Below are 144179 nucleotides of genomic sequence, written 5' to 3'. Positions count from 1 at the left end.
TTTTACAAAAACGTTCAGTCTACGTTTCCCCACTCCTCGAGAACCTCCAGTGGTTGTCCATCCACCTCCGCATTAAACGCTGGCTTTAGAGCACTCAATCACTTTGTTCCCTCCTATCTCATCTCGCTACTTTTCTATTACAACCCAGCCTGCACATTTTCTCTTCTACTACCCACCTTCTCACTGCTCCTCGATTACACCGCCGACCTCTCAGCCATGTTCTGCCTCTGGTCTGGAACGCCCTCCCTCTACATATCTGACAGATGATCACTCTCCCCACTTCAAAGCCTTATCGAAGGCACATCTCCTCCTAGAAGCCTTCACCTCTAAATCCTCATTTCTTCTTCTCCATGGCCCTGATTTACTCCTTTTATTCACCCCCCACAGCCCAGCCCCACAGCACCTATGTAGATATCTGTAATTTATCTATGGTTATTAATATCTGTCTGCAAGCTCAATGTGGGTAGAGAATGCGTCTGTTATATTGTTATAGTGCACTCTCCCAAACACTTAATTCAGTGCTCTGCACACTATAAGTGCTCAACAAACACAATTGATTGAGTAATTGATTGATCGATGTCTCTGCTGTGACTCTCCAGGGAGAAAGTGAAAATGAAGGAGCCATGCCTGAAGTGAGCTGTCCATCTGAGTTTTTTCTACACTATACCTCCCTGGGACTGGTAGCAAGAGATGGGGGACTTTTCAATTAATTAATCAATCAGTGGTATTTACTGAGCACAGAGATTGTACTAAGAGCTTGGGAGAATACAATGCGATAGCGTTAGTAGGACATGATCCCTTGCCTTGACTTGTTCCCTTTATATACCCCTCCCCCTCAACCCCAGAGCACTGTGGAAAGCAGTGTGGCCTAGTGGAAAGAGGACAATCCTAGAGTTGGAGGACCTGGGTTTTAATTCTGGCTCTGCCACGTGTCTGCCGAGTGACCTTAGGCAAGTCGCTTGGCTTCTCTGTGCCTCAGTTTCTTCGTCTGCAAAATGGGGATTAAATCTTACTCCTTCCTATTTAGACTACGAGCAGCATGTGGGACAGAAACTGTGTCCAACCTGATTTATTTTTTTATCTACCCCAGCTGTTAGTGCAGTGCTCGGCACATAGTGAGCGCTTAACAAATCCCATAACTAATAAGGAGCTTACGATTGTAAGTCTATCTATCAACAGTTATGTATCCAATGGGGGAGATAGATGATAAAATATAATTGCAGGGAGGGGGTAGCGACCAAGGATATGGCTATGTATGTAAGTGCTGTGGGGGTGGGGGTGAGGTGAGTATCAAAGTGTTTATTATTATCATTATTATTAATAATAATAAGGGTAGTTAAGCACTTACTATGTGCCAAGCACTCTACTAAGCACTGGGGTGGATACAAGCGAATTGGGTTGGACACAGTACCTGTCCCACGTGGGGCTCACAGTGTCAATCCCCATTTTACAGATGAGGTAACGGGGCCCAGAGAAGTGTCTTGCCCAAGGTCACACAACAGAGAAGTGGCGGAGCTGAGATTAGAATCCATGGCCTTCTGATTCCCAGGCCCTTGCTCTCTCCACTACAGAGACACAGAAGGCGAATAGTGTGGGGAATTGAGAGTTTAGTCAAGGAAGGCCTCTTAGAGGCGTAACGAGTTTAGTAGCTCCTGGAAGGTGGGGAGAGGGATGGTCTGCCGGATATGAGGCAGGAGGGAGTTCCAGGCCAGAGGAAAGATGTGGGCGAGGGGTCGGCAGCGAGACAGACGGTATCAAGGTACAGCGAGCAGGCTGGCATTGGAGGAGCCCAGCGTGTGGTCTGGGCTGTGATAAAAGATCAGAGAAGTCAAGCATGTCTGCGTATGCTGATTGTTATAGCGTACTGTCCCAAGCGCTTGGTACAATGCTCTGCACGCAGTAAGCGCTCGATACATACGACTGAATGAATGAATGACAAAAGCCATGTGCTGGCATCTTCTATGACCTTGGTGGCTCTTTGACAGATGACCACAGGCCCGGGCTCGCCACGCTTCATGCCACTATTGCTTTCTGAATGCGTGCAAGGAGCGCTTCGATCTGAAGCGTCAGCTCTGCCAGATTCTGTCACCCGCCAAAGACCAGAATTTCCTCTTCTTCTTCTCCCCAACCACAAGCAAAGGACCGCTTTTAGGGGAACAGTGAGGAGAGAGGATCTCTCCCTCCGACCTAAGACCGGATGGACGCAGGTGGATCTGCAGGAGGAAGGAGATTTCCTAAGTTCCTTGAAAACCCTCCAGAAGGCAGGGTTGGGCAGGATGAGTTAGCTACCCAAAGCCCCCTTTGTCATCTAAAGGAAACTCTGAACGACAACACCGAAACCCCACAAACCAAACCTATTAATAAAAACCAACAAGCATCAAGTCCTACTATCTAGCACCATCTCATTTTCTAAAACTTGTGAAAACTACGTAATCCTGATGATGCCTTAAAATATTCATCAGGCAGGTATAAATTCAGCCGCGCAGCAGATGAAAGTGCATCGAGCTGATCAGCCTCAGCCTCACAGCAAGCAGCTTTCGCTAAGATCAAGGTTTGCGCTCGGATCTGGACGCGCTATTTCCTATCACTGTCGAACTCCCCGGGAAACAATGAACTATCCAGCTGCCTTCTGCGTCCTTCAGTTTGGCATCGTTATCTGTCTTTCTGGATTTGCCCACGGCTTTAGCTTCTCTCTGCTGTCCAATGAAATAGACAACTTGAAGGAGTACTACGTAAGTATGAACTTTTAATTTCACATTCCTGCTGCTGCCGTGGAAGACGACCTGTTTGAAATAGGCTTGCCTGATCCGATCAGGACACACGCCAGAGTTGTCGTAGTTTACGGTCATTCGCCGAGCCAGACGGGACAGGTTTAGCTTGCGTTATCGACACAGCTGAGGGTCCCTAGAGCCTTAAATCAATCGATGGCATTTATCGAGTACTGTCTGCCTGCGAGGCAAGGTACTAAGTGCCTCGGACCCCCGGAATAAGGAGTTGGGTGGCCAGATTGACGGCAATTGTGATATTGTGGCGGATTTAGTAGCACATATATTCACTAGGAAATTACACGTCATTGAACAAACCATAGTGAGAAGCGGCTTCCGTGTCATCGTTTTTGGAGCTCTTGACTAATTATGAGGTCTAGAAACCCGTTAAGGGTTAAGAAAGGAAGAAGGAGGAAATGGAATGGAACGAATTCAGCTGTTGTCATTTGAGGTCCTTTGCTTTGGAAAATTTTTCAAGGCAAGTGGCTCAAAGACTCTCCGAGCCATTTCTTGGCATCTTTGCCTGACACCTTGAGCTGGTTTAACAGCTGACCGAGCAACTCTGATTTCTGGTGTTACTGTTTGGCTTTACCATCTTGGGCAGGTCACTGGACCCTGTTCTCTCTCCGTTTTCATCTCTGGGAAATATTTCAGCCTTTACCTCGGTGCAATAATAATGCTGGGGGGTGTAAGGGAGAATTTTAGGATTTGGTGAAAAGCTCATCCAACTAAGGATTGTCTAATATTCTACGAATCAGTATAGTGCAAAATCACCTGTGGTATTTATTATGAGCTTACTATGTGCCAAGCACTGTATCAACCATCGGTAGATAGACTATAAAAGGATCAGACATGGTCTCTGTCCTATATGGGGGCTCACATTCTAAGTAGGAAGGAGAACAGACAAGAATCCCCATTTTATAGATGAGGAAACTGAGGCCCAGAGAAGTTAAGCGACTTGCCCAAGATCACACAGCGGGCAAGTCGAGGAGCCAGGATTAGAGCCCAGGCCCCCTGAAGCCCATGCCCAATCTCTTTCCCCTAGGTTAAGCTGCTTCTAATCAGCCTTTTTTTTAGTAAAATAACTTTGAAAGGTAGCTCACACTGAAATAATTTAAGTACGCAGAGTAGGTGACTCTCCAAACTGCCTGGTGTGCTCTTGGTTTGGCCCTTATGCTGTCACTTTGCTGATCTGTCAAAAGACTGCCATGATCATTTTCAGGTAGTTAATAAGAAAACTTCATTTTATGGTTCTTAATATCCTTTATAGCAGCCTGGCTTAGTGGATAGAGCACTGGCCTGGGAGTCAGAAGGTCATGGGTTCTAATCTTGGCTCCACCACTTGTCTGCTGTGTGACCTTGGGCTAGTCACTTAACTTCTCTGGGGTTCAGTTACCTCATCTGTAAAAAATGGGGATTAAAAGGGTGAACCCAATGTGGGACAGGGACAGTGTCCAATTTGATTAACTTGTATCTACCCCAACAGAACTTGGCACACAATAAGCACTTTACAAATACCAAAATTATTAATTATTATTTACAAAGAGGATGGTCTTTTAACAGTTCAAAACTTGAATGTTAGGATGTGTAATGAAGATGCACTGGACAGTTTATTTAATCCTTCATAAGAAGTGCATTTTCTGGGGAAAGGAGCTAGGAAAGATAATTTTTGGTAAATAGCCCACCATTTTGGCCTGATAACATTCTATCATGTGGGGCTTTTCAGTCATCCAAGCATTGCTCCCTGGAGATGACTGGAACAATTGTGAGTCAATCAATCAGTCGATGATATTTATTGAGCACTTACTATGTGCAGAGCACTGTACTAAGCGCTTGTGAGGTACAGCTGAAAACCGTGAGAGGTTAAAACAAATCCTAGAGGTCAGGTCCCTGAGACATGGGAAATGAGACGTGAAGTCTCCTTTGTCGGTGACGTTGCAGCCTATCTGAAAACTGTTTCTTTTCTCTCATTTTTATAGAATGCAAGTGAACCTGATGTAGCTGAAGATGGGCCTCTTTTTGTAATGATGCTCAAAGATGCTCAACAGGTGAGCACAGATTTTTTTTTCTTTTTCCCTTTCGGGCTACTTTTGTGCACGCTGCCTCCTGCCTGGGACCTTTACAAGCCTGCTCTTGGTTGTCTTTCTTCCAGGATGAAAAGAAAGTCATTTTGAGCCAAATAATCTCGATGTATTTGGACATATTTTCCACCCTCGAGGATAACCACTTGGTCAAAGAGAGCATGGGGAAAATCAGGGAGAGTATGGTGCAGTGGAATCAGACTCATGGCTTCAAGAAATTAGGCGACCTGCAGAAACTGATCAAAACTTCGGTGAGAACATTGACATCCCCTCCTACTTCCCCTCAAATTTTTTTGGAGAGAATTGGGGCAAGGGCTTTCTCATTCAGAAAGGAGAAAGGAAGAACTCAAACAACAGCAAAATGATGGAATAGGGAGATCCAGCATCAATCACTATGATGGCAGTGTTCCCTGTGTAGGATGTTAGGGTTTTGGTACATTATGGAAACTCGATTTCGCTGTAGGAGGAACTTGTCCTTAGAAATGCAGGTAACTGTTGGAGCGGTAAAGGCTGAGACCATATGCATCTCTAGTTGAACTGGGTTTGGCAACACATTCTTTGAGGAATGAAGAAAGTTTCATTCAAGAAAGCTTGGCCTCCTTGACCGACTGATCGATTGATTAACTGAATGAGGGCCAGGGATTTTTTCTTCATGCTGGCCTTAAAGTGAGAATCTTGGAGGCAGAAATGTTGTTGCTTTGGGAATTAGAAGCACTGTGACCTAGTGGAAAGAGCACAGCCTGGGAGTCAAGTTCTAACCCTAGCCCTGCTAGCTGCCCCCCATGTGACCTAGGGCAAATCGCTTAGCTTCTCTGTGCCTCAGTTCCCTCATCTGTAAAACGGGGATTCAATACCTGTTCTTCCTCCTACTTAGACTTTGAGCCCCTTGAGGGTACCTGACCCAGTGCTTAGAATAGTGTTTGGCACACAGTATGTGCTCATCAATTATTATTATCATTATTATTATCATTACCGATTTGAAATTCCACATTTTGGGATGAAAAGAAAACTGAGGGGTAGGGAGAACAGCAGGACAACAGAGACAATTGGTGGGGCCTAATGGATAGAGCACAGTCCTGGGAGTCAGAAGAACCTGGGTTCTAATCCCGGCTCTCCGACTCATCTGCTCTGTGACCTTGGGCAACTTCTCTGTGCCTCAGATCCTTCATCTGTAAATTGGTGATTAAGACTGTGAGCCCCTGTGGGAGCTGCATTGGGTCCAAAACTGTTTAACTCGTATCTACTCCAGGGATTAGTACAGTGCCTGGCACATAATAAGTGCTTAACAGAGACCATTAAAAACCAAAACCAAACGGGGACTTGAATGGAGTCATGGTTCACAATAGCTGCTCACTGGCAAAGCCAAATAAAGATGAGTCCTTCAGCAGGAAATGCCTCTGACCGCTTAGTGTAATGCTGCTTAGAGAACTCTCATGGCTCCTTTTCTTCATTTGAGACTAGAATCCTCAATTTTGGGAATTCCAGAATTCTTGAACCTATTGTTTCCTCATCTGTAAAATGGGATTCAATACCTGTTCTGCCACCTACTTAGGCAGGAACTGTGCCCAACCTGATTATCTGGTATCTACCTCATTGCTTAGAACAGTGCCGGACACATAGTAAGAGATTAACAAATGCAAGAACAATAATGAAACAATAAAAATGGAATTCAAATGTAGGGTGACTTAAATCTTGGCTTTTGAGGGGTTTTTATTGTATTTGTTAAATGCTTACTATGTGCCAGGCACCGTTATCAAGAGCTAATAATAATAATAATAATCAGGTTGGACACACATGGGGCTTGCAGTCTTAATCCCCATTTTACAGATGGGGTAACTAAGGCCCAGAGAAGTGAAGAGACTTGCCCAAGGTCACACAGCAGAAAAGTGATGGAACCAGTATTAGAACCCAGGTCCTTCTGACTCCCAGGCCTGTGCTCTATCTACTAGGCCATTCTGCTTCTCATTGTTGATTCCCGTTGGATAGGATTTTAGGCTGCAAGGAAAATCAGTGTTTCCCTATAAGCTCCTTGGACTTCTCAGCGAAATTCTATAAATTCCAATGAATTTCAGTAGCATAAAAATCCCAGAAAAATTCACACTGAGGGGTGAAAGTTTGAAGAATCCTCATATCCATTCTGAAATCTAAGGACTAAAGTTCTGAGGTCTTAATCATTAGGTTTTGCCTCTCCAGATAACTAATAAGTAAACATGCCTCATAATTATCATCAAAATGATTGTGGTATTCATTAAGTTCTTATTATGTGTCACTTTACTAAGTACTGGGGTAGACATAAGATAATCAGGTTGGACACAATCCCTGTCCCACGTAGGGCTCACAGTCCAAGTAGGAGGGAGAGCAGACATTGAATCCCCATTTTACAGATGAGGAAACTGAAGCACAGAGGAGTTAAATGACCTGTCCAAGGTCACATGGCAGGCAAGTGGTGGATTCAGAATTAGAACCCTAGGTCCATGCTCTTTCCACTAGGCTACACTGCTTCCTAAAAAAAATCTAAAATAAAAGAATACTACCTGAGGTCTATTTAATGTTTTATAGCCAAACCCCTTATAATATTTATCTCGATTTACCCCTCAAGACACCTCTGTGAGGCAGGGAAATGAAGGGATAGGGCAGGCTTTATTTTCCTCATTTTACAGATGGGGAAACTGAGGCATGGGGTGATTAAGTGACTTGCCCAAGGTCACAGAACAGATAGGTGGCAGAGCCGGGTCTAGAGCCCAGGTCCTCAAATTTCAATGGTTAGCTTTTTCCCAATATGATACAGTGCTTGGCACATAGTAAGCGCTTAACAAATACCATATTATTATTATGGTATTATTATTATTATTATTAATAAAAGGGAATTACAAAATAATTTTAGGACTCTGGGGACAGGCTAATCTTCTGGGATCCACACACATTCCACTTTGGCCAAATCTCGAAGGGGTCCCCACTGAGCTGAAATTCTTTCTAAGAGATTTTAACTCTTACTCATTATGGGCTGCAGATAAATAGACTTAAAGGACACGTTTATCTGATGATGACATTTCTTTTTTCGGCAACAGGTAACAGATGCTAAAATTCAACGCAAGGCAGTTCACGAACTCTTCTGGGTCTTTCAAAACCTCCATAACATGACAGCCAATTCTAGTCAGAGGAAGAAAAGGAGAAGTCGCCAGAGGATATCCAAATATTAGGGGTTTCGCCCTCCTTCCTATTGTTCTTGACTATTTTAATTTAGACATATTTATTCATATTTAACTTATATTTTAGATAATTATTTATATGAAATATATTTTGTGGAGAAAGAAAAATATTTATAATATAGACTCTCAGGGAATAAAAAATAAGTTTCTAGTAATATGTGTATAGAATTTCTATTTATGACCTGTATCATTTGCCTAATATGGAGCTGTGACCAAAAACCACTTGAATCTTCCTGCGGACGGCAATTTAAAATGGCCGAAATGATCCGATACTGTAACTCAGGTGCCGTAAGGGCAGCTGAACTGACTGTAACACTGGCTAAAGTTGGATTTGTTTCCCAGGACAACAGTATTAACACTGACCAGCAGCTTGGCCTAGTGGTTATAAAGCACGGGACTGGGAATCACAAGGACCTGGGTTCTAATCCCAGCTCCGTCACACGCCTGCTGCATGACCTTGGGCAAGTCACTTCACTTTTCTGGGCCTCAGGGATCTCATCTGTAAAATGGGGATTAAGACTGTGAGCCCCTTGAGGGCCAGGGACTGGGTCCAACCCCATTAGCTTGGATCTACCCCAGCGCTGAGAACCGTGCTGACACACAGCAAGCACTGAACCAAAATACCATCATTATTATTATGAAAACTAATGAACCTTTATTTTTGTAACCCCCCGTCCTAATAGAATGTTCCCTTTCCAACCTCGACCTTGACATCTGTCTGTGTTTTCGACTCCACCATTATATTGGGAAATACTTGAATATGTCGGGCTGTAGTAGCCTATTTTAGTTCAGAAACTTGAAATCTTGGGTGAGCGTAGAAACTGTTGAAAAAGAAATAGGTTACTACTCCACACTGTGAATGTCCTCTTTTCTTTATATGGTCAATGATCAATACTTTTGATTAAAAGTATAATTTTGTAAATATTTATTCTGTGCCTTTTTTTTTCCTGAGGTGTTTGTCGTATTTGATTTAGCAGTGTCCTTAGCTCTAGAGTCTGCTCTTTCGTCTCCATTTTAACTATCACACTGGTACCAGCAGCGTGGCATAGTGGATAGAGCCCGGGTCTGGGAGTCACAAAGACCTGGGTTCTAATCCTGGCTCCGCCACATGTCTGCAGTGTGACCTTAGGCAAGTCACTTAACTTCTCTGTACCTCAGTTTCCTCATCTGTAAAATGGGGATGAAGACTGTGAGCCCTAAGCGGGACAGCGACTGTGTCCAATCCGATTATCTTGTATCTGCCCCAGCACTTAGAACAGTGCCTGGCAAATAGTAAGCGCTTAACAAATATCATCATTATTATTATGATCATATTCCTCTCCAAACTATTTCACCAGACTCCTCGCTGACCTCCCTGCCTCCTGTCTCTCCCCGCTCCGGTCCATTCTTCACTCTCCAGCCTGGATCATTTTCCTACAGAATTATTCTGCTCCTGTTTCCCCACTCCTCAAAAACCTCCAGGGGTTGCCCATCCACATCTGCATCAGTGAGAAACTTCTTACCAACGGCTTTAAGGCACTCCATCGATCAGCTCTCCATCTCCTGCCTTGCCTCACTTTTCTCCTACTACAACCCAACCCACAAACTTCACTCCTCCAGGACCAAGCTACTCCTGTACTCCTCGATCTTATCTATCTCACTACTGACCCCTTACTCATGGCCTCCTGGCCTGGAGCTCAGAAACAGCACGGCTTAGTGGGTAGAGCACGGGCTGGAAGTCAGAAGGACCTGGGTTCTAATCTCCACTCAGCCCCTTGTCTGCTGTTTGACCCTGAGTGAGTCCCTTAACTCCTCTATGCCTGAGTTACCCCAACTGTAAAATGGGGATTAAGACTGTGGGACCAGGACTGTGTATCTGATTAGCTTGCATCTACCTCAGAGTTTAGTGCAGTGAAAGTGCTTAACAAATACCATTAAAAAAAATTACCACCCTCGCCTTTCATATCCAGCAGTACATGACCCTATCCATTTTCATAGCCCTACTAAAATCCCGTGTCAGTCAGTGGTATTTGGGCCACCCCCTGCCTTCTCCTCTTTCTAGACTGTGAGCCCGCTGGGGGCAAGGATTGTCTCTATTTGTTGCTGAATTGTACCTCTTAAGTGCTTAGTACTCTGCACACAGTAAGTGCTCAATAAATACGATTGAATGAATGAATGAATGAATGAACGAACAGAGTTGTGTAGACACAGTCCCTGCCCACAATGAGTTTCCAGTCTCGAGGACTAAGAGGACACATCTAGGAAATCTTCCATGACTAATCTCTCTTTTCCCACCCTATTTTCCCTCCTACTGCCTCATCTATGCACCGTCCCCCTTCGTCCCCCCGGCCCCCGACAGCACTTATGCACATTTCTTTATTATTGATTGCTTCCTTTACCTGTAATTTATTCTAGTGTCTGTCTCCAGTGGTAGATTATAAACTCACTGAGGGCAGGGATTATGTCTACCAACTCTATTGTATTGTACTCTCCTAAGCGTACAGTATTACAGTATTGGGTATAGTATTCCCCCTAATAAACCACCCTGAACCTATAAGCGAATTAATCCCAATCCCTCTTAAACCTATTTCCATGGTCTAATTACAAAATATCTGTTTGCTACAAAGTCCAAATGCTTGCTTCCCGTTACTGTAAAAGAAAGTATGCACTTTTATTTGTTTTTAATTCACCTCTTTAAAACTAGACAGGCTTCCTGACCTTCAAGTGGCTTCCAAATCATTCATTCAATCTTATTTATTGAGTGCTTGTCTTGTGTAAAACACTGTACTAAGAGCTTTGGAGAGTACAATATACCGATAAACGGTCACATTTACTGCCCACCACAAGTTCTCAGTCTAGAGATCTGAGAAGAGGAGGCAAAGCAATTTGCTTGTGGTAGCACAAGGCCCAGACCTGCTTTGAGGTGATCATCAAAATGAGTTGGAAAAAGTGCAGAGAAAGGAAACCGAGGTGGACAACGGATGCTTCTCTTGGAAAGATCAAAGCTGAGACGGATGAGAACTGACATTTCAAAAGCTATGAAGGATCGTGGAGGCATGAATAAGAAAATGTTAGTCAGCGAAGTCTACAGCACTAAATATAGGAAACATCTACTGAGGCCCAGAGAAGTGAAGTGACTTGTCCAAGGTCACAGAGGAGATAGGGGGTGGAGCCAGGATTAGAACCCCTGTTCCATTCTATGGCCCCTGCCCTCTTTCACCTCTCCCTCCCTCAGTGATAAGCACCGTACTAAGCACTTGCAGAAGAACAACAGTGGCAAAGTACCCATTCCCTGCCTTCAAGGCCAAATTTTTTTTTATAGCAAGTGACAGTTGAACAAAGAATTGAATGTGTATCATTCATATGAAAACAATTGTACAAATAGATGAAAGTGCTGAGGATTGGATTACAGTAGCCAAGTGCTAAGGATGGGTATATCTGTTTGGGTAATTTCAAAGATAATACTACTGACAGGAGATGTTATCCGTGTGTCTCTCCTGAGCGCCTAGTACAGTGCTCCGCACACAATAGGCCCTCAATAAATATGTTGATTGATTATTCTACTGATGGGACTTGGGCGAGGCTGAAAAATATACTGTAGGATGGGAAGCAGTGTGGCTTAGTGGATGGGCCACTGGGAGTCAGAAGGACCTGGGTTCTAATCCTGACTCTGCCACTTGTCTGCCACGTGACCTTGGACAAGTCACTTCCCTTCTCTGGGCCTCAGTTCCCTCATCTGTAAAATGGGGATGAAGACTGTGAGTCCCATGTGGGAGAGGGACTGTGTCCAACCTGATTAGCCTTTATCTACCCCAGTGCTTAGTTCAGTTCCTGGCCCACGGTCAGCACTTAACAAATACCATTAAATAAAAAAAGAAGAAGAAAAAAAGGTGGACATTCCTTTACATGGCACATGTGTAAAGAGCATTCTTTACCGTGCTCGTACGTCTGCTCCCTGAGGGGCTTGTTGCTGTTTTGAAAACTGCCTCTGGATAACTTGAGATCGGCTACTTCCATTCGCTTGGATCTGTACCTTTAAAGCATTTGATATTCAACCCACCCTCAGTCCCATGACACTTTACATACATTTCTGTAATTTCTTCATTCATACTAATGACTATCCCCCCATCTAGATCGTAAGCTACTAAGGTGTCCAGCAACTCTGTTATACCGCGCTCTCCCAAGCACTTAGCACAGTGTTCTGCACACGGAAAGTGCTCAGTGAATACCATCGATTGAGCAAGAAGACCACCAGCTATCCTGACGGTGTGGATGCTCCACACAGCACACTGTTGTGTTCTCCTGCAACCCTCCATTCTTGTGTTGTGTGTACTAAGACCTTCTTTCTTTTAATGTTATCTGTTAAGCGCTTACTATGTGCCAGACACTGTAGTATTTACTGGAGGAGATACAAACTAATCAGGTTGGACACAGTCCCTGTCCCACCCGGGGCTCACTGTCTTAATCCCCATTTTACAGGCGAGGTAACTGGGGTACTGGGAAGCAGAGTGACTTGACCAAGGTCACACAACACACAAACGTGGGATTAGAACCCACGTCCTTCTGAGTCCCGCACCCGTGCTCTATCCACTAGGCCACGCTGCTTCGGTGATCCTGCTGTTGATGATCCTTTCCTACCATGTGCTACCTGGCCCCGGTGATGGGTGATATTGGTAAAACTACTAAACCAGTCCATCACCTTGCCCCTTCCTAACTCACTGTCCTTCTCTCCTTCTACAGCCCAGCCCCAACACTCTGCTCCTCAGCCGCTCACCTCCTCACTGGGCCTCGTTTCCACCTGTCCCGCCATCGACCCCTGGCCCATGTCCTACCTCTGACCTGGAGTCTCCCCGCCCACCCCCATCGCCAAACTAACTCTCCTCCCCTCTTCAAAGCCCTACTGAGAGCTCACCTCCTCCAGGAGGCCTTCCCAGGCTGAGCCCTCCCTTTCCCTCTGCCTCTCCTCCCCTCCCCATCACCCCTACTCTCTCCTTCTGCTCTATCCCCTTCCCCTCCCCACAGCACTTGTATATATTTGTACGTATTTACTGCTCTATTTATTTTATTAATGATGTGCATTTATCTATGGTTCTATTTATCTATTTTGATGGTAGTGATGCCTGTTTACTTGCTTTGTTTTGTTGTCCGTCTCCTCCTTCAAGACTGTGACCCCGCTGTTAGGTAGGAATTGTCTCTGTTGCCGAATTGTGCTTCCCAAGCGCTTAGTACAGTGTTCTGCACACAAAAAGTGCTCAATAAATATGATTGAATGAATGAATGAATGAATAAAGAAGCTCTACGTATCTTCCGTGGTGGGCCTCTCGTAGCCCATCGGAAGTTTCTATATCTGGTGGTAATGTGACATGATCAAGGATCAAAGATGAAAATCCTCCCACAAGACGCAGAGCTGATAGAAAGCCACATCAAAGAAATATTGCTATTCTGGGTACTTTCATCCCTCGGATACTTTATGAGAGTCTAGACGCTTAAGAAAGCCATTGTTTCTTGAGTGAGATAATAATGATGGTGGTATTTGGTAAGCGCTTACTATGTGCCAGGTACTGTACTAAGCGCTGGGGTGGATACAGGCAAATTGGGTTGGATCCACATGGGGCTCACAGTTTTAATCCCCATTTTACAGATGAGGTAAAGTGAAGTGAAGCGACTTGCTCAAGGTCGCACAGCAGACAGGTGGAGGAGCGGCATTAGAACCCAGGTCCTTCTGACTCCCAGGATTAGGACTGCGCCTGGCACAAAGTAAGTGTAATAGTCCGTAGTAGAAATCTGTGCTCTTTTCAAGGTAATTTACTCACAGCATATCCACGTCAATTACGTGCATTTGCTCCTTGCACTTAGATTTCCTTCCTTTTTTCACCCCTCCCTCATCCCCATAGAACTTATATGCATATCCGTAATTTATTTATTTTTTATTAATGTCTGTCTCTCCCTCTAGACTGTAAGCCTGTTGTGGGCAGGGAATGTGACTGCCATATTTTTATAGTGTCCTCTCTGAAGTCCTTAGTACAGCGCTCTGCACACATTAAGGGCTTAATAAATACAACTGAATGATTGCTTCTGACTTCTGTTACTTTATAGGAAGGTAAACAACAATGCACATATGTCCTTTTGGGAATCAAAATGGTGCATTTTTATTTACTCAAATGTCTACAAGACCTTCTAGACTGGGCACGAAGTGAGGCAAACGGACAGTCAGTCAGTGGTATTTATGGTACACATTCCCTGTACATTTGGGCCGTGGCGTTGCGGGGTAGTAAAGAACCTAAGTGCTCAGTCGGTACAAACTCAAGTGCATTGATGAGGGAGGATAGAAGGAAACGAGAGTGGGGAGAGGAAAGATTAATCAGGGAAGGCTTCCTAGAGGAGATGTGAGATTAGTAAAGCTTTGAAAATGGGGAGTGAGCCATAGTCTGTTGGATATACAATAAGCTTGTTGTGGACAGGGAATGTGTCTGTTTATGCATTCATTCATCCAATAGTATTTATTGAGCGCTTACTATGTGCAGAGCACTGTACTAACAGATAGAGACGATCCCTGCCCAGTGACGGGCTTCGGGCTTACAGTCTAATCGGGGGAGACAGACAAAAACAATAGCAATAAATAGAATCAAGGGGTTGTACATCTCATTAACAAAATAAATAGGGTAATAAAAATATATACAAACGAGCGGACGAGCACAGTACTGACGGGAGGGGAAGGGAGAGGGGGAGGAGCAGAGGGAAAGGGGGGGAAAGAGGGTTTAGCTGAGGGGAAGAGAAGGTGGGGACAGAGAGGGAGCAGAGGGAAGAGGGGAAGCTCAGTCTGGGAAGGCCTCTTGGAGGAGGTGAGCTCTCAGTAGGGTTTTGAAGAGGGGAAGAGAGTTAGTTTGGCAGAGGTGAGGAGGGAGGGCATTCCAGGTCAGCGGGAGGACGTGGCCCGGGGGTCTACGGCGGGATAGGCAAGAACAGGGGACGGTGAGGAGGTGGGCGGCAGAGGAGCAGAGCGTGCGGGGTGGGCGGTAGAAAGAGAGAGGGGAGGAGAGGTAGGAGGGGGAAAGGTGACGGACAGCCTCGAAGCCTAGAGTGAGAAGTTTTTGCTTTGTGCGGAGGTTGATAGGCAACCCCTGGGGGTTTTTAAGAAGGGGAGTGACATGCCCAGAGTGTTTCTGCAGGAAGATGAGCCGGGCAGCGGAATGAAGAATAGACTGGGGCAGGGAGAGACAGGAGGAAGGGAGATCAGAGAGAAGGTTGACAGAATAATCCAGCCGGGATATTATGAGAGCCCGTGTTTACTGTTGTACTGTACTCTCCCAAGCACTTAGTACAGTGATCTGCACGTGGTAAGCACTCAATAAATATGATTGAAAGAATATGAAGGGGGAGGGAGCTCCAAAAGGGAGGTCAGTTGGCATAGGGTCACCGGCGAGTCAGGTGAGATGGTGGTCAGGTGAATAGGTTGGTGTTGGAGGGGCAAAGTGGGCAGTCTGGGTGGTAGTGGGAGAGGAGCGAGGAGAGGGGGAGAAAGCGGCAGAGGGCTGCTGTTATTTGGGTGGGAGAGTCACCATGGAGGGATCCACTCAAGCTTCTCCCAGCTGTCTTGTTTCAGAGCGGGATCCTGGGCTAGTACCAGCCACCAGGGAGGCCACCTCACATCATACAGAAACCCCAAAGGCCCAAATCTGGCTAGGGCTTCAAGGGAGTCTGCCTCAGGCCGAATCCACCCATGTCTGATCCACTGCTGCTCTACACGGGCTGGGTAGCTTCGGTGCAGTGTGGCCTTGTGGATAGAGCATGGGCCTGGGAGTCAGAACGACCTCGGTTCTACTCCCGACTCAGATGCTTGTCCGCTGTGTGTCCTTGGGCAAGTCACTTCACTTCTCCGGGCTGCCGTGTACTCATCTGTAAAATGGGGATTAAGACTGTGAGTGCCACATGGAACGTAGACTGTGTCCAACCTGATGATCTTGTATCTTTCCCATGCTTAGTACAGTGCCTGGCACATAATAAGGGCTTAACAAATACCATTACGAAAAAGCGCTTTGGGACAGTGTCACAGTTTACTGCATCTCTCACAGTCCCACCCTCCAAATTAGCACCGATAAGTTTTGGTGGATAATTAATTAGAAATTTAGGAAGATGACATAACATCATAGCTGGGCTGTTGGTATACTCATTCATTCATTAAATTGTATTTATTGAGTGCTTACTGTGTGCAGAGCACCGTACCAAGCGCTTGGAAAGTACAGTTCAGCAACCGAGAACAACAACGGGCTCACAGTCTAGAAGAGGGGAGACAGACTTCCATTAGACAGCCTATTATCTTCTGCTCAATAAAAAATCCAATGACCGTGCTAATCATACTCTCTTCTGACATTCGGTAGGTTGTGCCTCTGCCATCAAGAAACTTATCTGAACCAGAAAGTTCAGATGTTTGGCGACTGGGACTTGCTTTCGGGTGAACGATCTCATTTTGAGATCCTGCTACTCTGAATTTCCACGGAGCCCTTGACTCTGTTTCATCATCAACATCATCATCATAATGGTATCTGTTAAGTGCTTACTATCCGCCAGGCACTGTACTAAATGCTGGGGTGGATGCAAGCAAACTGAGTTGGACCAGTCCCTGTACCGTGTAGGGCTTGCAGTCTTCATCCCATTTTACAGATGAGGGAACTGAGGCACAGAGAAGTTAAGGGGCTTGCCCAAGGTCACACAGCTGACGAGTCATGGAGGCAGGATTAGATCCCATGTCCTCTGACTCCCAAGCCTGCGCTCTTACCACTAAGCCATGCTACTTCTCCTGTGGGCAGGGGTCAAGTTGCATGGATTATTGGGCAACCATTGAAGAGTGGAGAGATTTAGACTGAATGTATTTTTAGAAAAAATGATCTGTCACCAGAACAAAGCATAGACTGAGGAGGGGAGAGAGCAGGGGCAAGAAGGTCAACAAGGAGGCTCTAATCATGTAGGGAATGTGATTATCGACTCGGTGGTATTGTACTCTCCCAAGCATTTAACACAGTGCTCTGCATATAGTAAACACTTGATTGATAATCAAGGAGGAATAAGACAAGTGTTTGGATCAGTATAGGAGCAGTTTGGATAGAGATGAAAGAGCAGATTTTGGTGGTGTTGTGAAGGTAGAATGGAGATGATTTGGTAGTAGGTTAAATATGCAGGTTGAATGAGAGAGATGAGTCAAGGAAAATGCTACAGAACCTAAGGCTTAAGACTTCCCCTCTTAAGGGCAGGAAAAGAGAAAAATGAGCTTCATTATGAGTAAGAAGAAGGGCGGGAAAGAGGGACAAATCACCCCAATTTCAGAACAAATGCAGAGTTCTGAGAGGGAAAGAATACTCTTCTAACCTTATAAATTCCCTAGTTTGTTTTACAAATTCAGTTGTCTGGGATTTTCACCATAGCACACACTTCTTTAAAGGGACATTTTCCCAACCATTGAGAGTAATTCTAATCTAGGTCTGATATGATTAATTTGCATCTATCCCAGCACTTAGAATAGTCCTTGATAATATAACTGCATAACAAATATCATAATTACTAAAGGGTCCGCAGCCAAATGCACACTAGGCAAAGAGAGGAAGGCAAATAGAAGTGAGGTCTTAGGGAAGGGCATTTAGAGGAGATGTGATGTTAGAAAGGTTTTAAAGATTGGAATGTTTAACTGATTTGAGGCTCATCTTTTTTTTAAAAAAAATGACATTTGTTAAGTGCTTACTATGTGCCAGGTACTGTATTAAGTGCTGGCGTAGATACAAGGTAATCAGGTTGGACAGAGTCCCTGTTCCCACATGGGGTTCATAGTCTTAATCCCCATTTTACAGATGTGATAACTGTGGCACAGAGAAGTTAAATGATTTAGCCAAGGTCCCACAGCAGACAGAGGGTGGAGTTGGGATTAGGGTGGAGTTGGCCAGGTCCTCTGACTCCCAGGCCATACTGCTTCTTGCTCAGGGTATCATCAGTCCAAAGGGCAGCAGAAGCCTGATGAGTTAACCAAATGATGAGCATCAGCAGAGGAGAAAAAGAAAATAAAAGGCAGAGTTTTGTCACTATATGGTATTTGTTACACATTTACTATGTGCCAGTCACTCTAAGTGCTGAAGTATTCATTCAATAGTATTTATTTTCAATAGTATTTATTGAGTGCTTACTATGTGCAGAGCACTGTACTAAGCACTTGGGATGAACAAGTCGGCAACAGATAGAGACAGTCCCTGCCATTTGACGGGCTTACAGTCTAATCGGGGGAGATGGACAGACAAGAACAATGGCAATAAAGGCAAATCTTATGTATTTATGGCAAAATCTTATGTATTAAGATAAGTAGATACAAGCTAATAATAATAATTATAATAATAATAATTGTGGTATTTGTTAAGCACTTACTATGTGCCAAACACTATACTAAGCACTGGGGTGGATACTAGCAAACTGGGTTGGACACAGTCTCTGTCCCACAGGGGCTCACAGTGTCAATGTTCATTTTACAGTTGAGGTAAATGAGCCCAGATAAATTAGGTGACTCGCCCAAGACCACATAGAAGTGGGGAAGAAGCCATTGGAGAGCAGACATTTGAAGATGGCAGTTAGGGAGGGGACAAGTGTTTTGATTCGGTGCAAAGGGATGGGGTCGGATGCACAGGTGGAAGTGGTGGATTTTGAGGGAAGGCAGGAGATCTCCTCTAAAGGTCAATTTTCTCAATAAAGAAAGTGGCCAGGTCTTTGGGGGCAAGGGATGGGGGAGGTGAGGAGATGGGAAGTTTGAGGAGAAAGTTTAATGTCTGGAAAACTGGCAAGGGCAATGGACATGGGTGCCAAAGGATGGAAAGAGCATAAATCTGGGAGTCAGGAGTTTTGGGTTCTAGTCCCTGCTCCTCCACTTTTCTGCTGTGTGAACATGGGCCACTATGTTAACTTTTCTGTACCTCACTTTCCTCATCTGTAAAATGGGGATAAGGTGCCGGTTCCCCCTCCCTCTTAGACTTAACAAATGCTACAATTATTATGATCATCATTACTAGCCACCCACTTGATGATTTCGTGAACCTCGATCATGTTTTCTCTCAGCATTCCAGGTTAAGGGTTCCTAACCTTTTTGATCTCTTGTCAAATAGAAGTCAGTTTATCTCCTGATCTTTTGGCTTTTTTTTTTTAGTTAGTGGTATTCGTTAAGCATTTACTATGTGCCAGGCACTGTAAAGTGCTTGGGTAGTTACAAAATAATCCGGTTGGATTAGCCCATGTAGGGCTCACAGTCTTAATCCCCATTTTACAGATGAGTGAACTGAAGTACAGAGAAGTTAAGTGACTTACCTAAAGTCGCACAGCAGACACGTGGTGGAGCCGGGATTAGAACCCAGGTCCTTCTGACTCCCAGGCCCAGGTTCTATCCACTAGATCACGCTGCTTTTGCTCGCTCTGGACTTTCTTTAGCTTTGTTATGTCCTTCCTGAACTGGAATCAATCCGGTCCCCATAAATGATAGGGAATTCAGGGCAGCCGAGAAGTAAGAGAAAATTCGGGGCCCCCTAAAATCGGGAGAGAGGCTGAAACACTGGAATTACCCCGGTCTGCATTTTCTAATTGTCAGGGAGAATGTGACTGCAAAACAACACCGTTCTAACTTCACGATATTTTCAACTCAAATATTTTAAAGGTCACACACCCTATTTGTTTTCAGAAAGGTTTCAACCACACCGGTTTCAGTCAAATCAAATAAATTCAAATGCTGCAAAGAAAACAAAAAATCGTTACTTTGATCACTGGGGCTGCAGCACGACAAACTGCAGCCTAAGGGGAAGAGTTCATCCGTACCTTGAACTGAGCACACATTTAGAAAAACCACATACAAGTGTTTTCTTCATTAAAAGGTGGAAAAAGTATTTTCACCTTTTCCCCATCTCTATAACTAAACAAAACATCGGTGATGCAACCAATTCTTATCTTCACCATCCCACTCAAAGCAATTGAGCTAAAGGTGGTAAAGCATACCAATGTTTTCTCAGTGGCGTTATTCTTTAAGGACTCATCGTATGCAGGAGCGATCTGTAAAAACTCTAAAGAAGCACTCTCTACCCGGTGGGAATTTTGCGTCATGAGAAGGGAAGGAGAAAGCAGATCCGAGGATAATTTTCATCTTGAAATCACTCTTGAAGATGAAGGATTTACATTTAGAATACTGTTGTGGGTTGGTTGTTTTTCCTACAGGGTTGTTAGTGGAAACTCTTGTTTTGGCCTCAAGGAGGAAGTGGGAAATGTGATTTAAAAGGTTAGAACGAGCACTGAAAGATAGCTTGGGATAACTGAGGTGGTGGAAAGTGGTAAGGTGCTGGACCAATGGGGAGAGAGAAGAAAAGGAGGGAAGGGAGAGCCACTAAAGAAGTCTCATTTGACTGCAGTGAAAACAGAAAGCTGGAGATGGAGGAAATGAGACAGCATAAGGTGGGAGGGAAAGTCTCAAACCAAGGAAGAGAAAACTGAAGGTGAAAAATGGAAAGGAGCCCGTGGGTTCTGAGGAGGGTGGGTGTCTGCTGATTGGCTGATTCGGAAGACTGTTTATTCATCCATTCATTCATTCTCTTGTATTTATTGAGCGCTTACTTTGTGCAGATCACTGTACTAAGTGCCTGGATGTTATTTATAACAATAAACAGACAAACTGTGTCCAACCTGATTTGCTTGTACCTACCTTAGTGCTTAGTGCAGTATCTGGCACATAAAGAGCCCTTAACAAATACCATAAAAAACTGAAAAAACTACACACTTATGCACACTTATGCACTCATGCACTACACACTTAGGCACTTATGCCTTGCTATTTTATCACTTACTCATATACATATCCCATTTTCCTTTTTCTTCCCATCTGTAAAATACTTTACTGTTTCCCAACTCGATTATTATCTAACACTACTGTAGTCTCCCAAGTGCTTAGCACAGTGCTCAATGATAGTAGGTGCTCAATCGATCAATAGCATTTATTGAGTGCTTACTGCATGTAGACCACTGTGCTAAGACCTTGGGAAAGAACAATACAACAGATTTGGTAGGCATGATTCCTGCCCACAGTGAACTTTCAGTCTAGAGGGGGAGACCGATATTAATATAAGTAAATAATTTGTGGCTATGTACATAAGTGCTATAGGGGCGAGGGTGGACTTCGATGATTTTCAAGTGGTCCCAGTTGGCTCTTCTTTGTATGTTTGGAGAATTTTTTATTTGCTTTAACATTCCATGCAAGACACTTTTGCCCGACATTTCCTGTTCGCGATAGAACCGTAGCCATTTCTGACTTTGCTTGAGTGAGATTTTCCCTCAGCCAGATAGAAGTTGACCGTGAACAGGGATAGTGGATCTGGCTTGTTCCAGACAATTAGGGTCATACTCATTTTCCAGCAACGGAAAAGTCTAGCCAAAGCAGAGTTATTTTGCCATGAAATAAAGATGGAGATTTAGCGGTACTTAAAGATAATCTTTGACTGTGCTCATCTCGATCAACTAGACCGTGAACCCCACGTAAGACAGGGACTGTGTTCAACCTGATGATCCAGCCTGGCTTAGTGGAAAGAGCATAAGCTTGGGAGTCAGAGATCGTGGGTTCTGATACTGGCTCTTCCACTTGTCAGCTGTGTGACTTTGGGCAAGTCACTTAACTTCTTGGTGCCTCAGTTACCTCATCTGTAAAACAGGGATTAAGACTGTGAGCCCCACGTGGGACAACCTGATTACCTTGTATCTATCTACCCCAGCACTTAGAACAGTACTTGGCACATAGTAAGCACTTAACAAATACCATTATTATTATTATTTACTGTGTGCAGAGCAGTGTACTAAGCACTTGGGAAAGAACAATACAACAGGGTTGGTAGACACAATCCCCGCTCACAATCAGTTTATATTCCAGAAGAGAAGGGTGCAAAAGTGGTGGAGGAGGACTAGAGAAAAAAGGAAAGAGAGTCAGGGAGAAAGAGGGAGAGAGAGATTAGTGAGACCACATGAGGTGAGAGAGAAGGAGAGAGAAGAAGAGAAAGAGAGAAATCACATGAGAGTGAGAGGGAGAGAGAGAAGAGAGAGAGTGAAAGAGACAAGAGAAAGGAGAGAGAGAGACCACATGAGGAGAGAGTGAGAGAGAAGAGAGAGTGAGAAAGAAGAGAGAGTGAGAGAAAGATGAGAGGGGAGAGAAAGACCATGTGAGGAGAGAGAGGCAGAGAGAAGGACAGAGAGAAGAGAGAAAAGAGAGAGACCACATGAGAGAGAGTGAGAGGGAGAGAAGAGACCAATAAAGGAGATAGAAGAGAGAGGAGACAGGTACCACATAAGGGGAGAGGGAGAGGAAGAAGAGAAAAAGAGAGCACATGCTGTGATCTGGGAATGTATTTGTTTGCAATGTGGTTGAAGCTAAATGGAAAATGAGAGAGGGCGTAATGCCTTAACATGATTCAGAACTAAAATCTAATTTAAATTGTAATCAAAAGGAATGAATAAACTGTTGAAAAAGCAAAACATTCCCAATTTTATATACGCATGCAGGGGATGGTAAAAGGGGAAAATATTGAAAAAAAAAATTGTCAGTCACCATCAGAGAAAACAATTTGACCAGAGCAGAAGATCTTGGGAACGAATAACCCCCTCATCATCATCATCAAAATAAAATGCAGTCAAGAATCTGGTAGCTATGAAACTTTTTAGAATCATGCTTTCATAAGTACCCTTGGTTATAGTGCATTAGATATAAACATAAGGCTTTCTTTGGTGACAGCTGAGATTATGAAACTAATATCAGAAGTTTCAACGATCTTTACTATCAAAGGACATGCGTAACTGGAGGAGAAAGGTTTAAAGACTTAAGCTCCCCCAAAGTCAGAATTTCATTAGGCAAGTATAATCCAAAAATACCAGTACAGAGAAAGGTGTTGGTATCATTTTTCAAATCTCACAAGAAACATGTAAGCCACGCTTATGCTGTCAAGAAAGTTTAATCATTGCTTAAGTCTTAGTCATTGCAAAGCACAAGCTAAAAGCAGATGGGGAGATGAGAGGGCAGGTTTTTAAGGTTTGCATGACATTGACCAGTAAACTGGCAAGGCTTTTTCTGCCTGCTCGTGATTTTCTGTCAACCTTCCCAGGCATGTTTCACAATCACGAAGTCTGATTAATCAGGGAGAGTCAGCAGATGGGGAGATGGTATCTGAGGGGCAAGACAGAGCACCGACAGAAACACAATCGAAGTGCCCCAGCAGCCAGCAGAGAGCGAGGGATTTGGTGTATTTAGTAATAGTAGAATTAATAGCAGAAGCAGCGGCAGAAGGAGCAGCAGGAGAAGAAATAACAATCATAATAATTGTGGTATTTGTTAACCGCTTACTGTGGGCCAAGCACGGGGCTGAGAGCTGGGGTGGATACGAGATAATCAGATTGGACACCGTCCCTGTCCCACAGAGAGACACATCACCCCAAGCACCAGTGAGAGTCCGTTTTCCATGTTGAAGAGATTAAAGTCTCTCTCAGATGACTCCATTAGGATAAAGGAGCTTAGCTGGGGAAATCGCACAGTCTGTCAGTCTAGGGAAATGAGGAAATAGGCTGGTTAAATCATATCCTGTTCCCTTGCATATTGGGTACTGTACTCTCCCAAGCTCTTAGTAGAGTGCATACAGTAAACAATAAATACGATTGCATAAATAATAATAATAATAGTCGTATTGGTTAAGCACTTACTAAGTGCCACGCGCTGTACAAAGCACTATGGTGATTAAAAGCAAATTGGGTTGGAGACAGTCCCTCTTTCACATGGGGCTCACAGCCTTAATCCCCATTTTACAGATGAGGTCACTGAAGCACAGAGAAGTGAAGTAACTTGCCCAAGCCACACAGCAGAAAAGTGACAGAGCTGGGATTAGAACCCATGACCTTCTGACTCCCAGGCTCATGCTTTATCCACTACGCCGTGCAACTCAAATGAATGACTGAATGAATGGGTTTTCAGAAGCCAAGTTCTGTCCTGGAGCCTTATGTCTCAGCACACTTTGACCTGGGGTTCTATTCATTCATTCACCCTCCAGACAAATCAGTTGGAAAGATTATAGGGATGCCACTGAGCCTGAAGTAAGGTGCCAAAATTACACTTGGTGGGCAATTACAAGTCTACTATCATTCTGGAAATACCGGTATTTTTAGAGGGGGAAGGAAGCGGTTCTAGACAGCTCTCGTCCCACCCACTCGCCTAAGCTCAAGGGCCCCTTCCACTCCTCTTTCTATCGTTCGGGCCCAGCCGAGTTCGAGCCGCAGAAGTCAACATACGCCGTCGATCCTCTAATAGAAGATGAGTGCCCCTGCCCTGCCCAGCTGCCGGAAACCCACCGAGTCAGGGGCTCCGGGTGGCCGACACCCGCAGATCTGGGATTCTGAGAAGAGGGCGAGCTAAAGTTTCCTCCTTCCGACTGCTTCCCTGCTGGTCTCCCAGCTGACCTTTCCACTGAGCATCCATCCGCCCATTTACACTGATATGGAGCCCAGGCGCTTCCCACAGAAAGGGAAAGAAATGACAGACAAGTGTTCAAGGGAACAGAGGTAGCGATATTTATAGAGTAGTGTGTGAAATCGATGGTCACGAACTACCGGGACTCTTAAAACTGGTTACAGTAACGGAGTATGTGGGCTGGCAAAACTTCCTCAAGCAGCTCAAGCGAGTGAGTTCAGTGCAACACCCTTCCCGTCCTCGCATCCTGCTAACCAAAAACCTGCCCTCCCTCCACCACCCAAACCCCACCCTGGACACGGGCCTTTCGGGTGACCCAATTTGGTTTCAAAGGCAAATCCCAACCGGAACCCGGATATGGACAATCAAAGCCCTCGTGTAGACTGAGGGTGCATTTTGTTTACCTTTCAGCAGGAGCTGAGGTCTCCGGGCTGCATTAGTCATAGATATTCTGACCGAATCATATGACCGTGTTGCTGACTCATAGGAGGGTATTCTGTGCTCTCTTTGAGGTGCATTTTCCAGACTGCTGTGAACAAACAATAAATGGAATTAATTTGCCGACGTTTAAATCAAAACGCAACTCCATCTCAAAGGCAGCAGACGACTTCCTTGCGGTTCGTTGTTTTGTCTAATCATTTGTTTGTCGACCGTGCAATGGTTTTTACTGAGCACATACTGTATGCGGAGCACTCTACTAAGCACTTGGGAGAGTAGAGTGTAACAGAGTCGGTAGGTGCATTCCCTGCCCACGGCGAGCTTACAGTCTAGAGGGGGAGACAGATGTTAATATAAAAAAAAATTACAGAGATGGACATAGGTGCTGTGAGGGTTGGTGTGGGGTGAGTATCAAGTGCTTAAAGGGTACAGGTGTAAGTGCTTAGGAGAAACAGAAAGGAGGTAGGGGAAAAGAGGGCTTAATCAAGGAAGGCTTCTTGGAGGAGATGTGACCTTAATAAGGCTTTGAAGATGGGGAGGTGGTCTGGTTTATATGGAGGGGGAGAGAGTTCCAGGCTAGGGGAAGGACATGAGAAAGGGGTCGGTGGTGAGACAGATGAGATCCAAAGATAGTGAGCAAGCTGGTGCTAGAGGGGTAAGGTTTGCGGGCTGAGATGTAGTAGGAGATCAGCAAGGTTAAGACAGGAGGGGGTGAGCCTATCGAGTGCTTTAAATCCTATGGGAAGGCGTTTCTTTTTGATGCCGAGGTGGATGAGCAACCACTGGGCGTCCTTGAAGAGTGGGGAGGCACAGACTGGATGTTTTTAGAAAAAATGATCTGGGCAACTGAGCGAAATAGAGACTGGAGTGGGGAGAGGCAGGAGGCAAAGAGGGTCAGCAAGGAGACTGATAGAGTCAATGCGGGGTAGGATAAATGTTTGGATCAGAGTGGCAGCAGTTTAGTTGGAGAGGAAAGGGCAGATTTTAGTAATGCTTCAAGGGCAGATATGGCAGGATTTGGTGATCGACTGAATATGTAGTTTGAATGAGAGAGACGAATCGAGGATTATGGGTTTGAGAGATAGGGAGAATAGTGTTGTTATCTACAGTGATGGGTAGGGATGGGTGGGAAGTTGTTCTGTTTGGGACCTGTTCAGTGTTAGGCATCCAGTGGGACATCCAGGTAGAGATGTTCTGAAAACAGGAGGAAATGTGAGACTACAGAGAAGGAGAGAGGTCGGGGCTGGAGCGGTAGATTTGAAAATCACCTGCGTAGAGATGGTAGTTCAAATAAGGGGCAAGAATGAGCTTTCCAAGGGAGTGGATGTAGATGGAGAATAAAAGAGGACCCAGAACAGAGGCTTGAGGCACTCCCACTGTCAAAACTTGGAAGGTAGGGGAGGAGCCCAGGAAGGAGACTGAGTATAAATGGCCAGAGCAATAGGAGAACCAGGAGAGGACAGTGTCAGTGAAGCTGAGGTTGGATAATGTTTCCAGGAGAAGGGGGTGTTCCACAGCGTTGAAAACAACGGAGAGATCAAAGAGGATTAGGATGGAGTAGAGGCCATTGGATTTTAAAGAATGTCATTGGTGACCTTAGAGAGGGCAGTTTTGTGGGGTAAAGGAGGTGGAAACCAGATTGGGGAGGGTCAAGGAGAGAATTAGAGGAGGAGACAGTGGATGCAGGCAATTCACTCAAGGAGTCTTGAGAGGAATGGTAGGAGGGAGGCGGAGAGAAGAGAAGTGGAAGCGTGGGCTAGTGGATAGAGTATGAGCCTGGGAGTCAAAACGACCTGGATTCCGGTCCTGATTCAGCCGCTTTGCTGAGTGACTTTGGGCAAGTCACTTCACTTCTCTGTACTTCAGTTACCTCATCTGTAAAATGGGGATTAAGACTGTGAGCTCCATGTGGGTTATGAACTATATCCAACCTCATTAGCTTGTATTCATTCATTCATTCATTCATTCATTCAATCATATTTATTGAGTGCTTACTGTAGGCAGAGCACGATACTAAGCACTTAGAATGTACAATTCGGCAACAGATAGACAGATACAGATAGAGCCCAACAGAGGCCTCAGAGCACTCTACTAAACACTTGGGAAAATACAATACCACGATAATTAGCGATATTCCCTCCCCACAACAAGCTCACAGTCTAGAGTCTAGAGCTAGACCTGTACCCCAGCACTTAGTACAGTGCCTGGCACAACATAAGCACTTAACAAATTCCATTAAAAAGAGGATAATAACTGGAGGGAGCCATGAGATCATAGGAGGGTTTTTGCGGATGAGGTATACGTGCACATGCTTGAAAACGGAGGGGAAGAAGCCATTTAAAAGTGAACTTTTGAAGGTGGTGGTAAGGGAGGGAAGAAGGAAGGGTGTAAGTATTTTGATGAGGTGCGAATGGACGGGGCCAGAGAAGCAGATGGAAGGTGCAGAATTCTCTTGGGATACTGTTGGGAAAGATGGGAGAATCAAACAGAGGCCTGGAAGAGGGAGGGAGTAGAGAGACATGGGGGAGATTTTAGGGAGATCTCACCTGATGGTTTCAATTTTATCACTGAAGTATGTCGCCAGATCATTAGGGGGAAGATATGTGGGCAGGGGGGATTTGAGGAAACTGTTAAATGTTTGGACCATGGCAATGAGTATGGGAGTCATTAAGGATGGAGAGGTATTGCTGTCAGGCAGAGGAGAGAGTAGAGCTAAAGCTAGTGAGAATGAAGTTTAAATGGATGAGATCAGTCTGGAGTCTGGATTTCCTCCAACAATGCCCCACATCTCTTGCACAGGAGCAGAAGTGCACCATGGAGGCGATCCACAGTTATGGATTAATGGTGCAATATCGGCGGAAGGGAGGGGGGCCCAGGGAGTTTCATTCAAGGGAGAGTTGTTGAGGGTGTCAATTTACATGTCAAGAAAAGGAACTTTGAGTGTGGAAGCATGATGAATTTAGAATATTGGAGGGGGTCAAAAGATCAGACATTTCTGTGGGAGAACAGAGCAGATTTGCAGGGAGTGGGTGTGTGGGAGATAGAGCTGGTAAGAAGGTTTTGGTCAGATAGAGGAATTTCCGAGTCGGGGAGGGTAGAGATTATATGAAGACTGTGAGACCCATGTGGGACACTGACTGTGTCCAACCTGATTACCTTGTATCTATCCCAGCGCTTACTGCTTGACACATAGGCTAGTCTCCTGCCATTTCCAATCTTAACACTCAATCAATTAATTAATCAGTTGCAATTTTGAGTGCTTTCTGTGTGCAGAGCACTGTACTGAGCACTTGAAAAAGTACAATATCACAAAGTCGGAAGACACGTTCCGTACCCACAATGAGCTTACAGTCTAGATAGGTAGCCAGACATATATAAATTAATTACAGATATAGACATATCCGTATATAACCTTAAGTTTTGTTGCTCCTGACAAGCTTCTACCCAAGTCACCTTCTAACTCTTCCTCACTCTCATCGTTCCCACTTCAACTACTTGCTCACACCATTCCTTCTGCCTGGAAGGTCTTCTCCCTATAAGAATAATAATAATAATGGTATTTGTTAAGCACTTATTAAGTCCCGACCACCATTCTAAGCACTGGGGTAGATGCAAGGTAATCAGGTTGTCCCAGGTGGGGCTCACAGTCTTCATCCCCATTTTACAAATGAGGGAACTGAGGTCCAGAGAAGTACCGCCCCCCCTTCACCTCTGCGCAGCTTAACCCTCTTTTCCCCCCATTTCCCTCTGCTCCTCCCCCTCTCCCTTCCCATCCCCTCAGCACTGTACTCATCTGCTCAACTGTATATATTTTCATTACCCTGTTTATTTTGTTAATGAAATCTACATTGCCTTGATTCTATTTAGTTGCTATTGTTTTTATGAGATGTTCTTCCCCTTGACTCTATTTATTGCCATGTTCTTGTCTGTCTGTCTCCCCCCATTAGACTGTAAGCCCGTCAAACGGCAGGGACTGTATCTGCTGCCGACTTGTTCATTCCAAGCGCTTAATACAGTGCTCTGCACATAGTAAGCGCTCAATAAATACTACTGAATGAATGAATGAAGTGACTTGCCTAAAGTCACACAACAGACAAGTGGCAGAGCTGTGATTAGAACCCAGGTCCTTCCGACTCCCTGGCTCAAGCTTTATTCACTAGGCCATGCTACTTCTATATTTTTTGACATTTGCTGAGTGCTTACTGTGTGCAGAGCACTGTTCTAAGCGCTTGGGAGAGTATAATACAACAGACTTGGTGTATGGAGGAGCCAGCCTAGCGCAAGAGCACTGTACTGGAGAGGAAATATAGGGTTGACCAGAGTAATGTGGGGGTGTTTTGCCTTAGAGCTGACCACACATCCAACACACAGTTTACATAACACTTTGATATATGGCCTTTTGCAAAAACACTTCTCAGTCCTGCAGGTAGTCAAGGGGGCCAGGGCAGGAAGAGATGTTTTTCAGTTGATAAGCCTGAGCTGCACATGTATGCTGGACAGTCAAGTGGCACATTAAGATCATGGAAAGGTCTGGAAAGTTGAGCTTCAGCCTTGGATCCAGAAAAGCTGCAGCTGATTCCAGGCAGAACACTTAAAAGTAGAAGATTTGCTCAAGAATCCGGGGCTCTCTCAAGCCGGAAGGACGCTATTATGGCATTATGCCCCTTTTATACCTACCATTTTGTGACAGTCTCCTAACTCTGTGCGTATGGATTGACTGTAATTATCCTAACAAATCCTCTTGCATCCCTGTAGCAGTAGCATTATAAAGTCAAATGCTTGCCCATATTGTGTGTTTTCGTTCAACTGTATTTATCGAGCGCTTACTGCGTGCAAAGAACTGTGCTTCGAAGAGTACAATGTAACAATAAATAGACACATCTTTGCTTCTTTGCCTCACACAAACAGTACTTCAGAATCAAAGTAACCCAGGGTCTTGTACATCCTATTTCAAGACAGTTGGTAGACACTTTAAAAAAAAACAACTACTGTATTAAGCACTTCCTAGATATAAAACACTGTTCTAAGTGCTGGGAAGGTACAAGTCAATTAGTTAGGACACAGTCCCTGTCCCACCTGGGCTCACAGTAGTCTAAGTAGGAGGAAGAACAGGTATTTAATTCCCATTTTACAGTTGAGGAAACTGAGGCACAGAGAAGTGAAGTAACTTGCCCAAAGTCGCATAACAGTTGGCAGAGCTGGCTTTAGAACACAGGCCCTCTGATTTCCAGGCCTGTGCTCTTTCTACAGTTTTATTTGTTGAGGACTTACAATGCGCATGGCGCTGGGATAGTTATAGACCGATCATTCAATCAATTAATGGTAAATTTTGAGCATTTACTATATGTAGAGCACTGTACTAAGTGCTTGGAAGAGTACAATACAACCGAATTAGCCAAAAGTTCCCTGCTCATTACGAACATACAACCAGATCCCAGCGCTTAGAACGGTGCTTGTCACATAGTAAGATCTTAACGAATACTACTATTATTATTATCAGGCACAATCCCTGAGTCCCACGTGGGGCTCAATCAGTCGATCTATTTATTGAGCGCTCACTGTGTAGTGCATCGTATTAAGCTCTTGGTAGAGTACAATATTAAGAGAGTTGGTAGACACATCACAGTCTAAAGGGGAGGGCGAGCAGATATCGAATCCCCATTTTGCAGATGAGGAAATCGAGGCACTGGGAAGTCAAGTGACTTGTCTAAGGTCACCCGGCAGGCAAGTTGGCGGAGGGGGATTAGAACTCAGGTCCTCTGACTCTTTCCATTCGGTCACAGTGCTATGTGAGTGAAATAGTTTCCGGACGCCGGAGGAACGATGTAGGGTTGGTTTTAAAAAAGCCTTCTAGTGGGAAGCAATTCAAAGTGCAGTTGGTTCTCCCTAATGTCATCTGTGAGTTTGAAGGAAAAAATGCCTTCACATATACCTATCTGCGTGTGTAAATCCACACGTGTGCATTAGGGCCAGAGTATCCCAGTGGAAGAGCACGGACAGGAAGTCCGAGGACCTGGGTTCTAATCCCGTCCCCTCCACATACCTGTTGGGTGACCCTGGGGAAACCACCTAACCTCTCCGTGCCTCAGTTCCCTCATCTGTAAATGATTCAATACCTTAGTCTGTAAGCGCCTCGTGGGTCCTGACTATCTTGTATCTACTGTAGCGCTTAGAACAGTAAAAGCTTAACAAATACCACAATTATCATTTGAACCTATATTCAGAAGCTGAGGTTAATCATCCTTTTCCTGTGGCTCATCATCCTGACTCACATTTAAGCAGGATCTCCTTAAAGGGAGTCAGGCTTTTGTTTTTGTTTGTTGTTGTTGTTCTGTTGTTTCAAAAGACAGATTGCATTTGGAAGATCTCAGTTGTTTGTCAATAAAAGCCGGCCTAATCTCCTCTTCGAGCCTTTCGGATGGGTTTCAAAGCAGCTGCAGCCCACAAAAAAGGTTACTGGAAATGTCATCAGTTAAATAGTAAATTTACCGTAATTGTATCTTAGTGTCACCCGGCAGAGACCACAGCCTCTGGCAGTTCAGAAACAAGTTGTTAGAACGCTGACAGGAAGCAAATTTCTGAGTTCAACTACACCACAGACTGTTAGAAAAACCCTGACTCTACCTTGACGAGGCTCTCTTCATTCGAATCCAGCTCATCCGAGCCGGGCCGGGCCCGGAGCGGTTCGCTGCCGCTGCCGTTATTTAGAACCCACATACTCCTTTTTGTTTGCGGTCGAGGTAAGGTCGCATTCCCGGCAAATGGTCAAAGTGAGGTGTGTCGCGGTGGGAAATCCCCAAACTCCTCAGGCAGGGGCCCCCTTTAATACCTTAGCTTTATTAACGGAAATTTCTTCAGCTTGGATATGCAAAACGGCCCTCACCTTGCAGATTCAGGTTCTGTTGCCTCCTCCTGCTCCCCAGACATGGGTGACAGGCTGTCACCTGTCTCTGGCCTAGTAGAGCTGGGAGAAATCATCCGTGAGCCAGCTGAACGCTGGGTGTTCCCCATGCAGAGTAGAAACCAGCTCAGAGAGTTCTCAGCTTAATAACTATGGTATTTGTTAAGCACTTACTATGGGCTAAACCATGCTCTAAGCGCCGGGCTAGATACAAGCTAAGCGGGTTGGACACAGTCCCTGTCCCACATAGGGCTCACAGTCTTAATTCCCATTTTACAGATGATGATGGTGGTATCTGTTAAGCGCTTACTATGTGCCAAGCGCAGTTCTAAGCACTGGGGGAGATACAAGGTAAACAGGCTTTCCTGTGTGGGGCTCACGGTCTTAATCCCCATTTTACAGATGAGGTAAGTGGGGCACAGAGAAGTGAAGTGACTTGCCCAAGGCCACATGGCAGACTTGTGGCAGAGCTGGGATTAGAACCTATGACCTTCTGACTCCCAGGCCCATGCTCTATCCACTATGCCATGACTTGTCCGAGGTCACCCAGCGGACATGTGGCAGAGCCAGATTTAGAACCCACATCCTCTGACTCCCAGGCCCAGGGCCTTTCCACTAGGCCACGCTGCTTCTCCGCTGCACTGCTTCCAGGTCATAACCTGACCCAGAGTCCCCACTGTGACCTGAGAGCCTGAAACAGCCTTCTCGATTCAGCCATCGATCCATGGTACTTATTGAACTCTAGCTGCAGACAGAGCAGTATATTAAGTGCTTGGGAAAGTTTGGCATAACATCATCATCATCACTGTCATAATTGGTATTTGTTAAGCGCTTACTGCATGTCATGCGCTAAGTGCTAGGGTAGATACGAGTTATGCGACCTTGTATCTACCCCAGTGCTTACTATAGTATCTGGCACATAACAAATATCATCTTTTTTTTAAAAAAGAAATACCATTATAAAAGAAGAAGGTTGTACACATTCACACTCCCATGTAGGACTCACAGTCTAAACTGGAGAGAGTAGGATTTAATCCCCATTTTACAGGTGAGGTAACTGAGGCACAGAGAAGTAGTTCAGTGACTTGCCCAAAGTCACGTAGCAAGCAATTGGCAGAGCTGGGATTAGAACCCAGGTCCTCTGACTCCCAGGCCCAGGATCTGTCCACTAGGCCACACTGCTTCTCTAATAGAGTTAGAAGACAAGATCCTGCCTGCAAATAGTAAATAGTCCAGAGGTGACATTAAAATGATTACGGGTTGGAGAAATAGGAGAGAATTAAGAATATGGACTGAAGTGCTCATAGGTGAATTATTAAATGCTTAAGGGATACAGATTCAAGTTCATAGGTGATGCAGAAGGGAGAGGGAGTAGGGGAAACTGAGGGGTTATTCAAGGAAGGACTCTTGGAGGAGATGTGATTTTAAAAAGGGTCCGTAGGTTAGGGAGAGCTCTGGTCTGTCAAATATGAAAGGGGAAAGAGGTCTAGGCTAGAGGACGTGGGCGAGGGTTCGGTGGCGAGACAGCCTGCTTGCTGACCTTCCAACCTCCGGCCTCTCCCCACTCCAGTCCATACTTCACTCTGCTGCCCCGGTCAACTTTTCACAGAAATGTTCAGGACATGTCACTCTCGCTCTTCAAAAATCACTGGTTGCCCATCCACCTCCGTATCAGACAAAAACTCCTCATCATTGGCTTTAAAGCAGTCCATCACCTCGCCCCCTCTTACCTCACCTCACTTCTCTCTTTCTACAACCCAGCCGGCACACTTTGCTCCTCCGGTGCTAACCTTCTCATTTTGCCTCCATCTTGCCTGTCTCGATGCCGATCTCTGGCCCACGTCTTGCCTCTGGACTGCACCGCCTCCCTCCTCAAATCCCTTAGACAATTCCTCTCCCCGCTTCAAAGCCTCACTGAAGGCTCATCTCGTCCAAGAGGCCTTACCAGACTAAGTCCCATTTTTCTTCATCTCCCACTCCCTTCTGTCTCACCCTGACTTGCTCCCTTTGCTCTTCCCCCCACCTCAGCCCCATAGCACTTACATAGACATCTGTAATTTTATTTGTTGTGTTGATATCCATTTATTTGTACTGATGTCTGTCTCCCCGCATCTAGACGGTGAGCTCTCTGTGGGCAGGGATTGTCACTGTTATTGTTGTTTGTACTTTCCCAAATGCTTAGTACAGGGCTCTGCCCAGAGTAAGCGCTCAATAAATACGATTAAATGAATGAATGAATGAGACAGGTGAGATCAAGGTACAGTGAGTAGGTTGATGTTAGAAGAGTAAAGTGTACCGGCTGGGTTGTAATAAGAAATCAGTGAGATAAGGTAGGAGGGGGAGAGCTGATTGAGTACCTTTAAAGCCTATGTTAAGGAGTTTCTGTTTGATGTGGAGGTGGATGAGAAACCACTAGAGGTTTCTGAGGAGTGGGGAAACGTGGTCTTCATTTTTTTTAAGAAAAATAATCCAGGCAGCAGATTCTCATGACAACAGAACATCTCTACCATCTCAGAATGCAAGCTTCTCGCCAACAGGGATGGGGAAGGAGCAGAAGAGATTCATTCAGCTCTGACTCGACCACCTACCCCATCTTGGAGTAGACTGAGGACCTTAGTGAATTCTAAACCCAATTTGCTCAGCACTTTGCAGAGTCCAGGTAATAATAACAGTAATAACTATGGCATTTGTTAAACCACCATATCAAATGCTGTGGCAGATAATGATGATAATAATAATGATAATAGTACTCATTAAGCACTTGCTATGTATCTACCACTGTTCTAAGCGCTGGGGTAGATACAAGTTAATCAGGTTGGACACAATCCCAGCCCCATCTAGGGCTCAAACTCTTAATCCCCACTTTACAGATGAGGTGACTGAGGCTCAGAGAAATGAAATGACTTGCCCAAGTTCACACAACAGACATGTGGCGGAGCTGGGATTAGATCCCATGATGTTCTGAGTCCCAGGTCAGTGCTCCATCCACTAAACCATGCTCCACATAATCAGATTATACTCAATCCCCATCCCACATGGGGTTTATAGTTTAAATGGGAGAAGCAACCCACATTTTATGGCCATTTTACAGTTGAGGAAGCTGAGGGGCAGGTAGTTAAGCAGGACAGTTAATCGATCCTGCCAAAAGTGTCGAGTGCTTTTGTAAAGTCAATGAGGATAGTATAGATATCGATCAATCGTATTTATTCATCACTTACAGTGTGCAGAGCATGTACTAAACACTTATAATTGTTCTCTGCTCTTTTATTGTATTGGTCATGCTGAAAAGATCCTACTGCTGGGCGATGATTGAGACTGAAGCCATCTTGTAATTCAGCTTAGTCCACAGTTGACAGTTTCCTCAGTAGTCTGAGGATTCTAGCTGGAATCTTGCCCAGAAGCCAGAGAAGCAGCCTGGCCTAGTGGGAAGTGCCTGGGACTCAGAGGACCTGTGTTCTAATCCTGACTTGGCCGATGTGAACTTGGGCAAGTCACTTAACTTCTCCGTGCCTCACTTCCCTTATCTGCAAAATGGGGATTCAATACCTGTTTTCCCTCTTATTTAGCCTGTGAACTCCATGGGAGAACTGATTATTTTATATCTTCCTCAGAAATGAGTACAGTCTTTGGCACATAGTAAACACTGAATAATACCACAATTATTATTCTAAGAAAGCTAGGAGATTCCTCTGGATTTTCTACAGCCTTTTATCTCTCCTTTCCTCTTGAAGGCGGTGATCGGGATGACAACTTGTAAGCCTTTTGGCATTTCCTCAGTGATCCATATGTTGAGAAAAAGCTCATTTAAGATCTGAGGACTTGATCCCCTCCATATGACTACAGCTGACTGTCAGAAAGCATTTCTTCTCCCTTTTTCCTTTCTTGGATTGTGGAGGTTGGTGCCTCAAAAGTTTTTTGTATTAATTTGTTAAGCATTTACTATGTCAGGCACTCCACTCAGCACTGGAGTAGACACAAGAGAATCAGGTTGGACACAGTCTATGTCCCCCTTGGGGTTTACGGTCTTAATCCCCATTTTACAGTTAAGTTGACTGAGGCACGGAGTAATTGAGTGACATAGAGACAGATGGTGGAGCTGGGATTAAAATTCAGATCCTTCTGACTCCCAGGACCTAGTTCTATCCACTTTCTGAGAAAGCCCCCTTCCTTTTCTTCCACTTCCTTCTGTGCCACCCTTATTTGCTCCCTTTATTCATCTCCTCTCCCAGGCCCACAGCACTTACGTATAGGTCGTAATTTATTTGGTTATACTGATGTTGGTCTCCCCCTCTAGACTGCTCCGCCATTTGCCTGCCGGAAGTCTCTACCTCAATTTCCTCAACTGTGAAATGGAGATTCGATACTTGTTCTCTCTCCTACTTAGACTTTGAGCCTCATGTGGGACAGGGGTATGTGAAATCATCCTCCCTCTGACCTCTAACTACCTCCTCTTTCATACCTGACAGATCATCTTCAAAGACCCATTAAGATCATGTTTCCTCTAGGAAGCTCTCCCTGACTAATCTCTCATCTCCCCCACCTATTCACCTACTCTTCTGTGTTGCCTATGTATTTGGATCTGTAACCTTTAAGCACTTTCATACTCCCCCACCCCCAGCCAAACTGTAACTATGTCAGCCATTCAGTCATATTTCTTAAATGTGCATAATCTTACTCTGTCACTTACCCTATACATAATTAATTTTAATGCCTGTCATTCATTCAATCGTATTTATTGAGTGCTTACTATGTGCAGAACACTGTACTAAGCGCTTGGAACATACAATTTGGCAACAGATAGAGACAATCCCTGCCCAACAACAGGCTCACAGTCTAAAAGGGGGAGACAGACAGCAAAACAAAACAAGTAGACATGTTTGGACATGAAATGGATGAGCCATGGAGGAGAATAACTAAATACGACCAACAGCTTTGGAACTGCACATCTCCCAAAAGCACCGAGAAGTGAAGTGACTTCCCCAAGATCACACAGCAGACAAGCGGAGGAGCCGGCAGTAGAACCCAGGTCCTTCTGACTCCGGGCCCTGGCTCTATCCATTAGGCCACACTGCTTGCCAGGCACTGCACTTAAGCACTGAGATAGATACAAGCTAGCCAGGTAGGACACAGTCCCTGTCCCACGTGGGGCTCACAGACTTAATCCACATTTTACAGATGAGGGAACTGAGGGACAGAGAAGTGAAGTGACTTGCCCGAGGTCACACAGCATACCCATGCTCTATCTGCCAAGCCATGTTGCTTCTCTGTGTGCAGAACACTGCACTGAGCACTTGGGAAAGCACGATACAATAGAGTTGGTCGACGTGTTCCCTGAACTCCAGGATCTGACAGTTTAGGGGAGGAGCTTATGCTCTAGAGGCAGGGGACATTGGTAAAGCTAACCTTGGTGTTATCTCTGACCCCGCTTGTCTGCTTTGTGACCTTGGGGAAATCACTTCACTTCTCGGTGCCTCAGTTCCCTCATCTGTAAAATTGGAATTAAGACTCTGAGCCCCATGGCTCCATCCAACCTAACTTAAATCTACCCCAGCTCTTAGTACAGTGCCCGGCCCGTAGCATGAAATTAACAAATACCATTTTAAAGGAGTAAATGCCAATGATTTACTGACTGGATATAGGCATAATGGGGGTGTGAGTAGCCAAGAGCTGATTGAGTGTGTTGAATCTGATACAGTGTGAGCTTGGTTCTAGAACTAGACTTGATTTCTGATACACGTCTGCTGTGTGAACGTGATCAATTCACTTAAACCTCTTTGTGCCTCATTTTTCCTCTCTTTAAAATAAAGCTCGAGTGCGAGATCCATTTGGGACAGGGACTACGTCAATTATATTTACCTTACGGTACCCCAGCCCTTGGCCCATAGCAAATATCTGTAATTTATTTATTTATATTAATCTCTGTTTCACCCCCAATAGTAATAATGATGTTATTTGTTAAGCACTAGCTATGTGCCAGGCACTGTACTAAGCGCTGGGGTGGATACAAGCAAATGGGATTGGACACAGTCTTGGTCCTACATGAGGCTCCCAGACTTAATCCCCATTTTACATATGAGTTAACTGAGGCCCAGAGAAGAGAAGTGACTTGCCCGAGGTTACACAGTAGCAGACAAGTAGCAGAGTCAGGATTAGAACCCAGGTCCTTCGACTGCCAGGCCCGTGTTCTTTCCACTAGGCCACACTGAAAGAGCACAGGTATGCTGCTTGAAGAAAGCCTCAGATATTGGGGCCTCTTCCATTCCCTCTCCCACAGCTTCATACTTGGGCCTTTGAAGTCTCCAGACCGTGCGCTCTTTGTGGGCAAGGAATGTGTCTGTTGTTGTATTGTACACTCCCAAATGCTTAGTACAGTGCTCTGCACATGGCAAGTGCTGAATAATTTTGATTGATTGATTATATGTTTACTTTAAGGTTAGCAGTTGATCAGGCCAGGACCCCAGGGGATTGGATTTGAAGCAGTGTGGCCTAGTGGAAGAGCACGGGCCTGGGAGTCAGAGGATCTGGGTCCTAATCTGTTCTGCCACTTTTCTGCTGTGTGGACCTTGGACAAGTCTAGAGAAGCAGCGTGGCTCAGTGGAAAGAGCCCGGGTTTGGGAGTCAGAGGTCATGGATTTGAATCCCAGCTCTGCCACTTGACAGCTGTGTGACTTTGGGCAAGTCACTTCACTTCTCTGGGCCTCAGTTACCTCATCTGTAAAATGGGGATTAACTGTGAGCCTCACATGGGACAACCTGATCACCCTGTATCTACCCCAGCACTTAGAACAGTGCTCTGCACATAGTAAGCGCTTAACAAATACCAACGTTATTATTATTCTCTCTGTGCCTCGGTTCCCTCATCTGCAAAATGGAGATTCAATCACCCATCAAGCATTCATCTTTATTTATTATTATTTATTTACTACATGCAGAACATCGTACCAGATGGTTAGGAGAGTACACTATAATTGAGTTGGTAGACACATTCCCTGCCCACAACGAACTTACAGTCTTAGAGGGGGATACAGACTTTAACATAAATAAATAAATTATGGATATGTACATAAGTACTGTGGGGTTGAGGAAAGGGTGAATAAAGGGTGCAAATCCGAGTTCAAGGGCAATGCAGATGGGAGTCGAAGAAGAGGAAAACTGAGGTTTAGAGAAGTTTTCTTGAAGTAGATGGGCCTTCAAAAAGGCTTTAAAGCTGGGCAGAGTAATTGTCTGTCAGATATGAAGAGGGAGAGTGTTCCATGCCAGAGGCAGGACGTGGGGGATAGGTCAGTGGTGAGATAGAAGAGATTGAGGCACACTGGGTAATTTGTCAAGCAAAATGTGCGGGCTAGGTTGTAGTAGGAAATCAGGATTCAATACCTCTTCTTCCTCCTACTTAGACTGTGAGATCTATGTGGGACCTGATTATCTTGTATCTACACCAGTACTTAGTAGAATGTCTGCTTGGCACATAGTAAGTACTTAACAAATATCATTATTATTATCATATTATTATTATAATTATTCTGCTAGCCTCCTAAACCATTCTTTGAAATTAAATCACTTTTGGATCAAGTAACGGTTTGTAAGGTCACTGTGGGCAGGGAATGTGTCTGTTTATTGTTGTACTCTCCCAAGCGTTTAGTACAGTGATCTGCACACAGTAAGCGCTCAATAAATACGATTGAATAAATGAATGATTCAACACAGACCACTCAGCTTGAGGGAAATACCATTTCTAGTCCCCATTTCGACCCCCGGGGTGATAGTTTGGCTAGTAATAATAACTGTTATATTCTTTAAGCACTTTCTATGTGCCAAACACTGTATTAAGATCTGGGGAAGATACAAGGTAATCAGGTTGGACACAGTTCTTATCCCACATGGGGCTCGCAATCTGATTAGAGAGAGAGGGTATTGAATTCCCATTTTGCAGAGGGGGAAACTGAGACCCAGAGAAGTTAAGCGACTTTCCCCAGGACAAGCAGCAGGCAAGGGACAGAGATAGAATTGGAACCCAGGTGCTCTGCTTGCCAGGCGTGTTTGCCTTCTTTCCTCTAGGCCACACTGACAGCACCTAGGTGCTACCCTGACCCTGGGAAAAGGTTGAACTCTGCACCTGTGTGGGACCTGCTGTGTGACCTTGGGCAAGTCATTTAACTCTTCTGGGCCTCAATTCCCTCATCTTCAAAATGGGGATTCGATACCTGTTCTCCCTCCTACACACACTGTTTGCTCCATATGGGACCTGCTGATCTCTTATGTGGTCTGGTGGCTAGAGAAAGGGCCTGGGAGACAGGAGGTCATGGGTTCTAATCCCAGCTCCACAACTTCTCTGCTGGATAACCTTGGGCAAGCTACTTCACTTCTCTGTGCCTCAGTTCCCTCACCTGCAAAATGGGGATTGAAACTGGGAGTCCCATGTGGGACAGCGACTGTGTCCAGCCGGATTATCTTGCATCCACCCCAGCGCTTAGAACAGTGCCTGGCACAAAGTAAACACTTCACAGATATCACAATTATTATTATTAGATTCTAAGCTTCTTGAGGGCAGGGATCCTGACTACTGAATCTCACAAGCACTTGGTACAGTAATAATAATTATGGTACTTGTAAAGTGCTTACCATATGCCAAGCACTGTTCTAAGCACTGGGGTAGATACAAGTCAATCAGGTCACAGTAGTGGGCAATAGATGAATACCACTTGACCGATTTGTCTACCTGCTCTCCTCTGCAGGCTTGCAACAGTGATGTGCGGCAACTCTTGAATCTTTGTTACATTTGAAAGCCTGGGCAGTTAAAAACTTGCTTCTGTCAGTGATCATAAATCAGAAAAAACAAAAGAAAGCCCTGGCTTTTTGTTGAAAAAATTGCCCCCCCTTCTTGTTTCTTGAAACTAGCAAACTTTAGGCTGGGGCTTTTGCCAGAATAAACTTGTGCACCATACTCGATGGGAAAGCTTGCAATTAATGAATAACAGAGGTGTGAAAACTGAAATTCACTTCCTAGTAGACGAGACTTGTTGGGCCGGAAGGAAATCATCTTGGGTAATATGAATTACTTTCATCTCGATTTTAACTTCGTCGTTTCTGCACAAATTAGCGGAAGCCCCAGGCTCGGCCGTGAAGAGCTGGAAGGACAGAAGCAAAAACCCTCCACACTTCTGGGTGCCCAGAACACCCCTCTAAATTGTACCCAACGTTTCTAAGATGTTAAGTTTCCACTTAGTAGGTGGTACCCTTCACGCTCTGCCTTTACCTTTGGGTGGGAAATTTTGATGATTCATTTCTTTCCAGTTCAGCTCAACTTGGTTCCTTGAAAGAAAACACACACACACACACACACACACACACACACACACACACACACACACACAACACACATACTCACTTTGAACTTGTAGAGGTACTTTTCGGGGATATTTGCAAAAGCAAGAAGGTTAACTAATAGGCCTTTTCGCCTTTCACTTGGCCACAAGGAGAAATTCATCCTTCTGAGTGGAATTGAATGATCACATCTTTTAGTGATAACTCTCCTAATAATCTGTTCATCCATTTCATATTGCTTTTTAAAATTAGAGGAACGATTGGATTTAGTTCTTGATGGTTAGTGGGGGGACTTCTTCAACATGGTTGAAGAGAAGGGGCGAGGCCTAGGGGGCACGAGTCTGGAATCAGAGGACCCAGGTTCTAACCCCGGCTCCATCATTTGTCCGCTGTGAGAAGTTGGGCAAGTCACCTAACTTCTCTGTGTCTTGGGAGCCCAGTTTGAGAGAGGGACTGTGCCCAACTTGATTATCTTGTAGCGCTTAGTACGGTGTCTGGCACACAGTAAGTACTTAACAAATAACTATTTTTAAAAAATAGGTGTAAGCTCTTTGAGGAGAGAGATCAATCAATAAATCCATGGTATCTCTTGAATGCTTATTCTGGGCAGAGCACTGTATTAATCACTTGGGAGAGTACAGTTCAGCAGAGTTGGTAGACATGTTCCCTGCCCTTACGGAGTAAAAGGGGAGACAGACATTAAACCAAATTACAGGTAAGGGAAGCAATTGTGAATAAGGATATGTTCATAAATGCTGTTGGAGTGAAGGTCTCACTTCTGAATCTACTGTACTCTCCCAACTTCTTAGTATTCAATTAATTCAATCAGCCCACTGTTGGGTAGGGATTGTCTCTATCTGTTGCCGAACTATACTTTCCAAGCTCCTAGTACAGTGCTCTGCACACAGCAAGTGCTCAATAAATGCGATTGAATGAATGAATGTTTATTGATCACTTATTGTGTGCAGAGCACTGTAATAAGTGCTTGGGAAAGTACGAAATAACAATAAATGAACATATTTCCTGCCCATATGTACTCCACTAATTGTCTGCTGTAAGCTCCTTGTGCGCAGGAAATAAATCCACCAGCTCTGTTGTGTACTCTCCTAAGTGCTTAGTACAGTGTTCTGCACCCAATAAGGGCTCAATAAATGTGACTGATTGACAGGGACTGTGTCCAACCTGATTATGTTGTATCTATTCCAAGGCTTTGTCTAGTGCCTGGAACATAGTAAGTGCTTAACAAATATTAGTAAAAAAATGGAGAGAACCAAATTTTCCTTTAGTCTGAAGTTCTGAAATTCTCCTACCGGTATTCTGGAATGCGTTATACTGGATCAGTTGTGAAAACTAAATCAGCCATGAAAAATACAAACCAGACTCACTTACTACCTTCTGCCCAACCAATCATGCATAATAATTGATCACCTACTTTGCACAGAGTATGATATTTAGCATTTGGAATTGGTGGACAAGATCCCTGCCCTCAAGAAGCTTGCAAACTAGCTGGGGAAACAGATAGCAAAATAAATTACAGATATGAGGAAGGGGGAAACGGGGGTGGGGGGTGGTGAAAAGCAGCATGGTGTGATGGATAGAACACAGGTCTAGGAGTCAGAGGTCATGGGTTCTAATCCCAGCTCCCGCCACTTGTCTGCTGTGTGACCTTGGGCAAGTCACTTCACTTCTCTGTGCCTCAATGACCTCATCTGTAAAATAGGATCGAGACTATGAGACCCATGTGGGTCAGGGACTGTGTCCAACTTGATTTGCTTGTGTCCACCCCAGCGCTTAGTACAGTGGCTGGCACAAAGTAAACACTTAACAAATACCATCATCATTATCCTTACTAGAGTATAAAGATATACACATAGAGAAGCAGCATGGCCTGATGGATAGAGCATGGTCCTGGGTCTCAAGGACCTGAGTTCTAATTCTGGCTCCACTGCTTTTCGGCTGTGTGACTTTGGGCAAGACACTTCACTTCTCTGTGCCCCGGTTATCTAATTTTTTTAAAGTATTTGTTAAGCACTTACTCTGTGTTGAGCACTGTTCTAAGCGCTGGAGTAGACCTAAATTTATTAGGTTGGACACAGTCCTTGTCCTTCATGGGGCTCACAGTCTAAATTGGAGGGAGGAGGATTTAATCCCTATTTTACAGATAAGGGAACTAAGGCACAGAGAAGTGAGTGACTTGCCCAAGGTCACACAGCAGAAAATGGGTGTTGTCAGAATTAGAACCTGTTTGATGCAAAGGTGGATGGGCAACCTCAAGAGATTCTTTAGGAATGTGGAAACGTGGACTGAATGTTTTTGTAGAAAAATGATGCAGGAGTTGGAGGAGAGGAAGTGGAGACAGTGGATGTAGATGATTTGCTTAAGTAGTTTGAAGAGGGAGGTGGGGTGTTAAATGAGGGAGCTGTGGGGTCCAGGGAGAGTTTTTTTTAAGATGGGGAGACACGAGCATGTTTGCGGGCAGTGGAAAAAGCCATTCAAGAGTGAGCAGTTGAAGACGGTGGTGGTGTGGGAGGAGAAGAAGGGAGTTTGCAAGCAGTTTTATAAAGTACAAAGGGATGGGGTTGGAGGAGCAGATGGAGGAGGTAGATTTTGAGAGAAGACAGGAGATACTGAAATACTACTGGGAAAGTCGGAGAGTTAAAGAAGGATCAGGAGGAGAGAGAAACTTGAAAGGAACAGGGGAGATCACGCCTGATGGTTTCAATTTTCCTTAATAAAGTTAGTAGCCAGGTCATTAGGGGCAAGGGAAGGGGGAGGAAGGGGGTGACAGGGGTTTGAGGAGGGAGTTAAACATCTGAAGCAACTGGCGGTGGCAATAGGCACGGAAGTGAAGGAGGATGAAGAATAATATTCCCTGGCAGAAGAAAGGGCAGAGCTAAAGTAGGCAAAGATAAACTTGAAGTGGACGAGTTTGGCCTGACGTCTAGATTGCCGCCGGAAGCACTCTACGGCTTGGGTACAAATGCCAAGGGAGGTGATCCTGGGCTGAGGGTTAGTGGTACAAGGTTGGCGAAGGAACAAGGGAGCAAATAAGTAGAGTTCAGTAGAGGGTGGGGTGTTGACATTGTCAGTTTGGTTGTCAAGGGAAGGTAGTTTGGGTGCGAAGACCAAATGGGGCAAGATGACCTGAGTAAATCAAATGACTTGTGAACGTCAATGAACAGAACCAGGCTAAACTCTATCATCACAGCCCAGACATCTTTCCCAAGACAAGAGTCAGAGAAGGCACAAGCTACTAGTGAAAGGTCAACCGGTGGTATTTATTGAGTGCTTTCTGTGCGCAGAGCACTGTACTAAGCACTTAGGAGGGTTCAGTACAACAGAGCTGGTAGAAATATCCCCTGTCCACAAATAAAATGACAGGGTGCCCCATCTCAGTCAGAAGCAGAGATTTTTTTATAATTGTAGCAAAACTAGAAGATATGAGAGTAGGCTGCCAACAGCTTCCTAGGCACTAGTGAATCTTAATTTCATTTCCTGTACCCCTTAACTATCTCCTCTCTGTTTGTGACATTGTGTGCACACTGTGAGTCTTTTTTAAAACTGGCATCTCATTATAGATTCATAGAGAGAAGCAGAATGGCCCAGTACAAAAAGCCCAGGGCCAGGAGTCACAGGACCTGGGTTCTAATCCCAATTCCACCACTTGCCTGCTGTGTGATCTTGGGCATGCCATTTGACTTCTCTGTGCCTCACTGCCCTCATCTGTAAAATGGGAATTAAAGCTGTGAGTCCCGTGGGACAGGGACTGTGTCCAACCTGATTCTTTTGTATCTACCCCAGTGCTGAGCGGTTGCCGTCAAACAGAATTTCCTGCCATTTTGCATTTCAGCATTTTCTAATTTTTATGGTATTTGTTAAGCACTTACTATATGCCAGACACCGCATTAAGTGCTGGAGTAAACACAAGTGAATCAGGTTGGACGCTGCCCCTGTCCCACATGGTGTTCCCAGTCTCAATCTCCACTGTACAGATGAGGTAACCAAAATACTTGATCATTTTGCTGCTGATTTCTCTCCCGTTACAATCTGGACGTAGCCAAAAGAGCTCTTCTAAGAGCTTAACGCACTGCTCTGTACACTGTAAGCACTCAATAAATACAACCGAGTGATTGATTTTTAACCAATGCACACTGAATATGGAGGGGACTCCAATCCCCCTTGTCAAAGCACAAGAAATGCCAGTCCAACTCAGAATTCTTTTCCAATAGTGAAAATAGGAAGTTGGGAGGGACCGGTATGGTACCCTCCCCTCCCCTAGCCCCCCAAACTGGGCATCCATCATCATGGTTAAGAAATATTCCTCTGAACACCCCTTATCGCTTCCTCAAAGTCATTCCCAGCCCACGGATTTATACTAACTCTTCTTAAACTGGTACAACTTCCTGTTTCCTTTTGGCTACGTCCAGATTGTAATGGGAGAGAAATCCGCTGCAAAATGATCGAGTATCTCAGACCCTCCATCAATGGCTAGGCGCTGTACTAAGTACTTTGAGGAGTTCAACAGTATCAAGACTCAAGCTCCCTGTTCCCAAGGAGTTTACAATCTAATGGTGGGGGCCTAAACGATTAAAGATAGTGAAAACTGGAGGGAGAGCAAATATAAAGCTGGAAGCAGTACATAAGGACATCAGACTTTAAGGTCCTCTAGACTGTAAGTTTGTTGTGGGAGGGAAAGGTGTCTGTCTATCGTTGCTTTGTACTCGCCCGAACGTTTAGTACAGTGTTCTGCACACAGTAAGCGCTTAGTAAATATGACTGAATGAATCAGGATAAAACAGCTATACCAATTGAATGTAGAGGCACATACAAAGATAAATAAACTATATATATATGTATGGGTGTGGAGGAGAGAGTGCAAACTTTGTGTTGAGGATGGGTGTTGGTCTGTTGTGCCTGGGTAGTTTGAAATAATCAGAGAAATCTTTCTGGAGGAAGAGAGGTTTTAGAAGGACTGTAAAGATGGAAAAGGCCGTGGTCTGATGGATTTAAATCCCTGAGAAGGATTTAAGGGTTGGGAGGTGGGAGAACTTGGAGCACGGTATTGTGGGAAGGTGTCACCTTCTACAAACTACCCTTCCCCACTCCACAAACACACACAGATGCACACATACACACATGCGCGCACGCACACACATACAAGCACACAGGTATGTCCTGAAATGTCAGAAGGCCAAACGCGCATGAGAAGTAGCCCTGCTCTATCTCCTCCTCAAAGCAATACTCTCCACATCAAACAGAAACTCCTTACCATTGACTTTAAAGCACTCGATCACCTGGTCCCCTCCTATCTCACCTCACTGATTTCCTACTTCAACCCAGAACACTCACTTCACTCCTCACACCAACCTACTCATCGTAACTCGATTTCCTCTATCTCGCCACCAATCCCTTGCCCACGTCCTGCCTCTGGCCTGGAACTCCCTCCCACTTCATATCTGACAGACCACCACATTTCCATCTTCAAAGCCTTAGTAAAATCACATCTCCTCCAAGAGGCCTTCCCCAAATAAGCCTTTATTTCCCCTATTCCTTTCTGCCTTCTAAGTCACTTGGCACTTTGATTCGTACCCTCTATTCATCCCACCTTCAGCCCCACAGCACTTATGTCCACAACTATAATTTATTTTAATGTCTGTCTCCCCCTGTAGACTGTAAGCCCCTTGTGGGCAGGAAACATGTCTACCAACTCTGTTTTATTGCACTCTCCCAAACCCTTTGTACAGTGCTCTGATTAATTGACTGACTGATTGATACAGAGGAACCTTCTCCATCCAAACTGCTACCAAGCTAATACAATCACTTAACCTATCCCGTCTTGATTACTGTATCAGCTTCATTGCTGACCTCCCAGCCTCCTGTCTCTCCCCATTCTGGTCCATACCTCATTCTGCTGCCCAGATCGTTTTTCTACAGAAATATTCAGGACATGTTCCCTCCCTCCTCAAGAAATTCCAATGGTTGTCCATCCACCGTCGCATCAAAAGAAACTCCTCTCCACTGGCTTTAAGGCAGCTTGCCTCCTCATACCTCAACTCACTACTCTCCTATTACAACCCAGGCCCTACACTTTGCTCCTCTAATGCTAACCTTCTCAATGTACCTCGATCTCGGTTATCTCGCCGCCAAGCCCTCGCCTACCTCCTGCCTCTGGCCTGGAGTGCTCTCCCTCTTCATATTCTACAGACAGTTACTTGCCCCGCTTCAAAGCCTTATTGAAGACACGTGTCCTCCAAGAGGTCTTCCCTGACTAAGCCTCCCTTTCCTCTTCTCCCACTCACATCTGTGTCGCCCTGATATGCTCCCTTTGACATTGATATGAATAAGTACGTTATGGATATGTACATGAGTGCTGTGGGGTTGAGGGAAGGGTGGATAAATGGCCTAGTGGATCGAACATGGGCCTGGGAGTCAGAAGGTCATGGGTTCTAATTCCGGTTCCGTCACTTGTCTGCTTGGGCAAGTCACTTCACTTCTCTGTGCCTCAGTGACCTCATCTGTAAAATGGGGATTGAGACTGTGAACCCCACATGAAATAGGGACTGTGTCCAACCAGATTTGCTTGTATCCACCCCAGCATTTAGTAGAGTGCCTGGAATTTAGTAAGTGCTTAATAGTAATGTTGGTATTTGTTGAGCGCTTACTAGGTGCAGTGCACTGTTCTAAGTGCTGGGGTAGGTATAGAGTCATCAGGTTGTCCCAAATGAAGCTTACAGTCTTAATCCCCATTTTATATATGAGGTAACTGAGGCACAGAGAAGTTAAGCGACTTGCCCCCAGTCACACAACTGACAAGGGGCAGAGCCAGGATTCGAATCCATAACCTCTGACTCCCAAGCCTGGGCTCTTTCCACTGAGCCACGCTGCTTCCCTACACAAAAGCCATTATTATTATTATTATTATCATTATAGTCACATGAGCCAGGCTGACAAACAGAATTGGCTTGGGGGGCAGGTTTCAGGGGTTGTAAGTAGAAGCCCAAGAAAGCTTCCACTTTCTTGGATGAGAAAGCAGGGCGTGGGCTGTGACATTCAGCCTCCCATCTTCTTGAGGGGCTGAGCTGCTGGGTCCACTCCCCCGATAGTGGTTTTTGCGTAGGATTGCATCCCCCAAACTTCCCTAAGCCATCCTGGTCCGCTTCACAACAACTTGTGAAACTAGAAGATGCGAATGAAGGTGTCATGTTTCCTCTTTTGTAGGCAGTAATTTCCTCCCCAAATTTCACTATGACAGTGTGGGTTAAACACCTGACAGCTCATCGTTTTTATGCCACACAGGCAAACCAAAAAAGCTATCCCGAAAGGTCGCCGTTTGGGGCAGGCAGTGACCGAAATGCTATTTCCACCTGCGCTTTCCATCTTGGATTTTGATGAAATGGCAAAATTTGGGGTCCAGCCCAGGCAGAAAGGGGAAAACCAAAAGCATTCCCATATGGACATAACTGAAAAGACAGGAATCCTTGTACTTGCACTACCATTTCTTCCTTCCTTCCATAGTATTTACTGAGTTCTTACTGTGTGCAAAGCACTGTATTAAGCACTTGGGAGAGTACAATATAACATTAAACAGACACATTCCCTGACCACAATGAGCTCCCTTCCAAACCTGATTTGGAGATGAGGATTCCTTTGCTGGGCTGTCCTGAAGAGGTTGTGAGAGGTGGACTTAGATTTTGACCATCTCCTGTGGCAGGAATGATGGAGAGGAGAACACTCGATCCAACAATTAATCAATCTTATTTAACGAGCACTTGCTGTGTGCAGAGAACTGTACTAAGCACTTGGGAGAGTACAATATAACAGTATCACATAATAATAATAATGATTGAGGTATTTGTTGAGCACTTACTCTGTGCCAGGCACTGTACTAAGCTCTGGGGTGGATTCAAGCAAATCGAATTGGCAATAGTCCCTGTCCCACGGAAGGCTCCCAATCTCAATCCCCATTTTCCAGATGAGTAACTGAGGCCCAGAGAAGTGAAGTGACTAGCCTGAGGTCACACAGCAGACAAGTGGGAGGGCCGGGATTAGAACCCATGACCTTCTGACTCTCAGGCCCGTGCTCTATCCACTAAACCTTAATACAGTGCCTGGCACATAGTAAATGCTAAAAAATATTATTATTATTATTATCATTATTATTATTAACCCCAGCTCCTTCACTGGTTGGTAGACACATTCCCTGCCCACAATGAGCTTAGAGTCCAGAGGGAGATTACAGTCTGAAACACAGACTAAACTAGCTTTTCCTAAACAAAATTTGGCATTTTCAGTTATTAAGTCTACTTGAACTTGAATCCGTACCCACTTCAGATTTATATTTTATCACATTTTAAATAATAAAATTGTGGTGTCTGCTTTGCGCTGAACACTGGAGATGCAGCACAGCATCCCTGTACTACACACGGGGTTCGTAGTCTAATGGGGAGGGAGAACAAATATTTAATTACCATTGTACAGAGGAGGAAACAGAAGCACAGAAAAGTTCAGTGACTTGCCTAAGGTCAAGCAGTAGGCTAGTGGTGGAGTTGGGATTAGAACCCAGATTTCCTGGATCAGACTGTAAACTCATTGTGAGCAGGGAATGTGACTGTTTCTTGTTATATTGTACTCGCCCAAGCGCTTAATACAGTCCTCTGCATACGGTAAGTGTTCAATAAATGTGATGAACTGACTGACCGACTTTCTGTGCTCTTTCCATTAGGCCTCCTGCTTCTCACCACCCCAAGTTTTCCAGTTTTCTTTTTGGTAAAAGTTATTTTAATCCTTTTGTGCCTCAGTTTTGCAAACTATACACTTGACATATAAACTACAACAGTTATAACATCAACAACAAAAACAGTCTGTAAGCTCACTGTGCACAGGAAATGTCACTGTTTCTTGTTGCATTGAACTTTCCCAAGCACTGAGTACAGTGCTCTGCACACAGTAAGCATTTAATAATAATTGAATTATAATAATTATAATAATAGTGATTTATGTCTTTCCCTGTCTCTCAGGAAGCAGCTTGGCCTAGTGTATAAAACCCAGGCCTGGGAGCCAGAGGATCTGGGTTCTAACCCCAGCTCTACCACCTGTCTGCCGTGTATGACCTCGGACAAGTCACTTCACTTCTGTGCGCCTCAGTTACTCGTCTGTAAAATGGGGATTTAGAGTGTGAGCCCCAGGTGGTACGGGGACTGTGTCCAACCTGATTACCCTGTACTACTCCAGCTCTTAGTACAGACAGAGCCTGGTACCACCCCTCGTTCATTCTCTTGGAGACGAGGGGTGGCGGTGAATGATTCTCAATCCCTAAAAGGAGGTGAGCATCAGTCAGAGGTGGTGTCTGTAGCCCACTTGCCCAGAGAGCCACAGAAAACCCCACAGGAGGCTTTGAACAGTCAGTTTAACAAGGACAACTGAAAAATTTAAAGTGAAGATGGGAGGGTGAGGGACAGGAGAGAGGGAAAGACAAAGTGGGGAAGAGGAGAGAAAAAGAAACAGAGAAAGGCAAAGAGAAAGAGCGAGAGAAAAAAATTATTCCAGGTTTGAATGGGAAGGAGGACAGTAATAATAATAATAATAAATAATGATGGTATTTGTTAAGCAGTTACTATGTACCAGGCATTGTACTAAGCACTGAGGCAGAGTAGCTCCAGCATTTTGCCTGCTGTAGTCACAACCCAGTCACCTCCTTTTTCTTCTCCTCTTCCTCCTCCTCCTCTCGTGCTGCCACCACTACCCAGTAGGACCTGAGTTCTAATCCCAGATCCACCACTTGTCAGCTGTGTGACCTTGGGCAAATCACTTCTCTTCTCTGGGCCTCAGTTCCCTCATCTGGAAAATGGGGATTAAGACTGTGAGCCCCATGCAAGACAGGGACTGTGTCCAACTCAATTTGCTTGTATTCACCACTGCGCTTCATACAATATCTGGCACATAATAAGCACTTAACAAATTATTATTATTATTATTATTATGAGGCCTAAGACCCACCCCAGGGGTCGGGGAAGAGCTGGACCTAGCTCATGAAAAATAGGAACCCTAACCTGAGCCAGAGTTAACATGGCAAAACTCTTCAGGTTTGCCTCTCTGACAAAAAAAATGATGAGCTGGCAGAGAGCGAATCCACCCCCTCGTAAAAAAGTCTTACAAGGAAATTGCTGTCTGTATTTTCCAGTTTCACAAACTTCTGTGAAGTGGACAAGAATGACTTTGTGTTTCATCGCCCGAGGCCTAGAAATTCTATTCACTATTGACGTCAAATCAGTGTGGTCAGCCTGGAGGTCTGTGAAACCTCCCTGTGCTTCACCCAAGCCAACTTGATAATACCTGGGCAAATGCACCGATTGGCTCTGGATCAATCAATCGAGGGTATTTATTGGGCACTTACTCTGGGCATAAATCTGTACCGAGCACTATGGAGAGTATGCAACTGGGTAGATAGATAAGATCTCTGATCTCAAGCAACTGATAATGTGACAAGGGAAGACAGACATTAACATAAATTATCTGCAAGGGAAACAACAGAGCATAAGGTTGTACAGGGTGAAAAAAGTACTTATTAAGTTCTTGCATGGATTTGCAGATCAGACAGTGGAAATGCACAAGTTAGCTGCAATGAAACGTTCCTGGCAATGAACTTCTCCCTGTGTGGGAGAAGACAAGGGCTGAGGGGAAATTAAGAATGGCAAGGCAGAGCTCCGAGAGAATTCTCCCGGACAGCTTGGGGGAAGCAACGTGGTGTAGTGGCTAGAGCACAGACCTGGGGGTCAGAAGGTAATGGGTTCTAATCCCAGCTCCGCCACATGTCTGCTGTGTAATCTTGGGCAAGTCATTTCATTTCTCTGGACCTCAGGTCCCTCATCTGTAAAAAATGGAGATTAAGACTGAACCCTATGCGGAACAGGGACCATGTCCAACCCAATTTGCTTGTATCCACCCCAGCCCTTAATACAGTGCCTGGCACCATTAGCACTTAACAAATACTTTTATTATTATCATTATTATTATTATTCTCTGGGCCTCAGTTACCTCATCTGTAAAAAATGGAGATTAAGAGTGTAAACCCCATGTGGGACAGGGACTGTTTCCAACCTGATTAATTTGTATCTACCCTAGTGCTTAAAACAGTGCTTGGCACATAGTAAGTGCTTAATAAATACCATAATTATTATTGGTGAAGGAACCAAAAGTCTGGGGTCAGATCATAAAGCCCCTCCTGCATTTGGCAGGACTAAGTTCTAACAACATAATTGCTAGACATCAAATTTGATCATGGACTTCCTATGCTCCCCTGTGGCGAGGTTGTAACCTCCCTGAAGTCAGGGGTCATGTCTACACAAACTCTCACACTCTCCCAAGTGCTCTGCACACAGTGAGAGCTCCATAAATTCCATGGATTGATATTAATCAATTCATTCATTCAATCGTATTTACCGAGCACTTTCTTTGTTCGGAGTACTGTACTAACCACTTGGAAGAGTACAATACAACAATAAACAGACACATTCTCTGCCCACAACGAGCTTACCATCTAGTGGAGCTTACAGACCGGAGGATCTTCTACCTAACCCATCGCTTTAATACAGTGCTTGGCTGAACAAAAATCCACAATTATTAGCATTAGGATGGTATGCCTGGTGGGAGGGTGATAATTCTTTAGTCTTTATAGCTAAACCTACCATTAAAACACATTCAGCTACGCGCTCAGTTAGCAATTTTTTTGCTGTTGCCACTGTTTTTCCTTTCCAGTTCCTACTTTTGCATTTCTCCTGCTTTTTGTTTTCTGGACTGCCTCACTCCAACCTCAAGCTCGAGGTGATTACACTTTATACGTATACCTTTTTACATCTTTACATGCAGTCCTACTCACCATTTGCTTTTCCCTGAAACGTTTTTCATTAATCCATGGTTCGACAACGGGATAGTTTAAATTGCACTCATAAACTCACATTTGGTAATAAGACAAAGATATTGCTGCATTTGTGAGTGATTCAGCAGCGACTGCTGCTACTTTTTAGTAATTTCATTGATACCATGACTCATTACTGCATCTCAAGGGAAAATCTAAATGATTTCAAGGCGCCACAGTTCTATCAGCCCAGATTTTGTAGCATCATTAAAGTTTGGGGATGATTGTTCCTTAATATGTTTCTGAGTAAAAATGCTAGTAGAGGGGTCTCAACTTAAGAAACCTGGTTGTCTTTTCTTCTAGTATATCCGTTATTTATGATTGGAAAGCTCTCACCCATTACTGAAAGCAATTTTACAGATCCTTTTAGAAAGTAACCAATCTCTCCTCAATTCATTTTGCTTTTTAGGGTTAGATGTCTCTGCTATTATGTTTTAAGAATCTTGGGTCCATTTGATTGCTAGTTTTAATGGATACCTAGAAAATACAAAACGGAAATTGAATCGAAGCAAAACACTTCATCTACTGCTTCAAAATATCTCTCCCAATGGTGCTCACGCTCGCGAACGCAATCAGTATTATGTGAAAAGTGCTTGACATGCAGTAAACACTTAACAAGCACCATAATTATTAATTATTATTAATATCAGGAAGCCTGTGCCTATCGGACCTTGAGCAAGACCAAACATCTCGACTGGAATAATGAGCCAGACAGGCTAGGGGAGAGTAGATATAAATATGGATGAAGAATATGGAGAAGGGGTATGGCTAGTGAAAAGAGCACAAGCTGGGGAGTCAGAGGACCTAGATTCAAATCCTGGTACTCCCACTTGCCTATGTGACCCTGAACAAGCCACTTCACTTTGTGGTGCCTCAGTTTCCTCATCTGTACAATGGGAACTAAATACCTGTTCTGCCTCTTCCTTAGAATATAAGCCCTGGTACCAAGGCAGGTACCGAGTCTATCCCAGTGCTGAGCACATAGTAAGCACATAACAAATACTTCCATTATTATTAAAAATGCTAGTGTGAGTGGGAGAGGGTCAAGTTTGCTATCATTTTTTTGGGGGGGGGGGCTTCACTGTCTGGTGAAGGTTGTGGCATACTGCTAGATAACCAAGCCACCTAACAGAACCCCATCTCTGACACATACATGCGAAATTGCAGTGTTGGGATTCAAAGATGGGAGCAGAATTTTCGAGCCACTCTCCTTAGTTGCAAAACTTCTATTTTTTAGAATGGTGTGTATTAAGCGCTTATTATTGCAGGCACTGTACTAAGCACTGGGTAGATCCAGGATAATTGGGTTAGACACACCCCTGTCCCACATAGAGTTCACAATCTTAATCCCCATTTTGCAGATGAGATAAACTCATTATGGGCAGGGAATGTGACTGCTAATTGTGTCTACTGTACTCTCCCGAGTGCTTAGTACAATGCTCTGCACATAGTACTAAATGCTCAATAAATACCAGTGATTGATTGATGAGGTAACTGAGACACAGAGAAATTATGTATCTTGCCCAACCAAGGTCACATGGCAGACAAGTGTCAGAGCCAGGATTAGAACCCAGATCCTCTCAGTCAATCACTCATATTTCTTGAGCACTTACTGTGTGCAGAACACTGTAATAATAATAATGTTGGTATTTGTTAAGCACTTACTATGTGCAGAGCACTGTTCTAAGCGCTGGGATAGACACAGGGGAATCAGGTTGTCCCACGTGGGGCTCACAGTCTTAATCCCCATTTTACAGATGAGGGAACTGAGACACAGAGAAGTTAAGTGACTTGCCCACAGTCACACAGCTGACAAGTGGCAGAGCTGGGATTCGAACTCATGAGCCCTGACTCCAAAGCCCGTGCTCTTTCCACTGCGCCATGCTGCTTCTCACACTTGGGAGAGTACAATATAACAGTAAATGGATACATTTCCTGCCCACAACTAGCTTACAGTCTAGAGGTTAATAGAAATAAAAAAATGATAGATCGGCACAATAATTCTGTGGGGCTGGGGAGGGGGGATGAATAAAGAGAGCAAGTCAGGGTGATGGAGAAGGGAGTGGAAGACAAGGAAAAGTCAGGGAAGGCCTCTCGGAGGAGATGCACCTTCAATGAGGCTTTGCCAGGCCTGTGCTCTTCCACTAGGCCACGATGCAGACAAATATAGATGCAACCTTCTGTTAAAATAATAATTTCACCGCTGAACGTCCTCCCCTTAGGTGATATATTGCACTCCGGTGAAGACAGAGATTGGGTCTGTTGCTATACTGTACTCTCCCAGGGGCTTAGAACAGTGCTTTGTGCACAGTAAGCGCTCAATAAATAGGGCTGAATGAATGAATGAATGAAGACAGCCACCTGTCACTCATCCTCCTCTGCCCTGCTCAGGGGCAGGAGTGACCAGTTCCATTCCCTGGCGCCTTGTGCCCTCTAGTGGAAAAAGGAGGAGACCCACAGTGTTTAGAAAATATTTCTTCCAAACTGAGCATTTTAATAACAATAATTGTGATCTACCAATCATCAGTGGTATTTATTGAGCACTTACTGTTTGCAGGACACTGTACTAAAGGCCTGGGAGAGTATAACAGAGTTGGGAGAAGTATTTACCACAAGCTTGCAGTCTAGATGGGAAGACAGACATTATCCAGCAATCAATCAATCAATCAATTGTATTTACTGAGAGCTAACTGTGGGCAGAGCGCAGTACTAAATACTTGGGCAAATACAGTAAACAATGTAACAGAGTTGCTAGGTACATTTCCTGCCCAAAATCAGCTTACAGTCCAGAGGGAGAGACAGGCATTAATATAAATAATTCATAATATATAATTTGTAGATAAGTGCAGGGGCATTAAAGGCGGGCAAATATCAAATGTCCAAAGGTCACAGATCCAAGTGGTATTTGTTAAGCACTTACTGAGAACCAGCTACTGAGATAGATACAAAATAATCAAGTCAGACACGGTCCCTGTCCCACATGGGGCTCAAGTAAGTGGGAGGGAGAACAGATATTAAATCCCCATTTTACAGATGAGAAACTGAGGAACAGAAAAGAAGGCTGTTTTCTTACTCCCAGTCTTCTTACTCCCAGGCCCGTGCTCTTTCCACTGAGCTGCACTACTTCTTTACAGATGACCAAATCATGGGCTTTTGAATGGCTGAGACTTCATGCATTCTTTGTGAGGTTTTGCAAAGTCAGGCCAGAGCTAGATCTATGTTTTTCTTTCACACAAGATGAGCTAACCTTCCTAGCTCAACTTCCTAGCTAGTAAGTGGCAAAACACTGAGCTTCTCCGTGCCTCGGTTGCCTCATCTGTAGAATGGGGATAACGGCTGTGAGCCCCAGGTGAGACATAGATCGTGTCCAACCGGATTACCTCGAACTCATCCTCATGCTTACAACAGTGCAAAATAACCGGCGTGGCCTAATGGAAACGGTACAGGCCCCTTGAGTCAAAAGGACCTGGGTTCTAATATCTGCTTGGCCGCTGGTCTGCTGTGTAACCTTAGGCAAGCCACTTCACTTCTCTGTGCCTCAGTTCCCTCATCTAATAATAATGTTGGTATTTGTTAAGCGCTTACTATGTGCCGAGCACTGTTCTAAGCGCTGGGGTAGACACAGGGGAATCAGGTTGTCCCACGTGGGGCTCACAGTCTTAATCCCCATTTTACAGACGAGGGAACTGAGGCACAGAGAAGTTAAGTGACTTGCCCACAGTCACATAGCTGACAAGTGGCAGAGCTGGGATTCGAACTCATGACCCCTGACTCCAAAGCCCGTGCTCTTTCCACTGAGCCACGCTGCATCTGTAAAGTGGAGATTAAAATTTTGAGCCCCATGTGGTACACAGACTGTGTGCAACCTGATTATCTTTGAATCTACCCCAGCACTCAGTGTAGTATTATATTTAATAAATGCTATAAAAAATTTTAATGGAGATGTTCAGTGGGGACTTTTAATAAAATGCAGAGTGTTTGGGCTCGTGGAGAGCTTGAAGCCTGGAACCATGGCCTTGGCAGATGTTTATCTTCCTTGGTTCCAGGAGAAAGGAGAAAATCACTTTAGTGTCAAGGGGACCTCAAAGAAGCAATATCAGGGTACAGAAACACATTAGCAATGATGAACTTCATTCTTCAGTCCTTCGATTCTTTGGCAAAAAAGAATAATCAATCAGTTGTATTTCTTGAGCACTTCTTGTGTGCAGAGTATGTATTTATTAAGCACTAACTGTGTGCAGAGTAAAAATAATAATAATTATGGTATTTAAGTGCTTACTATGTGTGGGGCACTGGGGTGGATACAAGCAAATCTGGTTGGACACGGTCCCTGCCCCATGTGGGGCTCTCAGTCTCAATCCCCATTTTACAGATGAGGTAACTCTGGCACAGAGAAGTGAAGTGACTTGTCCAAGGTCACACAGCAGACAAGTGGCAGAGGCAGGATTAGAATCCATGACCTTCTGACTCCAAGGCCAGTGCTCTATCCATTACACCAAGCACTTGGAAGAATACACTATAACAGCGTTGATAGACACATTCCCTGCCCATAACAAGATTACAGTCTAGAGGAGTTTACAGTCTAGAGGAGCTTACAGTTTTGAGGAGCTTACAGTCTTAAAGACTTTACAATCTCGAGGAACTTACAGTCTAGAGGAGTTTACAGTGTAGAATGAAAAAATTGTTGTCCTTGTGATTCCCAGGCCCCTAAATTAACCCCAGGTCGAAGTCTTCATTTGTCAGAGGGACGATAATAATTCCTGCCTCTCCCTACCTCAGAGGGATGTTGTGAAAACACGAGATAACAGATGGGAAAGTACTTTGGAAAAACCAAATGCAGTATACTAATGCATTTACTTTAAAATTTCCTCCCACTGTTTTTCTAAAGCCTCTCTGGAAAAGAATGTCCTGGGGATTTGCATATCGTGTACTGATCTCCTTCTACAGCCCAGCCCACACACTTCACTCCGCTAGCGCCAGCTTGCTCACTGTGCCCTGATCTCATCTTTCTCGGCCGCCGACCCCTTTCCCACATCCTCCCCTTCCATTTACGACAGACTCTCACTTTCCCCACCTTCAAACCCTAATTAGGTTAATAAAGGTTCCATCTCTTCTATTCCCCTACTCCCTCTCCCTTCTGCATAATCTATGCCCTTGATATTCACCTTTCTCTCATCCCCACAGCATTTCCGTACATATCCATATCTTATTTATTTCTGTTGTCTGTCTCCCCCTATAAACTGTAAGCTCAATGTGGGCAGGGAACTTGTCCACCAACTCTGTTGTATTGTACTCTCCCAAGGGCTTAGTACAGTGCTCTGCACACAGTAAAAGCTCAATAAGAGAGAAGCAGCATGGCCTAGTAGATAGAGCACAGGCTTGGAGTCAGAAGGACTTGGGTTCTAATGCCGGGTCCACCACTTGACTGCTGTGTGGCCTTGGGTAAGTCAGTTCACTCCTCTGTGCCTCAGTTACCTCATCTGCAAAATGTGGATTAAAACCATAAACCCCACGTGGGACATGGACTGGTCCAACTTGATTAGTTTGTATCTAGCTCAGTGTTGAGAACAGTGCTTGGCACATAGAAAGCACTTAACAATTACCATTTTAAAAAATATCATTGATTGATTGATTTCTAAGATGGAAGGAAGTTCTCCTGTGCTAAAAAGTTTCAAAGAGGAAAATCTTCAGAGCTAAATTCAGACAAATACTCTAGTGTAGATGCTTATTTGAAATAGCGATCCGCTGTCTTCTTTCCTGAAGAGTTCTGACATCTCTTTCGCTTCCTAAGGAAGAAGGCAAATTAGAATTTAAAAAATAAAATGAGTTTGATTTTTGGATCCCTATTTCAAGAAAGATTAGATAGATCAATTTGGTAACAGCATGCTGAGTCTTTTGCTTTTGCTTAAATTACCAAAGATCAAAGAAGAATATAAGAAAGAAAATTAACCAAGGTTTTCTACATCTTCAAAATGGCTCAGTCTCAAAAAAGTTTTAATTTGCAGGAGCAATTTTTACCTTCTTCCATCTAAATTTAAATCTCAATACCTCTGTAAATTAGATTCTGCTTTCAGAAATATCCAGAGAACAGATTAGTGATTCCTGAGGATTGCAAAGCAGTCAGGTACGCTAACATTTCGAAACCGATTAAACGAGACTTATGTGAAATTAAATACTGACTGTTTAAAATGTTTCAAATGCTCAAAAAAAGAAAACACGGGCCATAAAGCTGACACAACTGATGTTCCTTTCCTTTCACTCTCCTCCCCCTCACGGCTGCCTTCTACCTCACACACTCTTTGACGGCTCCTTTTCCTTCTGATATTATACGAGCTTCAGCCTGCCCCAAACAGAAAAATTCCTCTCTCCATCCCACACTCCTCTCTGTCAAGAGAAGCAGCCTAGTCTAGTGAAAAGAGCACAGCCCTGGGAGCCGGAGGACTTGGGTTCTAATCCCGGTTCTGCCACGTACCTGCTGTGTGACCTTGGGCAAGTCACTTCACTTCTCTGTGCTTCAGTTATCTCTTCTGGAAAGAGGGAATTCAATCCTACTCCTTCCCACTTAGACTGTGAGTCCCATGTTGGACAGGGACTGTGTCCAACCTGATAAATTTGTCTGTGTGCCAGTGCTTAGAAGAGTGCTTGTCACATAGCAAGCACTTAAGTATAATAATAATAATCTATTACCTATCTCCTTGCTCCCATTCCAGTCTAGACTCTTGGAATGGATTCTATACATCCACTGTCTTTACTTTAATCAGGCTTTCAACCTTATCACTCCACCAAGACTACTGTCTCTAAGATCACCAATGACTTTCTTAGAGCTAAGTCCCGTTCTAATCCCCTTTGAATGCTCAGGTGGGTTGGACACCCCTTTTTTCCTTGAAACGCTTTTAGACTTCAGTTTTGCTGACACGGTTCTCCTCCTACCTCTCTGCTTGCTCCTTCTCCATGGCATTCACCAGCTCCTCTATCGATCAATCAAGAGTATTTATTGAGAACTTTCTGTGTGCAGAGCACTGTACTAAGCACCTGGGAGAGGCCAATGCACCATCTTCCCCTCCCTATCGCTCCGACTCCTTCCCTCTGCTCTACCCTCCTCCCCACCCCACAGCACTTGTGTACATACGTACAGATTTATTATTATATTAATTTTATTAATGATGTGTTATATCTATAATTCTATTTATTTATGTTGATGCTATTGATGCCTATTTACCTGCTTTGCTTTGTTGTGTCTCCCCCTTTCTAGTCTGTGAACCTGTTGTTGGGTAGGGATTGTCTCTACTGTTCCTGAATTGTACTTTCCAAGTGTTTAGTACAGTGCTATGCACATAGTAAGCGCTCAATAAATACGATTGAATGAATGAATCCCTGCCTTCAAGGAGTCCTTCTGCAGCTTCACCCCTAAACTATTGATGCCCTGCATTAGGTCCCCTTCTCTTCTCGCTTCCTACCTACCCTTTCAGGAAGCTCGCCTGGTTTTATTGTTCAGGGGCTTCTCTTTAAGTCCTACAGAACTGAGAAGAGCAGGGCCAGATTAACCAAACTGGAATCCACAGGTGACACGTCTCCCCCTCTAGATTGTAAGCTTATGGTGGGCAGGGAATGTGTCTGTTTACTGTCCTATTGTACAAGAGCTTAGTACAGTGCTTTGCACACGGTAAGCACTCAATAAATACAATTGAATGAATGCACATGATGTCACATATGGTGATGCATAAGTGATGCATCATGATGACAACATATGGGATGAAATAATCACCTCTCCGTTACTCACTCCATCTTCGGCTCACATGGATTCAGGGGTCCCCCTTTAGGTCTTACAGGACTAAAAATGTGGCCATGGAATGTCTCTCTTTATTGTTGTATTGTCCTTTCCCAAGTGCTTAGTACAGTGCTCTGCATACAATAAACCCTCAATTAATATGCTTGAGGGAATGAATGAATGGATTAACCAAAACTGGGACTTGGGGTTGACCTGTGACACACGTGATGTCACATATGGTACTATATGGTGACAACATGCGTGGTGCATCATGATGAAATGATCACAACTCACCCCATCACTTTCCCTGGCTTCAAAGCCTTATTGAAGGCACATCTCCTCCAAGAGACCTTCCCTGACTAAGCGTTCCTTTCCTCTTCTCCCACTCTCTTCTTTGCCATCCTGATTTATTCCCTTTTTATTCACCACCACCAGCCCCCCCCCAGCTCCACAGCACTTATGTCCATATACATAATTTATTTCTATTTCTGTCTCCCCCTCTCATCGCAAGCTCATCGTGGGCAAGGCATGTGTCTACCAACTCTTTCATAGTGTCCTTTCCCAAGCGCTTAGTACAGTGCTCTGCACAGTAAGCACTCAATAAATATGATTGATTGAATGAATGAATGAATGAATGAAGCCTATCTCTTCCACTTGGAACTCAGGAAAATCTGGTTCCCTTACTCCCACCTCCACCCCACCCCTAAATGCTTATGGGACAAAAAGATCACAGTCCTGGAAGTCAGAAGGTCATGGGTTTCTAATCCTGACTCTGCTACTTGTCTGCTGTGTGACCTTGGGCAAGTCACTTTACTTCTCTGGGCCTCAGTTACCTCATCTCTAAAATGGGGATTGAGACTGTGAGCCTCATATGGGACAGGGATTATGTCCAACCCAATTTGCTTGTATCCACCCCAACGCTAAGTACAGTGCCTGGCACCCAGGAAGCGCTTAAAAAATACCACAATTATTATTATTATTCTAATCCCAGCTCTGCCACATGTCTTTTTTGTGACCTCGGGCAAGTCATTTCACTTTTTTGGGCCTCAGTTATCTCATATAAAATGTATAAAATGGAGATTAAAAGTATGAGATCCATGTGGGATAGGGACTGTGTCCTACCTGATTAACCTGTATCTACCCCAGCGTTTAGAACAGTGACACACAGTAAGCACTTAACAAGTATCTTCACTATTATTATTATTATGATTATTATTGTTGTTATTGGTATTAAGTGGCAAGAGGAAACTGTGGCCTCCAAGCACTAGGAGGCATCATGGCTCAATTAATGAAGTCCAAGACAACAAAAATGGCTTTCTACTCTGTTAACCAGGTCCATATGAACGCCAGGCCACAGATGAGCCATGAAAACTGGGAGGAAGAAAATATCTGAGGAAGGACACTCAGCAAGGATATTTTGTCAGTGGCCATAAGAGCGTTCGGTAACATGTTCAATATTGGACCAGAGACAGAAGCAATGAAAGCCTAGTTGTTTTGTCCAATGGTTTCATTACAAAATGCCACTGATATACTGGAGAACCAATGTGGCCTAGCAGAAAGAGCACTTTGCCTTAGAGTCAGGGGACCTGGGTTCTAATCCTGGTTCCTCCACTCTCCTGCTGTGAGACCTTGGGTAACTCAAGTAACTCCTCAGTATCCTCAACTGTAAAATGGGATTCAAAACCTGTTCTCTCTCCTAATAATAATAATAATGCTGGTATTTGTTAAGCGCTTACTATATGCAGAGCACTGTTCTAAGCGCTGGGGTAGATACAGGGTAATCAGGTTGTCCCACGTGAGGCTCACAGTTAATCCCCATTTTACAGATGAGGTAACTGAGGCACAGAGATGTTAAGTGACTTGCCCACAGTCACACAGCTGACAAGTGGCAGAGCCGGGAGTTGAACTCATGACCTCTGACTCCGAAGCCCAGGCTCTTTCCACTGAGCCACGCTGCTTCCCCACTGTGAGTCCCATTTGAGACAGGACTGATTATTCAGCCCTCCCTCCGCCACTCCCTCCTACTGATCATTTTGGAACTACCTTAGTATTCAGTACGGTGCTTGGCATGTAGTACGTTCCTCACAAATGCCATAATTACTATCATTAGTGGTTTTAGGATCAGTTGCTTCTCGTTCTCCAAAGCCCAGAGTCAAACTTTGAGAATTTTGTTGGTAAAGTTTTGGATTCATGGCTTTGCGCTATCTTTCTCCATTTTATATATTGGTTCTCTATCAACTGGTCTCAAGCTCACGCTCTTCTCTTCTTCCCAGCTCACCCTAAATTCTCCTTCCTTCGGCCCTTTGCTCACACTGTTCCCTGCCACTCAACTCCTTCCTCCTTCAAATCCTACTAGACCGTGCTCTATCCGCAAAGTCTTCCTAAAATATCACCCCCACCAAGAAGCCTTCCCTGATTTAGTTCCCAACATTCTCAGTGCCGTCAATCCAACACCCACCCTTAGCATTTATGAATTTATAAAATCATCATCTGCACTTAAATATCAGTGCCTAAGCAAATGTCCGTTTGGATTATTCTTTTTCATCCAGACATATTTATGTACTTCTACCCATCCTTCTTTTTGCTTCATCTACTTCTAAAGCATTTACGTCTGCCCGACAACATCATAGATTATAATCTCCTTGAAGGCAGGGACCAAGTCTTTCGCTTCTAGTGTATTCTAAGTACTTTGTCCCCTCTGCACACAGTAGCTGCTCAGTAAATACCACAGTCTGCCAACTCTGTTGCATTCATTCATTCGATCGGATTGATTAAGCGCTTACTGTGGGCAGAGCATTGTACTAAGCGGTTGAGAGAGTACAATACAACAGTAAACGGTCACATTCCTGGCTCTCAGTGAGCTTACAGTCTAGAGGAACTGGATGTACCTTCCAACAATCTATACCACTAATGACTGATTATTTATTGAGCACTTACTGCATGCAGAGCACTGTACTAGACACTTAGCACCGTGGCAGGAGTGACTGACTGAGTCCATGGATATACTGCTAGTTGCCTTGGTCTCTCCACCATGTTTTTTTCCCACTCTTACTGCTGCTGCTAGTACTAGTAGAGGCAGCATGACATAACGGAAAGAGCCTGGGCCTGAGAGTCGGAAGGTCAAGGGTCCTAATCCCGGCTCCACCCCTTGCCTGCCGTGTGACCTTGGACAAGTCACTTCACTTTTGGGGGCCTCAGTTCCCTCATCGGTCAAATGGGGATTGAGACTCTGAGCCCCACACGGGACAGGAACTAAATCCAACTCAATTTGCTTGTATCCACCCCAGCGCTTAGTACAGTGCCTGGTACATAGTAAGCGCTTAACAAATACCATCATCACTGCTCCTACTACTTCTCCTACTGCTGCTGCTGCTATCACCTTAGCCTTAGGTTGACTTTGGATTTCATGTTCTGTTTGGGTTATTCGGTTCTCCTCTGTGACTTGTAGTTCTCAAACCTCCGGGACAGAGTCAAACTGCTCCTGTTGTCATTTGCCTGAGAAATTTCCCTAAACCCACTTACAGTGAGTCAGCCATCTGGAATTGCCAGCTGACGCCCCCAGCCCCGACCTGATTTTTCCAAGTTCCGGTGCTCCCCGATGCTTTCCCTTCACGCTTCCGGTTGGCACCGATGGAAACAACTCATCAGCCAACCGTTTTCACTTTTTTTAAAATGGTATTTGTTAAAGACTTACTATGTGCCAGACACTGTTCTAAACTCTGGGGTAGATACAAGGTAAATCAAGGATGGACCCAGGCCCTGACCCACATGGGACCCACAGTCTAAATCCTCATTTTACAGATGAGGTAACAGAAAATGATAATAATGATAATGGCATTTGTTATGCACTTACTATATGCAAGGCACTGTACGAAGCACTGGGGTGGATTCAAGCAAATCGGGTTGGGCCCAGTCCCTGTCCCACATGGGACTCCCAGTCTCAAATCCCCAATTTACAGATGAGGTAACTGAGGCCCAGAGAAGTGAGGTGACTAGCCACAGGTCACACAGCAGATGAGTGATGGAGCTGGGATTAGCACCCAGGTCCTTCCGACTCCTGACCTGTCCTCTATCCACTAGGCCACACTGCTTCTTTAATCCCTGTCCTAAAATCATGGCAGGAGCCCCCCCCCCCCGCCCCCCTCTTCAAACCATCTCTCCTGTTGAACTCACCAGAGCAAATTGAGGAAGAAGTCTCTTGGCGTTCCATCACACCTCAACCATGTTGGACGTCAGGGTGTCTCCCTTACCGGAAGGTTTCTCTCTCCTTCAGCCTTGGTGTTTCCGGGCTAAGTCTTTGGGGTCCACTGGCCAGAGGTAGGGGGGCCGGGGGGATGCCCTCTGGATCCAGTCCCCTCGCCGAGGGTGGAAGCCACTGCCTGAGTTTGCAGTGAGTTTCCTGTGACCTCGCTCTCTGCAGAGTAAAAACCGGGTTTGTGTTGGGTGGGCAAAGTGTTAAAAAAAACAGGAAGCACCTATGAGCAAGTATCAGCGAAAAGCCTCTACTCTAATAAGTGAGAATCCGGTCGGTTATCCTGTGTGATGAGGTTTTTGTAAGACCAGGAGCAGTGCCTTAGTTCAGTGTTCAATACAGAGTTCGGGTCTCAATAAATAACGGTAATGACTGTTGTATTTGTTAAGCACTTAATATGCGTCAAGGACCGTACTGAGTACTCGGGTAGAAACAAGATCATCAGGTCCCACGTGGGGCTCAGAATCTAAGCAGGAGAGAGAACGGGTATTTAAGCAGATGAGGGAACTGAGGCAGAGAAACTGAAGTGACTAACCCAAGATCACACAGCAGGCAAGTGGCGAAGCCAGGATTAGAACCTAGGTGCTTTGACTCCCAGGCCTGGGTTCTTGCACTGATTGCTTGATTTGAATACCTTAAGAATGAAGGCCTCCTTCCAAGAGCTTAATCAGCAGGAACTCCTAAAGCAGTTAACACCTGCGAACTCTGTGTCGATTGACTTTTTTTTTCCTCCTGAGCATTTTGCCCTTTCACGGAACTGTTGATCTGCAAGCTGAAGGCAAATTGATCCTGACCCTAGTTGCTTGCTGGAGACTATTCAGGAATTCCATTCTCATGCTCCACGAGGGTTGTGAAATAGAGGCTATTGAGAATGAAGTGACTCTCTTTTTTTATGGTATTTGTTAAGCGCTTACTGTGTTTCAGGCACTGTTCTAAGCGCTTAACAAATACCATAAAAATACCACTGTTCCAAGCGCTGGGGTAGATGCAAGGTAATCAAGGATGGACTCAGTCCCAGTCCCACATGGGGCTCACAATCTTAATCCTCATTTTCTAGATGAGGCAACTGAGGCCCAGAGAAGTGAAGTTACTTGCCCAAGGTTACACAACAGACAGGTGGAGCTGGGATTAGACCTCTGATCCTTCTGACTCCCAGGCCCATGCTCTATCCTCTAGGCCTAGTGACACAGAAAGGCACATTCTTGCAGGTGGCAAATTCCAAATACCTCTCTTTTTCATGTGTCTCTGAACCATTCATCTGTTTTACTCAAGCTCTTAGCACAGTGCTTTGCACACAGTAAACGCTCAATTAATAAGATTGAATTGAATTGAATTCACCAAAAAATGGAGAGAGAATCTATTTCAGAAACGGAATACCCTCTAGTTCTAGCCTTTGGATAAAATTCACAGAAATAACTACGGGTGGGAGAGTCACTGACTGGCAGTTTGAGTTGCTGAGTGAGGTTAAATATTCAAAGAGGAAAGAAGGAAACAGATAGTGTGATTCTGACTGTGTGTTCAGGACGCCTTTTATGAGACATACAAGAAAGTCCCTTTTTTCTCAGATGAATCGAGATATAAAGCTTGATATTCCGAGCCCAGAAATGAACAGTTCTGAACGGGAGCTTGACCTGGCCCAGAAAGAGATGAATGTCCCATCACGTTAAAATGGCTAAGGATCTCTTTTCTTCTAGGCAACAGACCTTAAGAGGAGAGATGCTAAATTTAGGGAGGAAATGAAAGCTGAATATAAATCATTGTCACCAAACTCCTAAGTAAAACTGTGTCCCAATTCTTTCTTGTGGTTGCCAGGATCATCATCATCCTCATCAATCAACAGTTGTATTTATTGAGAACTTGTGGTGTGCAGAGCACTGTCCTAAGCACCTGGGTGTCCAATTCAACAGAGTTGGTGGACATGTTCCCTACCCACAATAAACTTACAGTCTAGAGGGGGAGACAGACATGAATATAAATGATTTATAATATACAGTTTATAAATATGTACATCCATGAAGCCTTCTCTGCTAATAATAATAATTGGGGCATTTGTTAGGTGCTTACTATGTGCCAGATGCCGTACTAAGCACATCAAGTTGGACACAGTCCCTATTCCACATGGGGTCTGTGTTAAACCCCATTTTACAGTTGAGAGAACTGAAGATTTCAAGGAAGGGAGCCTCAGGAGGGTAAATTTATCTATCACTAAACATTACTGAAGGCACATTTCCTCCAAGAGACCTTCTCTGACTAAGCCCTCATTTCCTATTTTCCTACTCCCTTTTACATCACTCTGATTTGCTTTCTTTATTCACTCCTCCCTCAGCCCGACAGCACTTCTGTACAAATCTGTATTTGATTATCTTTACTAATATCTGTCTCCCTCCCTAGACTGTGAGCTCGCTGTGGTCAGGTTATGTGTCTACGTGTTCAACTTGATTATTCTCTTTCTGCCTTTGTTTTTGACACATGGTAACTGCGTAAAAAATGCCAGCATTATTATAATTCCTTCATCATAACTGATAAAACTGGGGGCAATGCTGATATGGGCATTGTCCTGCTATCCTCCATCAATCAATCAATTGAGTGCTTACTGTACGCACAGCACTGTGCTAAGCATTTGGGAGGGTACCATACAACAGGACCGATAAATACGTTCCCTGCCCACAAAACATCTTTGGGATCAAAAGGGGCTTTAAACACTGTTCAGTTTACCCTAGGTGTGGAAGGGATGGTTTTTACACTTTAGACACATGTTAAAGGAAAGCGTCAAGATGCTAGTCAGCCTGTGACATACTGCAGAAATAGCTCCAGAAATAACCGGCACAGTTCTTGGTAGTTTTCATCATGTTTTAACTGTAGGAAGAAAGAAGAATAAGAGTAGAAGATCACAAAGCCTGGAAAGGGAGTTTCCATTTGCACTCCTGGGCCTTGTGGACTGTAAGCTTGTTAGCGGCAGGAAACGTGTCCGCTAATTCTGGTGGACTGTACTCTATGGGAAGCAGCGTGGCTCAGTGGAAATAGCACGGGCTTGGGAGTCAGAGGTCATGGGTTCGAATCCCTGCTCTGACACTTGTCAGCTGTGTGACTGTGGGCAAGTCACTTCACTTCTCTGGGCCTCAGTTCCCTCATCTGGAAAATGGGGATTAAGACTGTGAGCCTCGCGTGGGACAATCTGATTACCCTGTGTCTATCCCAGCGCTTAGAACAGTGCTCTGCACATAGTAAGCACTTAACAAATACCAACATTATTATTATAACTCTCCCACGAGCTCATATAGTGCTCTGCATATAGAAAGAGCACAATAAATATCGATTGATTGCCGCAGTGAACTCTCTCCATGTTTACATCAGTCCCCTCCCACTAGATGGCACTAAAGAATCTCATTGAAATCATCTATTTATCAAAACTTCTTCCCTCCCGTGGGGAGATTTGATCAGTAATAATAATCATAACGGTGGTATTAAGTTCTTACTGTGTGCCAGACACTGGCCTGAGCACTGGGGTGGATACACGAAGCAGCATGGAGTAGGGTAGAGAGCATGGGCCTGGTAGTCAGAAGGTCATGGGTTCTAATTCCAGCTCTGCCGCCTGTCTAATAATAATGTTGGTATTTGTTAAGCGCCTACTATGTGCAGAGCACTGTTCTAAGCGCTGGGGTAGATACAGGGTGATCAGGTTGTCCCACGTGAGGCTCACAGTTAATCCCCATTTTACAGATGAGGTAACTGAGGCACAGAGAAGTGAAGTGACTTGCCCACAGTCACACAGCTGACAAGTGGCAGAGTCGGGATCAGATGAGGTAACTGAGGCACAGAGAAGTGAAGTGACTTGTCCACAGTCACACAGCTGACAAGTGGCAGGGCCGGGATTCAAACCCACGACCTCTGACTCCCAAGCCTGGACTCTTTCCACTGAGCCACGCTGCTTCTCTACTATGTGACCTCTGACAAGTCACTTCACTTCTCTATGTTTCAGTTAACTCATCTGTAAAATGGGGATTGAGACTGGGAGCCCTGTGTAGGATAGGGACTGTGTCCAACCTGATTTGCTCGTGTCCACCTCAGCGCTCAGTGTAGCGCCTGGCACATAATAAGCGCTTAACAAATACCATCATTATTATTATTGAATTGAAACATCCAGTCTTTGGTGGACATCAATTCCTTTAGAGAAGGCGAAAACATCTATTCACAGAGAGTTCATAGGAAAACGGGAGAGGAAGCTAGAAATGGCCCTGTTTTAGTGTCAAGTGTTAAAGAGTAAAGTAGGAAAATGACCACAGAATTAACCTTGGCATGACTCATTTTTTTAAATTTAGAATCAAGTAGTCTTCCATTACTGTTTCTGCTCCTTAATCTGTTTTCTGATGAAAGTTTGAGTAAAAATGAATGACATTTGTAGGTTTGAGAAAAACTCAGTATTCTGCAACTAAAAGGAATATCTGCCACAGAATGTAATATTAAAATGACCAGGTTTCAAGCGATTACTCCGGGTGCTTCAGTTTTAAACTTCTAATCTACTGTACTCAATACAACATCCCTTAGACTATAAATCATTATGGGCAGGGAATGTGTCTACTAACTGTTATATTGTATTCTCCCAAGAGTTTAGTTCAGTGGTCTGCACAGAGTAAGCGCTCAATAAATATCATTGATTGATTGATGTCTTAGACACACTGCTCCAAGCACTTGGTTTGAGCTGTTTTATTTATTGGCCACTCCTTGCACATTCCAGAAAACAGCCTGGAGGCTTTTGAGTTTCCCCTCTCTACACACACAAAGTTCAATGCCAAGGCTTGCACAATGGTTTCCCTGGAATGAGAGGCAAAACGTACAACAAGGAGCCCACCTAACTTTTTGTGTGATTGGATCATGCTAATAGTAGTGTTTGTTAAACATAATAATAATAATAATGTTGGTATTTGTTAAGCGCTTACTATGTCCAAAGCACTGTTCTAAGCACTGGGGTAGATACAGGGTAATCAGGTTGTCCCATGTGAGGCTCACAGTTAACCCCCATTTTAAAGATGAGGTAACTGAGGCTAAACATCTGTTATTAGGGATAGATACAGCAATCAGATAGAATCCAATCTCTATCCCACATGGGACTTAGTCTAGAGGAGAGAGAGAACACGTATTCTATCCCCATTTTTACAGATGAGGTAACTGAGGCACAGAGAAATGATTTGTCCAAGGTCACATAGGAGACAATTGGTAGAGCCAGGATCAGAAGCTTGACTCCCAGGCTCTTTCCACTTGACCACATTGCTTCTTCTGTAGAGACCACAGTCTCTCTCCCTTCACTATTAGTTTACAAGGAGCAATAGGCTCAGTCACAGTAACTGGAAGATGCCAGGGATAATAATAACAGTAATAATAATTACAGTGTTCATTAAGCACTTACTATGTGCCAAGCATTGTTCTAAATAATGGGCTAGATACAAGGTAATCAGGTTGGACACAGTCCCTGTCCCACACTGGGCTCACAGTCTTAATCCCCATTTCACAGATGAGGGAATTGAAGTACTGAGAAGTGAAGTGATTTGCCCAAGGTCACACAGCAGACACATGGCAGAGTTGGGATTAGAAACCACGTCCTCCGATTCCCAAACCCATGCTCTTGCCATTAGGCCAAGCTACTTATTGGAAAGGGCCCTGGCCTGGGAGTCAGAGGACCTGGGTTCTAATCCCAGCTCCACCACTTTGCTGTGTGAACTTGGGCAAGTCACTTCACTTCTCTGTACTTCAGTTCCCTCATCTGTAAAATGGGGATTAAGACTGTGAGCCTTGTGTGTTCTAATTCCCAATCAGCCACTCGGCTGCCATGTGACCTTGGGCAAGTCACTTCACTTCTCCGGGCTCAGTTACTTCATCTGTCAGATGGGGTTCGAGACTGTGAGCTCCATGTGGGACAGGGACTGTGTCCATCCTGATTTGCTTGTATCCACCCCAACGCTTAGTACAGGGCCTGGCACATTGCTCGTTGTGGGCAGGTAATGTGTCTCTTGCATTGTGCTCTCCCAAGCGCTTAATACAGTGCTTTGCACACAGTAAGTGCTCAAAAAATACTACTGAATGAATGAATGAATAAGGGCTGTGTCCAACTTGCTAACTGTATCTACCACAGTGCCTAGTACATAATAAGCACTTAAAATATACCACAGAAAACAAAAAAGCAGTGAGACTGCATAAATGCACAGTATTTAATCATGTGGCACACAAAAGTTCATATTTTTCTCAAAATATTTAATCTGGATTTGCAAATCTTTATAAGAGCTGGAAATACTTCATCTAGCCTCGTTGGGTTTGGAGTTGACCATTTTCTTTGTATCTCCAAACAAATGAGACATCAGAATTCATTGTTCTTCCGACAGCCATCAAACACGCCCTTGAGGCACGGAGGGTATTTTCTAATTGAGACAAAGTGAAAAGAAATGTTAAACAAACAAAGACAGGTCAGTTTTATGCAAAAACACATTTAAGGTTTTGACAACAAATGTTTCATTGGCAAGGAACTCATGCCATTAAGAGAAAGGCTTAATTTCTCTGGGGCTCAGTTACTCACCTGTAAAATGGGGATGAAGACTGTGAGTCTCATGTGGGGCAGGGACTGTACCCAACTTGATTAGCTTCTATTTACGTCATTCATTCATTCATTCAATAGTATTTATTGAGCGCTTACTATGTGCAGAACACTTTACTAAGCGCTTGGAATGAATAAGTCAGCAACAGATAGAGACAGTCCCTGCCGTTTGACGGGCTTACGGTCTAATCGGGGGAGACGGACAGACAAGAACGATGGCAATAAATAGAGTCAAGGGGAAGAACATCTCGTAAAAACAATGGCGACTAAATAGAATCGAGGCGATGTACAATTCATTAACAAAATAAATAGGGTAATGGAAATATATACAGTTGAGCGGATGAGTACAGTGCTGTGAGGATGGGAAGGTAGAGGTGGAGGAGAAGAGGGAAAGGGGGAAAAGAGGGTTTAGCTGCGGAGAGGTAAAGGGGGGTGGCAGAGGGAGTAGAGGGAGAAGAGGAGCTCAGTCTGGGAAGGCCTCTTGGAGGAGGTGAGTTTTAAGTAGGGTTTTGAAGAGGGGAAGAGAATCAGTTTGGCGGAGGTGAGGAGGGAGGGTGTTCCGGGACCGCGAGAGGACGTGGCCCAGGGGTCGACGGCGGGATAGGCGAGACCGAGGGACGGTGAGGAGGTGGGCGGCAGAGGAGCGGAGCGTGCGGGGTGGGCGGTAGAAAGAGAGAAGGGAGGAGAGGTAGGAAGGGGCAAGGTGATGGAGAGCCTCGAAGCCTAGAGTGAGGAGTTTTTGTTTGGAGCGGAGGTCGATAGGCAACCACTGGAGTTGTTTAAGAAGGGGAGTCCCCAGTGCTTAGTACAGTGCCTGGCACATAATAAGCGCTTAATGAACACCATAAAAAAATTAAAAATAGTAGACTCCATTATACCAGCCTACTAGATCTACAGTCAATGTATTTTAGTTCCAACCTGCCACAGTGCTTTTGTTTGGAAGAAGTTTAACTCAATCGACCTACCAAACAAAGACATTTATTGAGCACTTACTAAGGGCAGAGCACTAGGAGAATACATTACCTTACTGAAGGCACATCTCCTCCAAGAAGCCTTTCCAGACTAAGCCCCACTTTTCCTTCATCTCCCTCTCCCTTATGCTTCATCCTGACTTGATCTCTTTGCTCTTCCCCCTCTCTCCCAGCCCCGTAGCACTTAAGTACATACCTGTATTTATTTGTATTGATGTCTGTCTCCCCCCATCTAGACTGTAAGTTCGGACAGGCAATGTCACTGTTTATTGTTGTAAAACATGAAAGCATGTAAAATGGTGCTCTCCACACAGTAAGAGCTCAATAAATATGATTGAATGAATTACAATAGAGTAGGTAAACAGATTCCCTACCCTCAAGGAGTTTACAGTCCAGTAAGACCTTAAAATTGCACTTGGATTTGAGCCCCCTGAGCACTTGAAATTCACCCCACCCGCAGCCCCACAGCATTTATGTACATATCCATCATTTATTTACTTATGCCTCTCCCTCTAAACCGTAAACTCACTGTGGGCAAGGAACTTGTCTACCAATTCTGTTACATCGCGTAGTGGATAGAGTACAGGCCTGGGAGTTAGAAGGTCAGGGGTTATAATCCCAGATCTGCCATTTGTCTGCTGTGTGACCCTAGGCAAATGATTTCACTTTTCTGTGCCTCAGTCACCTCATCTGTAAAATGGGGAACCAAGACTGTGTCCAACCCAATTTGCTTGCACCTACTCCAGTGTTTAGAACAGTGCCTGACACATAGTAAGCACTTAGCAAATACCATTATTATTTTTATTATTACTCTCCCAAGTGCTTAGCATCGTGCTCTGCACCCAGTAAGCACTCAATAAATACCAGTGACTGGTTGATAGAATAAATTACAAATAGGAGAGGCAGCAGAGTATAAGGATATGTACACTGGTGTTCTGGACGTAAAGGGGGAGTATCTAAATGTCTTAGAAGTACATCTTCAGGTATATAGGTGACACCAAAGGGAGGGTGAATAGGATGGGGGAATAAGCTCGTTATTGGCAGAGAATGTGTCTGTTTATTACTATTATTAACAATAATAATAATGGTATTTGGTAAGCACTTACTATGTGGCAGGCACTGTATTAAACAATGGGGTGGTTACAAGCAAATCGGGTTGGACACAGTCCCTATCTCACATGTGGCTCACAGTTTCAGTCCCCCATTTCTCAGATGAGATGACTGAGGCACAGAAAGTGAAGTGATTTGCCCAAGATCACCCAGCAGACAAGTGGCGGAGCTGGGATTAAGAACCTATGACTTTCAGACTCTCAGGCCCATGCTCCCGCATGGCCGTTTCCTCTGCGTCCATACACTGAGGCGATGGCTCATCTCACTCTTATTTCGAGAGTATTTATTCATTCCGCAATCTTTTTCCCGATCAAGTTTATTACCTCACCGAGAGGGAACATTGTCATCCTCACCACTGTAATAATCAATCAAAGCGTGCCTAAGGGATGCATATGATATCTGGATGTCTTTCCAAGGTTTCTGCTTATTGTATCTCGCTACATCTAGGACAGATACAGAACATGAATGCTCAGGCATGTAAAATGTCTACAGCGAAGGAAAACTTGTCTCCTCTGCCAAGTTCCATTCCTTCACACACTCAAAAAGGCACTCTACAGCAGCTATTCTCTTTTCCGCTTTTGTCCCTCAGCTTTAAAGCACAAGACAGGCTTCTGACGGGATCTTTTTCCCCTGGATTAGCAGTGAATGACCGGGGCTCAAAGCTTCCACGCCCCTCCTCGGTGGATACACTGTGGTCTCTTTTACTGTCCTCACACCCAGGGAGGGAAATGGAAAGTTCGCCAGGACAAAATGTGATTATGTGCATGTTTCTTTTCAGGGAGTGGTGCGTCTAGTACTTTGGGGCCCTCTTCTGTGCATTTCCAAATTTGTTTATCTGCTCAAAGAAACGCAGCCTGTATCTTTTCTGAAAATTCCTTCAGCACCCCTTCTAGTCTGTAAACTCGTTGTGGGCAGGGAATATGCCTGCCAACTCTGTTACATTGTGCTCTCCCAAGCACTTAGTATGGAGCTCTGCACACAGTAAGAGCTCCATAAATACCATTGATTGCTTGATCGATCAATTAGCACCCAGCATAACACCCTTCACTCTCCCCTTCTAAACTCTAAACTCACTGTGGGTAGGGAACAGGTCTGCAAACTCTGTTATATTGTTCTCTCCCAAGCAGCTCATCCAGTGCTCTGCACACACTAAGTGCTCAATAAATACCATCGATTGGTTTACTGAATGATTAGCACCCAAGATAACACCCTTCACTCTTCTGGTTTAGACTGTCAGCTCAGTTTTTTAAGTTTGGATAAACCCGAATCACCTAATTCTCCCTGCCGAGATCAGCTGCCAACGCCTTTCTCTGTATTCTTCCTCTCTCCCCTTCGGAGCAGCTTCTCTCCCTCCACTTCTTTTCCTGTTTGTGACCTCACTTCTCTCCCTGTCTCCCTCTCCAGAGGCTGTCCGAGTTGCCTCTTGTCAGGAAGCCCGAGGAAGAGAGAGGGAATGGAGCAGCAGTAGCAGCAGGGGTGCTGCAAAGATCAGCGCCTCTTGCTCTTTCTCTCCCCTAGGTTTCCACCTCAGATTTGAGTCTGGTGAGGTGAGAAGGAGAATGAAGTAAACCTTAACTCTGCTCTGCCTCACCTCAGCCCAGTGGAATCCCTTCCTTCATTCGCCTGGAATCTTTCAAAAAGCTAAAATCACACCCGATTTTTAAAAATAGAATTTAAATGTATTTTTACCCGAGAAACTTCCTTCCCAATTACCCCTGAAATTATACAGGTCCTCAGCCTAAAAAACCCATTTCCTAACTCTCCAGCATGACTCTTCCTCTCCCTTTAAACTGCACCGCAAGATGATAAACAATCCAAAGTTTCCATCCAGACCGTACAGGGAACTGGGGCAATGCTGATTTTGATTTTCCACATCCTTTTTTGCATAGATGGAGCCCAACTGAGGTTTTGCAGCAAGCTAAAATGGGAGAAACATGTGGATTCATCAACTTGGCCTAATGGCAGAAATCTTGGGTTCTAATCCCAGCTCTGGCATTTGCCTGCTGTGCGAACTTGGGCAAGTCACATAACTTCTCCAGGCCTCAGTTTCCTCGTGTATCAAATGCATACCCGTTCTCCCTTCTATTTAGAGTGTTAGCAGGGACTATGTCCGACCTGATTATTTTGTATCCTCCTCAGCGCTTAGTTAGATGTGTGATCCATGGCAAACAATAATAATGATCGTAATGGTGTTTGTTAAGCCCTTGTGGTGTATGTGCTAGGCACTGTATTCATTCAATAGTATTTATTGAGCGCTTACTATGTGCAGAGCACTGTACTAAGCGCTTGGAATGAACAAGTCGGCAACAGATACAGTCCCTGCCGTTTGACAGGTTTACAGTCTAATCTACACTGTACTAAGCACTGGGGTGGATACAAGCAAATGGGGTTGGACTCAGTCCCTCGCCCACGTGGGGCTCACAGTCCTAATCCCCATTTTACAGATGAGGGAACTGAGGCACGGAGAAGTAAAGTGACCCAGTCAAACAAATACCAACATTAAGTTCACGCAGCAGACAAGTGGCAGAGCCCGGGTTAGAACCCAGGTCCTTCCGACTCCCAGAGCAGCGCTCTATCCACTAGGCCACGCGCTTCTCCTCCATATAAGCAGGCAGAAGTCTCCGCTGTGAGACCATGCCAGGTCAGCCTTGAGGAATTCTGGGAAGGAACCCTTCTGCCGAGGTTAACTGTGTTGGCAGGGTGCCCACGGAGTGGGGCGAAATCATTTCGCAGGCTCTTTCAGAGCTCAAGATTTCCAGGAAACACATAATGAAATTAAGGGATATTATCACTGAAATTGAATGTTGTCATGGAAAAACAGTCTCCCACTGGCAGAAGAAAATAAATCCTCAGGCAATCCAGAGCCTCTTTATCGGCATACAAATCAAAACTACACCAAGAAATACATTTTTAAAGTGGGAAATGCTTATTCTGGGTCAATGTCTCTGCACAAAGTCTTCTCGTGTACGGTTCTAAGTGATTTACAGTGCAGGTGTTCTCCTATCTGACACATGTCCCAGGCAGCAGGAAAGAAACATTTGCTCCTAGTATCGTTTGTCGTCTGTCGTCTGATTGGCTTGGAGAACTGCCTTCTAGAACTTGGTTTACTGACTGGTTCCGTAAATCAGAAAACGTGGGAGAGAGTTTTAAAAGTCACTCCTCGATCTTCAGATTAGCCAAGAGTTTGTCTTACATCCTTCAGTGGTTTTTATTGAGCCCTAACGGTTTTTAAAAAACATTCCACTTTCCATCTGTCTTTCTAATATCACTCTCATTTTCTGTAGTTATTTTGCATGTGATCCTATTGTTCGATTATTTATTGAGGGCATTTACTAAACACTTCCGATGGCCAAATACTGTGGTACACTCTAGGGAAGGATTAAGATAGCCAGATGAACCCAGCCCTAGTAGTATTCATTTATTCATTCATATTTACTGAGGCTTATTGTGTGCAGAGCACTGTACTAAGTATTGGGGAGAGTACAATATAACAATAAACAGACATATTCCCTGCCCACAACAAGCCTACAGCTCAGAGGGGGAGACAGTCATTAATATAAATCAATAAATAAATTATAGATATGTCCTTAAGTGCGGTGGGGCTGGGAGGCGGGGGTAGTAATAATAATAATGATGATGGCATTTGTTAAGCTCTCACTATGCGCCAAGCACTGTTCTAAGTACTGGGCTGGATACAAGGTAATCAGGTTGTCCCACGTGGAGCTCAGTCTTAATCCCCATTTTCCAGATGAGGTCACTGAGGCACAGAGGAGTGAAGTGACTTGCCCAAAGTCACCCAGCTGATAAGTGGCAGAGCGGGGACTCGAACCCACGACCTCTGACTCCCAAGCCCGGGCTCTTTCCACTAAGCCACGCTGCTTCTTAAAAATATGGAATCCCTCACTAATTTGGAGCGTGGTAGTAGTATCGTTTATTCAAATGCTTATTCTGTGCAGAACACTGGGCTAAGCATCGGGAGAGAATACACCAGATGGGAATTAGACACGGTCCCCGTCCTACATGGGTTTCACAGTCTCAGAGGGAAGGGATTTTATTCCCATTTTACAGATGTGGAAACTGAGGCAGAGGTCCCAGAGCTGGGATCTGAAGAAGCTGGGATCTCCCGGTTCCCAGGCTGGTGCTCTCTCCACCAGACCATGCTGTCTCTCTTTCTGGCCGGCCTTTATGACTTATTTCCTCTCTGTTTACCCTCTGAAATTTTCCTCACTCCTCACATCGAATGCTTTCTCCTGTCCCCACAGTTTATTAATAATAATAATAATAATGATGGTATTTGTTAAGCACTTACTGTGTGCCCGGCACTGTTCTGGGGCGGACACAAGCTAATCGGGTTGGACACAGTCCGTGTCCCACGTGGGGCTCATGGTCTTAATCCCCACTGTACAGCTGAGGTAACTGAGGCACAGAGAAGTGAAGTGACTTGCCCAAGGTCACACAGCCGACAAGTGGCGGAACCGGGATTTGAACCCACATTCTCTGTCTTCCAAGCTGGCACTCTTGCCCCTAGGCCGTGCTGCATTTCCATATAGGATACTACTGTCCTGATCTGTCTGATCACGGTGCTCCAAACTGCAGGGTAAGACGCATTCCCCCAGCCAAGACCGCGGACCAGATGGCCAATAATGCAATACCCTAGTCCTTGGCATCCGCAGAATTTTTCGTTCGTGGTTGGCAGTAACCATCTAGAGCCGTTGGTGCTGTCTCTTTGATCTCCAGCTCACGAACAATGAAGTTTTGGAATCGAGTCAATCTCCCAGCATCGAAGCTATGCTCGCTTTAACACCGCTACGCTGAGAGGGAAAATAAGGAGAAGAAGCCACAGCAGGACACCCGAACAGCTGTTGAATGGAGAGACCTGAAACTGGGAGACTGAAGTCAAGGAGGGCAGAAGAGGGTTTTTCAGGACACATGGAAACAAAACCTTAGGCAATTCGGCATCCCAACTGAAAATTGGGAATCAGTGACTGAGGAGAGACCCGCAAGGTACATTGCCCTTGAGAAGGGAGTAACTTCTCTTTAAGCAAAAGTGACACATGGTGAGAGACATGGAGGCAAAAGAGTAAAGAATGCCAGGCGCTGCAAACATTAAATGAAACAACACGGCTCTAGGGATCATGTCTGCCAATTGTAATGTATTCTCCCAAGTGCTCAGTTCAGTGCTCTGCACTCAGAAAGTACTCAAATATTATTAATTGATTGATTCATTCAATCATACTTATTGAGCACTTGCTGTGTGCAGAGCACTGTACTAAACGCTTGGAAAAGTGACAATCCCTGCCCACAATGAGCTGGACAACACAAGACAACAAAAGTCATAATAAATGACAACAATGAATATGAAGTAGTGGAAAGAACATGGGCCTGAGAGTCAGAAGACCTGGTTCCTATTCCAGGCTCCACCACCTGCTTGCTGTATGACCTTGGAGAAGTCACTTAGACTTTTCTGTGCCTCAGTTTCCTCATCTACAAAATGGGGATTCAGTACCATTCTCCCTCCTATTTAGACTGAGCTTAAGAAACACCACAAAAACAGAGGAGATAATCAGTCTGATTCTTCTCTATGGGTTGAATCTGTCCAGTATTTAACCTTTGAGAGATGGCCAAGGTAATAAATTAAACTTTTTTTCTGTTGGTCAGTCAATCAATCATATTTATTGAGTACTTACTGTGTGCACTTTACTAAGTGCTTGGGAGAGTACAACATCACAGTATGATATTGTTAAGTGCTTACCACGTGCCAGGCATTGTTCTGAGCACGGGCATAGATAAAAGGTTGTCAAGTTGGACACAGTCCAAGTCCCACTTGGGGCTTCACAGTCCTAATCCCCATTTTCCAGATGAGGTAACTGAGGCCCTCCTGAGATCCTGATTTTAAACATTGCCCCTGGGAAAACGGAGCTCCACAGCAAAGATTTGGAAGAGAAATAAGAAGAGAAATAATCATCAGCTGACAGACTGACACCCCTACCCAAAGACATTTAACATTTAGAAATCTTTGTGGAGTGGGGAAGCTTTATATGAGGACGGAGATAGGCCAATCTTCTAGACTGAAAGATTGCTGCGGGAAGGGAACATGTCTACCAACTCTGTTATACTGGACTCTCCCAAGCTCTCAGTACAGTGCTCTGCTACAAGTAAGTGCTCAGTAAATACGATTGACGGATGAGGGACACGGGTTCATCTTTCAACTGCCACCAAAATCACTTAATGCCTAGTAATCGCAGTATTGATTAAGGGCTTACAGTGTCAATCAGTCAATGGTATTTATGGAGTACTCACTCTGTGCAGAGCACTGTATTGAGCACTTGGGAGAATACGATACAACAGAATCAGTGGACACATTCCCTGCCTATAATGAGCTTACAGACTAGAGGGCGAGACAGTATGCAAGCACTCTACTAAGCATTGGGGTAGATAGAAAACAATCAGGTCTTCAATCAGAACTTCAAAAATCCAGCTTGCATCAAGATCGGAGGGTGATGGCTTTGTGAGGGGTCTTCAGACAAGGACTGAGGAGGTCACCGAGACATCTGAAAGGCCAACTTCAAAATGGGCTCCATTTAGTCATTCGATAGTGTTTACTGAGAGCCTAGTATGTGCAGAGCACTGTATTAAGCCCTTGGGAGAGAACAATAGAAGAGTAAACAGGTACATTTCCTGCACCCTGTAAGCATTTAATAAAAACCGTGAGTACTATGTTTTGAAATTAAACTATGTTTAATTTCAATAGCTTTCCAGTCTTAATAGGTCTTTCACTTAAAGTGCCTCAAGACAATATCCCACAACTCTTTGCTCCTTAGCTGAACTGAGCCTCAAAAACTGCTGATGTGATTCAAATTAGCATCTTCTGCAGTTGTCACTCAACCAATCAATCCATCAATCAAACATTGGCATTTATTGAGCTGGGGGCAAAGGACTGTATGAAGCACTTGAGAAAATAGAGCTGATAGACACTTGTCCACAAGGATCTTACAGTCTTCTGGGAGAGACAGACATTAAAATAGATTAAGGATAGGGGAAATAGTAGAATAGACTCAGAGCTGAATTAAGATTTAAAGTCAGTGAATTGAAAACAGGCTGCAGGTTATCCAAAAAATCTCACCACCCAATTACATGCTTGAACACTGCCAATATTAGACTTGTTTTGGAAAAGAACCAAGCACAAATGTTCACAGACACATCTGATGTGGAGGTGGACAAATCTCGCTCCTCTTAGTAAACATGTAGTTCACCAAACACTTTTAGATCTTTGCTGCCTCTTGGTTCAACAAATATTTTTCAGAGTTGGCATCTCCTCCGAGTGTCAAAGGAGATTTATTTGTTGCGCTGCATCGCAAGTTTTACATCCTTGGGAACCAAGGACTTCATCCCCAGAGTGAAAAACTTAGCTTTCCAAAACGGTTCCTGAAAGATATCACTGACAACTGTTTCCAGAAAAACCTGGCCTCTTTCTTGCAGGGAATAAGTGAAAACAGACAAAAGATTCACTCTGCCCTGCTTATAGCATCTTTCCAAAACAGCAAAGCAACAGGTATGGATGAATACGGTAGCACTTTGTCTTTCTTAGTTTCTTGTATCCATAGATCGCAAAATGTTTTGCAAACAGCAAATCCGGAGATCTCTGTGAGGTAAGTAGGGGCCTATACCGTTTTTCCCATTTTTTGATGAGGCGATTAACAACAGTGACTTGAATTTATATAACCTTCAGGAGCTCAGAGTAATGCATCCGAAATGGCTCAAAGCAAACCAAGAGGGCCTCAAAAAGTGGATTTGGCCTGCTATATCCTTGTCGATTCTACCATATTTACCTTACGTGCCAAATAGCTGACGACCTATTTTCTTGCTCCCTCGGCTAAGAGTACAGATAAAGGATTTGTCATCTGTATTACTTGGGGAATACGAGGTTCCAGTTAGTTAAAAATGTTTGATTCTTTGCAGGGGCAGGGAGGGGTTACGGTATTTGCTAAGCATTAAATCACTCATTCATTTAATCAGTCATATGAATTCAATCAAGGGGAAAGGGGAAAGGGAAAGAGCACGGGCCTGGAAGTTAGAGGGCCTGGTTCTTAGACCTGGCTCCACCCACTTGTCTGCTGTGTGTGATCTGTTACACACAGTCACTTCACTTCTCTGTGCCTCGGTTACTTCATCTGTAAAATGGGGATTAAGGCTGTGAGCCCCAAAGAAGACATGGACTGTGTTCAACATGACTAGCTCGTATCTACCGCAATGCTTAAACACTTAACAAATTAAACAACAAAAAACTGGTAACTTCTTCTTACAAGGAATCAATGGATCAAGCTTGTGGATCAATGGGGGTGCTAGGGAGGAACCCCTGACTCTGTCACCAAAACTCAGAGAGTTAATTTGGTTACAGAGAGTTATTGCACTTTTCTGTGCATGTGTCTTCTCGCTTACAAAGTAGGACTCGTCAATCAGTCAGTAAATAGCATTTATTGAGCACTTACAGTGTGCAGAGCACTGTACTAAGTGCTTGGGTGATTACAATGTAACAGTCACATTCTCTGACCACAGCAAGCTTCCAGTCAGTGGAATTTTATTTTATGGAATTTAAGTGCTGTTTATTGCTGTAAAGTGCTCTCCCAGGCACTTAATATAATGCTTTGCACACAGTGAGCACTCGATAAATACGATTGAATGAATGAATGAATGAAAAGAGCTGGGGCAGATTCAAGCAAATCAGTTTGGACACGATCCTTGTTCTACAGGGGCTCACAGGCTTAATGCCCATTTCACAGATGAGGTAGCTGAAGAACAGAGAAGTGAAGTGACTTGCCAAAGATCACTCAGCAGACAAGAGGAAGAGCTGTGTTTAGAACGCAGGTCCTTCTGACTTCCAGGCTCATGCCCTACCCACAAAGTCATGCTGTTTCTCATAATTATTGAGTGCTTACTGTGTGCAGAGCACTGTACTAATGTTGGTATTTGTTAAGCGCTTACTATGTGCCGAGCACTGTTCTAAGCGCTGGGGGAGATACAGGGTAATCAGGTCGTCCCACGTGAGGCTCACAGTTAATCTCCATTTTACAGATGAGGTAACTGAGGCACAGAGAAGTTAAGTGACTTGCCCACAGTCACACAGCTGACAAGTGGCAGAGCCGGGAGTTGAACCCATGACCTCTGACTCTGAAGCCCAGGCTCTTTCCACTAAGCCACACTGCTTCCCAAGCTACTAAGCGCTTGGGAGAGTACAATTCAACATAGTGAGTTGGTAGACACTTTCCTTTCCCACATAGAGTACCTTCACACTAGAAAACTGAGGGTTCAACCGGCTGATAATAATAGCTGCTGATTGAATGATGATTATTTTAATTACTTAAGTCCACCAGAAGAACAATGGCTCCTTCTTCCCCACCATTAAAGATATCATGTTGTCTGTACAGTAAACTTGGAAATTTCACCCTCTCCAATTGGCAGTGTGAAAGATTTCTGGTTGTCTCTGAAATAATTCATTCCTGATTTTGCTCGGCTGCAACCTTGGTTATTGTGAGGAATAATTAATATTTTAGTGCCAGCTGGGAATATTTGATGCTGAGAGCGATTAAAAATTATTATTTGGTGGGGGGGAGAGTCAGGGACTAATTAGGCCATGAACCGCTGTCGTGTAAGGCTCCTCATTCCACCCTCCCGCTGTCTCTGAGCCCTGCTGAGTTGAAGATCCTCTTGCAGAAGTCAGAGGATTCCTTTCAACTTTTGAATTCCCTGTTGATTTGGAGAGCCATCCACGGTTGGTATGGCAGGAAGTTTTTTCAGCTAAAACTCTGTCCACCTGCTTAGTGGGTAGAACAGAGCAGGTTGAAAGCCGGTAAGGGAATATTAAGAAAGAAAATGACAAAAACTCCATCACCCAGGGAATGAGGGGTCAGCTGGTCTATATTTCCCAGTTACCACTGGTAAATGGGGTACTCTAGGAGTAGTTAGCCTTCTCTACCAATAGACAGGAAAAGCTCATTTCTGGGAAGACCTATTGAGGAGCTTAGTTTGGCTACTGGATTACTCAGAGAAAAGTGTCTTTTCCTCCTCTTTCTCCCTCTCTCTCACACACACACACACACTTTTTTTATGGTCTTTGTTAAGCACTTACTATGTGCCTGGCACTGTACTAAGTGCTGGGACAGATACAAGTTTATCTGATTAGAAACAGTCCCTGTCCCATATAGGGCTCACAATCTCAATCTCCATTTTACAGATGAAGTAACTGATGCACATAGAAGTGAAGTGATTTGCACAAGGTCATACAACAGACAAGTGGCGGAACTGGGATTAGAACCTAGGTCCTTTTGACTCCCAGGCCTATGCTCTATCCAAAAGGCTACACTGCCATTCTATTCCTCTCTCACTGATTAAAGCTCTCTCCCACTCTCTATCACCTTACCTCTATCCATCTCTCACCCTCTGTATCTCTCTTCCTCTTGATCTCTTTTTTGCTCACTCTCTATCACTCTCTCTTTCTGCTTCTCTTGTGGTGTCTCTCACCAGGGAAACTCACAGTCATGAATGCAGTTTCAGCAACAGCAACACTGTCTATGAAGCACAGTCACATCTATTTCTACCCCAGCCACGGATCGCTTTAATGCTGACCCATCTCTAATGCATTAGCATATGAGGTCCCTTTTAGTATCCTGTTCATTGTCTTACTGAGAATCCTTGCTCTCATCTTCCTTCAGGTAATATCTAGGAGGAAGATGTGCTTTCTGTGGAACATTAAATTTCAATCCAGATTTCCTTCCTCCCCGGACAACTCCATTTTCCTCCTCTTGCTCTGCCATCACCTCTCTCTGGAGACGTCATAGGAGAAGCAGCATGGCTTAGTGTGTAGAGCCCGAGCCTGGGAGTCAGAAGGACCTGGGTTCTGAACCCAGTCTACCACATGTCTGCTGTGTGACCTTGGGCTAGTCATTTAACTTCTCTGGGCCCTAGTTCCCTCATTTGCAAAATGAGAGGTTAACACTCTGAGAGCCACATCTGGGATATGAATTGAGTCCAACCTGAGTAGCTTGTATTTACTCCAGCACTTAGCACAGTGCTTGGCACATAGTAAGCCCTTAACAAATAACATTAAAACAAATCAGAAAACAAAACTTGATTACTTTGTACCTATCTCGGCCCTTTAAACAGTGCCTGCCATAGAGTTAGTGCTAAACAAGAACCATTAAAAAAAGAAAACAACAACAACAAGAAAAATCTGATTAGCTTGTGCCTACCCAGTGCTTAGAAGAGTGCCTGGCACCCAGTAAGTGCTTAACAAATGCCAATTAAAAAAAAAAACCAAAAGGAAACCCGATTAGCTAGTATCTACCCCAGCACTTACAACAGTGCCTGGTACATAGTAAGGGTTTAACAAAGACCATTACAAAAAAAAAGACAACGGCTGACAAGTTGACATGAGCAACAGGGATGAGTTAGGGAATGTTTCTAGAACCTATTCCTCAAGGCACTTAGAGAACTTCCAACCTGGTTTCCAGGCAGGGGTGATCATTTCGAGATGATTCTAAAGATCAAAGGGCAATTCCATTTTTAAATTAATTCTGCGCTCAGAGTTTGTGTGAAGGGCTTCATTCGAGTTAAGCGAGGTGGTGATTTCCTTCTTCCTGATTTCTGTCCACCTGCAGTTGACTGGAGTCTATGACCCTACAGTCAACTGGTAGAATTGAATTTTCTCTGTTAGTCATTATCTGGATTTGACCTGAACTGCACCTCTACAGATGAGGTTGAGCAGTAATTTACCATCACTCTCCTAGAAAGAAATGACCTGAAAATAGGAAATAAAAAGGGGGCGGGGGGAGGGGGGAAGCACCCTGTCCTGGCGAGCCTCAATTTCACACTTTCAAGTCTTCTATTTAGGGAGAAATCAATACTCAATACTTGAGAAATCAATCCATTATAACGAAACTTCTATATTGAGTTGATTTTCAACACTTAAAGTCTAGATTCTATCTCAACAACACAGAGAGGCTTTCAGCTAGCCATGACTCTTACCTCAAGATAGTTCCAGTTCTTAGTACATTCCTTCACTCAATCGTTCATTCATTCAGTTGTATCTACTGAGTGCTTACTGTGTGCAAAGCATTGTACTAGGTGCTTGAGAGAATACAATAGAACCATAAACAGGCACATCCCCTGCCCACAATAAGCTCACAGTGCTTTGCACACAGTAGGCATGTAATCAAGACTACTACCATCATTATCACCATCAATAATAATTGATTATTATTATAATTATTATATTATAATAGAGTAATATAATTATTATGGTATTTGTTAATCATTTACTATGTGTCAAGCACAGTTCTAAGCACTGAGATAGATACAAGTTAATCAGGTATGACACAGTTCCTATCTCAAAGGCGGCTCAGAGCCTAAGTAGGAGAGGCAACAGGTATTGATTCCCCACTTTACAGATGAGGAAACTGAGGCCCAGAGTATCAATCTATCGGATTCGTTGAACGCTTACTGTGTGCAGTTAAATGACTTGCCTAAGAACACACAGCAGGCAATTGACAGAGCCAGGATGACTCCTACTGTACATATCCTTTATCTGTGTCCTTTGTATTAGAAGAAAACACAACTGAGGGTGAAGTTCATCTATGAGGGAATGTCGGAATATTTATTGAGCGTTTACTGTGTGCGGAGCACTGTACTAAGGGCTTGGGAGAGTATAATACAACCCAAGTTGACACATACATTCCCTGCCCACAATGAGTTCTGAAAGCCCAGTGCAGGACCTGCAAACCTGGCACCAATGAGCACACAAAAAAGTTGTCTGTTGTTGTGTTTTGGGGCTTAATGCTTATAACACCTTGTGCTGTTTTCTTTTTCTTTTTTAATGGTTTTTGTTAAGTATTGACTACGTGCCAGGCACCGTACTAAGCTCTGGTATTGATACTGGATAATCAGGGTAAACACAGTCCCTGTCCCACATAAGGCTCACAGTCTTAATCCCCATGCTTCTGATGAAGTAACTGAGGTACAGAGAAGTGAAGTGACTGCCCAAGATCACACAGTAGAAGAATGGCGGAGTCAGGATTAGAACCCAGATCCTATGACTCCCAGCTCCATGCTCTTTCCTCAAGGCCAGGCTGCTACTAAAAGCAGCAGAGAAGCAGCGTGGCTTAGTGAAACGAGCATGGGCTTAGAAGTCAGAGGTTGTGGGTTGTAATCCTGCCTCTTCCACTTGTCAGTTGTGTGACTTTGGGCAAGTCACTTAACTTCTCTTTGCCTCAATTACCTCAGCTGGAAAATGGGGATTAAGACTGTGAGCCCCATGTGGGACAACCTGATTACCTTGTATCTACTACCCCAATGCTTAGAACAGTGCTTGGCACATAGTAAGCGCTTAACAAAAACCATCCTCATTATTATTATTATTATTACTACCGCCATTCCCACCACCCCTGCTGGCACTACTCGATCTCATCTATCACTCCGCCTATCCCTTGCCCATGTCCTGCCTCTGGCCTGGAAAGCCCTCACTCCTCAAATCTGACAGACAGTGACTCTTCTCACTTTAAAGCCTTATTGAAGGCCCGTCTCCTCCAAGAGGCCTTCCCAGACTAAGCTCACCTTTCCTCTTCTCCCACCCCCTTCTATGTCATCCTGATTTCCTCCCTTTATTCATCCCCGCTCCCAGCCCTGCAGCATTTAGGTACATATCTGTCATTTATTTACGTTCATGCCTGTCTTCTCCTCTAGACTGTCAACTCGTTGTGGGCAGGGAATGTGTCTGTTTATTGTTGTATTGTGCTCTCCCAAGCATTTTACTAAGTGCTCTGCACACAGTAAATACTCAGTAAATATGGTGGAATTGATTGAATGAATAAGTGAATGAACTCCCACCACCACCTTCTTTACTAATCTGATGTTTAGTAACCATTTGGAAAACCGAGGATCAAAGGTGACGGATAATGCCTCATTCTGTTTTATTGTTTTTTAAATAGCAATAGTACAGTTGATGGATGACTAGCTACCCAGCCCTCAACTTATCCTGGCTTCTTTGCCATCCCCTTCTTCCCTAAGCATGGACTAACTAATCTGTCTCCGTGTTGTCTGGCTACTACTGCAGGATTTGGCTACAAGGAGAGCATCACTTCTAATAATGCCACTTTATGCTGGAACAGTCCAGGGTTTGGGCTTTATTGTTACAGTGTACTCTCCAAAATGCATAGTATGGTGCTTTGCACACAGTAAGCGCTCAATAAATGCCACTGACTGACTGACTGGCTTGGGATTTCTAAGAAAAATAAATCACACACTCCTATAAGGGCTCATGACTTGGAAAGAGGCCTGCCTCCAGTGTCTCAGAATCACTGCTTCAAAAAAGCTAAAAGTTGGGTTCCACAGTTAGGCCTGAATAAAGCGCATCATAGTTTACCACTCCATGGACTCACCTTCATTTCTGCCTGAAAAGAATAAAGAGAAAAACATGAGGAAAAAAGACATAATTCCAAAATGAAACTGAAACCATCCACAATTGAAATGGAGGTGTATTGTTTAGGTCTTTGGATTATAAAATGGCCTTTTCCACACCCAGTCTAGTCGCTAGCAGAAGATTTGGAAAAACAAAACTTGATTTTCTCTTTCAGTCTTGGCTTCTGTGTTTTGCTTCCTGATTCAATCAGTTGGTATTTATTGAGTGCAGACTGTGTGCAGAGCACTGTACACTAAGCCCTTGACACGCTCCCAGCCTGAAACAAGTTAACAATCTAATTTCCATTATGCTGAAAAGTCTAACTGAAAACTCTTCTCCTCCAGAACAGGAGGATGGTGGTCTCCCTCTAGACTGTAAGCCCGTTGTGGACAGAGAACGCATCTAGTAACTCTGCTCTACTGGACTTTTCCACCCTCTCAGCACAGTGCTCTGCACACAGTAAGGACTCGGTAAATACCATAGATGATGACTGATGCTGGATCAAACAGTTGACAGCGGAGCTATTGTGTGCTGACGTGGCTTGACATTTTGGTCAGGATTTTCTCCCTCTGCCAGTGAGTCACATTCTTGGAAAAAGATGCTCCCAATCTGGAATTTATGGACCCTCTCCATCCCATCTAACTTATTCAGTCACTCCTCTCTGGCAGTATCCCATTCTAAAAAGCTGCTTGCAGCCTCAAAATAACTCTTCCTTTTGGGATAGCTGAGAGAGAAGAGGGAGGGAGAAGGGGAAGGAAGTAGAGAGAGGGGAGAGGAGGAAGAAATCAATAAATCAATCAAATTTATCGAATGCTTACTGTGTGCAGAGAACTGTACTAAGTGCTTGGGAGAATACGATAATAAGGGAAGTGGTAGACACATCCACTGCCTACAGGGAGCTTACAGTCTAGAGGAAAGAGGTGAAAGAGATGGAAGGAAGGAGAGAAGAAAGAGGGCAGGGAAGGGAGGGAGAGAGGGAGAATGGAAAAGAGTGAGAGAAGGAGGGAGAGGAAGGGAGGGGGATGAGAGGGAAGGAGAGAAACAGGAGGAGAGGAAGAGAGGGATGGAGGAATAGAACAAGGAAGAGGAGAAGGAGGAGGGAAAAGAGGGAGGGAGGAAGAGAGGGAGGAGAGGAAGGAGAGAAAGAAGAAAGACAAGAAGGGAGGGAAAGAGAGAGAGGAGAAGAGGAAGAGAGGGAGGGAGAAGGAGAGAAAGAATGGAGGAGGTGAGAGGGAAGAAGAAGTTCACTAAAGAAAGAGATGTTTTTCCTCTGGTAGGTCAGTTTGTGTCAAATTCATCAGAACTCCCCTTGGAAAGTTGCAAGAGCACAATGTAGCAAGCTAGTTCTGCTCACCATGTCCAACAACTAATCTCTCCTTGTCAGAGCTAAATGGTGCCAAGCATTACGACTCCTTAAGTTTGAATGCCATATTTCATATCCAGGCAAATCATTTTTCTTTTCATTTTAATAAATGCCACAAGTTTTTTTTTATCTTGAATCTGTTCTTGGAGTGGGGTTAGAATTATTCAGTCTTGTTTACAGCTGCAAAGGTCAAGTTCTTTAGCAGATATAAATAATAAATCTCTGCTAAATGTGTTCTCCTGTAGGACCCCCATACGGGGCTGTAACCTAATTTCAGCCTGGTGATAATTTTATATTTCAGTATTCCCATGCAACTCTTTGTAACTCCCCATGTAGTCCAAAGACCCCATCTTTTTCATAAATGTCTTTGAGATACAGTAGTAAAATGAATTTGATTTATCTAGTTATCCAAACTTCAAATTGCCCCATCAAAAAGAGATATGATAAATGAAAAGCAAAGTTGAATCAAGGCAATTATCCAGGCAATACAAGCAACTTTTTTCCCCCTTAATTATTTGGATATTTCAGTCTGCCGTTTGCCCGCTGAGTGACATTAGGCAACTTACCTAACTTCTCTGAGCCTTAGTTTCCTCATCTGAAAAATAGGGATTCGATACCTGTTCTTTTTTCCCTTAGAGTATCAGCTTCATATGGGACAAGCATTGTGTCTGACCTGATTAGCTTGTATCTACCCGAGCGCTTAGTACAATGCTTGGAACATAGTAAAGCCTTAACAAATACCACAATCATTATTATTATTACTCAGTTCAAAGATTGGTTCCTTACTGGATAACCATGGTAATTGCTTTGATTTCTCCACCTTTGGTTAAAGTAGAACTGAGACTGGGCCAGCTAAAATTTTTCCAAGTATCACCCAACCCTCACACATCACTCCTCTAATGCCAACCTACTCACTGTACCTCAATCTCATCCATCTCACTGCCGACCTTTCCCCCATGTCCTGCCTCTGGAGTGGAACACCCTTCCTCTTTGTATCCGACAGAAGTCCACCCTCCCCAGCTTCAAAGCCTTATTCCTCCAAAGCACATTTCCTCCAGGAGGCCTTCTCTGAGCCCGGGCCAGGGAGTCAGAGGACTTGGGTTCTAATCCTACTCTGCCACTTATCTGGTGCGTTACCTAGGTCAAGTCACGTAACTTCTCTGTGCCTCAGTTCTCTCATCTGCAAAATGAGGATTCAATAACTGTTTTCCCTCCTATTTAGAATGTGAGCTGCATAAGGGACCTGCTTATCTTGTATTTATCCCAGTGCTTAGTAAGTGTTTAACAAATTCTACTCCTTCTTCTCCTTCTCTTTCTCCTTCTTCCCAGATAGGGTCAGAGGTTCTGAGTTCTAATCCCAACTCTGACACTTGTCTGCTGTGTGACCTCCGGCAAGTCCCTTCACTTCTTTGGGCCTCAGTTTCCTCAACTATAAAATGGATATCAAGACTCTGAGACCTATGTGGGACAGGGATTTTGTCCAACCTGATTACCTTGTATCTACCCCTGGGGTTAGTACAGTGCCTGCCTTATAGTAAGAGCTTAACAAATACCTTAAAGATGATTAGAAGGGAAGAACAAGAGGAAAGCGAGAGAGATATAAGACTGGCAAAGGTGGCACAAATACACTTATGTCCTCAGGCTCACACTCTCACATACATGCTTTTCTTGACATCATAGGATGATAAATCAGGGCTATCAGTTGCTAGAATCATCACATCCTTCATAGACTAGAGCCAACTGAAGGCTAAAAAGAGGATAAGCCTAAAATCTTAGAGAAGCAGCATGACATAGTGGATAGAATAAGGGCTTAATTATTATTACTATTATTACAATATAACTGAGTTGGTAGACACATTCCCTCTCAATCAATAGGCTTTTTCAGTCTAAAGTGAACTCACATTCCAACTGCAAATGATATTAATCATATTAAGAATAATAAAATCATCATCATCATGAATGGTATTTTTTGAGAGCTTACTGTGTCCAGTAGTTGAAAGAGTACAATAGAACAGAATTGGTAGACTTGCTTCATGCCCACGATGAGCTTACCGTCTAGAGGGGAAGACAGATGCCAATTTAAATAAGGAATTTATAATATAAAATTTACAGACAAGTACGTAAGTGCCATGGGACTGAGAAGAGGGTGAAAAGATACCCAAATACCCAATGGTCATAGATTCAGCTGCACAGACAATCCAGAAGGAAGAGGACTTTTGAGGTGTACATTGATTTATTTTTCTCCACTTTCTAACAACCAAATGACAAATTAATCTAATTGACCCAAGATGCACTAAATCAATAGCAATCAAACCGGAAAGGTCTCCTACTATAGCTCAGTAAGCCCAAGAAGAAGCAAGCTTTTTCTCATTTAATTTTATGCAAAAACATTCCCCGACATGAGATTCAGGAAGGAAGCAAATGTTTGGAAGTTGGTTTGTCTGGGGAATTAAGATTCTGCCAGAGTGAAGAGTTTTAAAGATCTCTCTACCCTGTTGTCCCAACCAGCGATAATGACCAGTCCCTAGCGGAAGTCTAAATTAAGAAGTCGATCCTAAACACAGGTTCTATGCTTGGTATATTGCTTCGCTAGTGTTTTACAAGACTTCACTACTGAGCAATTAGTGTTGATGGTTCCCCACTGAGGGACCAGTTAACAAGCTTTCCTGGATCCTTCAGAAATTAAAGATTCACATTCCCCAGCGGCACTCTGAAAATCAGGGAAAAAAAAACTTTAGCCATCGACGCCTGGGATCGACACCTTCGTTCTCAATCCGCTCCTCCTATCAACAAGCAGGGGGTTTGACCCAGGAAATGGTAACCCAGACAATCTCCTTTCTCACAACCTGGGGGGGTGGTCTGACCCCCTTTAAGATCTGTCTTTGGAGTTCTCTACGATTGCCACTGCAGGCTGTGATTCAGTCATCACTGCATTCTGTGAGCAAAGGGGAGGAAAAATTCAATTTCAGGGTTTGTCTAATACTGTGCTTTTCTGGAGGCAATTTGCATGCTATGTGGAGTAGAGTAAGCTGTCACGTTGGATTTTCCAGAGAAATACAATAACTGCACAGCCCTGTGCATTCATTACCAAGGGGACTGGCTTTTGCTTCCATTGAAATATTTAAAAGGCACAGAGAAGGGGCACGTTTAAAATTGACTTGTGCTTGATGAATCGTGAAGCACATTTTCACTGAGAAATAGAGAACAGTTCCTGACTTTACTGCCAGTGTTTTCCAAACACATCATCTTTTCAAGAAAAAGTCCTGAGAAAGCAATGACAACATGTTTTCTGCCTAAATATACTCATTTGCAGCCTGAAAATGTAAAATTTCAGGGAAAATCTTGGACTTCCCACTGGAATGCCTGGCACTGAAGCTCTTTGCTTTCTCTATTCTGGGCGTGGGTGTTTCAACGTCCCCAGGTCTTTCTCATCTCTCCCACCTCCATCTTCCTCTCACCTCCCATTCATGGTAATTTGGAATCCTGCCAGTCCTCCTCAGTCACTCTGTCCCCTCGCAAGAACCCCTGCTACCCAATCTTGACTCAAGCTATGCTCAAATAATACTAATGGTGATGCTTGTTAAACACTTACTAAGTTCCTAGTAAGCACCACCCACTGTATTAAGTGCTGAGGGGTGAGGAGTGAATAGAAGATCATCGGGTTGGATGCAGAATCTGTTTCACATGGGGCTCACATTTTAAGAGGAGAATGGGTATTGAATGCCCCTTCTACAGATGAGGAAGAGAGAAGTGAAGTGACTTGCCCAGGATCACACAGCACGCAAGGGGCAGAGCTGGGATGAGAACCCAGGTCCTCTGAATCCCAGGCCACTCCTCCTCATCAACTTGTTCCCTTCCCTCAAGGAGCTGACGATTCCATTTGTGTCCTCAGACTTCCAGACTGGGTCTAGGAATTTTAAAAATCTGCAATCTTGCATCATCACTCATTTCATTATTTCCTGTCCGTTCATTCATTCATTCAATCGTATTTAGTGAGCTTTTTAACTGTGTGCAGAGTACTGTACTAAATGCTTGGGAGAGTACAATACAACAATAAACAGATACATTCCCTGCCCACCCAACAGCCACTTAGATCTCCAATCTGCTATGACTGCCCCAATCAGAAAATCAATAACAATAATAATAATTAAGGTAAGGCCAAGCACTTACTAGGTGCAAAGTACCTGGGCTGATACAATATACCCAAATCTGACCCACTCTCTGTTCCACACGGGACTCCTAGTCAGAGGAAAGGGAGAACAGGTATTTAAATTCCATTTTACAGATGAGCAAACTGAGGTACTGAGAAATCAAATGTCTTGCCCCAAATCACACACCAGACAGGTGACGGAGCCAGGGCCGGAAGCAGCTTGGCCTAATAGGTAGAGCCCTGGCCCGGGAGTCAGAAGGACTGTGTGACCTTGGGCAAGTCAGATAACTTTATTCATTCATTCAATTGTATTTATTGAGCGCTTACTATATGCAGAGCACTGTGCTGAGCACTTGGAAAGTACAATTCACACAATCCCTGTCCACCCCAGCTTACTTCTTTGTGTTTCAGTTACCTCATTTGTAAAATGGGGATTAAGACGGTGAGCCCCATGTTGGGACAGGGACTGTGTCCAAACCGATTAGTTTGGATCTACCCAAGCGCTTAGAACAGTGCTTGATACATAGTAAGCACTTAGCAAATACCACCATTATTATTATTATTAGGTTGCCTGCCTCTCCATCCTATACTCTTTCCATTAAACTATGCTCCTCCTCTCTGGGTCATTTCACAGCACCTTCTATCAACGACTCTACCCAAGTGGAAGGCCCGTGAATGTGTATAGGAATCCTTAAGATTGTTGGTCACATAGATAATGAGCAATTTTTTTTTAACAAACAGACTTTGAAAACTACTTCCTAGTAAGGCAAGGCCAGGCAACGTCTCACCAAAATAGAGCCTCGCAAACACCCCAGGCCCCAGTGAATCAGTCATTAAATCATATTTATGTTTAGTGTGTGCAGAGCTCTCTACTAAGCGCTTGGGAGGGTACAGTAGGGCAATACAACAGACACATTCCCTGCCCATAGTGAGCTTAGAGCCTAGGGGGAGACAGAAATGAATATAAATAAATCATAAAAATAAATAAAGTCTCTGCAGGAGCTATAAAATTGGAGAGGGACTCTCATGAGACTTGTTTTTCCCCTAGATTGACACGCTTTCTTTTAAAACCAGGTGCATAGCAAGGATCCTTCCTTGTAGGGGTCCATCACCCTCAGGGGATGGAGAAGCAGCTTGGCCTAGTAGACTGAGCCCAAGTCTGGGAGTCAGAAGGACCTGGGTTCTAATCTCTGCTCCGCCGCTTGTCAGCTATGTGACCATGGGCAAGTCACTTCACTTCTCTGCGCCTCACTTACCGGCTCTGTAAAATGGGGATTGAGATGGTGAACCCCATGTGGGACAGGGACTGTGTCCTACGTTGTATCTACCCCAGCGCTTAGTAGAGTTTTGGCACACGGTAAGCACTTAATAAACCCCATAAAAAAAGGGTCAGCTCTCAGAGCTGAACTTTTCACTAAAGAGGCCTTTCATGCTTATCCCTCTTCCAGGAGCCCTCCCTCGAGAATGAATTTCACTGCTCCATATGTCTGGACCGCCCCTGTGGTATAGCTTTTTTTGTTTGTTTTTATGGTATCTGTTAAGTGCTTACTATGTACCAGGCACTGAATTAAGCGCTGGGGTAGATAGAGATCAGTCAGGTTGGACATAGCCCCTGTCCCCCACAGGGCTCACAGTCTTACTCCCCATTTTACAGATGAAGGAGCTGAGGCCCAGGAAAGTGAAGTGACTAGCACAAGGTCACACAAGTAAACAAGTGGCGGACATGGGATTAGAACTCAAGTCTCTGATCCCAGGCCTGTGCTCTTTCCACTAAGCTACACTGCTGAAAGACAGTTATAGGACAAGAGCAGAAATCGTGTCATAATCAATCAGTCGATGTCATCTTTTGTGCACTTACTGTGTTGAGACCACCATAATAATAAGTACTTAGGAGGGTGCAGAACAGCAGAGTTGACAGACGCATTACCTGCCCACAGTGAGTTTGCAGTCTTGAGGACTAAGAACTTGACTAATTGAAAGGTGGCCCTTTTGGGCTAAGGACATAAAATAAACCGAGTTCCATTTCTGCAAATGTCAGTCTACATAGTCCCAAGTCATGCCAGATAAGAGTGTGAAAAGAAACATTTGCCAAATGCCTATTTGTGTGCTTACAAATAGTATAAGGATAGAATCCAGACAACAAAGCCCCATGTAGGACATGGACTGTGTCCAACCTCACTAGCTTGTATCTGTCCCATTGTTTATTATAGTGCCTAGCACATAGTAAGCGCTTAACAACTATCATAAAAAAAAAGATTTGGATGAGAATTATCGCTTCGCCCTGTTCATCTGAACGTCCTATTGCCATGCTCAATCAATCAGCCAGTGGTATTTATTGAGTCCTCACTGTTTACAGAGCACTGTACTAAACACTTGGGAGAGTACAATACAACAGAGTAGGTGGATATGATCCCTGCCCAGAAGAATCCTATCAATCAATCAAAAATCAACCAATCCATCAGTGGTATTTATCGAGCACGTACTGTGCGCCACATACTGTACTAAGCGCTTGGGAGAGTACAATGTTGGTAGGCACATCCCCTGCCCACAGTGAGCTTTCAGTCTAGAAGGGGAGACAGACGTTAACATAAATGAATAAATGATGGATTTGTACTTAAGCGCCGAGGGGCTGAGAGGGGTTATTAAAGGGTACAAATCCAAGTTCAAGGGAGACATAGAAGGGAGAGAGGAAAGAGGAAATGAGGGTTTAGTCAGGGAAGGACTCTTGGAGTGGACAGGGTGGACCCCTTGGTTTTGATCCAGAATGACGCTGACCCAGTTGTGACTTGCGATCATTTCTGGGCTTCTGCAGCTGTTGCTTTCCTTAGGACTTGTTAAGAATCCTGGCTCCAATACTAGTCTGCTGTGTGACCTTGGGCAAATCACTTCATTTCTCTGTGCTTCATTTCCCTCCTCTGTAAAATGGCGATTAGTTGGGCATGGTCTGTGTCCAACCTGATTACCCCAGCACTTAGTACATTGTAAGTGCTTAACAAAATCCCATTTTTAAAAAAATATATTTTGTTGTGTTTTTTTTAGAAAAAAATCCACAGAATCACGGGATGGAACATTCCAAGAAATGAAACCGAGAACCAGCCCAGACATTCCAGAAGGATTGGCTACTGAGTTTGCTGAAAACCTGGGGTCTGGATGTGTGAGAAGGAGCAGCACCAGGAATTTTGCAACACACTAACCAACAGTCCCGGCAGCTAAAACTTGCAATCGACACGGAGCAAAGACAGAATGCTGTGGAGTTCATAGCCGGTGGAGTATTTTTTTAAGCTTTCTAGTCCTAAGAACTCTTCGGCACGGAAAGGAATGCAACCCGCAGATGTATTAGCCAAAACAGTTCTGTTTTTAGAGATGGGAGAGAGACTCTCAGCTTCTCTCTAGATTTGTCTTACAGCTGTCGTTCTCTGCCAGGGAAGGAAGCCAAGCTACATCAGGCACCAAACATTTTTCAAATGACTCCAGGGCTGGCTACTTTCGCTTGAAGGCAATGGCCTGTCAGAAATGATCTATTTTGAGCAGCTCTTTTTCGCTGATTGGTTCAGCTATTCAAAATCTGCAACAGTGATCCCCTTTAGATACACTCAGAGACGGGGGTACTGGTAATAATGTAGCATCTGAGCCTGGAAGATAACTTTTGCAAGGGTTTTGTTGAACGGGGAGTCATGCTTAAGCAGCAGAGTCTGTTTTCCTTGTGGAAATCAACTGATGAGTCAATGGATGGTATTTATTGAGCGCTTACTAATTGCAGAGCACTGTACTAAGCGCTTGGGAGAGTACAATATAACATAGTTATCAGACGTGTTCCCTGCCCGCAGTGAGCTTACAAGAGGGGAGAGATAGACATTAGTAGAAGTGAATAATTTATAACATACAATTTCAAAATAATGTATAAAAGTCCTGTGGGGTTGAGGGTGGGGTGAATAGGAAATGTGCCTGTTTATCGTTGCATTGTACTCTCCGAAGCGCTAAGTATGGTGCTCTGCCCACAGTAAGCCTCAATAAATATGACTGAAAGAATGAATAAATCAAATGTCTATAGGCCACAGATCCAAGAATGTACAGTGGTGATACAATCCAGATAACGAGCCCAAAAAATGATGCTAGATGCAGATCGGTTTTGCCTGCAATGGTGGGATTCATTGTTAGGATACTCTAGATAATATTATATGATTCTTCACTGGGCAATTGGTTGTTAGGGTACTCGCAAACTCATTAGGTGATATTATATGATTCTCAGGGCAGGCTTCTCAATCAATCAATTGTATTTATTGAGCGCTTACTTTGTGCAGAGCACTATACTAAGTGCTTGGAAGAGGCCAATTCACAGGATTAGCAGACACATTCCTTGCCCATAATGAGCCTGAGGATGCTCTTGATTCATTTTCATTCTGAGCTATTCACACCAGCATAATTAGAGTTCTGGGCATATTACTTTGGGACAAGGTGAAAACTGAGATGGTCAAAGAGATGGTAGTCACCACGGGGTTTGGCTAAATGTCTTCTTTTTGGCCTTCTAGCGAGGCCTCTGAAAAACGATCTGGTTAGTCCCTAAAGGGAAACTCCCTGAGGACTAAGGTACAAGGGAACAAGGAAAGAGGAAAAGGCAACTTGGCAAGCTTGGAATGTACATCTATTCCTTTCCTGGTCCTGGACAGCAGAATTCCAGATTCACAGAAAAAAAAAAAATCCCCTTTAAAAAGTTAGAAGTTCTTCCTAGCTGACCGGTTTAGACTGTGAACCGGCCAACAGCTCAAACAGTTTGGCTGTGTTCAGCCCAAGCGCCACGGAAAAGCTGATTCACAGTCAGACTTCATTTGTTTGTCCCTGATGATCATAGCTGAACTCTGGAAAGAGTTCAGTCCTCTAGACTGTGAGCTCTTTGTGGGCAGGGAATGTGTCTACCAACTCTGTCATATTGTACTCTCCTAAGCGCTTAGTACAGTGCTCTGCACAAAGTAAGAACCGAATACATAGCATTTATTGATCGACTGAAGGAGAAAAGACCTTGTTTCTGAGAGGCCCCTCTTCTTCCCTGGGCTATTTATTCCTCTGATCTTGCTGTTCTGGTGAACAGGCTCAGCATGCTGTTGGACCAATAATGAGGCAGCTATGATAATAATAAAATAATAATAAAAATAATAATGAAATGTTTGTTGAGCACTTAGTATGTGTCATGCACTCTGCTAAGCCCTGGGGTAAGTATGTTATAATCAGACCAGAAACATTCCCTCTCTCCCACATGGGGGTCCTATGTCCCAAATCGGAGGGAGAAGAGTATGTAATCCCCATTTTACATGTGAGGAAACTGAGGTCCAGAGGAGTCAAGTGATTTCTAGATTGTAAGCTTGTTGTGGGCAGAGAAGGTGTCCGTTATATTTTTGTGTTGTACTCCCTCAAGCACTTGGTAGAGTGCCCTGCATACAGAAAGCGTTCAATAAATATGATTGATTGACTGATTGACTTCCTAAGGTCATTGAGCAGAGGGATCCATCTGGAGTTTTTGAGTGAACGGTGCTCTCTGAGACACTGAGACAGGCCAACATGAAACTGTGGAATGGCTTGAACATTTGTTTCACACAAGCAAGGGGGAATTATTAAGGCCCGAGTAGGCCTTCTCAGTTTGAGATCATGTAATTTGGCAGGACTGTTCACCCTGAGAATACCTGAGTCTTTAGAATCACAGATCCCAGGCACAGAAAGACACGGAGTTCAGTCGATCAATCGTATTCACTGAGCATTTACTGTGTGCAGAGCACTGTACAGAGAGCTAGGGAAAGTAATTAAAAATAAGAAGACCCATTCCCTGCCCACATTGAGTTTAAAGTCTAGAGGGGGAGACAGCCATTAAAATAAATAAATTACAGATCTGTACATAAGTGCTGCGGGGCTGAGAGGAGGAATAATAAAAGGAGCAAGTTGTAGTGATGCAGAAGGGAGTAGGAGAAGAGGAAAGCAGGACTTAGTCAAGAAAGGCCTCTTGGAGGAGATGTGCCTTCAATAAGGCTTTGAACGGGGGGAGAGTCATTGTCTGCAGGATGTGAGGAAGGAGGGTGTTCCAGGGCAGAGGCAGGGCGTGTGCCAGAGGTTGGCGGCGAGACAGACGAGATCGAGATACAGTGAGAAGGGTAGCACTAGAGGAGCAAAGTGTGTGTGCTGGGTTGAAGTAGGAGAGTAGTGAGGTGAGGAGACAAGTGGCAGAGCTGGGATTAGAACCCGCCTCCTCTGCCCCCCAGATTTGTGTTCTTTCCACTAGGCCACACTGTTCCTCTGACTGACTGACTGTTAGACTACACGTCGCATTTCAGGGTTCAAGATTCACCTCAGGATTTAAGGGATCCTGAGATCTCAAGGAAATGATAATTCAACCAATCAATTGCTTTTATAAAGCACTTCCTGTATAGGAGAGACAGCATGACGTTTTGGATAGAGCACGGGCCTGGGAGTCAGAGGGTCATGGCCTCCAATCCCGGCTCCACCATTTGTCTGCTGTGTGACCTTGGGCAAGTCACTTCACTTCTCTGGGCCTCAGTTGCCTCATCTGTAAAATGAGGATTGAGACTACGAGCCCCATGTGGGACAGGGTCTATGTCCAACCCAATTTGCTTGTATCCAACCCAGAGCTTAGTACAGTGCCTGGCAGATAATAAGCACTTAAATACCACAGTTATTATTATTATTATGGAGCGTAATACAAGCCACTTAGGAGTATTTTTCAGGGTTAGTGGAAACGGTTTCTACCCTCAAGGGGCTTACGATCCCAGGAGAATTCCAGTGAAGGGAACAGTAAATGACAGGGGAAGGGAGTGAAATTTCCTCGTCACTCAATAGTACTGATTAGCAGCAAGAAGAGCTGCTCTTTTTAATCCAAACAGGGCTAAAAATAGAAAATTGGGCATGGAGCCTTCAGCATTCCAGTCACTAAGTAACATACGCACTTCTGCCCAGCGCCGGGGTTAGAAGTCGATCATCTCTGAGGTCCAACATTGCCCATGTTGGAATTTCTGAGAAGAGCCAGCAGGCACAGTAGCCCTTTGGCCTCTCGTCTTGATTTAGCCCATCGCTGGTGGAATGGAAAATCTCCCTCCCCCCACTACCGTGGACGAGCCCTGACACGCAAGAGGAGGAAACCTCAGTGGAATTCAGGGGACCTTACTCAAAGCCACACTAAGAAGTGCTTCTGGACTGCCAGAAATGGTATTGATGCCTGGATATTTGTTGCTCAAGGGAACATGTAATATTAATCATAATGATAATCACATTACTTGTTAAGCGCTTGCTACGTGCCAAGCACTGTTCTAAACTCTGGGGGAGATACAAATTACTCAGGTTGGACACAGTCCCTGTCCCACATGGGGCTCACACTCTTAATCCTCATTTTCCAGTTGAGGTAACTGAGGCCCAAAAAAGTGAAGAGCCTTGCCTCAGGTCACCCAGCAGACATGTGGCAGAGCCGGGATTAGAACCCCGATCCTTCTGACTATCAGCCCTGTGCTCTATCCACTAAGCACACTGCTGGGAGAGGGCAACACAACAATATAACAGAACCTTTCCTGCTCACAATGAAACAAGTGTCCCCAACTGTTTTTTTCCAAGAGCCTGGAACAGAAGCTATCTAGGAAGGTGACGTCAGAGGAGACCTGTGGGCCTCTGGAAAGAGCTGAACCGAACTCCCAGCTGTTCTCAGCGGGGCCAGCTCTTCTTCACCAAACTGGAGTCCCCACCCTGCCTGCGACTAAATATACACTGGCCACTTCAGCCAGACGGAACATTCCTTGTTGGGATACCCACCTCCATTGCTCACACTCCTAATTTGGAAAACCAGCAGCCAATCAACCCACAGAGGATCACGGCTCCTAAATGAGAGGGGCAGCTTTTCTGGTTTGATTAAAGCATTCACAGAGATTAAAAAAGCTGGGTAGGAGAGGCGCTGGGCCTCTACTGTTACTCTACATGCAGTCTCCGGGCAGCTTATCTGAGCCTCAGGACCCAGAACCCTCATTCAAATATCAGAGTTGAGAATCCCAAATGCTATGCCTAAGCAGCACCCAGAAGACACTAACAAAATTCTCAGAAGGGAAGAAAGGTGCTTCTGCCCCCAGAAATAGAATGGAAGGTGGGAAGTTTAGGGGTAGGGGGGAGGGCAAGGGGAATTTTTCCTTCTTCGAATTAAAAAAAGGCTCAAAAAAATTTACAGAGGGAACTGTGGCCCTGAACGAGGAGGAGAGGCTGGAGAGGGGAGAGGAAAAGAGAGGAAAGCAGAGGGAAATTAAGAGGGGAAGGAAAAGAGGAAAGGAGGGAAGGGAGGGAAAATATAGGAGAGAAGGAGGGAGGGGAGGGAAGGGGAGTAGAGAAGAAGAGACAAGAAGAGGAGAGAGGGATGGAGAGGAGAGAAGAAGGGAGGAGAGGAGAAGGGAAGGGAGGGGAAAGGAAGAGAAGAAACAAAAGGAGAGAGGGAATGAGAGGAGTGGAGAGGGAAAAGGAACAGGAGAGAGGAGTGCAGAGGGGAGGGAGAAGAGAAGAAATGAGAAGAGAGGAGAGGAGAAGAGAGAAGAAAAAGGAGAAAAGAGGAGAGAGGAGAAGAAAAGAGGAGAGGAGAGAAGAGGAGAGGAGAAGAGAAGAGGGGGAAGAGAGGAAAAAAGAATAGAGGAGAGGAGAAGAGAAGAGATGAGAGAGGAGAGAAGAGAGGAGGTGAGAAGAGAAGAAAAGAGAAGAGAGATGTGAGAGGAGATGAGAGGAAAGGGAAGGGAAAGGAGTGAAAGGGAGGAGAGAAGAAGAGAAAGAAGAGAGAAGAGGAGAGGATCTCCAGGACTTTGAAGCTTGATAAATGAAAGGACCAGCAATCTATCCCCCGGTGCCTTCTCCAGGCCCAGAATGGAGGATTTCACTTCACAGCTCTGAAGCTTCTCTCTGGCTAAGAGGGAGCCCCAGGGCCTTGGTGCTAAAAATAATCATTTTCTTTCCTCCCACGGTCCTGGTCCTGCTCCCCTGCTCCAGCCTTGCAGCTCGGATTCAGGTCATGGGAGAGATGGTGATTTTCAGCCTACCAGCACCTCTTCCAAGACAAATTAAGCACCACCTTTGACATTATTAACAAGTAATCAAGCCCGTCATATGAATAATTTACATAGAGAGGATCTGTCATGCTCTGTCATCCAGGGACGGTGTGATCTAGTGAAGAAAGCCCGGGTCTGGGAGTCAGAGGACCAGGGTTCTAATCTTGGCTCCATAAATTGTCAGTTGTATGACTCATTCATTCATTCGATCAGTTGAATTTATGGAGCGCTTACTGTGTGCAAAGCACTATAGTAAGCTCTTGGGAGAGTATAACAGAATCATAAATGAACACATTTTTTTTGCCCATAATGAGCTTACAATCTGGGGGGGGACAGAAATTAATATAAATAAATACTAAACAAATAAATTACAGATATGTATGATAAATTACAATAAATTAACTTCCCTGGGCCTCAAGTTACCTTATCTGTAAAATGGGGATTCAATGTCTGCTTTCTTTCCTATATAGATTGGGAGCTTCAGGTGGGACGGGGACTGTGTCTGACCTGACTAACTTGTATCTATCCCATCAGTTAGAACAGAACTTGAGCTTACCAAATGTAATGATGATAATAATAACAGCAATAACCGAGATGCTCCAGACAGTGAAATTCGTCCAGAGGGGTGAATGTGACCAAGAAATCCATTGCAAGAGCCCAGCCTGACCTTACCATACTCACAAAAACTGTCCTTTGTGTTGCTAAGACAATTGCTAACTTTGCATCACTGATCAAACCCCAGGTTCAAGGAAGGATTCTTGGAAGCTTGTATTCTTCCAAGCACAGAGTATAGTTTGCTGCACATAGTAAGCACTCACTAAATATGATTGGCTGATTGGTAGTGGAGAGTACAACTTCTCTTGAAAAGCACTAAATAAATATGATAGACTGACTGACTTGAACGGACAACTGAAGTATCAGACATTCTGACCACCCTCGTTTCAGCTATATCTCCAATCTGGGTCATTCAACACTCTTTTCCAACCAATTCACGAGGGATCTCACCTAAGCAATGATGTAAGTGCTCAATAAATATCACTGAATGATGGGTGAAACAAAGAATGGTGTCCTGCCAGAATGGACAGAAGGGAGAGCAGTGGGAGTCAAAGAGTCCTAGAAAGATAGTAAAGAGGGGAGAAGAGTCAGACCTATAAAAAATGACCATTACCATTCTACCCAGAGTCGGAGGAGAGATGGAGGTGGTCACTGTGACATGCAAATTCTGACCTTGCATTCTTCTTTGGTGACCTCCCCCAAGACTGACTCATCCTCTTTGGTCAAGCCCAATCCCTGAAGTAATTCTCACGGCAAGGGAAGCGGTTCTTGTCCAGGATCTTCCAGGCACAGCATGCTGGGAATTCATTGTCAGAAGACCCATTGGTGCTCAAAGGCGGCAATATGGGTTTGGCGGTGAACTCTCCCCCTAGTTGGTTGGTTCATCCTGCCCTGAGACATTCCATAATCCTGACTGTTCTGTGGCTCTCTCTCTCTCTCTCCAGGGACCCGCATGTCCCTTATCGGCTCACCAAGCCTCTCCAGAAAGCCGTCTGCGAGCAGCCAGCGTCCCCCAACCTTCGGGAGGACAGGGCACAGAATCCGGGATGACAAAACCTCCAAAGGCAGCCGAAAATCAGACACAACCAAGAAAGAAGAAAGCAACCCAAACGAGCCTCTGAAAGTGTACTAATTTCAACGTCAGAAAATTCTAAAACTGTAGAGCGAACACCGTGTGCTTCCTGAAATTTGGTTTCCGTAATTATGCTTGTCTTGGAAGTTCTGCTGGAAGCAGTGGCGATGACACATTCTGTTCTAGAATTACATGTCCTCGTTCCTTGGACTGCACAGTGGGATGGAAATAGAGATGCAAGGTTGCAAGTCTGTTGTTCAGTTCTCCACTTAGGAGGGCTGTAAACATTACTCCTTGATTCAGGGAGTCACTTTTTTTATGGTATTTGTAAAGCACTTACTACCTGCCAGGCACTGTACTAAGCGCTGGGATAGATACAAGCCAATCAGGTTGGACCCAATCCATGTCCCTCATGGGGCTCACAGTCTTCATCCCCATTTTACAGATGAGGCAACTGAGGGCCAGAGAAGTGAAGTGAGACTCGTCCAAGGTCACACAGCGGACAGGTGGCGGAGCCGGAACTAGAAATTCCACTGGGCCAGAGAATGTGTGTCTTGCTGTTGCATGCTTCCGAGTGCTCAGTACAATCAATCAATCATATTTATTGAGCGCTTACTGTGTGCAGAGCATTATTGCAAGCCCTTGTACTAAGTGCTGAGGTATACACAAAATAACAGGTTGGGTACACTCCTCTCCCTCATAGGGCTCACAGTCTTACTCCTCATTTTGCAGATGAGGTTACTGAGGCCCAGAGAAGTAAAGTGACTTGCCCAAGGTCACGCAGCAGACACGTGGCGGAGTCGGGATTAGAACCCTTGACCTTCTGACTCCTAGGCCCGGGCTCTATCCACTAAGCCACGCTGCTCAGTTAATAAATGCCATGGAAAAAAAAAAGGGGGGGCTGGGCTTCGAGGAGTCAGTTTTCCTACTCCGGTTTCCAAGCCATTGGTCCGTCTTGGCTCTGGGGAAGTTCTCTGTCGGCCTCTCGATTTCTGGCAGGCTTAGTGGGAGCAGAACACCACCTTCCCCAAGATCTAGTTTCACGCTGGAATGGGGCATCATGCCATTAAAGCTGGGTGCACGGCTGCTCTTTCTAAAATGAAAATATTCTGTGTCTAATCTATCACTCACCCTCTGTTTGGAACCTTCCCTGCCTGTTCCCCTGCCAGGCTCGAAAATGAAACTGCTGCCTTCACTGTTGGGTTCATTCATTCATTCATCCACTCGCTCGTATTTTTTGAGCCCTTACTGTGTGCAGATTGTTATAGTAAGTGCTTGGGAGAGGACAACGATGAACAGACACATTTCCAGTCTACGAGGAGCTTACAGTCTAGAGGGATTTCACCTGAGCCACCCCCTGGATGGCTACTAGCAGCCAAGGATCTTCAGGGAGAGCAAAATAAGCACAACATATCTGTTGTCTACCAACTCTTTTGTGTTAATAATATAACTCTGGTATGTCATACTTTCCCAAATGCTTAGTACACTGCTCTACACACAGTAAATGCTTGATAAATTCCATTTGATTGACATTTTTCTGAAGTCTTCAATACGAGGGATCAACTAAGAGAAAGAAGCTTTCCCTTTTTGCCTTGTCTGAGTTTTCAGGGCACTGTGTTTAACAAAATTAACTCTGTGGGCAGCAGCTACTAGAGCACCTTCCCTCCTCATATCTTTCAGATGATTGCTCCTCACAGACGATTGCTCTCCCCCACTTCAAAGCCTTACTGAAGGCACATCTCCTCCAAGAGGCCTTCCCCGACTAAGCCTTCTTCTCCTCTTCTTTTCTTCAACCCTCTTCTGTGTTGCCCTGACATCCTCCCTTTATTCATTCGCACATACCAGCTCCATAGCACTTATGTACCTATCTGTAGTCTATTTATATTAATGTCTGTCTCCCCCTTTAGGGTGAAAGCTCACTGTGGGCAGGGAATGCAACTCTTAAGTCGTTACACTGTATTCTCTCAAGTGCTTAGTACTGTGTTCTGCACATAGTAAGTGTTTAATAAATGCGATTGACTGACAGAATACAGATTAGTGTTCTCACCTCTAATGTAGTCAAACACACGCTAACACTGAAAATGGCATGTAAAAACCAAGTGCTTCGTGAGGGTCTCATAGACGGAGATAATGATGGAAAGAGGCAAAGATAATCCTTTGTCTCTCTAGCCACATTGTGAGCATCGAATTAAGTGCAATCATTACCCACTGTTCAAAAGTGAGTAGATTAATCGAGAGCGACTCTCTTCATGCAGTTAACCTTTTAGTCAACCTCTTCTAGCCTCTTAAGCTTGTTGTTGTTATAACAGAACACCTCTCTTATACTGTTATATTGTTCTCTCCCAAGTGCTTACTCCAGTGCTCTGCCCACAGTAAGCGCTCGATAAATACGATTGAATTGAATTGAATTTTGGAATTTGGTTTCCTGGGCTGGCGACCAAGTTTGTGATCCAACCCCCCAGGCAACGGCTAACATGGAGAGAAATTTATGACGCGCTTAGCTTGACCGAAGGTTTCCAGAAAGGAAAATAATAGTCTCAGTCTCATAATGCCCCAGGAACTTTGTCGGAGGTCTAGGTAAAAAGGACAGAACAGTAACTCATAGATCAACCTGCTCTCGCAATCATCCTGGGGTTTGATCAGCTATAAGTAAGAAAGTGTCTTATCTGATGGCAGATTTATGAAGCGACTTTCTGTTAGCAGAAGGCCCAAGCACAGTATTGAATCAAAGGGAAGAAGAGGAGGGCACTGGTTTTCCTTGAACTCTACCAGCTGTTTGGCTTTCGCATTTCATATAACATTATCATTACTATTAATAATACTAATGAAGATATAGTTAAATGCTTACTATGTGTCAAGCACTGTTCTAAGCACTGGCCGAAATACAGTCTAATCATATTGGACATGGTTCCTATCCCACATGGGGCTCGCAGTCTTCATCCCCAGTTTACAGATGAGGGAACTGAGGCCCAGAGAAGTGAAGTGACTTACCCAAGGTCAAACAGAAGACAAGTGGCGGAGTCGGGATTAGAACCTGACTCCTAGTCCTGTGCTCTATCTACTATGCCGTGCTACTTCTCATTACCTTTATTTTTTTCCCACTCTGAACTGTGCACATAACTACCAAGGTAAGCGTATTTTAAAGGTATTAGTCACCAGAACTAATGTAACTGAATTGAGTATTTATTTCTGGTATAATCTCTCTGGTTACATAAATGTTGGGGTAGATTCAAGATAAGCATTTTGGGCACAGCTCCTATCCCACATGGGGCTCACATTCTAAGTAGGAGGAGGGGTAGACATTTAATCCCCCTTCTACAGATGAAGAAACTGAGACCCAGAGAAGTTAAGTGACTTGCCAGAGGTCACACAGCAGACAAGTGGCAGAGCCGGAATTAGAACCCAGCTCCTCTGACTCCCAGGACCATGCTCTTTCCACTGTTCACCCTGCTTCCATCTATTAATGAGGCAGCTGAAATATTTTTTTAAGGAGGAAAAGCCACTTTTTTTAGTGGCATTTGGCTCATTATTTGCCAGGCACAGTACTAAGCACTGGGGAGATACAAACTAATAGGTTGGACACTGTCCCTGTTCCACATGGGACTCACAGTCTGAATCCCCATTTTACAGATGAGGTGACTGAGGCCCAGAGAAATGAAGTGACCTGCCCAGGGTCACCCAGCAGACAAGTGGCAGATCCGGGATTAGAATGTAGGTCCTTCTGACTGCCAGCCCTCTAACTCTATCTTCTAGGCCACACTGCTTCCTTGCACTGCAGCAAGACTTTTAGCACTTGGCAATTGCAATTAAGTTTGTTTACTGAATGCTAATATTCTGTTTCTGTTGTGCACTTAAGGTAATCAGTCTTTAGGGAGAGAGGCATGACAGCTAAATATAAAAATCCCTGCCTTTCTTATTTCCTGGTGGGTTGAGTATCTGAAAAATCTCGTATTGCAGTGAACTTCTCAGAATATATAGGTAATACACATCAGTTATATCTCATTTTTGGAAATCAAATCTATTCCTTGAAGACGGCATCGCTTATCATTTTTAGCTAGTTGATGCTCTTCCAATAAATGTGCTTTGATGTTACATTACATCTGTCTCGACTCCTAGATTATAAACTCTTTGAGAACAGGGACTGTCTTGAATTCATAGCCTCTCTGTAAATTTCCCAACAACTAGTATAGAGCTGTGGACAAAAAAGGTGTTCAACAAAGTATGACAAAGTAAAAAAAATGCATTCTTATTTTTATTTCTTTTCACAGACATGTGTGTTTTAATGTATATATGCATTGTGCATGTACTTAGCTTTTTATATCACTGTTGAGTGAAGCACTCACAACCATCACGCAAACCATTTTAAAATTTATGTATTGTTCTTTTAACTATAATAATAGTGGTATTTCATAAGCGCTTACTATTTGCCAAGGGCCTGCTTAGGTTCAAAATCTATGCAGAGCACTGTCCTAAATGTTTCTTTTTAAATGGTGTTTATTAAGCGCTTGCTACGTGCCAGGCATTGTACTAGATCCAAGCTAATCAGGTTGGACATAGTCCCTGTCCCACATGGGGCTCACAGTCTTGATCTCCATTTTACAGATGAGGGAATTGAGGCTCAGAGAAGTGAAGCAACTTGCCCAAGGTCACACACAGCTCACAAGGGTCAGAAGGATTCCCAGGGCCGTGCTCTATCCACTAGACCACACTGCTTGGTAGAGTATGTTAGAACAGAGTTGATAGGTGCGATCCCTGGCCAAAAGGAGCTTACGGTCTACAGAAGGCACATCCAGCTTTTGAATCACTTGGACCTGGATTTTCTTGCTTGTGGACTTTTCCAGGTGGATTCTACAGCATGAATCTATGGAATTAAACTATGCATCTGGTTAAATCAACCGATCCATCTGATGGTATTTATTGAGTGCTTATTATGTGCAGAACACTTTACTAAGCACTTGGGAGAGTACAGTATCACAGAATTAGCAGGCACGTTCCCTGTTCACAATCGGCTTACAGTCCAGAGGGGGAGACAGACACTAATATAATAAGCAATTTGTAAAGTCAGTGGGGAAAATCAGAAATGTGACATCTGCCCTTTCCTCTCTTTCCAAGGTCACTATGCCCATCTAACCTGCACCGAGGTTTTCATTAAATGGTGACATTTACCTTTCTGAGGGGAATTTCTCTTTTGGTGACACAAACAGGAAAATGTCACAGTAAGTACATCTTGAAGGAGATAAATTACAACTTCTTATTGAAAACTCCAATGTAAATATAAAACTTTGATTTTCAATTCGATATGTCAAACAATGGAATTGATGCACAACTTTTAATTATGCAGATTCTTAGGGGAAGAATCTACAGAACTAGGATAACCTAGTGGCAAATATCCCCCCAAAATAACCTTTGATTGCTGCAAACATCCATTCATGCTCAGGGAAAATCAGACCAAAGAGAGATGGTTTTCATGCTCTTAGTACAGAGCCCTGTACACAGTAAATGCTCAGTAAATACAAGTGACTGCTTTCATGATGTCCTGAAGATAAGTAAAGAGGGAGAGAAGTTCTCAGAAACCTTAATCAGGTGAAGATATGAGCTCTTAGGAAGTTGAAGAAGAAGCCAGAAGCCAAAATAATTCTTGAATGGTTGACTTCACACATCATACAAAAATCCTAGAGGCCACCAATTGAAAAATGGTTGCATGCAGAAGATTGTGATCAAAAGGCATGCCCCAAAGGAGAAATTAATCAACCAATCAATCAATGGTATTTACTGAAGGCTTTTTAAAATGTATTTGTTAAGTGCTTACCGTGTGCCAGGCACTGTACTAAATGCTGGCGTGAAGTATTAGCTAATCAGTTTGGACACTGTCCATTGCCCATATGGGGCTCACAGTTTTAAACTCTATTTTACGGATGAGGGAAATGAGGCACAAGAAAGTGAAGTGACTTGCCCAATGTCACGTAGCAGACAAGTGGCAGAGCTGGCATTAGAACCCAGGTCCTTCTGACTCCCAGACCTGTGCTTTATCCACTAGTCATCTAGCACAGGAAAAAAAAAACTTTTATTTCCCTTGAAGTGATTTATATACTATAGCTAGGAAGCAGGGGGACTTAGTGGAAAAAGCAGAAGACTTGGGTTCTAATCTCTGCCATCTGCCTGCTGTATGACCTTGGGTAAATCACTTAACACCTCTGGGCTCTGTTTCCTTATCTGTAAAACGGAGGGACAGGAACTCTGTCTGATCTGATTATCTTGTATCTACCCCAGGGTTTAGGAGAGTGCTCAGCACACAGTAAGCAGTTCACAAACACCATTATCATCACAGAAACAGCACTTATCTCAGTTGAGTCTAGCAGTCTACCTTTTAACAGGAAGAAGCGTCAGATTTTAAACTGTGGCTAATGTCCCCTCCAAATGAAAGCTATAAATTCTCCCAGACCACAGAAGATTTCTCCCAACATCCATTTCATTTAAAATATGCCAAGAAAGCTGCAACCACAGCACTTTATACGATATGCTTAAAAACACTTGGTGATTGAAAGTCAGATACGGGATGCTTTTAAAGGCATCAATTTTATAATCTCAGTCAATGGAACGGTAAATTGCACTCCAACATCAGAAAATGTTTCCTCAGCTGAGAAGGATCTGCCAGTCTCTGGATCAATAAACTGCATGTCAACCTTTGGGACTAGAAGTGCAAGATGATTTCACTCTTCTGTGATTCAGTTAGTTCTGTTGTCAAAGTAGGAAAAAAAAAAAGAATCAATCAGTCAATCACATTTACTGAGTGCTCACCTGTGTGCAGAGCACTGTACTAAGTGCTGGGGAAAGTACAACATAACATAACTGACCATTAACTGCTTCAGATCCAGAGAAAGTCTCAAAAGCATCCGGCGAATTAGTAGGAAGCTGAATTTATAAGGGACTGCATCAGATTATTCATTCCTGTACTGTCCTCTTTCCCCAGTTGTCATGATTGCTGAGAGCAAAGGCAATTATAAGACTTTTTTTCCAGAAACAAATGAAATGAAACAAGTTTTGACCACAGAATTGAGGGTTAGTTATGAAAATCTAGGCACAATAGTTCAGAGTTTAGATTCTAATCCTCCTCTTGCTCCTTGTTAAAATTGCACACATTCTCTGGACTCTAAGCTCCTCTGTAGACTGTGACTGTCAGCTCGCTGTGGGCAGGGAATGTGTCTATTGAGTCTGGTGCATTTACTCTCCCAAGCGCTTAGTATAGTGCTCTGCATACAGTAGCACTCAATAAATCACCCTTTATTACTTGTATTTCTAGACTGCTAAATCATCCTAGACTGTAAGGTTGTTTTGGGCAGAAATTGTGTCTGCTTATTGTTATATTGTCCTCTCCCAAGCGCTTAGTACAGTGTTTTGCATACAGTAAGTACTGTAAGTACTCAATAGATGCACTTGAATGAATGAATGAATGAATCTTCCCATTAGTTTGGGACTTCTTAAATGGTCAAAGAAACAAAAGGAGGGAAGGGAAAGAGAAATAAATGACCTTCTTTTCAACACTGGCATTCCACTCAGGGCTGAGGTGGTTGAAGTATTTGTCCAGTTTAGACTGTAAGCTTCTTGAGGGCAGGGATTCAGCGTGGCCTATTGAATAAAGCACAATCATGGAAGACGGAGGTCCCGGGTTCCAAACCCGGATTAGCCACTTGCCTGGAGGGTGACTTTCGGCAAGTCGTTTCCCTTCTCTGAGCCTCAGTTTCCTCAACTACAAATAGAATTCAGTATAATGTTCTCTCTCCCACTGAGACTGTGAGCTCCATGTGGGATAGGGACTCTGTTCGGCCCGATTAACTTGTATCCTCCCTATTGCTTGAGGAGCAGCATGGCCTCCTGGATAGAGCACTGGCCTGGGAGTCAAAAGAACCTGTGTTCTAACCCTGATTCCACCACTTGTCTGCAGTGTGAGACCTTGGGCAAGTCACTTCACTTTTCTGTGTCTCAGTTGCCTCATTGGTAAAATGGGGATTAAGACTGTGCACCCCATGTGGGACAGGGGATAATCCAACCCGATTATCTTGTATCTACCTTCAGGGGTCTGGCACATAGTAAGCACTTTACAAATACCATGAAAAAGGGGATCGTGCCTATCCATTCTATTGCATTGTCCTCTCTGAAGCCTTTAGTACCGTGCCCTGCACACAGTAAGCACACTCAATAAATATTATTGATCCAATCAATCGTATTTATTGAGCGCTTACAGTGCGCAGAGCATCGTACTAAGCACTTGGGAGGGTACGTAGAAGACTACAACTGACACTTTCCCTGCTCACCATAAGCTTACATTGATTACCTTCTCCCTATACCACCCAAACACTCCTGTGAAAGAAGGAAAAGGAGAAATCTATTAGCTGTAGTGGCAGAAAGAAGCAGGAATATAATCTGTAAATCAATGCCAAAAGTGCATATTCAGTGAACCACTGAGGGTCTCAGTCCATCATTGCTGAGTTATTTTAGACTTAATATATTGTCTCTAGACTGTAAGCTCATAGGCACGCAACGTTCCTACCAACTCGTACTCTCCCAACCGTTCAGTACAGTGCTCTGCACAAAGTAAGCCCTCAATCGACTGTTTTGGAAAGTTAGCATTTTCTCTGTTGGTTGTTTCCCTCGGTTTTAGACTGAACTCCTTGGGGCAAGTGACTGTAGCTGTAAATCTTCAATATGTTTTCAACATTTAGAACAGTGTCTGGTACAACCCAGAGCAAATGATAGCAATGCGAATGGTGATGATGAGAGACGGAAAATAAGTCCATTACTTCCTCTTATTTTTTTAAAGCATTCTTAAGGATTTTCAAGAACAAACTGCTAGACCTTTAAACTCTCACGTTGCAAGGGTTTCCACAGATTAGGAGGCCAGAGCTGACAAAAGTGCCTTAAAACACATCTAGGGTCTAGATTGCTCTGCTGTAAATGTACAATAACCCAGTCTCCACTTTGAAATAGAAAATAATAATCGCTTATCTGGATAGTTCAGGTGAAAACATTTCTTGAGACAGATAATATTTGCAGAACTGGCTGTGCAAATGTTAAACATTGGCAGTTTCTGGGAAAAGGGGTCAACTGTTTTGCTGTTGCTTTGACAGAAATGTCAAGCTAGAATGCTTAGATGTTTTATTCATTAGACTGAACATTCCCTTCAGGGCTCAAAGTTTTCAGTGAATTATAGATAGATGGTCTAGACCACAAATATGTCACACTTTCTTGAACCAAACGATCAATCCTGAAAGGGCCTATCCAGCCCTTCTTCCAAATTTAGTAAATTAAGGTTCATCTGGTGTATCAACTTTCACATTTGATATTAAAAATTATGAGTTCATTGTCTTAGAGAAAGCAACCTGGCTCTTTATCTTCTGAGATGTTTATATACTAAGATCTTCTGAGATCACTGCAGAAAGAGGAAAAGTTTATGATTTTTTTTATGGTACTAGTTAAGCGCTTTCTATGCCACAGGTACTGAGCACTGAGGTAGACACCAGTTTATCAGATTGGACACAGTTCCTGTCCCACATGGAGCTCACATTCTTAATCCATTTTAACATATGAGGTAACTGAGGCACAGAAAAGTGAAGTGACTTGCCCAAAGTCACAGAGCAGACAAGTGGCGGAGCCGGGAATAGAACCCAAGTCCCTCTGATGCCCAGGCCTGTGCTCTACCCATTAGGCCATGGTGCTTCTCTGATTTCTTTCTCTTAGACTCAGAAGGCAGACGGATTGGGGAAGTCAAGTGACTTGTCCAAAATCATGCAGCAGACAAGAGAGGTAGCCAGGATTAGAACCCAGGTCCTTCTGACTCCCAGGCCCATGCTCTCGTCACTAGGCCACACTGATTGCTTTCTATTAGACTCAGAAGGGAGACAGACTGGGGCCACTCAAGTGTAAACCATCAGACTTGGACTAAAATGAACGAAAATAACAAGCACTGAGACCAGCCAATTATTCAGAGGAATTCAGACAAAATGGGTGTGTAGAGATATTGGTTAAGATCCATTTGCCAACTCTGAAAAGCGCATAGATTCCCACGTGGAATAATGGCCAAAGTCAAGATTTCATCGATATCATGTGAAGAGTAGTAAGAAGGGAAGCGATGTAGCCTAGTGGAAAAAGCATGGGGCCAGGAGCCTGAAGGACCTGGGTTCTAATCCCGACTCTGCCACTTGGCTGCTGTGTGACCTTGGGCAAGTAACTTCACTTCTCTGGGCCTCAGTTCCCTCATCTTTAAAATGGGGATGAAGAGCGTGAGCCCCATGCGGAACAGGGACTGTGTCCAACCTGATTAACTTGTATCTATCCCAGTGCTTAGAATAGTGCTTGGTACATAGTAAGCACTTTATAAGTACATAATTATTATTACTATAAGTCACTTCCCTTGCAAAGTGGGGATTCAGTGCCCGTTCTCCCTCCTACTTAGCCCGTGAGCCCCGTGTAGGACAGGGACTATGTACTACCTGATTAAGTTGGATCTACCTTGGCACTTAGAACTGTGCATGACATACAGTAAGCCCTTAACAAAAGGCTGAATTTTACAGAACGACAAATGATTAAAATCACACCAACACACACAGCACAAACAAACTGGGGAATTTCTCCGTTTTTTCTGAGGAAACCCTGCCCCTCCCAGAGGGAGGTCATATTCTTCCACAAAGCCAAGAAGCCAATCTCCTCCCAGAATGTCCCATGTTTTTGGGGGGATTTTTTTGAATGGTATTTGTTAAGCTCTTATTGTGTGTCAAACACTGTTCTAAGCGCTGATGTAGATACTCGTTTATTGGGTTGGACGTAGTCCCTGTCCCACATGGGCTCACAATCTAAGTAGGAGGGAGAACAGGAGAACGATTGTCTAAAAGACTTAGGCCAAATCAAGCCATTTGCACCTTGGCTTTTGTTCATCTTCTGGTCCTTTTCTTCCTGTGATTCTCTTGCCTGCCTTTTAATGAGTCCAGTTTAAAAGTGTTTTAAAGCACTCCACTTCTGCTGGAATCTTGTCATCTACCACTTTCAGCCCGGCACTAGGGAGGAGGTGGTGGGTAGGGAACATGTCTACCAATTCTCTTAAATTGTGCTCTCTCACATGTTTAGTACAGTGCTCGGCACACAGTAAGCTTTCATTTCTTCATTCATTCAATTGTATTTATTGAGGGGTTTCTGTGCGTAGAACACTGTATTAAGCACTTGGGAGAGTAAATACAATATTAAACAGACATATTCCCTGCCCACAAGGAGCTTGCAGTCTAGAGGTGAGGGCAGACATCGGTGCAAATAAATAAATGACAGATAGGTACGTAAGTGCTGTGGGGCTGGGGGAGGGGGATGAACAAAGGGAGCAAGTCACGGCTATGAAAAAGGGAGTGGGAGAAGAGGAAAGGGGAGGGCCTAGTCTGGGAAGGCCTCTTGGAGGAGATGTGCCTTCAATTAGGCTTTGAAGTGGGGGTGAGGGTGTGAATACCATTTACTCATCCATTCATTGAAAGGGAGAACTATCTAAGCAGGCCAAGAAGGGGAAGTGAAAGTGAGATGGGGGCAATAAGAGAAAGTTTAGGCAAAGGGAGAAGAAAAACAAAGAATAAAACGAAAGGAAGTGATGTCTGAAAAGGATACTGTATTACTTCCATGTATTAAGCAGAAAAAATAATAATTAATCCTTTTGGTATTTGTTAAGCACTTACTTTGTGCCAGGCCCTGTACTAAGTGCTGGAAAAGGAAACAGGAAACAGACCACTTACAGAAAGTAACACAATTACATGAACTTGAGTCTAATCCATTCATTCATTCATTCATTCATTCAATCATATTTATTGAGCGCTTACTGTATGCATTCCAGATAATAAACAGCAATCCATGGGCTCAGCTTGATTTGGGTGCAAACATGATTTTACAGGGAAATACTTTACTTTAAAAACATACATTTCATTTGCCAGCGATGAAGAGGCCCAAACTTTTATTACAGTGAAAAATGAAATTGCAAATGAAAAAAGCAAGGGAAGGAAAAGTGAGTTGGGAGGAAAACAAGGAAATCCACACCATGTTTCAGGTTGTATGGCTGGTTTATTTGCAGTCTGTACGAATAAGTGTTTTGGGAATAAGGTATCATTGGTGGCATTTTACTCTGTTTCCCTGGAAGGCAACCCAATTCTCCTTTGAGCTAAGTAGAATTGGCTGAATGTTCTGCTGAAGCACATACTTCTCTCCAAAGCTTCAATCCCCAAGCTAGGTTTAAAGGAAGATTTTAAAAATATTTCCTCACGTTCAGCATTGGAGGGAAACGGAAAAGGAAGAAAGGTATACTAAAGTCTGTCTTCCTCCCTCTAGGCTGTAAACTGGTTGTGGACAGGGAATGTGTTTATTTAGTGTTATATTGTACTCTCCTAAGAGCTTAGTACAGTGCTCTGCACACAGCAAGTTCTCAGTCAATATGATTGAATGAATGAATGAATGGAAAACAGCAATGGATCACCTATGATGCTGGCAAAGACATCTTTAGGGATGTGCTAGGCATCACTTTATTGCTCAAAATTTGGAAGCCACATTTGTTATTTTAAAAATTAATTTTGTTCCCCATTCCTTTTTGAAATATCCTTGGAGGGATGAGCCTGTTCTAACAGGACCGTTCACTTTCAATTGCAGCAACTCATTTTTCCCGCCACTGGATTTTTTGATGGAAGATACTCAGTTGAAGAGCCCATTGTGGACAGGGATCATCTCTTTGTTGCTTAATTATACTTTCTAAGCACTCGGTACAGTGCTGTGCACACAATAAGCGATCAATAAATACGATTGAATGAATGAAGATCGGCTCAATCTCAAAGATTCACAATCAGGATCAAATGCTTTTTTCCCCTCTGTGTTGAGTTTCTCCCAAGTAGTACATCAGGAGCTTTTGAAATCAGTCAATTAGGTATCGGGGCTCTCTGATTAAATACAACTTAATTTAAAATTGTAAACACATTTTACAAAGTAAATTTCCTCTTACAAGAGGTTGCTAATGCACCAAGAGAAACTGGTAAAGCCAATTACACTAACAATAATAATAATAATGGTATTTGTTAAACTCTTACTACGTGTCAAGTGCTGGGGTAGATGCAACATAATCAGTTTGGACACAGACCCTGCCTCCCATGGGGCTCACAGTCTTAATCTCCGGTTTACAGATAAGGAAACTGAGACCCAGAGAAGTAAAGTGACTTTCCCAAGGTCACACAGCAGACGTGGCAGAGCTGAGATTAGAACCCAGATCCTCTGAGTCCTAAGCCTATGCTCATTCTGCTAGGCCACACTGCTTCCTTGACACTAGCTCTGACGCTAACATCTGCCCTTGATAATGAAATGCACGGTTGCTTGTCTGAATGTCATCTTGAAACAAGGTTTGAGCTATGCATATGCAGGTAACAACCAAATTCAAGAAGAGCAGTGGTCCAGACCAGTGACCAAGTTATGGAGCATGTAACTAAAAGGGGGCTTCCTCAAAAAAATGCAAGGAAGAAGTTTCTCCAGGATCGCAAAAAGACATGGTCCACAAGATTTTTTTGGGGGGGGGGGGGCTGTATGGCATTCGCTCAGCACGTACTACGTGTCAAGCCCTGTTCTAAGCACTGAGGTAGATACAAGTAATCGGGTTGGACGTAGTCTCTGTCCTGCATTTAGGAAGGAGGATAGGTATTAAATCCCCATTCTGCAGTGGCGCAAAATGAAGTCCAGAGTAGTTGAGTAACTTGCCCAAGATCACACAGCAGGCAAGTGGTGGAGCCGACTTTAGAACTCAGGTCCTCTGGCTCCCACGCCCGGGCTTTAACCACTAGGTCATGCTGCTTCACATTGCTTTTTATTTGGATCTTAGCTATTGTCCTTGGAGTAAGAATTTAGTTTCCTGGTTCTAGAGTTCTACGAAGTAAAGATGCTGTTTCAAGTTTAGCTACAAGTTTACTCATAGGTTCTTAAAGCTCAGATCTCTTCAAAGGTGAAATCTAACATTTCTTCAAAAATATATGAGTGACCTTTCCGTCTGTTTTAAGGTATAATCAAACAGGACCAGATTAGTGAGCAAACATATTCCTCTATTCCCCAGTCACAACCAGCTCTCCTCCAGCTGAGGAAAGATGACAAGCAGGTGTAATGAGGAACTCTCTGGGTGCTGGTTAGAGCAGCATTATCTAAAATTATGAGGTAGTAACTTCGACAAAAGGGAAGCATTTCTCTTCACACCCCTTTGCATACCCAGGCTGAGTGACGCCTCCTTTGTAATTTTTTAAAAACTTTTCTCCAACTGAGCTAGGAAGTGGCTCACAAAAATGTAGCTTAGAAGCAGGACAATGCAAGGTCTCACGTTTTTAAAGTCACCCTAAGAATCCAATCCCTCAATCGGTGGTATTTATCGAGCGCTTACTGTCTGCAGAGCGCTGTACTAAACGCCTGGGAGAGTACAACAGTGAGCTTACTCTTGCCCAAATATAAGCAACAGACAGCACACAGAACATCTGGGGAGGGTGAAAGAGAACACTCCCAGAGGCAGACTCCTCCTTGGTTAGACCGAGGGATGTCCTAGGCCCTCTGAGGTGGAGAATGAGGGGTAGCATGTTGCGAGACTTCCTCTACATCCCCTTGACACCTCGGAATAACTTTCACGGGGAAGGATGTGCCAGAAAAAAAACATTCCCGCTAAATTGTGCTCCTAGCAATCAATCGATGGTATTTATCGAGGGTTTACCTATGTGCAGAGCCCTGGACTAAGCGCTTGGGGGAACGCAATACAACAGAGTTAGCAGACACGTTCCCTGCCCACAAGGTGTTCAGAGTTACAGTTTTAGAGATGGTCTAAGCAACTCATACCAAAGACCACAGTGACCAAGGACGGAGGAAGAACGAAGAAGGATTTAATGGAGCAAAACAGCAGACCTGGAAGATTATACAAAACTTCACCTGTCTTATCTTGGGACATCCTAATTGCTTGACTGCTGGGCACCAGCAGCACGGGAGAGTGTTGAGGGCGGAGACTTAAGTTTACTGCGCAGAAGGAGGTGATGGCAAATCACTTCTGTATTTTTACCAAGAAAACTCTCTGGATACGCTACCAGAACGAATGCAGGTGGAAAAGGGCAGTTCTGGGAGAGATGTGTCCGCGGAGTTGCTAGGGATCGGACACGACTCGACAGCATTAGACAACAACAAATACACCTAATGAGGTGATAAAAGATTGCTGCTGGAGACCGTAAGCCCCCTGTGGGCAAGGAACGTGTCTACCGCCTCTCTGGCCTCGGCCCTTTCCCAAGCGTTTAGCGCAGTGCTCCGCACACAGTAAGCGTTCGATAAATACCATCGATTGACGGACTGCTCGGTAAAGCGACGGACAGGTCTCTCCAACGCCTCCGGAGGCTGTGGCACATAGATGCAGAGCTTCCTAAATCATCCTTGGGCTGTTCACCCAGTGATGAAACCAGAACTCTATCAGGTTTAGTAGAACATAGATTTTTATTCTGAAATGATCTCTGGCCACAACAATAAAATTGAACAGATACTCACTAAACAGTCTTAACTCCTGTCATCAGCTGTATAATACATACAGTATCATAGAACCGGCCACTAGGATTAAAAATCCTCTCTGACATAGTTAATGTGAAGTGGCGACAGCAGCATCTGACGGAACTTTTTACATACATATATACACAGTCCACATTCAATCGCTTTTCACATATTTTCAGTACACACGGTTGCAGCATATTACAGTCACGTGTCTAAATCGTTGCTCGATGACAACCCAGGTCACCGCCTAGACGGAGTTGGAGCAGTGGAGCTGAGTAGTTACATTTTACTTTTTGATATATTTCCATAGCAGAGATGTACAAGCCCCTAGAACAGTTCGCCAGTGCTCTTCCAATGCTACCAACGGCATTAACTCGGCCAGTATTAACATCCTTCCGGGTCAGATTGTTTAAAAAAAGTCTTCTGCTTACCAGAAATATTCTTGGTGGAAAAAAATTACAAAAATGAAAGGTCTTGTCAATTCAAACAATGCACACTCTTTTTTTAAAAAAAGATTCCAATACAGCTCAATGCTACCAACGCCTAAAGTGTGTGTGGTTTTTTTGTGTGTATTTTTTTTTTTTAACGTTCCCATTCCCAAGGAGTCCTTTCATATTATGCCAAACCAGCCGCTGAGTTTAAAAGTGGCTCAAGTGCCTTGCCCCCAAATTGTAAAAATCCCTGGCCACTTTTAGGAGAGCCAGGTACATATATAAAAGGAATGCACTTTGGTTCATACCAAATGCCCTGATATTAATCACACTAGAAAATGAAACAGTCTGAGGTAAATTTTACAAATACAGTTGATTTCTGTCTAATGGCAGCATAACAAAAAAACATCTTTTTTGTTTTTTTTTAAAAAAAATCAGTCTGATGTTCAGGTACAAGAAACTGATGTGTGCCATCTTTAACCCTTTAAGCCATAGAGGTTACTGGCGTGATGGAGTAATTTATCCCACGTTCGAAAATGATTGCCTTATGGTTTCTATTAAGGCCTTGGAAAAGTTAGTGGAAGTTTTAAGACAAGATTACCATTAGAAGTAGGTCCCATCCTTTCTAATAGTCAAAGGGTTAAAGAGGCCGGAAGGCATATGCCCTACAACATGGCATTATAACAAAGGCACATTGTTAACACTAAGGGCACAATTTATCCTCCATTGTTAAATCTACTCTGGCTTGCATCACTGTCGTTCTCTTGCTGTTGCAAGGCTTACTCTAGAGCTGGGGGAAACTGGAGAGGAATGAGAAAGCAACCACGACAAGACAACATCTTGCTATTACTAAATCTGAAAACAGCTCAGACATCCCTAGACAGTGGTAACCCGTGAGACGAAGAGCTGTTTCCAAGCCAACTCCTTGCCGCCTAAGTCTCAGAGCCCTTAATAATCATTAAAAAAAAAATCACATCCAAGCAAGATGCAAATTTTCTTCTTTAACATTATAAATAAGCTAAAATAAAAAGTAGCTATATCACTAGATGCTGTACTATAGCAGCTTTTTTTTTTAAAGGAGAGAGGATGTTCCATTGGATTTGGGTGAAGAAAAAAAAACTTCTGTATACTATAGTTGGGCCAGAAAGTTTCCGGTTGCTTTTATGAATCAAGTTAGTCACAAGTGCTTTATTGGCATTCTAAGAATCCGATATATGAAAAGAGAAAGCTAGTGGTCTTAGCCCATTATTGATCCAAAACAAACATGGACTCTCTTGTCAGAAATTTCTATTAAAGCAGGCCGTAGGCTCCAAGACTCAAAGGGTGAGGAGGAGAGGAGGAATTGGAATCTCTGTATCTGTATTTTGCCGATTCCTTGAAAACAAATCAAAGCCAATTTGGGGGTTTTCAGAGCGAAGCATCGGTTTCCTTCATGCGAGATTTCCTGTTTTCCCAAACTAAAATGCTACTGACCATGTAGGAAGCAGATTTTAAGATATCCCAAGCCACTGATCTGGTGGTATCGACTCATGAGAATCGTGTACTTGAGACACCGTTTATATATTGCACTTCCATGGATGATCGTACAATTGTACTCATTATTCCACAAAATTCACTTTGACGAGGGGCAAGGCGCTCTCACCTTCTAGCAAGAGAATGGAATCATTTCTCAGGGATAACTTTACACATTAAAGCACACATCAACACTGTTATTCACAATTCATCTCAGTCTTGGTAGAGTACTATTTGGCAAATGTCATTTTATACATATATATATATACATATATACATATATACCTATGCGCATATACGCATAGATGTATATATATAATATGTGTGTGTGTGTATACATATACATTATATTTGTATATTTCCTGAGCATTCTTCCCCTACTATCAACCCCCATATATCTTAAGCTAAATAAAATGTTTTGTCCCAACTACTCATGTTCAAAAAGAAGTGAAACTGTAAATTGAATGTGAAAGGAACCCTTAACCGGAAACTTTCTTGGCCACACCAGGGTACCACTCTTTAAGAATCTGTAAGGGAATCTGCAGGTGATTTCACTGCAGAAAGTTCAGGGGCACAGATGGCATCAACTTATTGAAGTGGTGTTACCTCCCCCCTATAATTCTGTCTCGGAACGTTCGCAAATCTTGCTATATGAGATAGCGCGCTCTTTCGAAATTCCCTTTACACATTCTTCGCTCATCCGACGCACAACACGGTCAATAGAGAGAACTCTGCTAAAATATCGAGTACTGCTACTACTCAGAAACCATTACCCTTATTCTACTACCGTCTCTCCCAATGAGGAATCTTCCCTGCTGAAACTAGAAGTAGAATTCAAAGGGAACAAAAGACAACTGGCATCTCAACTGTTCTTTCCCAAATCCCTTCGGCGCACGTTGCCAAAAAAAGAAAGCAAACCACTGAATAAAGCCCTTGAATTTTCCCTCCCTTCGGGCGGTTGCGAAATCGGTTCTCATTGAAGTGGCGGGCAGCTTTTGGACGAAGGAAATAACCCCGGCACGAGCTCAAAGGACCGTACGATAGAAACGGTAAAAGGGGTATCACGTTGGCCGATTTGAGCTTCGAGGGAAGTGAGCAAGTGAGGTTCTGATCCGAGAGCGTCGGAGAAGAGTCTCCTCCGGGTGGACAGTCCGATGGATTGGAGAGGAGAGCAGAGGGCGGTGGGGACGAGGCTCTGGGACCCCTTCGACGACGGAGGCGGGGATCGACTCTGGGTCGCTTAGAGATCGGTTCGATGGGCTACACGGATAAAGGAAGCTCCAGCAACTCGGTGCCAACGTGACTTCCTCTTTACAAAGGAGCTGGCCTGGCCAGATTCAGATTTAAAGGAACACGCTTCTACTCGTCCTCAGCCGCCCTCCCACCCTCAGCTCCCCTGGCCTTAATACGTCAGCTGAATGATCATGGGCAATTTCGATCTCGGACGGCTGGTGCTGTTTTCATTCGATTTTATTTTTTTCCTGTACATTTCGACACTGATCTCAAGAGCATGATTTTTCTCCCATCGGTAGGATGCGGTGGCGTGGCATGAAAGGACTAGAAATCGCCCCCCTCCACCCACACACACACACACACACACACGCACACATGCACACACAAAACACACTCACACCTGCCCCACTACCCTCCCTCCTCTCCCACCACCTCTAGATAACCCCGGGGCAAAGTGACAGCAGGATGTGCTACATCTGTGAGTAGATTCGGAGAGCAGGGCACCTCAGGCCACCTACCTCCCTGGGCGGGGGAATACCGTGTGAACCACAAAAGACGGTGGCGTTTCTGGAGAAACCGACCTGTAACGCGCGACAGTCGCGTGAGTTCCGGACCAGCGGGCCCCGCCGCCGACGTCGATGGCTCCGCCGCGCTCTCTACGGTAAGGCTCGTCGGACTTTGAGAAGACATAAACCGTTTTCCAAAAGAAGTGTAAAAACTTAAGAGCGCCGTCCCCGATGTCGTCGTTTATAAAAACCGAGAAACGAGCAACTCTCTGCCGTCCCAACGGGGGCTCCCGCGGAGACGCGGACGGGGAGAGTCGGCGAGCCCGGGGAAGAGCGGGCGGGGCGACTCTCCCCCGGCCCGGCTGAGGCTCGGCGAAGGGGGGCGGGGGGGGACGGGGGGAGGTGGGAGAGGGCGTTCTAGGGGGCCGGGGTTCAGCTGACCAGTTTGGGCAAGACCGTCCTCTGCTGAATGTTGCCGTTGGCGTCGGTCATCTGCGCCAGGCTAGTCCTCAGCTTGGCGGAGCCGGAGGGGGGAGGTAACTTGGAAATGGAAGTGATAGCACCGGTGGTCTCGGGGGCCCGCCGGGCCACGGGCTTGTCCGCCGTGGGGGGCTTGGGCAGGCGCCGCCTCAGCCAGGGGTGGCGCAGGGCCTGCCCCGGGCTCAGACGCAAGGCAGGGTCCCACTCCAGACACTGTTTCAAGAAGTCGAGGAAGAGGGGGTCGTCGCAGCCCTTGAGCGCCTTGGCCCAGTCCCGGCTCTCCGGGGGCCCCCGGAGCTTCCCCCTGCGCGACCGGCCCCCGTTGAGGACCACCGACCCGTCGGACAGGGTGGTCACGGCGCAGTAGCGGGGGTAGCCCTTGGAGCTGACGAAGTTCTTGGCCCGCTTGGAGGCGTCCAGCAGCTTGGGGGCGGGCATCCCCAGCAGCTCGATCATGCAGGCCAGCTGGTCCCCCTCGTCCTCGCCCGGCAGGAGCGGGTAGCCGGTGAGGAGCTCGGCCAGGATGCAGCCCAGGCTCCACATGTCGATGGGCATCCCGTAGCGGGCCCCCAGGATGACCTCCGGGGCCCGGTAGAACCGCGACTGGATGTAGGTGTAGACGCGCTGGTGCTCGTAGCAACTGGAGCCGAAGTCGATCACCTTGATGCCGCTGCGGCCCTGCTGCTTGAGCAGGATGTTCTCCGGCTTCAGGTCGCAGTGGATGATCCGGTTGCGGTGCAGGGCCTCCAGGCACTGGAGGATCGAGTGGGCGAACTTGCGGACCAGCGGCAGGCTGAACCCTTGGAACTTGTTCTTCTTGATCAGCTCGTAGAGGTTCATGCTCAGCAGCTCGAAGGTCATGCAGATGTGGTTGCGGAAGGTGAAGCTCTCCAGCATGTGGATGACGTTCATGCTGTTGTCCCGGTCCTGCTTGCGGAGGTGCTCCAGGATGCGGATCTCCTCGGCGGCCTGCCGGTGGAACCGCTTCTCGTTCCGCACCATCTTCAGGGCCACGTGGTGCTGGGCCTTGTGGTCGAAGGCCTTCACCACCTGGCCGAAGCTGCCTTTGCCGATCACCTTGAGGACCTCGTAGCGGTAGGCCACGTGGTCGTGGGGGACCTGCACGTAGGAGCCCTGGTCGTCGTCGTAGCCCCCGTTGTTGGGGCCCCCCGCCGCGCCCAGCCTCTTCTTGGCGTTGGGCCCCAGGAAGTAGATCTCGGGGTAGGCGGCGATCTCGTGCTGCTCGAAGGCCGTCAACTTCTGCAGGTACTGCTTCACGGCCTGCTCCGGGGTCAGGGCCGCGGGCTTGGGCCGCCCGCCGCCCTCCAGCGACTTGAGGGACCCGGCGCTCCCCTGCCGCCTGTGGGCACCGTCCGGCTGCCGGTCCGCGGGCGCCGTGGGCGGGCCGGGCTTCCCGACGGGCGTCAGCCCGTTGGGTTGGGCCGTCAGGACCGCCCGCTTGTTACTGCCGTCTTCGAAGAGCTGCTGGACCTGGATCTGTCCGTGACCGCCGACGTGCAGGTGGTCGGTCATCGCGTGCCTGCTCACACCCACCTGGAAGGCAAAACACAGAGCCGGCGATCAGAGGAAAGACGGGGCGGCAAGACGGGGCGGTCAGCCGGGCGCCACGGGAAGGGCTCCGGCGATACCACCCATAGGAAAAGGGCTCTCTCTCTCCCTCGTTCCCTTTCTTCTCATGATATCGGTTAAGCGCTCGCTAGCTGTCAGAGTCCCCTCTCGGGATAGCGCCTGGAGGGTTTCCAGTCCTCTACCAGTCTCGGCTACGGGACGGAGAGTCAGGCAGAGGCCTGTCCGTTCCACTCCTAGCTCGGGCAGTGGCTAGCGAGCGGCAGGCAATCTGCCCCAGGTCACAACCCAACCGTGCCGGGCGGCAGCGGCAGGGGAGAGAGTCAAGGGAGGAGACTCGAGTCAACTGCGCGGAAGAAGGCGACGGGAAACCGCCGCCGGAATTTGACCGAGAAAACTCTACCGATCCACTGCCGGAACGTTAGTAGATGGAGGTGGGGCGTTCTGGGAGAGATGTGGCCATGGGTCGCTACGACTCGATGGCGTAAGACGAGACAAGGCGAGGTAGCCGGGGACTGTGCTCAGCACTGAGGTAGAGAAGGGCTGATCAGGTGGGATACAGTCCCTACTTGACAGATGAGGGGTCTGAGGCCCAGAGAAGGAATGTCTGTCTCCCCCTCTGGGAGTCCCGTTGTCGGCAAGGAGTTATCTATTGTTTTAATGTTCTCTCCCAAGCGCTTAGTCCAGTGCCTTGCACACAGTAAGTGTGCAATAAATACCATCGAATGAATGAAGTGATCCACCCGAGGTCACCCAGCAGACAGGTGGAGGACCAGAGATTCAAACCCAGGTCCTTCTGACTCCCAGACCCGTGCTCTAGCCTCTAGGACATGCTCGTCTCCCATTCTCCCCACTCCCAACCCCGCTAGCCGAACGGTCCCTTGTGATTTGGAACACCTCGCTTCCACAATGGGGTCAACTAACAGTGAGATCCGCACGTCCCGCAGGGATGCAGACTGTGATTTCTCCTATTTCTCCTAATCAGTCACTGGGTCTAGATTGAGCGCTTAATCTGGGCGAAGCACGGAGCCACGGCAGACGTTGCTACCTTGCACCGAACGGAAAAACACGGCCAACAGATTCCCGGTCAGCCTGTCCCTTCAAAGCCATCGCCAACCCACCGGCAGGCGTATGAAGCGTTTCAAATCCCGGCAGGGGGGTGCGGGGGCGGGAGGGGGTGGGGGTGTGTGCCTGACTGGAGAAGAGCAGGAGGGAAGGCCAGGTCGGACACTGCTCAGTTCTAAAGAGAAAGCTGTTCCCGTTCCACCTCACGTTTTGCCAATTATTGTATTCCTTAACCGCCTTTTGGGTGCTAAACCCTGTGCTAGCTATGACTCCGCCCGGGGAATCCTATTCTCCCTGCCTACTTCCTGCCCTCCCAGGGAATTCTGCCCTCCTTTTCCAAGAAAGGGGCAGGGTCCGTCTTCTGGTCGACCACAGAAAGGCATTGGAAGGAGTGAGCGGTTTCCTATTTAAAGATAGAATCCTGAACCGGATGGCATGAATTCTACTTGGTCTGGCCCCTAATCGATTTCTAAAAGATCTTCCTCAGAGCCACGGCCATTTAAGTTCATGGCAATCTGACCAACGGTTGCTTCGCTTAGTCCACGGACCCTGAGGAAGTAAGCAGATGACTGAGTTGTAGGGAAACTATACTCTGCAACAGGAAATACAATGTAAGCTTCTTTCCATTATGTATATCTATTTTGAGGGTATTTGTTAGTACTCAATAGGCGCACAGTGTTAGGCACAGCCCGCGACCCGCGAGGAGCTCACGGTCTTAATCCCCCTTTACAGGCACAGAGAGGTAGAGTGACTGGCCTAACGTCACCCAGCAGACAAGTGCCGGTACCGGGTTCAAAACCCAGGTCCTCTGACTCCCGGGCCTCGGTCCGTTCTGCTAGGCCAAGCCACTTCTGGATTTCAGTGGCGGATGATGTACCTCCAGCATTCCTATGACAAGAACTCTTACAGTAAACATTTCCACTTCCTTCGGAAGCCTTAAGGCCCAGATCTAAACACTCTGGCGTATTCTCTTAAGGGTCAGAAATGGGCCGAGTCCCCTTAGACAGCTAGCTATTCTGACTCCGGAGTAAGACTTTTAGAGTTTGTGTTTTCTGAAACAAAAAGCGGTCCCAGTGGTTTTGAAGACAGGAGTCTGTATAGCCAGATAGGAAGTTTGATCACTTCAGTTCTTGGAAAGCAAAGTTTGTGATATTTGCATTTAAAACAAAGGGTTGAGAAGCAGCGTGGCTCAGTGGAAAGAGCCCGGGCTGGGGAGTCAGAGGTCGTGGGTTCTAATCCCGGCTCCGCCACTTGTCAGCTGTGTGACTTGGGGTAAGTCACTTCACTTCTCTGTGACTCAGTGACCTCATCTGTAAAATGGGGATGAAGACTGTGACCCCCACATGGGACAACCTGATCACCTTGTATCCCCCCAGAGCTTATAACAGTGCTTTGCACATAGTAAGCACTTAACAAATACCAGCATTATTATTATTTAAGCTTGGTAGAAGCATACTCAGGGCCTGGATTTCTGGCATCGTTCAGCCTTCTTTACAGAGAAGAAGAACTTTATCCTGTGAGGGTTGGGGAGGAGCTTTTAGAAAAGAAGTGGGAGGAAATGAACAGCGGATTGGAGAGGCGAGACCAAACGGCATACTGTAAACTTCCTACTCCTTTAAGTAGCTTACCCTCTGGGAGATTAAAGCCCCAAGTGAGTTGCATCATAGTCCATGACCGGGCAAACTTCTTTTTTCCTTTTGCACCACCTCATTGACATTAAGAGGCCAAAGGGCCTGAAAATTAAACGATCACAATTACTCCCAGAGAGGTGATTCCACCACCAGCGTAGAAGCGTCCGGCAGAACAGCTGGGGGAAGGCCTGCATCGCTCCAGAAAGAAATAACTGCTGGTCTCAGCCTCTGACTTTCTTAACTCTTTTATGAGTTAAGAATTAGTTTGAGGGGGTTTATTATTACCATTATTATTAGAAGTAGTATTATTGCTTTCCCAGTTCAATTAAAAGACGAAGTACGAAGCAGTTTTTATGACACTAACCTCAAATCTAGCTTTCTAGTTAACTGTCTGAAACGTTGGCTAGATGCACGTGCTAATTCCCTTGGTGAATTTTAACCGAAAAAATTAAAAAAAAAAAATTAAAACCACACCAAATGAAAACTACCAGAGAACTGACAGGCAACTCTGGTGATTAAGGTTATCGGATCTTAAGGTTCACGTCGTAGTGACACAGGACTACAGAGTAAACAATGGTTGCATATAAATGCTCTCTAGAAATTGTTATAAGTAAAAAAACAACGTATTAGCGATCCAGAGACAAGATCTGAGGGTAATTGATGAAAGCCTGGGATTGTGAGTCCCATGGGGACAGGTACTTTTTCCATCTTGATTATCTTGCAACTACTCCACTGGGCAAGGGAATGTGCCTGTTTACTGTGGTACTCTACTCTCCCAAGCACTTAGAACAGAGCTCTGCGCAGAGTAAGCGCTCAAGAAAAACGACTGAGTGAATGAATCTTGAGCACACAGTAAGCGCTTAACGAATGCCATCATTATTAGTCCACAAAGAGAGTAAAAAATAAAGTTCTTCTGATGATGGCATTTGGTAGGCGTTTACTATGTGCTGGACACTGGTTCTACTCGCTGGGGTAGATACAAGATCATCAGGTTGGACACAGTCCCTGTCCCTCCTAGGACTCACAGTCTTAATCCCCATTTTACAGATGAGGGAACTGAGGCACAGAGAAATGAAGTGCCTTACTCAGGGTCAGCCAGCAGACCAGTGGTAGAGCCAGGATTAGAACCCAGGTCTTTCTGATTCCCAGACCCCCGCTCTATCCACTAGGCAACGCTGCTTCTCTTAAATTCTGAGTTCTAACTCTGAAGGAATCTGACCTAAGTCTGAACGCATTAGCTCTAAGTTATCACTCTGCAATTAAAAAACTGCCAAAGCGAATAATGATAATACTAATAAAAATACTTTTGGTATTTGTTAAGTGCTTACTTTACACCAAGCCCTGTACTAAGCACTGGAGTTAATATAGGCCATTCAGGTGGGACACAGTCTTGGGCCCATGGGGATGGAGGGAGTGGGGAGGGAGGAGGAGAGATCAAGTAAGGGAGGAGGGAGATCAAGTATTAAATGCCCATTTCACAGAGAAGAAAAATGAACTTGGAGAAATTGGGTGACTTGCCCGAGGTCATATGGCAGAGGTCATATAGCATTCATTCATATGGCAGTGGAGTAAGAGTTAGAACCCAGGTCTCCTAATTCCCAGGTCCATGCTCTTTCCACTAGACCATTTGTTAAACGCTGCTCAAAAATACTTCTACGGCACCCTGCGAACACTGAAAAACTATAATAATATTAATGACAATAATAGAGACAATCACAATAATAACATTTGTTAAGGGCCTACGAAGTGCCAAGCGCTGTACTAAGTGCTGGGGTCAATACGAGAGAATCGGGTTGGACACAGTCCCTGTCCCATGTGGACAGTTCACAGTTTAAATGGAAAAGAGAACAGCTCTTCGATCCCCATATTACAGAGGATGAAATTGAGGCACCGAGGAGTCAAGTGATTAGGCCAAGGTCACACAGCAGGCAGAGCTGGAATCACAGCCCAGATCCTCTGATTCCCAAGCCCGAGTTCTTTCCACTAGGCCAAGTGGCTTCCAAAAATAAACCCGGGTATCTAATAAAACCGTCTGCTACTACAGATTATTTCACTGTGCGGGGTTCCTCTGACTCACAACTATGTACTTTTTTTTTCTTAATTTCACAAGCCACACAAAACCAGGGCATTTTAAATTATGAAAATATGATCTAAACAAGTTTGGCACTCTGACCACTAACCACACTGATCTCAGAATTCCTAAATCTACCCTCTGTACTGCTTCCGATTCTCCAGGGCACCGATGTTTTGGGGTGACCTTAAGCTACGACAAGCCACCTTCCTGAGATGTAGACGGAGGCACAGTTGAGTGATCTCTGAAAGGGTCATGTCCAGGAAGATGTGCATTTTAGACCCATCTCTAACACCAACTCTCTCTGTGTCCCTGATTCAGCGCTTGGGACGTAGGAAGCGCTTAACAAATACCCTCAGCATCATACTCTCATCTGCTGACTGGGACTGCTACCCGTTTCTTGGCTTCCCTAAGATTTGGGAACAATAATAATACTACTCAGACTTGTTAGGTACTTACTATATGCCAAGCACTGTACTAAGCGCTGGGGTAGATATGAGACATTCAGGTTGGACACAGTCCCTGTCCCACATGGGGTGCCTAGTTCTAAGTATAAAAAGTATCTGTCAAAGGTACCTGGCTCTCCCAGAACACCGGGGTGGTGTTTTTGTAAATCCTCAGGTTTACATAACCTGGCACGGATATCCAAATTGCTCCTCCTGACCCCAAGGCGGGCTGTATCCCAATGGACTTGTGTTATAGGACAAACAGTGCCTACTGACAACATAGCCAAAAGCTGGAGGAAACGTGCACGCTCTATGGCAGAACTGTTAAAAATCCATTCCTTCAATTGTATTTATTGAGCGCTTACTGTGTGCAGAGCGCTGTACTAAGCACTTGGAAAGTACAATTCAGCAACAGAGAGACAATCCCTACTCAACAGCGGGCTCACCGCCTAGAAGATGAAGATCACTAGAGAAGTGCTAAATATTGTCTTACGGTTGGAGGAGTTGCATGGCCTAGTGGAAAGAGCATGAGGCTGGGAGTGAGAGGGCCTGGGTGCTAAACGCGGCTCTGCCAGTTGCCTGCTGGGTGACCTGACTTAACTTCTCTGGGCCTCAGTTTCCTCCTCCAGAAAATGGGGTTTCAGTGCCTGTCTATAATAATGATACTAATGATAATGATTGCGGTATTTGTTAAGCGCTTACTTTGTGCCAGTCACTCTAGGCGCTGTACGCTCTAGGACAAATACGAGCAAATCGGGTCGGATGCAGTCCCCGTCCCAGTTTATGGGTGAGATACCCGACGCACAGAGAAGTGAAGTGACTTGCCCAAGATCACACTGCAGACAAGTGGTAGATCCAGGATTAGAACCCAACTCCTGCCTCTGAGGCCTGGGCTCTATCCACCAGGCCGTGCTGCTTCTCCCCCTCCTACTTAGACTGAGCTCCATTTGGGACAGGGACTGTGTCCGACCTGATTAATCTGTATCGACCCCAGTGCTTGATATACAGAAATAAATATTGTAACAACAACAATAACGATAATTTGGGGATGAAAATCAGAATCAATCAATGGTATTTATAGAACACTTACTATGCGCAGAGCACTGTACTATGCGCTCGGGAGAGTACAATGCAACAGAGTTGGTGGACACGTTCCCCGTCCACACTGAGCTTAATCTTAATCCTTCACGGGTCTCCCATACAAAAGTGACCCTACAATGTGGGTGAGGGAAGCCAGATTTAAGCTCCTGTGACAAGATCATCTTCCCCTCCCCACTGCCCTGTTTTTTTCCATCCTTGTCAAATATAGCTCTTCCCAGGTCTAATTTCTGGAATTCAAAAATAAGAACTTCATAGCCTGTGACATCGGCAGGTGTGTGTGTTAAGGCACCTATGTACACACGCAGAGTCACACACACACACACACAAACACACACAATCACACAGAAAGTTTTCATTCCTAAAGCATATTAGAATGTGCAACATCAGGTTTGCTCCACCTTTGATGTACACAGAGAATTGTGACACATTTTCTAGCCCGAGCACCTAAAATGCGCTTCCTTAAACAAAGGTACCGCAGGCATGCATCCCAACAGGTTCCCAACAAGCAAAGTGTCGCTCTATTTTCCAGACCTGACATCTTCCCTAAAATCAATTAGCTTTTCATCCCAGAGATAAGAACCTCTAATCGCCTCTAATCAAGAAAAGCACACCCACTCAGTTAACATAAAACTGAACTGTGGATACACGCAGAACACGCCTTCCTTCGTATAAACACCAATTAAAGCCCGGCCGCGTTTGCTACAGCGTCCCGTGCGTGAACGCCCACTAAAAACAACCCGATCAAAAAAACACCCTTAAAAATCAATGCAATCTAATTTAAAAAGCCTCTTGCAATAACCCTGCTCCGAAAGAGACCTATTTGGTGATCCTCCAACGCCACGCGGCACCTTCTAAGAAGTTCCGACTTGCTTAATCCATTCCTTGATCTGTCCTTTCACCTTCAGTCAGGTCCCTGCTAATGACATCTTTGGTGGGTGATGCTGTCCCTACGGACAGCAGAGCAATGGGCAATTTCTACTCGGGAAAAACAAGTAGGTTTCCTTTCATGTGGACCCCACGGTCACCTCCCCCGAGGTAAGAAGCCAGGCCTGCACCGTCACTCGTTTATGAATTCTATTTTTGAGAAACGATAACCGCCGGGACACCTCGATGTCAGACCCTCCCTCTCACAGACCCAAGGAGGCCCTTTCCTCAAAGCCTGAATTTAGCAAAACAAGGTCAGTCAGGCAGTGGCATTTATTGAGTGCTTACAGTGTGCAGAGCACTGTACTAAACCCTGGGGAGAGGACAATATAACAGTAAACAGACATGTTCCCCGCCCACAATCAGTTTACAATCTGGGGGTGGAGGGTGTGTGTGCGCGTGTGTGTGTGCAAGAGGGAGCAGTATCTGGGGGGAGACATCTCCCAGAAAATGCCAATGGATTCTGGAGAAAGTATCTCCCAACCTCCACTCCCCCTCTCTGATCCATCCATGAGAAGAAAGAAGCGACGGGACGGATGCTACCTACCCCTCTAGACCGTAAACTCGATGTGGGCAGGGAAGGGGTCTGTGTTTATTGTCACATCCTACTCTCCCATGCGCTTAGTACAGTGCTCTGCACCTATCAGCTGCTCAATAAATACGACTGAACAAATCCCAATTTCCTCAAGAAGCCCAGCTAGCCCACCCTGCATCTTTGCGAGGCCTGGGAAACATGTCTGCCCCCAGTCCCATCCAAAATGGGAGGGTATGTGCTTAGACTATGGTCCAACTGCAGGTCACCCAGAAGAATGCTTTGCTTTCCTTCCTGCTGCTTATATATAGAGAGTATATGTATACATTCTATATATATATTTACATTTTAATTACAGTGCTCCTGGAGATCAAGCCAGGAACCGCCATAAAAAAGGCTTCCTCCACGCGGGGCGCAGTGGGCAGGTTCCCTCCAGGGACAGTGTCCAACCTGATTAGCTTGTATCCACCCCAGCGCTTAGTACAGTGTTTGGCATATAGTAAGAGCTTAATAAATATCATCTTCAGCTTGGATTCCGAGCTTGGCACTGGAGCTTGTACCCAGAGCTATTAATAAATCCCTGGGCCATGGGAGGTCGGGGGGAGAGGGAGGATGGAGGGGCAGGGGGATGGGGGCAGAAGAGGATGGAGGGGGAAGGGTGGAAAAGATGGGGGTCACGGGAGGAGGGGAGGAGGAGGGGGTGGGAGAGGATGGGGAGGAGTGGAGGAGGCAGGGAGCGGATGGGAGAGGATGGGGGTGGTCGAGGGAGAAGGGGAGGGGGAGACAGGGAGGGGGAGAGGGTGGGAGAGAATGAGGGGTGGTTGGGGGGAGGAGGAGGGTGGAGGGAGAGGAAGAGGATGGGGGTCGGGGGAGGATGGAGGGGGATGAAGCGGATGGGGGTTGAGGGAGGAGAGGAGGGGGAGGCAGAGAGGGGAAGGGGGTGGTTGGGGGAGGAGGGGGCTGGGGGGTCGGGGAGGATGGAGGGGAAAGGGATGGGAGAAGATGGGTGGGTCGGGGGACATGGGGAGGGGGAGACAGGGGGGGGGAGGAGGATGGGGGTGGTCGGGGGAGGAGGATGGAGGGGGAAGGGGTGGGAGAGGATGGGGGTGGTCGGGGGAGACGGGCAAGGGGAGGAGGTGGAGGAGGATGGAGGGGGAGGAAGAGGATGGGGGTTGGGGGGGCAGGAGATGGGGGTCGTGGGAGGAGGAAGGGGAGGAAATGAGAGCGGCCAGGAGGAAGTTGCGGGGTGTGTGTGTGTGTGTGTGTGTGCGGGGGGTGGGGTCTCACCGTGTTGGAGCGCAGGGGCGGCAGGGGTCCGTGCGGGGGTCCGTGCGGGGACGGCGCGGGGTCCCCGGGGGAGGAGGGCGGCCGGGCCGGCCGGGGGGCGCCGCTCTCCCCTCCGCCTCCTCCTCCTCCTCCTCCTCCTGCCGCCGCCGCTCCTCGGCCTGCGGGCGGAGACAAAGCCGGTCAGCCCGGACCCCCCGCGCCCTTCCTCCCTCCCTCCCTCCCTCTCTCTCTCCCTCTCTCTCTCTCCCCGGGCCCGGCCGCCCGTCCTGGGGGGGGCGGTTGGCGGCGCGGGGCGGGGGGCGGGGGGGCCTCGGGTCCGGGTCCCCTCCCCATCCGGGCCGCCCCCTCCCCCGGCGTCCCTCCCCTCCCTGCCCTCCCGGGGCCGGTCCTTACCGGGCGCGGCGGCGGCGGGTTTTCGGGCTAACATGGCCGCTGGCCGGGCCCCGCGGGGGCCGGGGGCATCTCAGGGCCGCCCCCGACCCCCGGGCCCGGGCCCTCCCAGCCCTCCGTCCTCCCCCTGGCCCTGCCCCTCCCGCTCCCGCTCGGCCCGGTGGTCGATGTCCCGGCGGGCCCGCTCCTGCCCCCGCTCCTGCCCCTGCCCCCGCTCCTGCCCCTGCCCCCGCTCCTGCCCCTGCCCCTGGTCCTCCTGCAGCCCCCGGCCCGATCGCATCCCGCGCCGGACCCCCGGACCCCCGCACGGACACACACACACACGGACACACACACGGACACACACTCCCAGACAGGGGTGGGGCTCCGCCCCTCGACCCGCCCCCTCCTCCTCCTCCCTTCCTCCGCCCCCCACCCCCATAACCCCACCCCCCGACTCGCACACGCACAGGGACACACACAGACACACAGGCGTAAACGCTCCCGGACCTGCTGGCAGTCCTGCCCGGGTAGATGATCTGCAGAGACCCCCCCACTTCTTCCCCCCCGCCCCCCTACTCACACCCTGACACACACCGAGAGACCCACCCGGGCGCCTACGGAGATCCAGGCAGCCCTTCCCGGAGAAATGATCTGCAGAGGCCCTCCCCGCAAATTCTCTGCACAGCCCCCTCTTCTCCCTAACCTTAAACCACCCCCTGTCCCTGTCCCTTCCCCCCCCCAGATTCTCTGCTCAGCCCCCTCTTCTCCCTAACCTTGAACTACCCCCTGTCCCTGTCCCTTCCCCCCCAGATTCTCCGCACAGCCCCCTCTTCTCCCTAACCTTGAACCACTCCCTCTCCTCGTCCCCTCCCCCCTCAAAACACTCTGCACAGCCCCCTCCTCTTTCTAATCATAGCCTCCCCCCCTCCTCTTTTTCCTCCCCCCCAAAAAACTCTGTGCTCAACCTCCGCCTCGTTCTAACCATAACCTACCCCCTCTCCTCTTCCCCCTCCCCCCAAACTCTCTGCTCAGCCCCCCTCTTCTCCCTAACCGTAACCTACCCTCCCTCCCTTCTCCCTCCCCTTCCCCTCCCCCCTAAAACTCTCTGCACAGCCCCCTCCTCTTCCTAACTTCAACCTACCCCCTCCTCCCTGCCCTTTCCCCCCCAAACCCTCTGGACAGTCCCCTCCTCTCCCTAACCTTAACCCGCCCCCTTCGCCTCCCAGAGACGTGCTCGCCCCCCCCCCCCGAAACATCTGGAGAGCCTCCACACAGACACACCCCCAGCAACATCTGCTCAACCCCCTCCCCACCCCCTGCAACATCTGCTCACCCCCCACACACACACGCATACAGGCATATGCACAAACATCCACACACACAGTCACGCCCCCAGATTCAGAACCCCCCTCCTCGAATTAACGATCTGCAAGCCCCTCCCCGCCCCCCCCCATCTTCCAAATTTTTCTGCAGAGAGCATCCTCTCTGGCCCTTCCCAACCCCCCCAAAAAAAAATTCTGCAGAGCCCCCTTCCTCACCATCAGCTCTAGGACCACAGATCCACCTCTTCCTCTCCCCTGTCCCCCAAAGAGAGACGAGCTCGGCCGAACCCCGCTGGAACATCTGGACAGCCCTCGCCCCCCAAAACCTCTGCTCAACCCTTGCCGCTTCCCAAACACAAATGAGAGCTCTTTGAGGGTAGGGAATATGCCTGTTTGTAGTTGGACTGTCCTCTCTCAAGCGCTCAATACAGTGCTCTGCACATAGTAAGCGCTTAATAAATAGGATGGGATGAAGGAACGAATGGATTGTCTCTTTCCTCTCCTCAGGCCTCGGGGCAGAGCACCCCAACCTCCTTAGTGCTATTTATCAAACAGCCCAAATTGCTCCCAGGTCTCTGTCAGAGAACCAGATTCCCAAAGGACTCGGCCCGGCCAAAGGCCCGGATCATCCCGACCCCTGACCCTCCCGTCCCCAGCTTTCCTAGCGGGATCCCCGGGACAGGGGGAGACGGTGGAGACGGCTAAGGAAACCCTTAGTGCAGGTTGCTAAGCAAAAATAAACACCCTTATGGCACCTCCCACAGCCTCACAGCTTCTCCTGAGATGCCTCCCTTTATTTTTGATTTCACAGCTATGCTGACCGCTCCCGGCAGAGACAGAGAGAGACATGTCCACCTGGTTCCCAGGGACGTCGTGAGCCCGTGCCCCTCGCCCCTGTCCCTCAGAATCCTCCCAGATATCCATCCCTGGAATCACCTCTCCTCCTTCACCTCACTGCCCATGGGCAAGTACGTGTGCTCCTTTTTAAAAAAAATATTATGGTATTTGATAAACACTTGGCATGTGTCAGGGACTGTAACCAGTGTTACCCACTAGATACCCCGGTATTGTACCCACTGATATAATATACAAGCAAGTTGGGTTGGAAGCAGTCCCTGTCCCACATGGGGCTCACAGTCTTAATCCCCATTATAAAGTTAAGGGAACTGAGGCACAGAGGAGTGAAGTGACCTGCCCAAGGTCACAAAGCAAGCAATGGGCAGATGTGGAATCAGAACCTAGATCCTTCCGATTCCCAGGCTCTACCTGCTAGGCCACGCTGCTTCTGGCTCTTGCTGTCAGGGTGATGCTTTGGCCCTCCTGTTTTTACTGCCTCTAAATGGGAAACACTGTCTTCTGCCTGATGCAAATGCACTTTCCACAGGGCCAAGCCAGTGGAGGCAAGCCTAGATGTTTGGTGCTGTCCTTTTCTTTTTAATGGTATTTATTAAGCGCTTATGTTGTGTCAAATGCGTGCTGATCTAAGCGCTGGGGTAGGTACGTGTTAATTATTGATGTCTGTCTCCCTCCCGCCCCCAGACTGTGAGCCCACTGTGGACAGGGATTGTCTCTCTTTATTGCTGTATTGTACTTTCCAAGTGCTTAGTAGAGTGCCCTGCACACAGTAAGCGCTAAATAAATGCGATTGAATGAAAGCATGAACCAGGTCCGACCCAATCCCTGTCCCTAGTCGGATTCACAGTAGGAGGGAGAACAAGTATGGGATCCCCCATTTTACAGCTGAGGAAACTGAGGCACAGAGAAGTGAAGCCTTGCTTCCCTTCAATTTAAGCTTCCTCACGCTCCTTCAACTTTCCTCCTTTCAGCACCTGCTCTAGACTAAGCTTATTCTCTCAACTGTAAACTCATTATGGGCAGTGTACACGTCTGCTTATTCTCTTGCATTTCCTCTCCCAAGTGCTTAGAACAGTGAACTGCATAGAACGAGCGCTCAGTAAATACCACTGATTGCTGAACAGGCTAGCGAACCCTGCTGAATAAACAGCTTAGAGAAGCAGCGTGGCTCAGTGGAAAGAGCACGGGTTTAGGAGTCCCAGAGGTCATGGGTTCTAATTCCGGCTCTGTCACCTGTCAGCTGTGTGACTTTGGGCAAGTCACTTAACTTTTCGGTGCCTCAGTTACCTCATCTGTAAAATGGGGATTAAGACTGTGAGCCTCACGTGGGACAACCTGATTACCCTGTATCTCCCCCAGCGCTTAGAACAGTGCTTGCCACATAGGAAGCACTTAACACAAACCAACATTATTATTATTATTATTATTATTAAACCTTGAGGCAAAGGAGGCTTTCTCCTCAGCCTGGATCAGCGCAGAAATTTGAATCCATTTTGGAATACCGAGACATGCTGTTTTGCCTGAGGGTCCCCTCAAAATACGCTTAAAATCCCAGGGTGGTAGTAGTAGTATTAATTAATTAATTCATTCATTCAATAGTATTTATTGAGTGCTTACTGGGTGCAGAACACTGTACTAAGTGCTTGAGAGAGGACAATACAACAATAGACACATTCCCTGCCTACCGTGAGCTTGCAGTCCGGAGGGAGAGACAGACATTAATATAAATAAATAAATGACAGTTGGGGACATAAGTGCTGTGGGAGGGGGGGTGAATGAAAGGAAGCAAGTCAGGGAGAGGGAGAAGAGGAAAGGGAGGCTTAGTCAAGGAAGGCTTCTTGGAGGAGGTGGGCCTGAAGGCTCTGAAGCGGGGAGAGGGCCACTGCCTGTAGGATCGGAGGAGGGAGGGAGTTCCAGGCCGGAGGCAGGTTGGAGTAGAAGTAATAGCATAGTAATGGTATTATAGGGTGGCCCTGAAAGAAACCGCTTCTTAGAGGAGAAAGGAGCCCATTTCCATTCACCCAGCAGCCTTCAACTTCCGGGTGGAAAAGAAGCAGCATGGCATAATGGAAAGAGCCCGGGTCTGGGAGTCAGAAAACCTGGTTTCTAATTCCCCGCTCCCCTACTTGTCTGCTCTATGACCTCGGGCAAGTCGCTTAACTTTTCTGTGCTTCAGGTTTCTCAACTGGAAAATGGGGATTCTCCGTCTGTTCTCCTGCCTGCTTAGACTGTGGACCTCACGTGGGTCCAACCTCATTAACTTGTATCGACAAACAGTGCTCGATAAAGAGTAAGCCCTTAACAAACACTGTAATAAGAAATACAGAATAGGGGTGTGGGACTCAGAACACCTAGCTTCTAGTCTCCGCTACTATGACTGTGTTTTGGGCAAGTCGCATAATCTCTCCGTGCCTCAATTTCTTCACCTCTAAAATGGGGACAAATCTTTGTTTTAAAAGGACACGGTGAAAAGTGGAGACGTATCATGGCCTAGTGGAAAGAGCACGGACCTGGGAGTCAGAGGTCGTGGGTTCTAATCCTGGCTCTGCCACTTGTCAGCTGTATGATCCTGGGCAAGTCACTTCACTCCTCTGGGCCTCAGTCCCCTCATCTGTAAAATGGGGATGAAGACTGTGAGCCCCACGTGGGACAACCTGATAACCTTATATCTGTCCCAGGGCTTAGAACAGTGCTCAGCACATAGTAAGCACTTAACGAATACCACCATTATTATTATTAATATTATTCTTTCATTCATTCAATAGTATTTATTGAGCGCTTACTATGTGCAGAGCACTGTACTAAGCACTTGGGATGAACAAGTCGGCAACAGATAGAGACAGTCCCTGCCGTTTGATGGGCTTACAGTCTAATCGGGGGAGACGGACAGACAAGAACAATGGCAATTAATTCTAGCTCCGACACTTGCCTGCTGTGGTCTTAGACAAGTCACAGCTTCTCTGTGCCTTAGTTTCCTCCTCTGTAAAATGGGAATCAAATACCTGATCTCCCTCCACTTTATCAGGTATTATGGCCTACCTGATTATCTGGTATCTACCCTAGTGCATCATACAGTGCTTGGCATTTGGGAAGCATTTCCACAAAAACCATAATTGTTTAAATAATGAAAGAGGTAGACTATAAGCTCCTTGTGGGTAAGAATTGTGTCTACTAACTCTGTTGTATTTTCCCAAGTGCTTAGTATGGTGCTCTACACACAGTAAGCGCTCAGTAAATACCATGGATTGATAGGTCATTTGAAAAGCACCTAACAGAACTGGGGTTTTCAACCCTAGGAATGACTTTCTATGAGGTCATCGACTGGGGACTGGTTCCCTTCTATGTCCAAGGAGATTTGAAGGGCAAGGCAGTGTCCTTGTATTAAAGCAGGAGAAACTAGTTGGATGTAAGAAAGAAAACCATCCCATCGGAATATCTGCTTTGGAGCTGGGGGGTGAGGGAGGGGGGAGGAGGCGGGTGGGTACCTAGGTCAGTTGCTCTTGAGATGTTATTTTTAAATAGCACCTTAGTATTTTGTATCTTTAGAGCACTTTCATTTCCAAAGCACTTTCACATCAGTTATCTCATTTGAGCCTCACAACATTCCTGTGAGATTAGGAGAGGCGGGGATTTAATCCCCACTTTACAGGTGAGGAAACTGAGGCCCCGAGAAGTCAAGTGACTTCCCCTTTGCCCTAGAGTTGGAATCTAAATCCAAGTCTTTTCCTCCTGGACATACTCCTTTCGGGGTTCCAGAAAACCAGGATTCAATAATACTACGAATCCCTGCCTCTCCCTCTCTCAAAGGAATGTCGTGAGGATAAAATGAGATCACTGGTGTGATAGCACTACACAAATTTCCGGTGGGTGAAAAAGGGAGGGAGAGAGCCAGGAAATGGGAATTCATCAACTGGGAAAAAAAATCTGTTTGAGGGCACGGGAGGAGAGGAACATGATTTAGCCAGATCCTGAGTGGAAAGCATGAGGCGCTTTCAACGTAGTTACATATAAACACATTTTACTAAATACCTCACCTTTCAAATATAGCGGTGTTAAAAGGATTATGTTATCAGCTTTTCCAGGGAAATGATTCTACCAACTCTGCTAGGTCATACTCTCCCAAGCGCTTAGTACAGTGCTCTGCACCCAGTAAGTGCTCAATAAATATGATGGTTGGATTGATTGATGGATTGATTGAATCCGGCTCTCGATTTACATCATTTTATAATCAATTTGTAATTATAGGCTGTCAACTGCATTTACTGAGCTCCCTCTGGGCCTGGAGCAGTGTACTGAGTGGCCTAATTCATGATGAAGCGGCATGGCCTAATGGATAGAGCACAGGCCTGGGAGTCAGAATGTCATGACTTCTAAACCCGGCTCCGCCACTTGGGTGCTTGTGTGACCTTAGGCAGGTCACTTCACTTCTCGGGGCCTCAGTTCCCTCATCTGTAAAATGAAAATGCAAAAATACAATTGTGTCGGGGGTCGATGAGCCTAAACGCTCCCCTCCAAAGACTCTGGTTTACCTCAGAACTCATTAAGTTGGAGGCTTTATTCCTGTGGTCAACTTGGATCTGTGACCTTTGGGCATTTGATAGTCACCCCACCCTCAACCCACAACACGTATTTATCTAAAATTATATATTACAGATCATTTATTTATGTTCATGTCTGTCTCCCCATTAAGAGGATTTTATTTAATTTTAGTTACATGACCCCTGAACTAGGCCTTCCCAGAGTAAGCCCTCGTTTCCTCTTCTCCCACTCCCTTCCCCGTCGCCCTTGCATTTGGAGTGCACCTTCGATTCACCCCTCCCTCAGCCCCAAAGCACTTATGTACATATCTGTAATTTCTTCCCTTATATAATGCCTGTTTCCCCCTCCAGTGCTCAGTACAGTTTCTGTACACAGTAACCGTTCAGTAAATACATAATTTCCTTCTAGACTGTAAGCTTCCTGGGGGAAGGGAATGTGTCTACCAACTCTGATATATTGTACTCTCCCAAGCACCTTGTACAGTACTCTGCACACAGTAAGCGTTCACTAAATATGATTAATTAATAGTAAATAGCAGTGTTTATTAAGGACCAAAGTTGGGAGAGAATAAACAGGTGCAAATTAACCAGGGTCTATGTTCCTCTGTGGGCTAATATCTAACAAACTAAATGAGCTGCTCAGAGCTGGTCCTTTAGAATAAAAAGCACCGGCAGGTAATGGAAATCTATATGCTAACCATCTCTCCCAGGGGACTGTAAGTTCCTTGTGGGCTGGGATCACTCCTTGACCTCTGTTATTCATTCCCCAAGGCTACACCCAGAAGATGTTCAGTGACACTGATCCTGAGGGGATTACAGATTAGATTTTCAAAAGTAACATTACTTAGAAATTGGAAAAAATGTGAAGGGAATAGGAATCAATGTGGAAATCATCGCTTGATCCTCTTGGAAAGAAGATGATGTGGAGTTATGTGTGGGCCTAGTTGCTTAACAATCAATCCCAGCACTTAGAACAGTGCTTTGCACATAGTAAGCACTTAACAAATACCATTATTATTATTATTATTATCAACTGGCACAGCCTGAAAGAGAGAGCAGAGGACTGGGAGCCAGAAAGTCCTGGGTTCTAATGCCGCCTCCACCACTTGTCTGGGGTTTGACCTTAGGCAAGTCACTGTGCTTCCTCAGTGGCTCAGTTCCCTCATTTGTAAAAATGGGGATTAAGACTGTGAGTCTCGTGTGGGACAGGGACGGTGTCCAACCTGATTATCTTATCTCTACCCCAGCGCTTAGAACAGGGTTTGACATACAGAAAGTGCTCAAGAAATACCATCATTATTATTACTGAGTGACTGCTCTGTGCAGAACACTGTACTAAGCAGTTGGGAGACTTCAATATAACAGAGTTGGTAGACACGTTCCCCGCCCACCAGGAGCTTAGAGTCTAGAGAGGAGCTTACAGTCTGGAGTCTAGTCTGGAATTCAACACAATTAATGGAAACCATTAATTAGCAAGCTTATATGGGGTATTTTAAAAAATTCTTCCCACCTCCACACAGTCCCCAGTTTAATTCACTTATTTTCATTTCCTTTCCCTCTTTTAAAGATACCTTGCTATGCATTTGTCATTCAAGCAGAAGGATGAGGGAAAAGTGACTGTAATGAATAAAAATGACCTTTTTTCACTTAGCTTATGCATACAATGCCTCCATAAAATCTTGATAATAACTTCATCAAACAAGTTTCCTTCTCGCCATAGGTTTTTATTACAGGGAAGGGTCATGAGCATGAAGTTAGTCACATCTGTCCTTTTAATGTTTGAAAAAGAGGACTGAGGCCTTCGTTTGGAAAAAAGAGACAAGAAGTCATATGACCTTTGGAGGAAAAAAAAAAGAGAGCAGAGACATATCCACATTTGAGTCCTTTTCTATAATCATTGTGGTTTTAGGCCAGTTTTAGGCCATACTTTCGTGGGCGGAGCCTAGGTTTTTTAAAAAAATAAATAATAGCTGAGTCTGTGTTTGGCAAAACCAACCACTGGCTGTTGGAGACACTCCTGAAACCGCACACGTAGTTCATGAGTACAAGTGGGCGGGGAAGCGTCAAGGCAGCCCTAATCAACCAACCAGGATTTTTGACCGTAGGAGGAGCAGCATGGTCTAGCGGAAAAAAAGCCCAGGCCTGGGAGTCAGAGGACCTGGGTTCAAATCCCCATTCCTCCGCTTACCTGCTGTGTGACTTTGGGCAAGGAACTTCTCTTCCCTGTGCCACAGTTCCCCCATCTGCAAAATGGGAATTTGATACCTGCTCTCCCTCCTACTTAGACTGTGAG

At 45.3% G+C, this 144179-nt stretch overlaps 1 protein-coding gene and 1 long non-coding RNA gene across 4 annotated transcripts in view; both read right to left on the bottom strand.

The window, feature by feature from the left end:
• The window catches only part of LOC120638817, an 86295-nt gene extending 21052 nt beyond the window's left edge, over window positions 1-65243 (bottom strand). Inside the window, exons 1-2 of the long non-coding RNA XR_005660791.1 lie at window positions 65045-65243; window positions 24934-25058 (exon numbers count right to left, since the gene is read on the bottom strand). This is a non-coding gene — a long non-coding RNA (uncharacterized LOC120638817). The remainder of the gene's footprint in view (window positions 1-24933; window positions 25059-65044) is intronic.
• Window positions 65244-71302: 6059 nt separating this feature from the next.
• Window positions 71303-134878, bottom strand: DYRK2 (dual specificity tyrosine phosphorylation regulated kinase 2). Of its 3 annotated transcripts, none has more exons than XR_003764326.1 (3): window positions 134800-134878; window positions 123751-125709; window positions 71303-71533 (listed from the first exon to the last, which is right to left on the bottom strand). XR_003764326.1 is itself a non-coding variant. In XM_029078901.1 (2 exons), the coding sequence occupies exon 2, from the start codon at window positions 125686-125688 to the stop codon at window positions 124108-124110; it is 1581 nt and encodes a 526-aa protein (XP_028934734.1). In that variant the 5' UTR covers window positions 125689-125709; window positions 134800-134878; the 3' UTR covers window positions 119924-124107. The 3 variants fall into 3 exon arrangements, 1 of the variants encoding a protein (XP_028934734.1); XR_003764327.1 differs by lacking the exon at window positions 71303-71533 and adding an exon at window positions 110695-111176; XM_029078901.1 differs by lacking the exon at window positions 71303-71533 and having other exon boundaries at window positions 119924-125709.
• Between the last annotated feature and the right edge of the window lie 9301 nt (window positions 134879-144179).

Source organism: Ornithorhynchus anatinus, chromosome 14 (assembly GCF_004115215.2).
Source record: "Ornithorhynchus anatinus isolate Pmale09 chromosome 14, mOrnAna1.pri.v4, whole genome shotgun sequence".
In the NCBI taxonomy this organism is placed as follows: domain Eukaryota; kingdom Metazoa; phylum Chordata; class Mammalia; order Monotremata; family Ornithorhynchidae; genus Ornithorhynchus; species Ornithorhynchus anatinus.
Note: the sequence above shows the minus strand (reverse complement) of the source record. Positions and strands in the feature narration are given on the sequence as shown.

What these genes read in the sequence shown, in the direction of transcription:
- DYRK2 (XM_029078901.1), bottom strand. Translation starts at nt 125,688, where the DNA reads ATGACCGACCACCTGCACGTCGGCGGTCACGGACAGATCCAGGTCCAG.